This window comes from Stylophora pistillata, chromosome 3 (genome assembly GCF_964205215.1).
Source record: "Stylophora pistillata chromosome 3, jaStyPist1.2, whole genome shotgun sequence".
Taxonomy (NCBI): Eukaryota; Metazoa; Cnidaria; class Anthozoa; order Scleractinia; family Pocilloporidae; genus Stylophora; species Stylophora pistillata.
In genome coordinates this window covers 5684923-5828324 of record NC_142521.1, presented here as the reverse complement: position 1 = coordinate 5828324, position 143402 = coordinate 5684923, and the positions used below count along the sequence as shown (strand labels likewise).

Here is a 143402-nt window from a genome sequence, read left to right as displayed (position 1 = left end):
TGGAGCATAGTTTCAATGTAACTCCTCACTACACTTTGGATACGGCTTTCCGAGCTGAATGCGGAGAGGATGGAAGTCTGGCAATTGCTCTGATTAGCGAATATGATGCTTTACCCGAAGTAGGACACGCTTGTGGACATAATCTGATCGCTGAATCAGGAGTAGCGGCAGTATTGGTAAAACATTAAGTTTATTTGTGTGTAACTCATTCAATATGCACGCCACGAGAGGCAAAATACCTAGGTCTCGTTTGGTCTTTTATTATTTCTCATCAGACCGTGTGTTAAAGAACTTGTGCGCGCGCGACTCGCGTGCGCGTGCTTTGGGATTACGTAAGTTAATAATATCGTAAGCAAATCACGCGGACCTTTTAATTTTGACGTGTGTGATTTTTTAGAGGGAGTTGAAAAGTTTTTAGTTTATCGAGTAGCAGTTTTGTTTAATGGTCGTTGTCGTTTACCGTGAGTCTACAGTTTACCGTGTTGGAATTAAAGTGTTTGTTTAGATTTCCCGTTTCGCTTCCGAACACTGTGTATTTCTACTGATAGAGTAAATTTGGCTTTCACACTTTTTAAAATTGTTGTTAAAGGCCTATTTAGCAACGCCAGGTTTGTTCCAATGAGGTAAGGTGAAATTTTAGTACAGTGACGGGGACGAAAGCGTGAGACAAGACTTTGCTAACCCTTGACTCCCAGAGGTGATTATCATGTAACTTCTCCCTTTGATATCCAACAAACAGGTAATGAAAATACTCAAACTTTTCAGGTAGAAGTTTTATCTTGATCTAACACCAAATTCTTATGAGTCGTGTACTAGCAAATGTGTGGCAGCTGAAGAGGAGAATTAACGATCAGATCTCGGAAGTAGAAGGGTTTTAACCCTCACAAAAATGAGTCGCCCATACAAGGTTGCGTCACAGTTTCTATGAAGCAAGGATGTCACATTTCTGTACCGTCCTAATTTCGCTCTGAAAAAACTGAAAACGCTCATTCTCACAAAATCTCTACAGGTCTGAAAATTGCTTTGGATTCAGTAAATCAGAAGCCCAAAGTCAAAGTAGTTCTTTTTGGAACTCCTGCCGAGGAAGGAGGAAGGAGGAGGGGGAAAGATTTTGATGATAAACAATGGCTGCTTCAAAGATCTTGACATCTGTTTGATGGTTCATCCTGCCGATAAAGATGAGCTTAAACCTCCATGTTTAGCCGTCGAACAAGTCAAAGTCATCTACCATGATCATTCCTCACCTGCTGCTGCATTCCCGTGGAACGGAGTCAATGCACTGGATGCAGCAGTCATGGCCTATACGAGCATAAGCGTATTGCGACAGCAGATGAAGCCCAAATGGCGAGTTCATTCCCGTGGAACGGAGTCAATGCACTGGATGCAGCAGTCATGGCCTATACGAGCATAAGCGTATTGCGACAGCAGATGAAGCCCAAATGGCGAGTTCATTCCCGTGGAACGGAGTCAATACACTGGATGCAGCAGTCATGGCCTATACGAGCATAGGCGTATTGCGACAGCAGATGAAGCCCAAATGGCGAGTTCATTCCCGTGGAACGGAGTCAATGCCCTGGATACAGCAGTCATGGCCTATACGAGCATAAGCGTATTGCGACAGCAGATGAAGCCCAAATGGCGAGTTCATTCCCGTGGAACGGAGTCAATGCACTGGATGCAGTAGTCATGGCCTATACGAGCATAAGCGTATTGCGACAGCAGATGAAGCCCAAATGGCGAGTGCATGGTATTATCACTGAGGGAGGTGTGAAGCCAAACATCATTCCTGATCGCGCCCAGATCCAATACTACATCCGAGCCCCAACTGATGAGGAACTTGATGTCTTGAAGGAAAAGATCATTAATTGTTTCGAGGCTGCAGCCACGGCCACTGGTGAAACAAATAAAGCATAATTAAGACAATTAGTTAAATCATTTGTTACCTACTCCACTCGTGCGAGTTTATTTTCGGTGACCACAGCTTGACCCAGCGCGCATAACAGGTCTCCGTTAATACGTAAATAGTTTATGTCCTGACAATAATTGAAATGTATGGATTCGTATCAAATGAACTGGCGCATTCTTAACCCAACAATCTGAGCTAGTTATGGATAAAAATACTGACCTCGATTTGGCGATTGTTCCTTTGAATCTTACGAGCCTACCAGGCCGCCGTTTAGCTCGTTTTAGTCCCTTGGCTTTTCGAATTCCGGCTCAATGTATCTTCTCTGGGCGGAGTTACTCCCTTACGTAGCTTATGAAACACAGAGGGTAAACCAGGGAAAGTAAAATTGGGCCGAAAGGCTTTAAATCAGCATGGAAAACTTGTATGATATTCAAAAGAATAAACGCTGAAGCGAGTCAATTGCAACCCGTTCATTCACACACAAAAATTTATACATTTCAGTTCATGTCAGTTTTGAGCTTTTGATAGAACCACCGGGAAAACAATAGAGTCGCCGGCGCCTGTTCTTGTAAACTGGTGAAAGTAAGTTTTTGAGGACAAAATATGTACACATTGACGAGGGCTCAATCTGCGATCTTGTACTTCCTGTGCAATGACTGGAAGTTTTTGCTTTTAACAAATGGTTAACACCACAGCGTATGCTAAGCCCGAAATAAGCGTAAGAGTCGCTGTGTACGCTGTGGTGTTGACCATTTGTTTTATATCATAGCATTTGTATATTGTAGCAAAATAGTTCCCTTTTATTAAACGCTGAAATCTTACGTGAACAGAAAAAAACAAGTGCGCGGAAACTAGTCTTTGCATTTGCGCGCGTCAACAGCGTACACCTATGGGCAAATGGTAGACACTGAATTGACCAATCAGATCGTGCGCTTTAGTTTGGCTATGTTATAATACTAATTATTAAAAACTGGATCATTGGATAATGCAATTCAAGACTTTCTATTGGCTTAGCCATTATGGTATATGAGCCAATATACCATAATCTACAAATATGGTAAGCATACGCGTCAGCTTAAAATCAAAAGGGAGCTAAAAAATCCGGTTTCTTCTTACAAAATAAATATTTCTTGGGGGCGTTTTTAATAAAACAATTATTCCACTCGCACTTGTTGGATATGAGATGATTATAGCCAACTCGGCGCTACGCGCCTCGTTGGCTATCTATCATCTCATATCCAACGCGCGCTCGTGGAATAATTGTTAATTGTGCTGGTTCATCCTTCCCAGGATGCTCGGTATCTATTGATTGTGTCCATTAGGTTATTCCAGTTTGGATACAAACGACACACTTGCAGACCTCTATCAAGCCAATGTCAAGACCTTGGGAGTAACGTTTAATCCTCCAAAGATAGAACTGAGTGGCTCAACAGACATGGGAAATGTCTCCCAAATTATCCCATCAATCCATGTGATGTACAGTATTGGTAGCGACGCTGTGAACCATTCTCGCGCATTTACCTCAGCAGCAATAACGGAGATTGCCCACGAGAAAACTTTGATTGCCAGCAAAGCGATGGCAATGACTGCTATTGACGTTCTGTGCAATCCTGAGTTTATGCAAAGAATAAGGAAAGACTTTGAAAACACACACAGCCTATGAGTAAGATACGCATCAGCTAATACCATGCAAAGTGGGTAAAATTAATACATTTTCAGAGAACCATCCAATATGGAGATTACCGTAGATTGTAACATTCCTCAGGTTTGTTGTTATAACATCCAACCGCCAGATAACTTAACATATTTAACAATTATTCGCCTCAGGTTCGGTGAATATCGTCGAATAATCCCCGAGACGAACCGCGCGGAGCGGTTTAAATAGCGTCATATAAGGAACCGCTCGATCAATGAGATTGCTGGAAACTCTTTGCTCAGCTCTGAAATTATACTAATTAACAATTATTCGCCGAAGGCGAGGTGAATATCGTCGAATAATCCCCGAGACGAAGTCGAGGGGATTATTCGACAATATTCACCGAACCTGAAGCGAATAATTGTTTTAGTATAATTTCAGAGCTGAACAACAAAGAAATTTCTAAAATCATAACATTTTAGTAACATTTATTAACTTTTTAGTTTAACATTTTATATAAACCACGCGCAGGGGTTTATAGAGCGTCATATAAGGAACCGCTCGACCAATCAGAAACTGGAAACTCTTTGTTCAGCTCTGAAATTATACTAATGTTTTATATTTGTTCCTGGCATGTGATGAAACCTGTAATAAAACCAGGCGCTGTCTCCTTGCTTTGCCCCAAGTTTGAATCTGCATGTAGCAATAACTATAAACTGTTTCAGTACTGTAATCTATCTTCTAAATTTGTGATTTTTTGTTTTTGACTTAGTTGAACTGATATAATAGCTTACATCTCCGATACAATCTCTACTATTTCTGTATCAACCTTTCGAGGTGAGTAATAAAGAGCATCAATTTTAGAAATTGTGTTTCAGCGATTTAGCAATAATAAAATTCTGTGCAAGCGTTCATTGTAAAACTTTTCCAGCGTGGGAAACCATTTAAATGCTTCCGGTGATCAAAATTGTACTTGTGAGTTGTTCAAAATGTACTTTCCTATAAGCTTTAGTTTTCTGTTCACTTACTGTATTAAATAAATTGTTAGTCCGAGATCGAAAAAAAGTAAATTATCTCACCGCAATGATTCAGGAAAATTGTTGCTGTGTCGCTTTGTCCGTTTTTGAATGAACATTTTCGCGCGCTGATTGTGCATGTAAATAGAACGAATTTCAATAAATATTTATACACGAAACGAAAGATGTTTGAAAGTCTCAATGTTATAAAAGAAATGGTTAGCGGGCAGCGTGCAACCATCGAGTTATGGATGCACTTGGGAGGCTTGCTAAGCACTCAAGAAGCTAGAGTCGCACTCGGCTATCGCCTCGTGCGACTCTTGCGCTTCTTTCGTGCTTAGGAACCTCTCGCGTGCATCCATAACTCGATGGTTGCACGCTGCACGCTAACCATTTCTTAAATATTTAGTATATACATACTCAGTGATCTTGGCGTTTCAAGCAATATGATTGGTTCGCTATCTCGGGCTAATCAACAATGTACACCTCCGAGCGAGTGGATAATGTGATAAACAAAATAGCGGGCGTAAACTCGCGTTTCGCTAAAGTTTCAGAAGCAGAAATTGCCTTTAAATGAATTTCTTTTAATTTTGTCGAGATCACTTCGTTTGTATTTTCTAAAACAATTATTCTTTTCAATCTCGGTGAATAGTGGCTTTCGGAAATATTTACCTCGTTCCTTCGCACCTCGGTAAATATTTAGCCACAATTCACCTCGATTTCAAAGAAATAGTTTGAGCACTCTGGCATGGCTTAGACGATACGACAAGTGTGGGATAACAACAACAACAACAACAACAACAGCATTTATTTAAACACGATGAAAAATTCAACAAATGCTGATGTGGTCGTGTACGAACAATAAAACTAAATTCCTAACTAAATACAATAAAACTAAATTCCTAACTAATTATAAGGAGCCTAATGTAAGATTTCTACATATTTTCAACAATAAAAATTCTACCTAGTACATCATTATGATATTACGTGGCTTAAAAATACACTTGAGTGACTTTTAAAAGCGTCAACGTCTTGAATTGATCTCATTTGATTTTCTAGAGCGTTCCACCGAGTAATTGACTTGTATAAGCATGATTTCTTGACCGTTTTCTTGGATCGTTTGGGGATCCATATCGGTTCTCCCCCATCCTGGCATCACCACTGCACTGATGAGGCCCAGAAGGCCGAAACAGTTATAATCTTCTCGGCCTATTGAGTAAGTTAAAAGGCTTATGAAAAGTTTATTTTTCTTGCTTCTGCAGCAATTGGTCAACATGGACAGCCAGAAAAGTGAAAATATCAGCCAGTTTACTACCGAAAACTCGACAGCGAATCCAGGAGACGTTATAGACGCAAGCGCAATAGAAGGAGGTTCACCGTCTTGGGATGCAGACGTGGAAATCGAAATCCCTGCGGTACTGAAAAATTTGGACAATAAGGGTGTGAAATTTAAAGCCGTGCCTTTTTCGAATGCTCCCAGTCAAAGTAAAATCACGAAGGATCGCTCCATTTATTTCAACGGCGATACGAGTGTAACATCGCAATTAATTCTCGAAGGCTTTGACGCAGCAGAAATCGATATCGACACTATCACCGGAATCCAGAGAAAGGCGTCTAATAAATCTTGGGTTGTGACTTTCAAGAACCGTGCAGCTAAATAAGCCGCTCTTGAAACACCTTTTGTAATAGTCGCCGGTCTTAAAAGTTTTCTTGGGCGACTGCGAAAACCGTTTGGTCCTCGTTAAGATCCATGAAGCCCCCGCCGAACTACCTGACACTGCCGTGATCGGCCGACTTAGCCATTACGGCCGTGTCCTTTCCTTTCGGCGTGACAGAATCGCACAACATATCGAGAATGGAGTAAGAACGGCTCGACTGGCACTACATCGAACTATCCCTGCCGACATCAACATAGCGGGTGAACCCATTAAAATATGGTACCCAAATCAGCCAAAAGCTTGCCGAAATTGTGGAGCTACTGACCACATGGCCAAAGACTGCTCTGCAGTCCGTTGTTTTAATTGCGAATGCCCCGGGCATCGAGCTCAAGAATGTAAAGACCCGCCAAGATGTTCCGTTTGTTTAGTGGACAGTCATTCCATGCCTCAATGCCCCTTCCTACTCTTCAGCGCGAACGTCGATAACGAGCCTACGACGCCTACGCCACCTAAAACTGAAGAGGAAAAGAAACAAGAACAAATCCGGCGTGCCAAAGAAAGAGAAGAAAGACAGAAAAAACTACAACAACAGAGAGAACAGCAACGACAACGAGAAGAACAGCGGAAACAACAAGAACAACAGAAGACCAGTGAGCGCGACGAAAGTAGAAAGGAGCGACCAAGAGAACGGAACGATCGACAAGAACGAAGAGACAACCGGAGAGACGATCGAGAAGAACGAAGAGACGACCGGAGAGATGGCAGAAGAGAAAGAGATAGAGACGATCGAGATTACTATTATCGCGGCCGCGATGACCGCGATAGATCTTCCCGCCGTGACTACTCTTGCTCTGAAACTGATGATGACGGATGGCAGAGAGTTAACACTAGGAGAAGGCGGTACATATATTAAATCTTTATTTCTATTCAATAAGCAAGCTTAGAATAATTTCTCCAAATATGCGAGGATTCGAATCCTCCGGTAAAGCTCGAAAAATTATTCAAGAATTAAACCACTTAAGGTGCGATATAATTTGTTTACAAGAAACACACCTCTCATGTAAAAATCAAGCAGACAAATTTGAATCTCTTTGGCGCGGCAAATGCCTGTGGTCCTTCGGGACTGGCAAATCCGCCGGCGTTGCTATTTTATTTACTCCGAGTTTTTCTTGCAAAATCATTCGCTTTCTAACAGATTCTGATGGTAGAATACTAAGCTTGCTCCTTGATTTTAGAAATCATAAATTCAACGTGGTAAACATATATGCTCCCAATTCTATCTCTGAGCGGCAAAACTTTTTTTCACGTCTACACGATTATTTTCTCCCCCAGGGAGATCTATTGATCGGGGGAGACTTTAATTGTGTAGACAATACTAAATTGTTCGGTCCTTCCGACATCGGATCAAAAAAATTTTCCGATCTCTTTATGCTGATTTTCTACTCTCAGATATTTGGCGCAAAAACAGTCCGCGCAAAGTAACTCTCACCTGGTCTAACAAAGACCATACGCAGGCATCTAGAATTGACCGCTTTCTCATCGCTAAAAGCTTAACCCCAATAACGAATTGTAATATTCTTCCATGCGTATATGCACTATCCGATCATGACTTTGTAAAAATTGAACTAACGACTAACCCTTCTAATCACGGTCCTGGAATTTGGAAGTTCAACAGCTCTCTACTCACAGATGTAGAATTTAAAAACATTATGTCAAAATCGATTAAGAACTTTAAGCTTGAAATCCCCGAATTCGCGTCCCTTCGCGAATGGTGGGATGCTCTAAAAATTGAAATCCGCAAAACAAGTATTTCATACTGTATTCGTAAACAGAGAACAGCAAACGCAAAAAGAACCCTAATTACTAAGCAATTAACCCGTGCTAAGAACGCTTTACATTCTAATCGCTTAAATAACCCAGGTGTAATTAGCGATTTGGAAAGCCAATTGTCCTCTCTACTCTCGAAAGAAACCGAAGGAGCTAAAGTTCGCTCCCGAGCACAATGGTTCGAAGAAGGCGAGAAACCAACACGCTATTTCTTCCGTCTGGAGAAAAAACGAGCTGATAGGAATAGTTTTGAATCTTTCTTTGACGAGAACGGTGTTCTCAGAAATTCAAAAAATGATCTTGAAAACATTTTAACCAATTTCTATAGGAATTTATTCACCAAAGATCCTCTCAATATGCAAATTCAAACTGAAATAATTGACCACCTCGAATTTTCACTGACTGATTTTGAGCGCAATCTATGTGAAGGCCCTCTTTCAAATGATGAATTACTTACTGCATTGGAAGGCCTTCAGACCGGCAAGTCACCCGGTTCTGATGGTCTCCCAACAGAATTTTATTCGTGTTTTTGGAACGATTTGAGCGAATCTCTCCTTTCTGTTTTGAATGAGGCCTTTCTTGCTGGCTCCCTTGTGGATAGCCAGTGCAAGGACCTCTTACGACTCATCCACAAAAAAGATGATCGACGCCTCGCAAAAAATTGGCGCCCAATTTCCTTGTTACTGACTACAAGTTAGCATCTAAAATCATCACTGAACGACTGAAAAAAGTCATGAATTCCATCGTGCATTCAGACCAAACGTGCGGTGTGGTCGGCCGCACTATCTTCTCCAATTTGGCCTTACTTCGTGATGCCCTTGACATGATTGACAAAACAAATGAACCAGGTATTCTCATTTCCTTAGATCAAGAAAAAGCTTTTGACCGAGTTGACCACGAATTCTTGATGAGAGTATTGCGTAAATTTGGTTTCGGCCCCTCCTTTTGTGCGTGGATCGAACTATTTTATTCTAAAGCCTTCTCTAGAATCATTGTTAATGGCTCCCTGTCCCCCCCTGTCCACTTTCGGAGAGGGGTGAGAAAGGGATGCTCATTATCTCCTCTCCTTTATGTGTTAGTTTCAGAAGTATTATCAACGCAAATCCGTAATTGTAAAGATATTGAAGGTTTCCTGCTCCCCGGAGCAGGGGGCCCTCAATATAAAATATCCCAGTACGCTGACGATGCTACTTGCATCTTAAAATCCGAAAGATCTCTTTCTTCACTTCTCCGAGTCGTATCAAAATTTTAACAGGGATCTGGCGCTAAACTGAACACGTCCAAATCTGAAGCAATGTGGTTAGGAAAATGGCGAGCTATAATTGAATCTCCCTATGGCCTCAAATGGGTCACTAAAATGAGAGTGCTTGGTGTTTTCTTCTCAAACGACCTCGTCAATGTTCGTTCCAAATTATGCCCCTTTTTTTTAATTATGCTCTTTGAAAAAATTGCAAATAAGTCCAAAAAATACATTTTTTAATTAGAAGCCGTCGGTCTACAAGAAAGAGACGCAACAAATCCACAATGAAGTTTAAATAAACATGTGGTTCAAGTTAACATGCACACTTAAGTACTAGACAATACTCTCACGTAGCTTATCTGCGATTGCGCCATTTTCACTTTGTAGCCTTTCCTGTTGAGAGGTAGTGGGAACAACATGGCCTAAAACCGCCGCTCAGTGATTCACAGTGAACTACAAAGGTTACTACTTGAACTAAAACTTAAAACATCGAATAACGTCACCAAGTGCTTGGGAGTAGAGATGAACAATGATCAAATTTTAGCATCAAACATGATCCAATAATTATCAAAATATGCGAATTATGCTAGCATTGCTACTTGACCGAAATTATGCCAGTTTGCTCAAATTATGCCAAAAATTATGCTAGCATAATAAGGCCTAGGCGAGAATCAAAACATTTAAGCGGACCCCTGAGGAAACATCCCCACAAAAACTCAAAGGTATTTCAAATGGATCAATCAAAGTTGATTTGATAAAAGAAGTAAACGTTTTCACAATACAAAGAATGCTACCCGGAGCATCAGGTGGTTTTTACTCTGCGAGTTATACACAGTTCCCGCTACAATTCCCAAAATTCCCTGAGTCTGAAAATCACTTAGCGGAGAAAAAGCAACATTCAAGTATGTATGTATGTATGTAAATCTTTATTTAAACACGGAAAATCATCAGTTACATAATAAAAACTAAGGTTAATCAACTGCTTTACATGATTGCCGTGTGGGAATCCTAGATATCGACTACGTTAAGACTTCGCCTAAAATGGTTAATGAATGAGGCATTTTTTAAGTTTTTGGACAATTTATCCCATAACATGGCCCCGCTGTAAGAGAAGCTTCGTTTCAAATAATTGGTGTTTGGTTTGGACAAGGCCAGCCTTCCCTCAGAGTTTCTTACGTCGTACACAGAGTGACGCTGAGAGAAAAGACTTTGTAGATATTTGGGAGCAAGGTTGTTTATAATTTTATACATCATTAGGGCTTTTTGTTTCTCTCGTGGAAGAGATAGCCTCTCCCAATCGAGGGTGGTGAGAAGGTGGTTTAAGCTCGTATCAAAGGGTAATTTAGTAATAATTCTGGCTGCTCGATTCTGTAATTTTTGGAGCTTATCGCTTAAGTAGACACTTAAACAGTCCCAGACGGGGCTGCAGTAATCAAAATGGGGCATAATCAAAGCGTTATAAATTTGACTGCAGTTTCTTTGGATATAAAGGGCCGTACACGTTTTAGGGCGCCTATAGCTGAAGAGACTTTCTTGCAAATCTCTTCAACGTGGCTACCCCAAGAGAGTTGGGCATCTATAGTAAGACCCAAAGATTTGGTCTTGTCGACTCTCTTGATAATTTGGTCATCAATTCTGATTTCTAAGTCGTTACATTGGGCAGATAGTCTTTGTCTTGATCCAATAATCATTAACTCTGTTTTAGCAACAGTTAGACTGAGCTTGTTAGCTTTCAGCCAACGGCTAAGGTCATTCAATTCAGGGGTTAGAGCTAGCTCAAGCTCTGTTAATGTCTTAGTAGATATCGTAAGATTGGTGTCATCGGCAAACATTCTTGGTGCGGCGCCCCGCAGGGAGTTGGGAAGATCATTAATGTATATTAAAAATAGCAAAGGACCCAATATGCTACCTGGCGGCACGCCGCAGCTGAGGGTACGGGCAGATGATAATTTGCCACCGACACTACATCTCTGAGTTCGGCCACTCAAGTATGACGAGAACCACTTAATAGCTGCCAGATCGACACCCAAGTATGACATCTTGCGCAAGATTATTTCATGATCAATGGTGTCGAATGCCTTAGTAAGGTCATTAAAGACAACGCCGTTTAAGTGACCATTGTCGATATTTACCGACCAAGAATTTGTTGCCTCAAGCAAAGCCGTAAGCGTACTATGTAGAGAACGAAACCATGATTGGCAACCCAATAGCAATTTGTTATCATTTAGATAACGAAAAAGTTGATTGTAAACAATTCTTTAAAGACTTTGGAAATTATAGGGATTACAGATATTGGTCTATAGTTGTTAGGATCCGATTTAATACCCTTTTTGAAAAGAGGAGTCACTTTGGCCGTTTTCCAATCATTTGGATGTATCCCCGTGAGGATAGACTTAGAGAAGATTGAGGTGAGAGAGGGTGCAATGATATAAACAGCCATTTTCAATAATTTACTCGGAATCATATCAAGACCAGTGGCTTTCTTTTCGTCAATTTTCGAGAGAATGTTAGACACAATATCAACGCTCGGAATTTGTAAAGAAAACGAATGAGTAGAGTGTTCTAAATAAGACTCAGGATCAATATCAACGACAGGAATATCTTGTGCTAATACTTGCGCAGCGTTTGTAAAGTGATCGTTAATAGTTTCCGAAATGTCTATAGGATTACTTACTATTTTTTCATTTACCTTAATCTCCAGAATATTCGTCGCTTTACTACTGTTACGTGAAGTTAGCTCGTTGATCACATGCCACGTTTTGCGCAAACTACCTTTATTGGCTTCCAGGTTTTCGGAAACGTAGAATTTATTTGCAGGTTTAATTGCGTTGTTTGCCTGGTTTCTTGCACGCCTAAATTGATCCAATAAAGCAGGGTTTTTGGAGGAGATTGCCTTCTTTACAAGGAAATCTCGTTTTCGGATTTTACTCAGCAACTCTTTAGTAATCCAAGAAGATCGCTTTTTTCGAATTCTTTTCGATTTGCGTGGTGCATGTTTATCGACGCAGCAAAGGAACATTTCTTTCCATACACGCCACCTTTCATTTGGATCAGAAAACAAATCGACATCGTCCCAAGGTAGTTGATTGAGTTCAATTAAGAAATTTTCATTGTTAGTGTTTTAATTGTCGCGTTTCAATCACGCGTGGGCTAATACAGCAGTAGTGAGTCTTAAGTGACAAAAAAACAAGAGAATGATCACTTATGCCAAGGTGAATAACACCAGAATTTGTAACCTTCTCTAGGGAGTTTGTCATGCATAAATCAATTAAAGTGTTTGAGGTCAGAGTGACACATGTTGGTTCAGTGATTAATTGACTAGGACCATAAGTATCGAAAATGTTTGTCAGATAGGAAAAATTAACTGTAACTGCTTCAGGCAACAGATTGCAGTTGATATCACCGAGTAAATATAATTCCTTATTTTCCGCGTCAATTTTTGCAATGATATTCTCAAATTCGCTAAATAGATTAGGCGAAGAACTCGGGGGTCGATACCAAGTACCCACCAGAAATGGTATACTTCGTGGCTTACTAATTTCAATAAATAGACACTCTAAATTATCGCTATTTAAATAATTACGTATTCGATAGTTTAGGTTAGTGCGTATGTATGTACATATTCCACCTCCATTCCTTCCGTTAATTTTACGATCTTTTCTGACTATTTCGAAGCCAGGTATATGAACTTCGTTATCACGCACTGTAGAGTCTAATTTTGACTCGTTGATATGTAAAATGATAATTTTTGAAGTGGACATAAAAACTCTAATTTCATCAATATGAGACAATAAGCTATTGATGTTAAGGGACGCAATGACTAAACCTCGACCAAAGATTGTTGGATAGTTGGACTTACCGCGGTCGGTACCTTTATGGATATCAGCCGAGTCGGATTCCTAGACGGCAATATCCTAGTCTACACGTAAATGGCTAATAAAATTTTGAGCTAGGCGTGTGGTGCCTTTCTTGTTTAAATGAAGACCACTTCGATTTAAGTGGCTAGTGTTTGAAATGTTTGAGTGGTCAACAAAACCCCAGTTCTTTTCGTTGCAACATGCCTTAAGAATTTTGTTCACATCAGGTACTTTGCAGGCAAGGGCTTCGTCATCTGATCTATCGATGAGACCGGATATAGATATTGTGGCCGAAGATTCGGAGTTGACTGCTTCGGCTAGGTCAATCAGTCCGACTGCACATTCACGAGGAGTATTGGAGGATCGTAAACTGTTGGTTCCAACATAGATCATTATCAAACAACAACAAACATATAAAACATATGTATGAACTGCGGTTATGAAACGTATATATGCACGATCCTTCGCAGTAAAGCACTATTTGAGCAATAGTGAAAATCAGACCTGAAAAAAATTTCAGGCCTGTACGGGATTCGAACCACTGACCTCTGCGATACTAGTGCAGCGCTCTACCAATTGAGCTAACAAGCCAACTGGGAGCAGGCCATCAAATTAATTCGACATAAACCCGTAGATGATAAATCAAACAACAACAAACATATGAAACATATGTATGAACTGCGGTTATGAAACGTATATATGCACGATCCTTCTCAGTAAAGCACTATTTGAGCAATAGTGAAAATCAGAACTGAAAAAAATTTCAGGCCTGTACGGGATTCGAACCACTGACCTCTGCGATACTAGTGCAGGGCTCTACCAATTGAGCTAACAAGCCAACTGGGAGCAGGCCATCAAATTAATTCGACATAAACCCGTAGATGATAAATCAAACAACAAATATATATAAAATACATATATATGAACTGCGGTTATGAAACGTATATGTGCACGATCCTTCGCAGTAAAGCACTATTTAAGCAATAGTGAAAATCAGACCTGAAAAAAATTCAGGCCTGTACGGGATTCGAACCACTGACCTCTGCGATACTAGTGCAGGGCTCTACCAATTGAGCTAACAAGCCAACTGGGAGCAGGCCATCAAATTAATTCGACATAAACCCGTAGATGATAAATCCTTAACTTTAACCCTTAACCCTAACCCCTCAGCCCTTACCCATGATGTAATCCTCTGATTGACTAACTGACAGAATCAGGCTCTCAACATCTGGTGTAATGTTATTGGTAAATTAAAAACTGCACTTTCTTTTCATGATATGATTTAAAAATCTCCAAAGACAAATTCAACCCAAGTTGCAGTTTGATGGTAATTATTATGAAAATGGCCTACAATACTTGCCAACAGCAATGGAGATTTACCTGATTACCATGAACAAAACTGATAACATGAATAAGATAGATTTCCTATCCATCTGCACTACGTAGAGCACAAATAACATACATGTTGCAGGTAATTTTTTTTCTAAGGTAAATTGATTTTGATTTTTTTACTAGGTACAATTTTTTAACCTGGGTAATTTTGCACCACAATATTTTTTTCATTTGCCATGGGGTAACTGACTCTTTTATTGGGTTTTGCCAAGATAAGGATATAACAATCTGAGAGAGTAAGATTTTCACTGCAATCAGCCTGATTCTGTCAGTTAGTCAATCAGAGGATTACATCATGGGTAAGGGCTGAGGGGTTAGGGTTAAGGGTTAAAGTTAAGGATTTATCATCTACGGGTTTATGTCGAATTAATTTGATGGCCTGCTCCCAGTTGGCTTGTTAGCTCAATTGGTAGAGCCCTGCACTAGTATCGCAGAGGTCAGTGGTTCGAATCCCGTACAGGCCTGAAATTTTTTTCAGGTCTGATTTTCACTATTGCTCAAATAGTGCTTTACTGCGAAGGATCGTCCATATATATGGATCATTATCTCGTCTGGGTTTCTGCGCAGTAGTGGTTTGATGTGATCTTTCATGTCTTGTGTTGTGCATTCCGGAAAGGTGGCTATCTTAACTTGCGAGTTATTGGAAATTTTATGGCCTTGTAGGTTTTTAAGAGTAGAATCCCCCTCTATAACAACCTTCTTCCGACGGTTGGACGGTGGATGGTCATGTTGATTCGACGAATTGAATAATTCAGTGTTTCGCACTCGGATTTCCGAGGACGAAGGAGATGTAATGTGTCCAGTGACAACGCTATTTCCATTTTGATCGCTTCTGTTTCTCTCTGTTCGATCTTCCTCTCAAAGAGCTTCAAATCTGTTACGGGTTTGAGTTATGTTGCTGGGCATTCTTTTTTCATTATGTTTTGCATTTGTACTTCTCTGCTGCGGGTTTTCAACTGACTAATCACGTGATTGTGGTTGATTGTTTTTCACTTCATTCTTTTCTCGCGTAATAATTGTTATTGCCAACTTTAAAGAAGCATTTTCTTGCTCTTATGACAGGACTCGGCTTTCAAGTAACAAACACTTTTCTTCCAAATCATTAATTGCATTGTCTTTTTTTGAAGTATTACTTTGACGTTTGAGAGGTTGAAGTAAAGGTCTGTCAACATGAGCGGTCTTGTGTAAGAAAATTGTCTAGGATAAAAACAAAGTAGCCTCAATTTGGCAAATAACATATCCATTATTATTAAAAACTGGATCATTGGACAATGGAATTCAAGACTTTTTATTGGCTTAGCTATTATGGTATATGAGCCAATATACCATAATCTAATATCTGTACATTGTAACATCGGGTTTCTTCTTACAAAATAAAGTCGAGAAGATTTGTCTGTCTTGGGGGCTTTTTTTTAATAAAACAATTATTCCACTCGCGCCTCGTTGGCTATCTATCATCTCATATCCAACGCGCGCTCGTGGAATAATTGTTAAATATTTGTCCTTGGACACTATTTCCTCCTCATGGAGTCGTTTTCTCCGAGCGTCGCACTCGGTTAAACCATTCCCTTCTTGGAACGGATAATTTCCGTTGACAAATATTACTGCAAATCTTGCTGAAAATGGGCGTTGTTTATATGTTGCATTTTTGATTATGCATCCCGAACATAACAGATCCCCGTCAAATGATAGCAATTATTTACAACCTATGCGCTAAAAACTGCGTCACGTATTTTCTCTTGTGCAGTTCAAAGGCAGTATATCTAGGTCAAATGCTGGCAAAATATCTATGGTGGAAAAGAGACTGTTAATAAACGGGCTTTTCTGCGAATTAGCTACTGCGTTAATTGTTTTCCATCGGATGCAAACCAAATGCTGTCTATCGAGGCTGGATGAATGACCAAAAACGCTATAAAAAGGGCTTTTTGGTTTGTGTGCGAGTTGGAATCCCTATTCCCGGAGATGTACACAAGCAATCACTACTTCATTACTCAAGACCCTCTTTTAAATCAAGCTTTACTCATTTGTCGCTAACATTTTTTGATCTGTGGTATGCACGTAACACTACTTTGTCTCGCGCGATATACTTTTCGCACCTAAACAAGTTGGAAATAGGTAAGACAAAGAACATCCCTTTCTGTAGATCACTGTTCTCTTCAGGATCGCCCAAAATTACTGGTGCTGGCACAGTTGGCTTTTTTATGTAAGTAATTAAAACACAAGCAAACCCTCTTTCAATTTTATGGCCATGAAGCGTCACACGATTTTCGTCTACAATACCAACAGAGAGAATCTCGCCATCAACAACATAAACCACTCCATTACCCTCCTTTGCTGCTACTTGCCCATCCTCAGCGTCACCTACCAGACTCCCACTGCTATTTGTCGCTGTGTTCACATCAGTCACTTGGGTACACCCAGCTCCACTTGACTGACATGCATTGCCACCTGAAGCACCACCCACACCAGCCACCTGACCACGACACGCACCACCTGCCTGACTCCCAATGCCAATTGCTGCACCCCCACTTCAGCCACTTGCCCACACCCAGCACCGACATTCACACCAGCCATCTGCCCATGACACGCACCACCTGCCTGACTCTCCTTACCAATTGCTGCACCTTCCACTCTAGCCATTTGCCCATACCCATGCCCTGCGCTATATGCCTGACTCCCATTGCCAATTGCTGCACCTCCCACACCAGCCATTTGTCCACACCCAGCACCAACACCCACACTGGCCAACTGCCCATGCCCCACACCACCTGCCTGACACCCATCTAGTCCCCCAGTCTGATCTGCTGGATTCTCTGTGGTACCATTCCCACCTTCTAGTGCGATACCAGTAAAAATTACGGACATTGTATCATTTCCAAAACTGACAGTAACTGATGGATCGTCAAGGTCATCATCCATGGTATTATCACTGCCATGAACGTCTACACAGAAAAATAACGTTTACAGTATAAGTAATTTTCCAAGAAAATCTAAACTAAATTCAGTTAGTACATTTTGTCCATCTTAAAGTGATAATTTGTTACCTTTTCTGTGTTAGTCAGCATTGTAAGGGACAATACTATAAAAAAATGCAAGACACTCTTATACCTCCTTTAGAAAATCAGTTGAATAGGACATGACATGTAATACTTGCAACCCCAGATCTCAAGGACTTTTCTTATCACTGGGATCTATCAATATTATCAATATCATTATTTTTATCATTATTGCTATTTTTACTTACCTTTGGCAAATTGTTTGAAGAGCTTTGTGGTTACTCTACCATATTTTGATGCATTGCTTTTATCCGACCCCACAAATTTTAGCCCAGCACCGGGCGTGCCATAAGTATGTACAGATGTACCAGTACCATGTTTATTGAAGTACAAAACAACAACATCCCAACCATGATGTTGATATAAAACATTTGCCTGAAAAACAAACAACATGAAATATTCTCATTAGCATTTCTGAATATATATCACATTGCATCAAATAAAATAAGGTCATAGGAAGTAGAATAGAGAGTTACAAGCCTTGCAGTTAGAGCAAATAAACTAAAGATAACTTATAATAAATTTAGTATTCATTTGTGATCACAGGTGTAGCCTTTAAATACTCTACTCATAGGAACAAAGAGTGTGAGTGTGTGAGTGATTGTGATCACAGGTGATTAATAAATAGTTATATTCAGCAAAGACAAATTTTCACTCGGGCAACTTTAACTACATTTATTTAAATCATAGTTGACAATTATGGCCTCTTATTAAGAAAGAAAAATTAACTTACAATAGAAGGTTTGGTAATTAGGTGAGGGTAACTTTGTCTGAGAAAATGTTACAGGAGTCAAGGAAAAGTGTCTGTTGTTCATTTAACAGGTGTCTGTATTAGGCAGGCAAATGTACATAAATGTTGTAGTTTAAATGTAGTTTAAATGTTGTGTGTCGCTTTAAACGTTAACCGAGATTTAAGCTTACATCTTTTCTAGATATTTTGCATAATTTGCTGTGACTGAAACTTTGCCCATCCCGTGAAGTTATTTCGTCGCACGGGCCACGCAGGTATGTCGAGCAACGGGCGCTTTCGCCTACGTAGCTTTCTGCTTTCTGTGCGCGCCAAAATCTAATCTTCGCTCTGTAGTTAAGTCGTTCACAATACGGCTTAAGTTCGTGGACGACCTCCAGCAAGCGCTTAGAGAAAGTTTAGCTGTGTTTTCGGTTAGCTAATTAAAATCTGAACAAACGAGAACATCGTGGAAAGAAGAGATTTTTTCGGGCAGTTACCGAAGGGGTTTGGAAAGAGTTTAATCTTTCAAATGCTGCCTAGAGTGTTGAAATTCTTGAGCTAAGAAGGCCACGGATTCTCTTCTAGTCCCTTGATCATTGTCATTTCACCTTTTCTGTCGATTGTTGAAGACCAAGTTAAATACCTTTGATTATTGGGAATCGATCCGATGCTGCTTTCAATGGGGAAAACAAAACCAAAGACCAAGAAATAATGGGTGGAAAGGGCGGGTTTGCTTTATTGCAAATGTCAGCTTAATAGTGCAGGGTCATCTAGTCACATCTAAAAAGCAAAAGTCTCCACGCTTTGCTTTTCTTTTTTTTTCAAGCGAAGATGAGATTAGATTTTGGCACGCGCAGAAAGTTGCGCAAGTACCAGTTGCTCGACATACCTGCGTGGCCCGTGCGACGAAATGACTTCACGGGATTGGAAAAGTTTCAGTCACAGCAAATTATGCAAAATATCTAGAAAAGATGTAAGCTTAAATCTCGGTTAACGTTTAAAGCGACCTATCAATGACTGCAACCATCGTGTTGTATACAAACCTCGCAAACTTTAAAACACGTTCTTTAGTGATACCTGCGAAACTATTCAGTATAATTTCCGGTAAGATTTTCGCGGACAATCTGATCGATTTCTCTTAAGGCCTGGTCAAACGGCGCATGATAGTCGGTGATAGTTGATGATAGTCGATGATAGTTGAAGTGCGCGCTTCCGTTTGACCACCAACTATCATGCGCTATCATCGACTATCACCAACTATCATTCATTTTGAGCTTGTTCAAATTCTTCATGATAGTCAATGATAGTTTTTTCTCGTTTGACCACTCGTATGATAGTTCATGATAGTTTTTGGTCAGCTGTTTTCCCCGAAAATCAGCGGGTTCGTTTAAAATGGCCCGGTTTAATCTCAGGCCCGACAGCGGCAAATATTTCCTGAAATATTTCAAAGTTCATTTGCAACATTTCCTTGTAAAGCGGCAGTGTCCTCCACTCGCAATTCTTCAATTAATTTCAACATCCCCCTTTCGTTTCTCTTTTTAATCCATTCCCTTGTCCGTCCTCTCTTCCACCAACGCTCTCCAGATTCATCCTCCGTACATTCCTCCAACAAATCGATTACTAGTAAGCAAGCTGCCGCCCTCTTTCGTTGTGATAAATTCATACTTCAACAAGTTAGTTTGACTCACGCGAAGCCATGTCAGTGTTCACATTTTACGGGGGAAGAGCCTGGAACTAGCTGCTCGCGTGACTTTGCTCGCGCAAGTGCCGGTGAACTATCATCAACTATCACGAACTTTTTTGGCCGTTTGACCATGCGAATGATAGTTGGTGATAGTTGATGATAGTTTGAAGAGAATCAACTATTATCGAATATCATGCGCCGTTTGACCAAGGCTTTACATTGTGTGCTGAGACTGAAACTTTTCACCTCATGCAAATCTCCGTCGCACGGCCCAAGGTATAGCGAGCAACTGAGCTATTAGTATTTGTCCGTGTTACAACACACGAAAGGACTCCAAAGGACACTTCACTCTGATTGGGCAGAAAAACACAAAGATTTTCTGGCACCAATCAGATGGCAAAACGACTGCGACCGTTTGGAACTAGTCTTGTAAGACAATGTCCCCAGGGGCTCTTCATGCCCTAACTTGAAATCGACCCACAACCCCTGGGTCTCCGAGGATGTAAGATACCTGGACGGCTGTTTCAGAGGAAGGCTGACCGGAAGTAATTTTACACGTGTAGACTGTATTGCGCATGTCTTCACAACACGTGTTGCCGTCCAGTTGTGTCGAGGACTTCTGAATTGGAGTTTTGCCGTCCACAAGTGAACGTAAGCACATTTGACGAGCATTTCTGCTAAAATTCATTATTTTTCAATTGAAAAGGCTATCCTTACTGTTATTTCTTGTTTTGATAAACAAAAGTTAAAAAATTGAAGTGTAAAATACCATCGCGAATGAGTGTTTGTTTGCTGTGCTTCGCAGTGATGGCGAATATGTCAACTAAACTTGAATGAAATTGAATTTTCTGACATCTGTTTCCAGAATTATTTTGCTCACTCCATGTATCACGTAAATTACTGCTATTCACCATAAATGTTCAGCCATAAGTTAAATTCTTCGTACTCGTAGTATGGCAGCTCTAAGTTAACTGGCTTATCAGCTTCGTACAGAAACAGGAACACTTCGTCGGTCAGTAGATTTTCTTCGTAAGCAATAACAATCATTTCGCGAGTCTTTTTAAAATATGCCATGATTTACGAACAGAGCTAGAAACTTCAGATTCGCTGCCGTCCTCCGTTCAAACAACCCGCTCCTTAACGTAGAAAGTTTCTCGCTAAGAACGTCGGTTTCGGCCCAGTCCTCCGCGCCTAATATTACCGTCCTCGAGGTCAGCCGTCCACACTTCAGGTGTTGACAGCTGCAGCGATAATTTATGTAGGTTTGAATTTAGGCGGTTTGTGTTTTTCCGTTGAAGCGAGTACAGATATCGATCATCTTGAAAAATGTCGCGTTTACTACCAAATCATCCGAGCAAACGAACAAACATAACCAAAGGCGGCCGAAATGACATCGCTGCAGACTCGAGTTCATCGAACGAGAGTAATCCTAGTTCTTTTTACCCGTCCAATTCATCGCGGGGACGAACTGAATGCATTCCAGCCCTGATCAATTCAGAAACTTCAACATTACCCGCAATTGCAGAGTTTGAAACGGACAGGACACCATTCAAAAGCCCAAGTAAACTTGCTTGGAGGATGTCGTTCCACAATATCCACTCCGACTGGTTCGCGAAACGCTGCGCCAGCTGATCATGAATTTGTTTTGTTTTGTGGCTCCTCAACCACTTATTTATCCCACTTGTTACCTTCGGCTACGATCGGCAAGATTACAATTTTGTTTGCAGCGGAAACAAGGAAGCGATCTGTTTTTTCCTTTGTTATGGAGCAAAGAGAAACCAAACAAAACTATAGGCTAGGCAAAGCTGACATTTGACATTCTCGACCGCGCTGTAGAAAACATGAGCAATAAACGTAAATTGAATAATATTTTAAACATGAGCAAATGTGTGATAGTGAAGCATTGATCACCTTTCCTACACCCAGCAAAATCAAAGTAAATGTGAGTAATTACAGTAATTTGTCCCACATAGTAAATTTGCTCATTTTCGAGCCCTCGATCGATTTTGCAGCTAAGAGCAAATGTTAGTAATAGCAATTCTGCCCTAACAAAACTGTGCAATTTAAGGGCTTTAATGGCCTTTTACCTACCGAAGCAAAATACTGGCAATTGCACAGCTTTGACCTGTTTTGCCATGTGCAGCAAACGAGTTCAACACCAAGTCTTTGCCGCATCTTTGCCACATCTTTGCCACAAGGACAAAAGTGCTCATACCAACAAATTTCACCTGAACTTTGCATCAACAGCAAATATTTGTCAATTTTATGGTTGCACTTCACTTTTGCAAAGTAGTCTAAATCAAATACAAATGTGGCATTTACGAGCATTCCCAAGGTGGGCAAATCTTGCACGTAAATAATGTATTCTCAAACACAAATGTGTGCAAATCTTAGCAAGTATGGCATTTACTACAGTTTTACGTCACCTATGTAAATCCATTTTTTCGTGCAGTGATTCATACCTCATCCAGCAAACAGGTAATGGGAATGCTTGACAAATGGTTAATACCACGGCGTGCACTAATGAGCTAAGCGTGTTTCGCTTCTAACTTGTACTTACTTATTTTCTGCCCATCATGCCTGTGTGGCACATAGGGCAGCAACGAAATCCTTCCAGCCCTGCCTATCTTTAGCCAGTTTTTCAATGGTGCTCCAGCTGTAATTGAGCTCCCTCAGTCCCTTCTCTAAAGTCCTACGCCAAGTTGTTTTCGGTCGCCCTCTGTTTCGTTTGCCTTCAGGTGTCCAGCGCATTGCATTTCTGGCTATGTTGTTACTGGGCTTCTGCATCACATGTCCAATCCACCTCCATCTTCTCCTGGTGACAAGTGTACGAATATCCGTAACCTCTTAAAATTTAAGAGCACGAACCACGCTTCTGCCATATTGTTAATGCAGAATCTCAGCAAAGATGACGAAAGTTTAGAAATGGTTCTCCGCGCAACAACGCGTCCAAAAAAGAATTTCAAGGAAGCCAATTTTGCAAATTTAAATTACGCTATTGCTAAGTAATTTACAACTTCTGGGCAGAAATACGAGCGACTGCAAAGAATTGAAGGATTTTATGAAACGAAGCCTCAACCTAGAACCTCTCTTGAATTTTTAAACGGCCTGGCATTCTTTGAGAATAAGTTTACAAAGTTCTATTTGCTTACTAGCTTAACGTCGATAAACACTTACCTGCTTCCGTCCGTTTCCAGTAATGATACATATCGCACCACTTCAGGTTTGACTAAACGAGAAAAGAATAAATGTTCCACGATAGGAAACACAGTGTATGGGCTAAATTTGTGACAATTTCAAAAGTGCACCGTTTTAAACTCGTGCAAGTGGGTTACTTAGCTCTCCCCTGATTGACTCGTCTAACTGCTCGGGTATTTAGCGCTTGAAATTTATTCTGATTAGCACCATTCCTCAGAACCACATTTAGGCAATAGAACCAGTGCTTCACCGAGATTTCAAACCATAAGCACTTGACGAAATTGGCGTGTCTTCGTTGGTTAGGCAGGGGACGTTAAAGAAGTTACGAGATTACTGTGATGTGGTCTGGCCTGTTTACTGGGAATTGGGGGGGGGAGGGGGGTCTGACCTTGTCAGACGCGGAATCCACTGTAATTGGCTAAGGTTGTAGTGGTCTTCTTGCCTAAGATAATTAGGCGAAGCTAAATAAATAAACTTCATGGGATGATCACCTTAAGAATAATTAATGAGTTTAAGAAAATATCATGATAGCGTGATCTTTAGATAGTAGTTCTCATAACTGGGAAAATAAAAATATCATTAACTCTTATCAAACATGATATATGATATTATCACAAAAAATGTGAGAAATGTATGAGAAAAATATTGGTATATCAAAAATGATAGAAATGGTTGATATTATTTTCAGCAATATCCTGCCTCAATCCAATTAAGGGTGCTTGTGCGTAAGGGTTAGGGTCAGAACTTATTCAGATCTTAAGGTTAAAATATGCATCCTTAGTTTTCAATACAAATCATTGTACAAAAATAATTACAGACGCTTATTGTACAAGATTGGGCTACCTGTGGCCAGAAGCAGCCGTTTTCTCTAAGCGAGAAAGTGTTTCGTGGCACCCTAAAGAACAGCTTTGAATGAGACTAGACGCCATAGCATGGGAACAATACATGTATTCAATTCATTACCAATACTTTCTTAATACCACAGAGCACTAAGTTTTAAACGTGACCTGCATGGAATTGAATAAATTTACAGCACTTTATTCCTATCAATAATGCATCTCTTTAAAAATGAAATATGTTGATTGAGATGATGGGAGAAACTAGTTTTAGAGAAACTCGCGCTATGGAGAGGCATAAAGACACTTGTTTTCATTTTGAGGTTTCCTTCTTTATTAGTACTTTCCTTACGGGCTCGTCAAAATACGGCACAACTCTTAAAGAAAAATTCAATGATACTTCATAACAAAACTCCCATTAAGATATAAATAGTAAATTTACAAACACAAATAAGAGTTATCATCCATCAGATGTTTTTGCTTTCACGATCAATCATAACGGGACCCATGACTGTAAACGTATTTATTAACAAATGCAGTAAAACTAAATATAACATATTTAAATTCAACACTGCTAAGGCTCTGGCTCCATTTAACATAAAACTGAAAAAAAAGAGGAAATGAAGGGAAGCCTTACGCTTTATCATCAAAACCTTACCAAAACATCGGAGTCATCTAGATACAAAATTCATTTTCCACGAACTCTTACAAGTAGCAGAAAATGCAATTTTATCAATAAAAAACACATTCCTGCACTTGACTGATTGTATCAATTTATTGGTTGTAAGCTTTAATATTTCAATTTTTGGTGTATTGCAGATGTTTTTTGTAAAGTATTTTTGCTGCCTGGCATTTTTAACAGCCTTTAAATTTTTCAGCTGGTTAGTTTCCCTCTTCTTTTCCTTTAAATTTTAAGTACCTCTTGTATGGTTAACTTTAAAGGAGGTTTTTCACGTTCTTGTTGGAAACGAGCGAGTACGGCGATGTTGTATATTTGATCGAAGGGTTAAAAGAAACAATTTTTTGTTTATTTTACGTAAATAAATGCTGTTTGCTGATAATCCCCATATCTTGAATACATACTAAAGTGCAAGCTACTTGTCGTGGACACGTGACCGTGACAACCATGTGGAGAGTTGCAGCTGGATACACCGATCCCAATAGAATAATCATCAGGGTTACAGCCATTAGGTGATCGAGGAAGACTGGTGTCGCCAATACAGCCTATGCGACAGATGTGAGTTCCAGGCTCCTTATTAGGATCCGCCACCAGGTTACAAAGATTTCCTAAATTGAGGCCGCACCATTCCTTGGAAAACACAATTAAGGAAGCATGAATGTAAGGAAAATTGAGAACTGTCAATCGATTTATTTGCTTGTTATCCATTTGATAATTTAATCACTTTACAACAGCTGTGAGTTCTGTTTATTTAGCTTCAAATTGAGGTAAACTCTGAGGAAAATAAAAGCTTAACTGACTCGTTAAAGCAAGCATAGTTTGCCAGTCATGACCAATACAATTTTGATTCGATTTACTTACAGTTTTTAGGTGCCCTAAGTCCAAGTGTTTGCCAAGGTTTTTCATCAACGTTTCAAAAGTGTACTCCTCCTGTACTTCTACCGCGAACTGAGTTGCGAAGAGCTGGGTAAGAGTCAGTCCTCTGTTATGAGTGAATGTCGCACAGTCACTGCGGGGACCACTATAGCACATGCGTATAACTTGATTCGATACAGAAAACCAACCGGGATTTTTCATAGATGTTGTTTTTGTAATGTCTGCTGCATCCCAGGGGCTCACTACATCCTCATTGGCCCAGAGAGGACTTGTGGGGGAGAAATCTCCAGACATTCCGGCCACTCGTGCAACTAAGGTCCAGCCTCCACTGTCTTTACATGTTGATGTGATAATTTCGCAATGTGTCTATAGCATTGCATATAAAGTATTACTCTTAATAGCTATACAGCTGCACAAAAGATTAAATAAAAATTAAAAAATTGTTTATTTCAATAAATCTCTTTTCAAAAAGATTCTAAAACCATGTTCATGATGTTAAAAAAATGAGATTGCCTATCATTGTTCAACTATTATGAAAGACAGGCAGGCGTCATGTGACTTCATCTCTTCATCATGAATGCTAAGACTTCAGGATTTGTGATTAATGGCAAAACTGAGCACACTAACCTGGTATGGGCTGCCACGAGCAGCCTGGAGCCAGTATACCCCACTTTGAACGCTTGTTGATAGTGAATGATAGATTTCATTACAGGATTTTGCCGGATTGTGAGCGGATCCAAGTCCTTCTGGAGGGCTGATTTAAAGGGAAAAATACCATTACTATTAAATATATTGAAAACTGCTAATACGATTTTTTCTGACATCTAATACACCTAAGCTATCAAACTCTTTCCTCAAAAGGAAATATTTTTCCTTCCACAATATGGCTTTTAATTTTCCTTAGTGCTATTTATTTCGATTAACTGTCACCCTGGTTTGAGTGATTACAAGGGCATGCATATGTGCACTAGTTCAAACCCTTGTGTTAATTACAAATGTTCTGTTTAGTTCCTGGATCGTTCATCTTGGAAAGTTTTCTTCGAGATTCTTAAACTTTTAAAATTAATCCCTTGGCGTTCTCCATAAATTCACATAAGAGATATGTAAGTTAAAGGGAAAGTACGGTCTAGAAAAAGTTTACTTAGATCAAAAGTTCCTTGCTTGAATTGTCCTAACTGGCTAATCATTTGAGCTAAAAGCGTTTTAGTTGCGAACAATTACGTTCCAAATATCGGCATTTTCAAATTGAAATCCGCCATCTTTGTTATGAAGTGGATGTAAACAAGGAAAGCCGAGTACGGAGATGAGGGCGCCACCTACTGAATTCTCTACGTGGATTTTAATCTAGCGAGAGGATATAGTACATCCATTTATGTTTCAAACGAAACATGGCTCGTTTTCAGGGGAAGGAGATACTTCTGTTGGGGAGAAAGACAGAGAGAAAGTCAAGAAAATGAATTTCACGAAGAAAAGTCGACCCGCTCAGTCGCTCACATCTTGGAAATCGCGAGTGGTTCTCTTGCGGCAACTGTCAAGAGAAACCCACGGAAAACGAGAATGTATCCTCCTAAGAATTAAATGTACTAGGACACCAACTCAATTCGAAAGGCAAAGGTTTTTTCCTCGAACAAATCCTAGCTGTGGAGTGATAGTTACTTTGCTAAAGAAGACCGCAGTGCCCGCTACGGATTCATTTTACACTGCTAACTCGGAATGAGACGAACTATTTTTGCAGTTACAGGAACCCGGCTTCGGTGTATAACGGAACACGAGCCATTTGGAACTGAGATCCACCCCAGTTGGCATGCATGCCACAAATTAGAAATGATATACTTGAAGATCATTCTTCGTATGCGTAAACACTGACAAAATTGATGACAAACACTTAGTTGCCAAAATTACCGCTGACAAAAGGCAGAAGTTAATTGTTACGAATTAAAGTTAGTTTGTTTCAGCATTTACCTTTAATTTTCAAGTTGTTTTTCATCGTTATTGCTTAGAATTAGCTTCAACGCAGTATTTTTCGTTCTAAAATGTTTGAAATGTCGCGACTTGTGAGAAGTAGAGCTTTGTTATTTTCCACGGGCGCCGGAAAATCGCCTCTGTCGTACAGTGTTTACATAAGAAATTACCTCAATATAATTGAAGTTAGACTTTCGATTTCTTTTGAAAGCATAAGCACTGCGTAATTACGTCAAGTAGTTGGTTCGAAGACATAAATATTTTCATATTATTTTTGTGTCCAATCGATATATATGATACAGTGAAAGATGGGCGCCTGTCTGACGAAGCCGGATAATTTGTATTAGTCGAAATCGTGTTTGTCTTGATCTTGATAATTTGCTAGCGATGTATTAAATGCCATGTAGTTTTTTTCTCCGCGGAGAATGTGACTGTTGGGGTAAAGAAAATTTACTCTATGGACTCATATCAGACTTAGGAAAGACAAGATATATTTGTACACCGCTTGGTAAAGCGCATGATGTTGTAAATTGGCTTTGGTCGAGGGTGGCGACAAAAAATTTACCTTACACGGTTTACCACCATTACGAGCTTCAATTTATTCGCTTACAATAAAATGGTTGGAAAAAACTCGTATAATAAATAACTGAGAGCTGTGTTGAATATGGAAAAGGTAAGTATAGCTTTCAGTTCGAAGCAAAGGTCAACAAGGAAAACTTACATGCCTGTATATCTCGCTGGAAGTCTTCGTTGGAAGTTCCGAGGTTTTAAAGGGTTCGGCAAGCCGTCGTCGCGGGTCATTTTTTCCGGCTAACTTTTCTTTAATATTTCACTTTCCGGTAGCTTGTATAAGCTTACACCTTTTCCTTTTGAATTTAAGTATGTATTTTGACATTCAACAACAGGACAGTTTACCTCATTTCCACTATTGGGAGTATTAGAAATTGTTTTCACAAAAGGTCAAACTAGTCAACAAGGACAAAGTGCCGAACTAAATGGCGTTTTTCTAACCACGAAAGTTGTAAAAATGGGCAACTTCGAAGCGCTCTTGTCGCAGATACAAAGCAAACTAAACAAAATGGCAGTTATTTTCAAGCTCCTGAGGAAAAAGTCTTCTAATTGAGATAAACTTTTTCTAGACCGTACTTTCTCTTTAAAGGCTGGTTTTCATTAGCGTCGGAGTCGTAGTCGGAGTCGTAAGAGCGCCTATGACCTAGTGAAAATCGAAAAACGGAGTCGTAAGCGGAGTCATAAGCTCGACGGAATCGGAGTCGGAAGAATCAGAACGTTCCCATTTTCTTCCGATTCTGCTTATGACTCCGTCGCTTACGATCTAGTGAAAACTGCATTGTCAGAGTCGGAAGCAGAAGCGGAAGAATAAACCAATGACAATGTTTTATTCCAGGCCGGCTAAAGTACAAATTTTGGCGCCAAAGACAACATGGCAGACGAAAAGCAACTTTGGCTCCTATTAATCATTATTTTGCGCAGGCAGAGAAAATACAGGAATAATATCGTTCGAAAAAGAAAGAAATTTTGGGTTCGTGATATCTATCGACGTCGGGCAGCTTAGGAAGAGTATGCTAACCTCGTTAGCGAACTACGACTTGGTGATCGTGAATTGTACTTTCGGTAGGTTTCGAGTATTTTAACTTTTAATTTCGTAATTTTACAGTCAAGCTCACACCGCTATTTGTGCATTTTGGAAAGATGGAATCGAGCATTGTGATTGGTTTATTCTTCCGCTTCCGCTTCCGACTCTGACAATGCAGTTTTCACTAGATCGTAAGCGATGGAGTCATAGGCAGAATCGGTGTTCTGCTTCCGACTCCGTCGGTTTGATTTTCACTAGATCGTATCGCTCCATGCTTCTGATTACGACTCCGTCGCAAGTGAAAACCAGCCTAAGTATAATTACCTTTCATGATTTTCCGCCGCACCTGAAAATCTCGGCTCTAGTTATCAATGAATTTTTCAAGTTCAATATTCTCATTCCATGCCAATTTCTTTCATTCACAGTCATTGTCATTTCTTCCTTCCTATTTTTTAACCTTATATACCACATGAATTTAGTCAGAGTGACTAAATTCATGTGCGTCCTTTTTCTTACTTGATTTTTAAAACAATGTGAGCATATGGAGAAGAATCTGAATTTTATCCATGCAGTCATTGTTCAAGGGCTAAGTTGCGGGACAGTTGTAGCATCATATTAATTGAAGTTAACTTTTTAAGATAAGTAACAATCAGATAATTAATGCACGCAACATTTACAACAAGCTTTTATTAATGTTTCATTTGGTATAAGTACACATTTAATAGTGAGATCACTTAAAATGTGTCTTTAGATGGAAAACGGAAGGGTACAACTAAATGTTTATCTTATAAAACATTTTTTCTCTGCTGTGAAGAATATTCAGATGATATCTAATATTTTAATAACGAAATACCAAGCCGTTTTTGTGCTTGATTCAAATTTCCCGTATTCGCAGTTATTTCAACAAACTATAACTCTTACCTCGGAGCAAAACTTTCTGATGGATATTTGAAAATAAAAAAGAATTAAACTTGCTTAACTGCGTCGACTTCCGATACATTGTCAATGAAAAAAAGATCCGTGCCTTTCTGATGTTTTTTTAAGCGACCATCGCTCATGTTTCGCGAGCCTAAAACGATAACTTAGGAAAAACTAAAATATTCCAAAAGCCTGAATTTTGTTTGGCCGACGGGGTTAATTTTCTTTGGCATACGTTTTTTAAAGAAAGTTCTTCATTTACAGTTTGGCTTAATATTTCTACATATGGATTAATTATCCTCCAGGTGCTCTTCAGCATATTGCTAAAGCCGGACAAACAGCAAACAACGACAAACTATTTCAGTAGATATAACGAGACACAAGCAAATTTCTAAATCATAATTCATGTTATAATAAATAATGATTTATTCTCTGTCTCCACTTCCACTCTGATCTGTTTGATCTCCAAGATCACGTGCCTGTCCTGTAATGTGAACATGTGGGACCTCTCTGCAATAATTGCACAATTATGATAAGGACTAAAGTCAGTAGTTTAAGCGATAAAATAAAGATTTTCTTTTGATTCAAAGGTTTGCTGTTTGTCCGGTTCGGCCAAAGAAGGATGTAAGTGGATTTTATTACTCGACGCTTCACTTTTTTTATTTCTTTTCCACTACCATTGTGTGTTAGATGAACCCGAAGTAACGCACTTAAATTCCCTCTTGGCGCATCTACGTCCAAGTGTGCCTCAGGTATAAAAACACCTTAGAGGTATCCTACCTCACACACACGAAAGGATTATCAGTTTTATTTTCTTGCTTTGAAAATCTCTTTTTTGCTAATTAAGTCAGTACCATTAAAAACTAGGCCTATTGAGAAATTTGCATAATCTAAACGAGCTTTTCAGTCCGCAAGGATAACCGCAGTATATTATAAAAAAAAGAATTTTTAAAACATGGTGGCAACAAATGATAATTTACCTACCCTCCTACTGGTGGGCCCTGAGGTACCGGCGGTGGAGATCCCGGGCAAGGACTTTCCACAGGGGGTGATGGCACCGAGGCACAGTTACACGGAGGGCAGTCTCGTCCATCTCGCCCGTCTCTTCCTGGAAGACCCGGGGGTCCAGGGGGGCCTGGTGGTCCGGCACGGGCCGATGGACAAAATAAAATCTGAAATGACATTTTGTAACTTTCAATATTTCGCAGGATTTTAACACTGGCACAAACTATTCATATATAATTATTCATTTGACTTGGTCTGTTACATAAGATCGTATTTCTATAAAGAAAACAGCCGGGTCCATTTTGTTAAAAAAAAAATCTCGATCAACACTCTTTTTCTCTATTCAGATCACTTTGTATTTTCATCGATCAATTCTTAGTAGAATAAGCTCTCCTTTTGGCGCAAGGAGAAAAAAGTGATAGGCATATCTTCAAAAAGCTACTTTCAACGTGCTGTTTAATTGTTTTGCTTTCTTTTATCTTCGCATGACAATCTTGCACGAACTTTCAATGATTACCACAGTAGTTTTGATGAAAGCGTCGTCTCAGTTTCCTTCATCTGACTCTCTTCGAACCGTCTAAATAGAGACACCGTAAAATTACAAAATATGGTAATTGTTTGGTCCCAGACGGCTTGGGTATTCACAGGTGTCCCGAGGGTCACGGGTTCAATTTTAAAGCCTTTAATGTTACATTTTTGTTGTAAATACTTTTCGGTTAAAAAGTCAAGTCGCATTGTTAGCAACTGAAAATAGAATTTTGTTGAACATGAGTACTCATATGTAACAGATAAAGGGCTATGTAGCGTTACAATAGAAGGATCTTATGGGAACAAAGGATTCCATTTAGTCCGTAGACTTGGCAGTTTAAGCTACGCACTTGGCTTATACTGGCTGCAGTCTAGGGAAATGAACAGATTTTTTCTACATATGCGTGTATTTTAAGTCCATTACTTCCGGCGTTACTGCAATTTTTCTCATCGATTTCTACTCATGATCAATAGATCTTTATTCAGCCTCTATTTCAGCAGAGGGCGACCATTAGCACCTGGCAGTATTTAGAGTAGTAAAATAACAACTTTCCTAATTCCCAGCCACGAATTTTCATGAAGCCATAGAGTTAAAAAAAAAACACCTCCTTTAATTCTTAATCAGGAGCTAGTCTGTTTAAACACATGTACACAGTTAAACTGATATCGCCGAAATGAAATTACATATTCTAAGTTTGTTGACTGAATTGAACCTGTTCGACAGGAACATCAGCCTAACAGTATTGCCATATCTTTTGAGTGATTTCACAGGACAAGCAAAAGAGGAGAATCTTGCAAAGTTTTACATATGTTTCAAAGTCTAATCTGAATATTGAATCAAATACTGGAGATTCACGAGAAACAGAGGAAAAAACCACAGCTATTCACCTTTCCTGGGTTGACTGTGTACGATCTTCTGGTGTGTTGTTCTTCCTGAGAAGCCAGAGAAACCACCAACAGATGTAGAGTGATAAACCGTAATATTTTAACAAAATACATTATTTTCACAGCTGCTTTTTGTGTTGACACAAATCTTTCGTGCGCCTTTCAAAAGTTACTGAACAGGTTACCGCTCGGTAAATTTGTTTTCTCATTCGTACGTGCGTGGGCTAATGGATAATTGTTCGCATTAACTGGTAGATTTGATTTTTAACCAATGGCGGATAAGAACAGGAGTCTACATTTGCGGGTGGTTTTAAATAGAAGATCATAGAAGGTACGAACAACAGTACCCTCAAACATGGTTTTATCCAATTGCTTAATAATCACTGTTTTATTGCATGGCTGGAACCTAATTATTTTCCATTTTGAAGGACCTCTTTCACTTATGTTTCATATTGACCATCGTTATAGGGTTCTGCATTCCTAGTGTCCAGTCTTACGCGTTTTCATTTTTGTATCACAAGAAAACAAACATGGCGACTTGCTCTGCAATTCGCATGGTTTTGCAAAGGCAGGTAGGGTTGGTTCGTCGAGGATTATTTGGTGAGCCTTTTTTTTTTTATCATTCACCCTAAATCGATTTTTTGTTTTGAAACTGCTTCCGCCACTGGATTAAATTAAGGTTATGCTAGAGTGTCAACCTAGCGAGGTTCTCGCTGTAGCATCAGCTTTTGTGTATCTGCTTGCATAACAAAGTTAATAAAAAGCGTCCCTATTAATTTCACCGACTTTGTAGCTATATGTAAATTATGATCTCTTGGTTATATTGCACAGGTTTCCCATGCAGATTGCTGCAGATGTCCTCTTATAACTTATCATCAGAGGAGAAACAAAACCCAGCAGACAGTCGGTAGGCGGCAGATTACTGAAAGAAAATCACACAAATCAGTTTACCGCGCCTCTCTGATTGTGCCAAAATGTATTTAATTTCTAAAAAGATAATACTACACATGCAAAGCTTTTACTGAGCTTTGAATCAAACTAAAACAAACAAACAAACCTTGCCAGCCATCAGATAAGTACACGTTTTGCAAAGGCAATTCATAGCGGAATGTGTTTTTTGATTAATATAGAAATGAAGAATTTGACAGTGCAAGGTCTGAGAGTGCAAATAAGAAATACTTTGGTGGTGATGATGGAGCTGCCTTTATTGATGTAGATGAAGATCAAGACACAGATGTACGAGAAACTATTCTCAATGCTGCACTTGAACATGTTGATCAGTTAGGTTGGAGTCCAGAAGCTATAGAAGCTGGAGCAAGAGCTGTGGGGCTGTCTGCAATGGCAGAGGGTATGTTTCCACGAGGTGCTGGGGATTTAGTCCTTCACTTTACCGAGGACTGTAATGTTCGGTTGGCAGATCATCTTGTTTCACAGTCCAGATCAGCAGGGGAGGAAAAAAGGTCTGGAGTCCCACTGTAAGTACTGATAAACACTCTTTTTTAATGTTAAGTTAATTTGATACATCCAGTTCACCAAGGATACCACTTACAAGTAAATGTATCTTAGTAGTAGATGTTTTGGTTTGTAGTATCATTGAGTATTTTTACCAGTTATGGATATCTTGACGAGCCTGTATGGGCAAGTCTGAATACATGCAAAGAGCAAAAGTACTTAACATCACTACACACAAAAATGCTTAAGAAGTTATTTATTTTCCAACGGCTCTATTTTATGTGCATTTCTTGTAAGGTGGGAAAAGGGAAACAGATTAGGAGAAGTGTAGCATGAGCACTCAACCAATTAAACAGTTTTATTACACCTTTTGCCCTAGTTCAAGAACATAACGTAAATTTTCATTAGGGCCACTTTGAAGTTAAATAACAGGAAAGTGTTATTAACTTGGCAAGAAGGCAATCATTATGACAGTTTAAAATTTCATTTTGGCTGTTTGCATAATACGAAAATTTATTTACACCAATATAATTTCAGTTTAATGTGAAGTACATTCCTTAATGCTATTGTGCAATCAATGTAGACAGTTTTCAGCCACGTTCAGAACTTTAGAATTTCAAGTAAGTTTGTATTCCAGCTGCTTAACTTTCTATTGCTTTGTGGTTATACCAAGGCAGGATTTGCATAAACCAAAACCATTGAGCACATTTTTGGACAGTTATTGCATTTAACATGTGTCTAAAACATTGAGGCCTTATGAAAAACAATATACACTAAAAACATTTACCAGATGAGGGTAATTTTTACCTGAATTGACCAATCAGAGTGCTTTGTTTCTTTCAGTTTACCGCCAGGTAAAGTTTACCTTAGTGGGGTAAACTTACTATTAGCAATTTGCTCGTTAGAGCGCTTCTATGGGCTGTATCGACGCAAAATAATTACATTCTTTCAATTGTGCCTTTTTAGAATCGAATTTCGCGATTTGGAGTTGAAAAAGGTGCAAAACCAATCAGCTTATATCCAAAAGCGCGCTTTTGGATTTGTCGGGATTCGAAAATTAACACGGCTATGTTTGCAAGGTCATGTTTGTTTTACCTTTATGATAAAATATTGTTTACATGAAGGTGTTTTATTGACAGGTTTTAGGTGACAAGTTTATACAATAGCAAATCAGGCGTGTAATACAATCCTGCAGCAATCCTAGTGCGCATCTTCTTGACGTTAGCAATCTAGTTAGCATTGAACTTACACGCTCGTGATCGATCATCGGGACACCATGACAATGTCCTCCTTTTCTTTCTGTTCTTAAAAAAAATCGATGAAACAGTCAACATTTTGAATTGTAATGTAAGATGCACCGCGTTTCATTCGCAAAAAATGTGACACAATACTAACTATAGACACATGTAATCTGTAAACATCTTGGTGCCACGTCACGCACCAAAGAAACCATGTGCCTTTAGCCATTTCTTTCTTCCTGAGAAACTACTCGAATATTGCAGAGAGTGCTGTCACATTTTACTTCTGATGTAGTCGCAAAACTCTTCGATGTATTCGTGATGGAAACTATTTTCTGAAAATCTTCATTTCCAGATTTTTCAAAGAGTGTTTCTTGCGAATTCGAGAGCGTACTTATCGAACTAAGTAATCTACGTTCACGTATCAAAGTATCAGGTGTGTAATCTAATTAAAGCGTTCTATCCGGCGACTTTAGCAGCATAACTTGGAAGATCACGATGGATCATCGAGCCTCCACAAAAATTTCCTTTCCAAAATTCCTTTTCTTTACGAAATCAACAGAACAATCAACAATTTGAACTGTAATGTAAGGTGCGCAGCGTTTCGCTCGCAGAAAACGTGACACATGTAATCTGTAAACATCTTGCTGTCTTGTCACGCAGCAAAGAAAACATCCGCGTTAAAGTTATGACTCTTAGAGGACAAGAGATCAGGCCTGTGCGGGATTTGAACCACTGACCTTTTTTTTTTTTTTTTTTATTTTTTCTTATTTTTTTCAGGTCTGATTTTCGCTATTGCATAAATAGCGCTCTCTACTGCAAGGATTGTGCAGCATACGTATCTAATACCGCAGTTCAAAATATATGAACTTCATATATACATTGTATCTGATTTATCATCATGGGTTTATTACGAATCAACTTAACGGCCTGTTCCCAGTTGGGTTGTTAGCTCAATTGGTAGAGCGCTGCACTAGTATTGCAGAGGTCAGTGGTTCGAATCCTGTACAGGCCTGATTTTTTTCAGGTCTGATTTTTGCTATTGCATAAATAGCGCACTCTACTGCGAGGATCGTGCATCATACGTAGACCAGAATGAGCGCAATTGAGTGAAGGAGATTGGAGAAATAGCCAAAAAACCATGTAACTTTGACCTGAAAATCTGCACGAAAATCTTGTTCCATTACCCACCTACCTTTCTGAGCATGTGGTTTGAAAATAATGAGTAGTTTCCTAAAAAATCCCCACACCAAAATGAAGCCTACTAAATTTCCAGCAAGTGAGGAGAAACTTCAGGCAAGGAGAGGGGAAAAAAAGGGCAGGAGAAAGAGAGAAAAGTAAAAGTTGTAAGTGGGGCATTACTTTTCAACCCAAAATTTTGCTTTCTGTGCGTGCCCGAGATTTTCAGGCTGCCATTTTGCATTTGGATCGAAAGGCCGTTGAGTGTATGAGCTGTTGATGGGTTTTTGGTAAGATTGAGCTTTTAAAACCACAACAGGGACCTGAAATCTGCTCAACTAGCTTCAAAACACAGTTTTTCACAAAAGCTGCAGCCATTAATGGGTTAACCACAATTTTTACTCAGTCAACTGTCTGAAAAAGGGCCTTCATTTTTTGGGGTGTGGATGAAAAATAGGGGCCTGGTATTTTTAGGGGGTTCTTAAAAGATAGAGGAATTTAAAAAAAAATGAACAACATCACCTTCACATTCCTCTCTTACTCCCTTTCCCCTTCTATAAACCTGTACTCTTTCACTATCTCACAATTCTGCTTCACACTAGTTTGTGTTCCATTTATATTAATACCTGTACTTCATCGAGAATAAAGAAGTATTACTTACCCTCTGCATATCAAACCAACAACCTTCGTAGCAGTTCAGATCTCCTGTCCATCACACTCTTCTCTATACCACACTGCTCAATTTAGGAATTTCCATTTTTTTTTCTTCTATTTATTCTTTCTTTGGTCCCAGACTCACCTCGGTCAAAGTTTAATTTATGCAAAACGTGCACATACGCGCTTGTATGAAAATGGGACTTGTTCATTGAAAGCGAAGAAAGCAGCCAGATGGTTGACTGTTTTGTGTCGCTAAAGACACGTTTTACGAAAAGTTGGATGCCCTTAAAGGCTCCAAAAAAAGGAACAGTAAATTGACTGTCTTCATAGATGATGAATTTTATGAGAATGCTAAGAAATGGCTCAAAAATAAAAGCAAGAATCATGAGCAGTTTGGACTAACAAAGACATGTAGGGACGATTAAGCGAAAGCAATGGACCATTCAAAATGACAAAACCTTGTCCAAGGACCGAAAAATTAAAAAGCCAACTTTACGACATATTATACCAAGCTCATTCTTCAACTGCACACTGCGGGAGAGATAAAACTGAAGAATTTGTAAAGAGGACGTATGCAGAAATATCTCAACATGTTGTAACACCATTTGTCGGTCTGTGCCATCTAACCAACAACAAAAAAGTGTTAACAGACCATTTGAAGCAGCCAAATTTGAAGTCAGTGATTATGTCTGTGTCAAAATTGATGAGATTGATAGGAGTACTGCGCTTCACCCAATGTTCTATTTGGGAAAATAGTTGAAATGGAAAACGCATAATTATGCAAGAATAGCAACCAAATTTGGTTCAATAACAACTCTCATTTCATCCTCAAGATTGACAAAATGCTCCAGCCCAAATATTGTTTTTGAAACTACTAAAGAAATAATGTTTACAGCAGCATGTAAAACGGCAATGTTAAAATAGACAATAAAACTTTCAAGTTTATTTTTATATTTGTTGTGTTTTAAATGAAAAGCAAACCATCTATTTTTTTTTTTTTCAAAATCTATCTCCCTTTTTTCTCTTCTTCAATCTGCTGGTACATCTGAATCCTAAGCCTTACCTTTAACCACAAACCTAATCCTTAACTTTAACCCTTAACCCTAACCCCTCAGCCCTTACCCATGATGTAATCCTCTGATTGACTAACTGACAGAATCAGGCTGATTGCAGTGAAAATCTTACTCTCTCAGATTGTTATATCCTTATCTTGGCAAAACCCAATAAAAGAGTCAGTTACCCCATGGCAAATGAAAAAAATATTGTGGTGCAAAATTACCCAGGTTAAAAAATTGTACCTAGTAAAAAAATCAAAATCAATTTACCTTAGAAAAAAAATTACCTGCAACATGTATGTTATTTGTGCTCTACGTAGTGCAGTTGGATAGTAAATCTATCTTATTCATGTTATCAGTTTTGTTCATGGTAATCAGGTAAATCTCCATTGCTGTTGGCAAGTATTGTAGGCCATTTTCATAATAATTACCATCAAACTGCAACTTGGGTTGAATTTGTCTTTGGAGATTTTTAAATCATATCATGAAAAGAAAGTGCAGTTTTTAATTTACCAATAACATTACACCAGATGCACCTATTATGCAGAATGATGGCCACCGTTTTTGAGGAATAATTTGAATATTATTAAATACATGCAACAAATATAACATTCTATGGTTCTTTGGAGATACAAGTTGTATTCTCTCATATTTGTAGGATCTCTCTCTCATTTTCTGCCCACTTTTTTAAAAAAATTCCTCAAATCCTCAAAGATAAAATTAAGTGTTGTTATCTAATGTACATTGTTAAAGTAAATTTATAATTAGTTTCAGAGAATTAAATTAATTCAACTTTATTCAACTTTATTCAGGCAAAAGAGTTCCCAAATTATTATCCGTGATGCTGTGGAGGTGCGACTGAGAATGCTCATTCCATTTATTGACCATTGGCCTCAGGTAAGAAAAATTTCTGTCCTGATGTCAGATGGGTTGGATAATTTTGTACTCCAAACAATAATAACAACAACAACAACATCTTTTATTTAAATAGGGTGGGTTTTAATGCTAATGTAACTTATGGGGCCATGTAAATCCCTGTCAATTTTGGGATGGCCCATTTGTGGTGACTCTTCATTAACGTTCAAGTTTCTGAGGGCGTGAGACTTTTTTGCCCTTTTGGCGTAGTCCCTGGTGCTGACAGCAGATGGTTCTAAATATTCCAAACAATGGATCCTCCTACCAATTGAGCTAACCGCCTCCCGGTTAGCTCAATTGGTTAGAGTGCTGGACTGTTGTGCGGGAGGTCAAGGGTTCGAGCCCCGGCCGGACCAACACTCATGGTCTTAAAATAACTGAGGAGGATTTGCTACCTTTCTATAATATCAAGAAATGGATAGACATTCTAGTCTTCTCAGACATGGACGAATAAACCGTAGGTCCCATCTCCTGCATCTTTAATTAGATAATTTGATTAGGCAGGGGACGTTAAAGAACGCACATCACAAGATCACTGTGATGTGGTCTGGCCTGGTTACTGGGAATTGGGGCATCTGTAAAAAAAAAAACTCGCCTTTGTTGATTGTAAACTGGCACTGGCAGTCTAGTAAAGTCCCCCGCACAGTATTGTAAAGCGCCATGAGCCCAGGATATGGGCGCTATATAAATGTAGCCTATTATATTATTATTATTATTCTGGGAGAGATAGAGTTTTTCATCTTACATCCTCAGAGGGCATGTTGTACGCAAGGTTATATATAACTCTGGCAGCCCTACAATGTATGGATTCCAAAGAATTAAATTCGTTTTTGTTTTTGCAACACCCCCAAATTGGTAGCACATAAATTATGTGACCAAGGATAAAATGATTTTAAAATGAAGGTCTAGAAGCGAATTCCTGGGTAAAAAGCAGCCATGTTTGATTAGATTGAGCTTCTTGAAAAACCCTCTCTTGAGCTCTGATATGTGTTTTGTCCATGTAAGCTTGTTGTCAATAGTTACACCTAACAGGTTAGAACTTAAGGACCACTTTATGAGATGCTGGTTAGTTTTTAAACTGCCTAAGGGACTGATAAAATGATTTTGTTTAAGGATCATTCCCTTGCACTTTTTGGGGTGTGGTACAAGGGAGTTATGTCAGATGGGTTGGATAATTTTGTACTCCAAACAATAACAATCAATCAATCAATCGTTTATTCAACCCTATTGCAGTAACAACTGAATTACAGAGGACGGTCGCACACACATTTTGAAATTTGACAGTTACAAAATCATTAAATCTTTTGCATTTGCCAATAGAGGCCTGATATGATTGTGAGCCTGAGCATTAAATTATAACCTTGGTAATAAACCAGTGGAACCCGAAAGAGACTACTTAGTGTTCCTGACACATTACAGAAATTGGCAAAATTCATGCAAGCTAACAAGTTCAAGGTTAGCAAGATGTAGTGCTTTGCTATAACAAAAATCAGGAAAGACAATATAAAGAGCTTCCCTCTGGATTTGTTCTAAAAGGTCACTTAAGTAGGCTCATACAGGGGACACATATTCCAGCACAGAGCGAATCATCGTACTGCAATATACAGATACTATTATTGGTAGGCTTAGCCACAAGTTGCTCGGCAACTTTTCGGCAACTTTTGAGATTTTCGGCAACTTTGGGCTTTTTGAGATTCTTTGAAGCCACTTTCATCATGTTTTGAGCCACATTGGTGAAGTTTTTGATAGACATTTATTCAATTTATTCCAAAATACAATAATTAGGGACCCCCATGGGTTGATTTTTGTGATGCCTCATCACAAGGTCAGTGGTATCACGTTGCACGTTTTTCAAGATGGCTGACAATTACAGTGACTATTTGTTGATTAAGTGAAATGGAAAGAATCTCTGATATTATCATTGGACTTTGACAAGTAAAGTTTTGATAAGAAGCAATGTGCGAATTTTTTATCTTTAACACACAAACAAGGTACGAAAAGCAGAAAAATTTTGGCAACTTTTTGGCACTTTTTGGAAATTCAGCAACTTTTTGGCAACTTTTAGACACTTTTATCTGCAACTTTTTTGGGTTTCATCAGCAACTTGTGGCTAGGCCTACTAATTGGGAAGGTGAAAGTCCACTTTTCTTAAGAATCCTCAACCCGTAGAGGCACTTGGAAACTTTGTCATATATGTACTCACAATGTGGGTTCCATGGAAGGTCATCAGAAACTATGACCCCCTGCAGTTTGTACTGGGATACCCTGTCGATGAGGGTACCCCCTATTAGTAGAGGGCTGGAACAAGTTGATTTATACTGGAGAAGGTCAACAACCATCAGTTCTCTTTAAACTTCTTAGGGTTTAGTTTCATATTGCGCTCTAGGGAGTACTTATTTACATTAGATGCGATGATGGCCAGATAACTATTAGAGTTCCTGGGAATAAGTTCCAAGATGGTAAGGTCATCAATGTACTTAAGATGAGTACACCATTCACTGACCAGGCTATTCACAAGTATAGCGAAGAGAAGGGGAGCCAAGTGCATATCTTGTGGGATACCACCATGAGGCGAGATGGCTGAGGACAGTTGACCATTAATCCTAACACATTGCAGCCGGCGAACCAAAAAGGCACCAACCCAACAGACAATGGCTTCATGAACACCAAGCACCTCCAACTCATGCAGCAAAGCAAACAGTGATGCAAAGAATGAAGACTTCCTTACACTCACCCAGAGTTTAGTGTGGGTCTAACTTTCAGCAGTTAGAGCTGTATGTCAGTGGATTTGACCAGCTTTGTTGTGATACTATGTCTATCAGTCATGATAATAACATGCTGTTTTTTTGAAGATGAGTGTAAGTTGCATTTTTAATGGTGATTGTCAATTTTCTGTTCTCCTTGCCACACAGGCCATGGGTTTGATGTTATTACCCCAGAATGCACCTGATGCCATGAAGAATGTTGCATATTTGGTGGATGAGATATGGTATCATGCTGGTGACACCTCAACAGATGTAAGAAGTTAAAACATGATACTTTGCTTTTAAATTCAAGATCAAAAGCCAAAAGACTTTCCATACTGAACTTTATCTTACTTTACTTAGTTCTTATTAACTGAGCGGGAGGTCTGTATGGGAGAATCTTGACCGAGGTCACCAGTACAGACCAAAGGCAGTGAGGTCTGTACCAGCGACCGAGGTCAAGATTCTCCCATACAGACCAACCTAGCTCGGTTAATAAGATGTTTATTATATGGCTCTGTCTAGAAAGCAACGGAACATTATATTCTTTGTAACTTTTTTTTCTAGACCAGTCTAGATGGGAAAATCTAGACCGCTTTCAATATTGATTTCAGCCAATCAAATTAATTTTGTAAATTCGGTAGTTCCCAGTCCTTGTGAGACACAGCCATAATTATAATAAATGAAAATAATGATGATTATAGAATGAAGTCACACTATTAAAGTAATACTTATTCTCTCTGTATTATATAAGATCTTGCCGTCCCTGCCTTGTCTCATGACACACTTTCAATATTAATCCACATTAGAAATGACTACATCATGAAGCAATGGTTAGTGTGTTCCCCATAGTGGATAGCCACAATGTTTAAGCAATTGTTAGCAATTGAGTTGATTTTCCACTAATACTCTTCTACCCACAACTTGTATTAACTGTTAATGGGTATTAAGGTCTTGTGTCAAGACAGCTATGAAGTGAATCAGTAATTTACTAATAATACTTCACACCTTACAGATAAACTGGTACACAAAGAGAGGAGTGTTGGCAGGACTGTATGGTGCCACAGGCCAGTTAAAACCACGAAGATATAATATATTTATTTACCAACAATGAATTAAACAACATTTCGATAGGATTTTTCGGAGGGAAGGACTGTGTATTTAAGCTATGGGAAATTTATAATGGCTAAGAAGCACCAAGTGTTGATTTAAATTCAGTTATGGAGTCATAGTTACTAATGGCATCCACCAGAAAATTATAACAGTATGGTATTTTAGTTGGACTACCTTAGGTAATTATAAGCAGTTTTGGTTGGTTTGAATTTCAAGTCCAGAGTAAATGAAAGCATTAGGTAATTTTTTTCTTAACCTGAAAACTTTATGTTTATTTGTTACAAGCAGATATAATATATATTTGTGTAATGTTTTCTGTTTTTTGTCATTTGCTGTAACTGTGACAGAGGTGCTGTTAGAACAATTTTTGCAAATTTCTTCAACTTGCCATTCCTCTGAGAAGGTGTATCACTTTTCAGGTGCTCTTCAGTCCTTCTATTCGTGACAAGGATACTTAATTTAGGTCAGAGCCTTTTACTTTCATTGGTCATCTTAGAGAATCTTAAATGTGATAGTAGGTTTGTTATTTTACTACAGAACTTTATATGGTGACTGATAGGTCATCTGATTTTGAAGATACTTGGAGTTTCCTTGACAGGAGAATGTCTGATATTGGTTTACTTATTGGTGCCAAAGAAACTGTAAGTAAATGAGGGAAAAAGTACCTTATTGTTTGACGATAAATAATTATGACTGTTTTTTCAAAATTTTACATCAATTGATTGGCTAATTTTTTCTATCATGGATTCTCATCAATTGTTGAGGCCCTGTAAGTTAAGATACCAGCATAATGTCTTTTTACACTCAACAAGAAAAAGAACTGAACAATGTCCAATGTTCCAGTCTACCTTGCACTTGCATAGTGTACCCAGTCTGCCTTATACATTAGTACAGTATAACCAGTCTGCTATACACATCTGCATAGTGAACCCAGTCTGCCTCTCACACTACCACAGTGTACCCAGTCTGCCTTACACATTTTGTGCAGTGTAATCTGTTTGTCTTACACAAGTGCACAAGTGCACAAGTGCACAATTTACCCAGTCTGTCCTCCACATTTATACCATGTTACCAGTCCGCCTTCCACATTATGCATAGTTTACACTGTGAGCTAATTTTTTTTTTTTAGCTTGAGAAAGCTGGATCAGATGCTGCTGAGCTGTTGTCTGCTGCCTTTACTACAGTATGTTTTACTTTCCTATTCAAACTGATTCTCTGGAAGTGGTTTTAATAGTTATAGCAATGGGGGCTATTGTGAAAACATAAACCATTATTTGAAAGAAACTTTAGCCTTTTTGGACCATTGAGATAATTAAGAAAAATTACATTGTACAAAAATTAATTGTAAAGAGTGCTGATAATTTGGAGGGTGTTTTCTGTTGAAAGTTGAATACAAATTTAATAGCTAAGCAAAGAGAGATAGGAAATTTTGACTATTTCTTAAATAGTTAAGTAGCATATTTTATCAAGTCTGCTAAATGACTTGTTTTAGATAGTTAATAGTTTTTAAGGTAAGATTTCTACTAAGACTCTGGATAGTTTTTAAATACTAATTTTGCTCATTTCTTGACTTGTGTCTATTTTTCAGATAGTGGAGAATTACTTTAATGTTGACATTGATTTTATGTTTATAGAGGGCCACGAGTTTATCAGTTTTATAACTGTCACATGTTTACCCTCTTTAAATAAAGGTGTTACCTTAACTTACCTTACCTAAGTTGGCCTTGAGTGATGAAGGCACATGATAGTGCTGCTTGCGGAGCTGACATTAATAGTATACAAACTGCAATCAAATTTAACTATTCATAATGTGTTTGGAAATGAGTTGAAAATTTGATGGCAGCATGTTGCTGCTGCTGTTTTATCCTGATTACACTTTGTCCAAATACAAGTTACAGCCATCCTTGCCTCTAGCCTTTTAATATATTCAATTGGTTCATTGATGCATTTATCTTATTGAATTTTCCCTGTTTTCAGGTGCGTAATATGAGTGGCCTTAATAGGCGAAACAGATGAGTTCAACAGAGAAGAATGGAAGTTAGTTCATTAAAATACTTGTATGTAATATCCATGATTCAGCAACTCAAATAACAAATTGGAAGGTGGAAGGAGAATCGTGTAAAAGCAGTGGTGTTGGCAACCATCCATAAATTACAAAGCTGATATTTTAGAAAAGTGTTTTTCTAAAACTCTGTTTGCAGTAAATATGCATTGTTGACTGTTCATGATATAAATTTTTATTGTATTGTCACCTGTACCTCAGAAACAGGATTACACTGCCTCTGAAAGTGGCATCAACACATTTTTTTGAGTTAACCAAGTCTTAGATTGATTTTATTGTCTTCACAGAATGTACCTAGTTTTTAATTCTTTTTGGTGCTTACTTAAAATGTTAATTCTCAGCTGATAAAATAAGTTGAATTGAATCTACATACTGTGAAATTGTTATGCAATTGTTATGGTAACTAAGTGAATAAAATAAGTGATTGATGTTGGTCTTATGGTTTTATGAACTTGTGACAAAGGTCAAGCAATTCATTTACTACGTCAGTGATATTTCTGGAATTCTGATAATAATTGCTCTCACCTAGCCTGTGAGGTTGTTCTCCTGTACTTTTTTTTGATGACTTTCAAAACATACACACAAGGTTTTGGCATGAAAACACGGATTTTGAGTAGTTTGCATGGTTGATTTTTATTCTGTTGCTTTGAGGCATTGTTTTCCTTGCTGCTTTTCTCTTGCAAAACAACTTCCAAAACCATATACACCCCCTAAATATTTTCAAAAATTAACTTTCTCCTTAAAAACTTTGGAAATAGGAAAATGCCTTCGATGACAACAAAATCCCTCGGTTTTAAATGTTGTCTCATTATTTTACAAATTTCACTTAATTTCAATCCTGGCATACTTGAGCCTGCTTTATTGACCACATACCTTTGACGTTATTCAGCTATGTTTGAAACCTATACATTTCATATGAACTACACAAATCCTTAGCCAGTTGGAACTGCAACCCTTGACAGAAAAGTTCAGTCAATTGAAATTGTTGCTCAATAATGACACACTGTAGTTCTGAAATTGTAATGAGACATTTCTGTACATGATTTTAGGAGTCCCTCAACATGATTTTTTTTATTATTTTATTGAATTACTGCCTGCGGGGTCACAGGCATCATGATAGTTTGAGTTAAAAATACATTATCAGTAGGCCTTGAGTCATATACTTTCCTAACATTACTCTCTTGTCTACAGCAATTGTCTAAGTCTAACTACCTACACTATATCGCAAAATTATTCCCAAATTAATTGTGAAATTGTTTTTTACATAAAGACTGATGCTACTTTCCTATACAAGTAAGATCTCTCATTTGATTGCAATGTTGTCACCAAACCATTATGTTTTCAAATAAGTATACATACATTTTCTAAATTGAATCTTCAAATTATTCAGTTAGTTGAGACAATAAACAAATCTCTATATACTACATATGGAAGCATGTATCATACATAGGATTATTTTGATATAAATATATATATAACTAACTGCAGACAGTACTGTTTCAGCCTTCTGGGCCTCATCAGTGCAGTGCTGATGCTAGGATGGGGGGAGAACCGATATGGATCCCCAAACGACCCCACACTTGTAGTATCGTCTAGGCCATACCAGAGTGCTCAAACTAGAAGAGCCTAGTGAGCTATGCACAATGTTAGCAGCAATGACTCATCCCACAGTGCTCACTTTGGACATGAAAGCAGAGCTTTGTATGCCAAAGAGCTATATCTAACTACAGACAGTACTGTTTCGGCCTTCTGGGCCTCATCAGTGCAGTGCTACTGCTAGGATGGGGGAGAACCAATAAGTAGACTTGAATTAGGTCAAAAGCAAGTAGTTTTGACCTAATTCAAGTCTACATATCTATTTAACGCTCTAGTAAACCCATTGATCACTTTTTAGCTGATGGTGGATTTATAAATAATGTCATTTTATAAAACGATGAACTACCTCTGAAGTCTTGAACTAGTTTGTTATAATTATATGGGGATCCATATCGGTTCTCCCCCATCCTAGCATCAGCACTGCACTGATGAGGCCCAGAAGGCCGAAACAGTACTGTCTGCAGTTAGATATAGCTCTTTGGCAGACAAAGCTCTGCTTTCAGGTCCAAATTGAGCACTGTGGGATGAGTCATCGCCACTAGCATTGTGCATAGCTCGCTATAGGCTATATATATATATATATATGTTTATATCACTGTGACGCGTAGCAGTGAGAGCACTTGCCTCCCAGCACTGTGGCCCAGTTTGATTTCCAGACCTGGCAGAATGTGGGTTGAGTTTGTTGTTGGTTCTAATCCTTGCTGTAAGGGTTTTTTCTCTGGGTCCTCCAGTTTTCCTCCCTCCACAAAAACCAACATTCCAAATTCCAATTCAATCTGTAAACGGTGGACAAGAAGAGCCACCCAATGGAACGTCTATTGCTAGATTATTATTGATATTATTATTATGTTCTTAAAGTTGCATTAATTAATATCTCTATGATGTAATTGTTGCCTTAAATACAACATTAACATGATAATTAAGGTCTAACAAAGCATTGTTTAGAGCACCATGGCCAATGAATAGTTGGGGTTCACAGTTGTGGGTTTACTTATTGACAGACCTTGAACAAAGTTATCCATTACATTTAACTTATGGTTGAAGCTGGTCCAATGTCCAAAGTTCAGTGTTTCTAATCGCATTGTTGATAACTGGGATTCACTCCCATTTTCAATTGGATCAGCATCTAGTATCTCAAGTTTTAAGCATGGTGTGAGGAACTTCTTAATGAATCCGAACTACACTGGTAAAATTATCAAAAACTCATAGGCACACATATTCGAATTTTCTTATCAGATTTAAGTTAATCATATTAAATTATATTTTCAAACTACATAGTCAGGTGGTCTGTCTGAGGATGGGGTCCTGGACTCTTACAGACTATCCTTATGGCATTAATCCTTTGTTATAAGTAATTATTTTATTTTCTTCATTTCCATTAAATTGTAATAAATACATGAAACAATAAACAAGTTGTTGGCAGGGAGGATATTATCACTGATTTTTACTGGAAACTGTTTTGTCTATCGGCATATAACATTCTGAAACCAGCAATATTTTTTTTGGATAGTGCTCATGTCACATTATATGAAGGGAAAAACTTCAATTCTTCTTCTGCAACTGTTGTTGTGTTTTCAGAGCAAAAACGTGGGGCCTAAGGATACACTAGGTTTTGTCATGGAAACATGGATTTTGAGTTGTTTACATGGTTGATTTCTATTCTGTTGTTTTGAGGCAGTGTTTTCCTTGCCACTTTTCTCTTGCAAAACAACTTCCAAAACCTTTGTACACCCCCTAAATATTTAAAAAAAATTAATTTTCTCCTTAAAAGCTTTGGAAATAGGAAAACTTTAATTTAATTTTTAATTTATTAGATTTGCCGACAGGCAGGGACACCGCAACAGATTGCGCCAATTACTGCGGGCCCAGTAATCCCACCCATCCCACCCCAGGGGAGGACATCCACCACACAGTAATCTCGTGCATGGAAAATTAACGTCTCCTACCCCTAACCCTTCAGGAGACGGGGCCTACAGTTTATTCGTCCTTATCCGCGAAGACTAGAATATCTATCCATCTCTTGATGTTATAGAAAGGTAGCAAATTCTCCTCAGTTATTTTAAGACCCTGAGTGTTGGTCCGGCTGGGGCTTGAACCCTCGACCTCCCGCACAACAGTCCGGCACTCTACCAAATTGAGCTAACCAGGAGGCGGTTAAATGCCTTCAATGACAATAAAATGCCTCAGTTTTAAATGCCAGCTCCTAATTATATTGTCACAAATTTCCCTTAATTTCAAACCTGGCCTATTGACCACATACCTTTGATGTTATTCAGCTATGTTTGAAACCTATACATATATATCTATCGGCAAATAACATTTTGAAACCAGCAATATTTGTTTTCGAAAGTGCTCATGTCACTTTATGTGAAGGGGAAACATTTGATTCTTCTTCAACAACTGTTGTTGTGTTTTCAGAGCAAACACATGGGGCCTAAATGGCAAATTATAATATTTGCCTTCAATTAACCAAAGTTATAGTATTAGTCATAATTATCTGTCCTGTAATACTCTCACTGACAAGTAAAAGGCTCAGAATGTCTGTCCTCCATACAAGTATTTCACCTGCAGTTTTGTTGGTTGGATATTTTTTAAAATAGAGTATACAATGCATGGCAGGTTTTCATCCATGGCCTAGTTGGACAGTCAGCTAAATATAAAAATCTTTAAGATTTAATTGAAATTTGAAAGTAGGAAACAAATCAGAACAGGGCTCCAAGCTCAAAATTTTTCAAATGCAATTTGGAGAACTTAATCAAGAAAAAATGACACACTCTTTAATACAGCCTGGAGACTTACGTGTAGCTGACTGACATTATATGTCAATATTTTCAGGTAATTGACACTCACTTTGACTTGGGATCAGTTACAGCTTGCTGTGTGGCTAACCATTACATAGGTAGCCAAATGAGCAACTCTTTCTGCCAATTTTGTGGCCAGAATTTTGACTCAGTGCCAGCAATCAATCACAGCTGGAAGCATTGGAGAATGATAATTATGATCTGATCACAAAAACAAGAGGTAAGTCATGCACAACAAGATTACAGCTACTGGTTCATTAACAACCAGTAGACTTTTGAACTTACAGGTGGGATGAATTTTTTTTCCCTTCATTTTCCAGGAAATGGTTTTCTACATTCAGATAGTTAATAATCTTGGATGGAAGTGGTAATTCATGGAGCTTATCGCGCCTAGAATTTTGTCGAATAACAAACCTACAAAGATGTTGGAGAGTGGGAAGTTCCTCAAACCTTGAAACTGGTGTTGTAAGTCGAATGGGAAAAGCGGGAAAACCTCGGAAACTAGATGCCTTAGAAATACACATCGGCCCCTTTAGGGACATTTTCATGGATTTCTTGATGAGTCCTACAACTGTTTTAGTTCCTGTTTCATCTGGAGGAGCAAAAAAATAAAATATTCCATTTCCGAAGCGAATCCTTGTATGACAGGTTCTTCCTCTACACCTGTAACTTACACTGTACAAGTGGAATTCATGGAAGCTATCCCTAACCAAAAAGCAACCATCAGGTTTATCTTGCAAGAAAACCTCAGCTTCAAACTGGTCTATGGGCCCCCAGTACCAGCTGTAATGGGAAAGAGACTCTAAAGATTTGGCTAGTGGAACAGAATATTGCTGGCAGTTCATTTTAGTTGCTGTTTGCTGACACTTGGCATTCAACTGCTTCTCTACGCCTTCAATGGTCGGCACCCCCTGGACTCCTCCACTACATGGGTCTAGTTCATCGAGCGATAATGTCAACGATTTTACAATTTGGCTATGTTTAATTCTAGTAAATTGTGATTGTACAGGTCTGGGAGGAGGAGAGGGAGGAACTGCTCTTTTCTGCGCTAATTCTATGAGCGGATCTCCCTGTGCAGCCTCGCAATGCAGCCAGGTGGATGTGCTGCAGGTGTCACCAGCTTGTTCATTACGTGCAAACATGTCCTCCTTTCTTTTTGCCTTCATTTCCTTGGATTGCATTAGAAAAGAAAACGACTTTGATCGAGAACGTTTCGCCCCTGTTGTATTGAAATAGCGATCTTTTGCGAAGCCAGGAAAATTTAACGTTTTGTGCTTCAAAGAAAGTCTTCTCGTAGTCGTGGGTAATTCATCATCTTCGATGCTTGAATACGCTGCCAAAGATTCAATTGTTTCTTCAGAATCAAAATGTTCACCTAATGAATCTTCTGAAAATCTACGACGTCGAAATTTCTCCCTGAGTTTGAGTAATATGTTCTTTTTTTCAACAAAAGTGTCCTCTGTTGGCGAGGCAGCTAAACCTTGATCTACTTCATCAGTTCCTGTTTCCAAACTTTCTTCTCCAGCAGATGTTCTTTCCACTCCTTCAATCTCGTTTGAATTCTCATCTGATGCATTTCCAATGAAGTCGTAGACGTGCTCTTCTCCTTCTCTTTCCGACTCGTCCATGGTTCACGCCAATAGCTTAGAGGAAAAGCGTCTAAAAATGAGTAGAAGTTGGATAAACGCCTCTGGGAACGAATTGTCAGGGTTCTCGTGCTACACTTGAGAGTGTTGCCATACCCAAATCACCGAACTTACTCTGTATTATAAACGTTTAAGCGTCAGTTAGAGGGTATCTTTCAAGACAGAAAATGAATTTCAAATATTCTGAGGAAGGGACGACTTCTAGAGACCATACACAATGTTGATGATCTTCTTCCGCTTCACTGGTAGGCACACATGTTGTGGACATGACAAGATGGTTACATATATTTTAATAACTGTTTTCTGAAAGCCGCTGGAGAGCTATCACAGGGTACCGTGGAAACATTAACTCGCTAATTCTGATCCATTCTCCCAATTCTGGTTCATTCTGGTTAATTTTCTTATTTTGTGATCGTTTTATAATTTCTCAGGATTATGGATGCTTAATTTTCCTCGTAGAAAGCTCCTGAAATGGTTTTTTGAAATGAACATCGCTTTCTCATTCGGGTTGTTGGTTCTTTTGTGGAGGCAGATTTCTTCCTCGATTATTGATGTAACCGAACGAGTTGATATTTCAGCAATCAATGGCTATTTGGCAGCGTTTGGCGATTTTAATGGAGATTAACAGACCTACTTGTTCCTTGTTACTCGTGGAGGTAATATTCTTGTCCTCAGGTGCAAAGTAAAGAATCCAGGGCAAGGCGGTAGTATGTTATAGAATTAAAATAAACTTTATAATTAGACAGATTATTATATTCTTGTATATATTGCATGTGCTGCAGTAAGTGATTGAAAACGTATGAAAAAACTACTCGCATTACTTCCATCTCTATGAGATTTTTATGAAACAGTCTCAGAAAGTCTGTTAGTATAATAGCAGCAGTCATTTTGCCCCTGGCCACAACAGCAAACGATGCTTAATGTGTTGGGAGACCAGTAGATCAAATCCAGAAGATGTCTCTTCAAATTGCTAAGCCCTTATATGATCACTGTAATCTCTGTGTTAACTTGCTGACATTTGTACGTTTTAGGACTTAAATGTTGCTACAAGAGTAAATGTAGTTATGAGACAGTGTGTTTCCTTTTAATGTTGGAGTACATAATTGTCCAAATTAACTGTCCAACACTATAGTGAAGACAAAGTAAATACTTAATGTTTACCCATCCCTGTTGTTATCCTTGTAACTTATCTCTTTTAGAGAATAAGATAACTTGGTTTTATCAACTGAGTTGAATGAATTAGCTGCTGGTACACGATTAACATCAAAAATACGTTTTGTATCTAAAGAATGATTTACGGAAACTTTTCAATTAGAGGAGCATTTACATGGAACAATTTGGCATGTGATATTAGAGGCATAGATTCATTTCAATTGTTTTAGAATTTGCTAAAATAATACATCCAAAATCTATGATATTAAGTACACAAGGGTGTTTGTAATAGGTATTATCATAGAAAAAATTTTGAAAGTGTATTTAGTTTACCCATCCCTGTTACTATCAATTGAAACTATGTACACCAGCAGAAAATTAATACTATTGCTAGATCTCCTGCTTCATCTAGAACAATCCAGCTGCATCTAATATTATCTGTAATTTGTTACAAAGGGTGAAATTAATGGCAGGAGCCATACTGGCCCGCCAACAAGTTTCTAAGCTGATCTTTTCAAGCATTGTGACTCCCTTTGTCAAAGCAAATTTCACTCTGATGAGGGGCTAATGCTTGAAATGTCAGCTTAGAAACTCGATCTTTACAGTGGCAAATTTACATCAACTTAGTTAATAAATCCAAATTATCTTGTTATACTCCCCTACTGACTTTTATTCATTTATCTTTTAGGGAATTATTGTTGTGGAGTGAATCAGCGCAGAAGTTTAGCAAAGGAGGGGTTTTAATTTCTCTGCAGAGGTAAGTACTTTGTGATGATATAGAGACATGTAACAGTATATGACATGTTGAAGAAACATAACTTTGTATATGGGAGACTCAGACAGCCTTTCCTCTTTGTCTTAAGAAACTGAGTTTTTTCATGAATAAATTTTCAACTTCCTTGAGGGTATCATTTATTTGATATTTGTTTGAGTTCTTTCTGGTTTACATCTACTTCATTGCTGTAGCTTTCATTCATAAATCTAACGGTTCTTTTTTCATTCCTTTGCCATCATCACCTACCTGAATGTCTCTCTCTCACTTAATAATTTTTCACCCTCCCCCATTGAATTTCGAGAAATTTTCACTAGTTATCACTACTGCAGCCCTTTATTCTTTAAACTAATTAGAGTGACTTTGTACTTAGCCTCCTTCTTGCACCATAATTTTGGCACTAGATCACTAAACCGCAAAAACTTGGAAATGATCTATTGAAAAAGTTTTGTTTGATTTATTAGAATAGATTCTAAAGGCACATTATTTACTCTGAGGGCTTATTAATTCATTTCTTGCCAAAAAAAACTAAGGATTAGCACAAAATTTCTTCTTTCAAAGGTAAAGTTGATGTTTGCAGCATGCTCTATGTGTGATCTATGAATCTAAGGAAGAAGTGAATGACTGTTTAGAATGCTAATGATTAGCTTGCTTAATAACAACAACAACAACAACATTGACTTTATTTTTTTTTTAAATTAAAGAAATAAAGGCCTTTGTAGCTCGCAGTTAGCAAAGCTATTCTAGGCGGGCTACCTAAACAGACACTGTATAGGCTCTCACACATACACACACACACACACACACACACACACACACACACACACACACATACACATACACACACACAGACACACACACACACACACACACACACACGCAACAACTAAATAAATAAATAAGCAAATAAATAATAGTGGTGATAATCATGTTAAAGGTTTTAACTGAGCCAGTCACACAAGGGAGTTTTTAACAGGTCAAAGAGAAAGGTAATCAGTTGAAATACAAATATAAGCTAGAAAGGTCAAGGTAGCGCAAGTCAACATTCATCTCCTCAATTTCAAGAATTTTCAAAAGCAGGTGAGTTAGCTTACATTTAAAAAGTGCTTTCCTTAGCTTACGAAGTTCAGGGGGATGCCATTCCATATTTTTGCACCAACTCTAGAAAAGGAAAGCAACTGATGATTTGTTCTCGCCTGTTTTATATAAAAGCTTCCAGCTACTGAGAAACGAGTAGATCGAGTAGGAATGAACCTGTTCAGAGTGAGTAAAAAGTTCAGAAATATTGGGGAGGAGCACAGTGATTTTTGATGTCATGTAACAGAGAGGCAACCAATTTGAAGTAAAGCATTTTTATCGGTAGAATTCCCGAACGACTAAAAGGAGGAGCACTGTGAGATGTATAGTCAGAAAAATACATTAGACGAAGAGCCCGCTTTTGTAAAATGACGATTTTCTTTAGATGAGTATTTGCGGCTTGGCCCCAAGCAACGAGACCATAGGAAATATACGGTTTAATGAGTGAGTGGTAAATTAATGTTTATAAGAGTAGTGAGCGCTACCAAGTGTCTTAGCCTTGTAATAATACCGATATCTTTGCTTATTTTCGTGGAAATGTAGTTAATATGGTGCTTCCAGGAGAGATTACCGTCAATTAGAACACCTAGGTATTTAAGATATGTCTTATGTTCAAGAGATACCAATTGCTCCGAGTTATTATCAAGTATTTTAAGGTTTACTTCTCAGTATAGTTTGTGATGATAAGGATGGAAAATAACGAAATTAGATTTAGATACTTTAAGAGATAATTTATTTGAATTCAGCCATTCACACAACTTTAATAACTCTTCATTGACGACAACTTCAAGTTTGTTTAGATCTTTTTCGCCATATAGTAAATTGGTATCATTAGCAAATAGGTAAAAGTCAATCTTTTTAGAGGAATGATGCATGGCATCGACATAAATTAAGAAAAGAAGTGGACCGAGTACAGAACCTTGAGGGACTTTACACACTATTCTCTCTTTGCTAGAGACAATAGAACGGATTTGGGTTGATTGCATCCTGACAGACAAGTATGACGAGAACCAGTCATTAATCAATCCTCTAATTCCATAATGGTGCAATTTATGCAACAAAATTACACCACTGATAACTCATCTTTGAGCAAGATTATTTTGCAACTTATTTTGGATTGTTTTAATTAATTACATACTGCACGCTATCTTATTTCTTCATCTCTTATATAACATAATTATAGTCTGGTACAGAAGTGATGCTAGTGATGCATTTTAATCATTCTTTGTCACAGCAAAATTGTCAATGTGAGCCCCATGGACTTTGATGGTGATGGCTGCCTTGATGTTTTAATTGTAGCTGAATCTCAGCACAATTCAGAGAAGAATGTTACAGTTTACATGCATTGGGGAAATTCAAAAACATTAGGTACACATAAATTGCTTCCTTCTCATGTACATGACTTGTATGGTGTACAGTAATTCAGACATCTTGGTTTGTAATCTTTGGGGAGAATATTATGTTTACCTGTAGTTGACCAATTGCCTAGTGTGCACTAATTCATAGAGCATGGTTGGTGACTTTTAACTTGAAGGGTGCTGTCAACCTACCGTCAACTGGGGTATCTTTCGAAAAAAAAATGTCTGATTGTCTTGTCTGATTCTCCATGTGAGAGTAGTCCAAGGAGGGATGGTTGTTGGTAGCATTCACTGGCATTTTGACAAAATGTAAAGTTATTGAATAGAGAATAATCCTTCAGAACTATGCATTACTAGAACAATGTTCAAAATGCCACAATTTTGTTTTGTTTCAGATGCCAATGGTCTTGTATTAGTAATGAAAGATCAACCATTAGTCATGGAGTAAGTAAGCAAGTAATTTGATTGATGTGTCATTGATAATCCTTAGAAAATAGTCACCTTAAGTTTGTAACCTCAGAGGGAGGAGAGAATTACCATATTATTCCACAGTGCTATCCAAAAAAATATTTTTTAAGTCTCAGTGCCTCTATCGTAAAAAAAAGTGTTCAAATGAAAATGTTTTCAAATTTGGATTATTGTTAAAGTGAAGCAAAAGTGCACAACTTGTTCAGCCTTTTCCAATCACTGGGGTCAAAGCTGGGTGAAAATACTGAGATTAGGAAGGCTGTGCATCATGTGCAGATGGCACACAAGTAAAGGATATGGTGTACAGCTGTACCTTAAAACCAGTCATAGGGTAAAAGATGCACCCAAGCCATGATAAGTGAAAATATATTTTGCAACTAAAATTTTGATGAGAGTGGCCACTTAGCAACCACCAAGTGAAAAAAACATAAAACATTCATGGATCTTTGGTTGAATTATGAAATGAACAGATGCCTGTATCTCTTCCCAAGCCTGTACGTTTATTTTGCCTTTCCATTTCTGTACATGGCAAAAATAGAAAAGAAATAGTCCAGTTGTAATTCAATACTGATAACAGGAAGAATTTGGTCACTATCTCATTTTGATTGCATTATCCAGACCAACTCGTGTGAGAGCAAATTTCTGCATCCTCTTAACACTAAAAATCGCTTAAGGTGGCTGAACACAGTTTTTGATAACTGTGTTTCTTTCACCATTTTCTCTAAAACCCTTGATCTCTCGTTTGCCAAAACTGGCAGCAAGCAAGTTAACAACACAAACTTTGTTTTTTCAATAGCTAAGCTGAGGTATGTGCCATTGCCATGGTGACATGAATAAATATAGTAAATCTAGTCATTAGATTTTCTTTATAATTTGCATGCAGTGAACTTGTAATGATCACAAGTTAACACCATTTTGCTAACAATTTAACAAAGAGATCTTTAATTATCCCTTTTTGAAGGTTAACTTGTTATCTAGAATTTCCTTAAAGTTTGTATAAAATTAATTTTTGTCGATACTCCAGTTACTTATTTCCTAAAGTATTTTTGGGCCAAAATTCGTGAAATTCTAATGAATGGTTCTCAAGAAATAGGCGTATTTTCGAGAGAGCAATTTTCCATTCAATCGCAATTTTTTTACTTACTACACATGCATTGCATTTAACTGGGTTCTTTCGGTAACAAATGAAAAAGCTGAGAATTACTGGGTTCTTTGCACCGTTAACTTTTCTAACCTATCTTTGTAATAAAAGGTTAAAGCCTTCAATACACTGCACCAACTATAGAGAAAAATATAGCATAGATAGTGTAGGTATGTGTTAAGTATTAAATAAAATGACCACTCTATTGATGGCATGTTTGTTTTTTGCAATCCTTGTGCGCATGCTGAATTGCATCAGCAAAGTGCATGTGAAAACTGTGTTCGGCCACCTTAAAGTTGCAAGATTATATGTTACTAATGGGGAAAATTGAGGTTAGGAGAAAACAGAGGGATTTTCAGAATCTCACTTCATCATGTGCATATGTGCTTACTGCTCCTCAGGGTACAGCAGGTTTTATATTACATAATTTCATTTTATTTTAGCGCCAATGGTGATCTCTTGCCAGACCTTTTTGGTACAGAAATTGCAATAAATTCTTCCTTGCATTCATACTGGATATCTCAAGGGTAATATTATGTCCATTGTATGGTAATGTTTTTTTTTACTACCTATACCTAAGCTTATTGTTGGCTGCAAAGCTGATTAAGCCTTAATTGATTTTCCAGGACTATAATTACAGTTGAATATGTTAGTAATGTCCACAGGTTTTTATGCTACTACATATACTTTAGGTACTTTGAATTAAGTCTTAGGGTACAAAGAAATGGTTTTTTTTTTTTTTAAGTGTAGGGGAACTACATGTAAACAGTAAAAATATAGTTTAAGCGGCAGTCTAATTGTAGATGGCAAGTTAGTTCAATTAGTTACCTAAGTTTCATGTTTATTGAACAGTTTGACTAAAAGCAAATAGACATACTCCTTATTGAATTTAAGGGCAGGGGTTTTGGTTGTAAACTGTGAGTAATAACACAGAACTGAATTGATGACTCAGATATATTATTTAACTCAATGCATAAAATATGAAGTCTATTTTTATCTTAAGTCAATGATACAATTGGAGTTGATTGGATGCTTCGATATTATACCTATATCAAAAAGAAGGTTTGAAGTTCAACCACAGACCAATTCTAGTCATTCCAGTGTGCTTGCACCAATTATGATACCACACTCCAATGCATTCTTGGATCTCAATGGAGATTTTACAGCTGGTACTACATTGTTATTATTATAGACCACTTTCATAAATGGCTGCCGGATTAATATTCCTTTGTTTAAATGTAAATTAGCCTTTCTGGCCTTGTTCTCCAGTACAAAATTCAAAAGAATACATTATCTCAAGGGAGGCCAGAAAGGCTAATTTAAATTTGAACAAAAGAATATTAATCCGGCAGCCATTTATGAAAGTGGTCAATTGCATGGTCTACTTTTGTTGTCAAATACATATATTATTTTTTTTTGTTATAGATATATATGTATGTGTGTGTTGAGGTAGAAAAATACAAAGACTATAATTCTTTCATCCCTGCAAGCCTGTTTCATGATTGTTCACTCATCGTGCACATATAATAAAACAGTTGGATGATAACTAACCTATTATTATATTTTCATTGTGGCATTGCTGAGTATTTTTACTTTTTGTTTGTTTTTTGACAAGCCCTATGGATTATGTCACAGCTTATCAAAACACTCGGCAAAACTACTCACCAAAATAATTTGGATATATCAATAAAGTTGAAATGGTAAATTGGCCACCGTAATGATTACAAAAGCTGACGTTTCGAGCGTTAGCCCTTTCGCTCCGACGAAGGGCTAACGCTCGAAATGTCAGCTTTTATAATCGTTACGGTGGCTAATTTACCATTTTAACTTTGTTGATATATCCAAATTATTTCGTTACTCCCACCGACGCAGCCCCAAACAGTTTCTTTCAAAACTATCAGCCTTTACTCACCAAAATGTCTAATAATGGTAGATAATATAATTGTATAATTATATAAAAAATTCTGTATAGGAGGGAAACTCTAAATTGTATTAATTGAAATAAGCCTGTATCCGTAATTGGATCCTCCTTTGTCATCCGCTAAGTTGATTTCAGTCTTGTACCTGTAATTGATCCTTAGTTGGGTTTCATATGGAGTTATAGGCTTCCCCTGCCTTGTCGCCTTGAAAGTAAAATTTCTCAGGGTACCACATCTCCGATCACATAAATCACATCTTGGATTGCCGTGTTGCCAGCATGGTTGTCCTGATGGTGTAGTGGTCATCGCACCCAACTAGTATATGGGGGAACATGGGTTCAAATCCCACTCAGGGCAAATTTTCTTTCAAACATTTTATTCAATTATATACATACATACATACATACCTACCTACCTACCTACCTACCTACCTACCTACCTACCTACCTACCTACCTACATACCTACATACATGCATGCATGCATGCATGCATGCATACATACAGACGGGCAGACAGACAGACATGTATAATTATGTACAAACAATAGCTCTATAGAATCTTTATTTCACGCGTAGATCGCCACACTAGTGAATTAATTAGCTAGTTATCTAATTTGTATATAATGAGGTATGTTCTTCATTGAATAAAGTTCTGTCTGATGAGTGCTTAGGCACGAAACTAAGAGTCATAGAGAATCGATGCGTCCTCTTTAATTCTTTAACTTATGTATACTTAGCTCTGCTACCACAGCATTGAGCACTTTATGCCAAGGTAGACTCTACCTCCACATTTATTTATTTATTTATATATATATATATATATACATTTATAACATAACCAAAGTAAAGCGCGTGCTCTGATTGGTCAATTTAGTGTCCCCCATTTGCCCGTGGGTGTACGCTGCTGATATGAGCAAATGCAAAGACTATTTTCCAAGCGTGCCTGTTTTTTCTGGTCGCGTAAGATTCCTTAAATAAAAGGGAACTCTTTAGCTACAATGTATCAATGTTATGTTATAAAACAAGTGGTAAACACCACAGCATACACTATTGAGTTATGGATGCACTTGGGAGGTTTGCTAAGCACTCAAAAAGCTAGAGTCGTTCTCGGCTATCGCCTCGCGACTTACGCTTCTTTCGTACTTAGCAACCTCCCAGGTGCATCCATAACTCAATAGTGTACGCTGTGGTGTTTACCATTTGTTTTATAACATAACATTGATACATTGTAGCTAAAGAGTTCCCTTTTATTTAACAAATCTTACGTGACCAGAAAAAAACAAGCGCGCGTAGAAAAATAGTCTTTGCATTTGCTCACGTCAGCAGCGTACACCCATGGGCAAATGGGGGACACTAAATTGACCAATCAGAGCACGTGCTTTACTTTGGTTATGTTATAAATATATATTGTGGGAGGAAAAAGACAAATAAACTACAAGTTCATCCCTACAAGCCTGTTTTTTGGTTGCCCAATCACCAGGGCATTTGGCAATCAGGGAATCCCCTGATGAGTGGACAAACAATGAGTAAATATACTCAGTAATACTACACTCCAAATAATATAATGGGTTATTTATCATCTGGCTGATTTATTTTATGTGCGTTTCTGATAAGCAGGAAAAGGTAAGCAGATAGAGAAGGGTATCACGCATAGCCAAATATTTGAGCAGATTTTTATTTAGTGCAAAATAACCATCTTTTGCATGATATCTATACTCTACTTAGTGCAGTTAGATAATAAAACATTGTAAGATTTCACTCCCGGGAGTGGACAGGCACTTATGTTGGATTTTAAATTCAATCTTTTTTTTTATTTTTCCATGCCACAGGGATGTTCTAATTATGTCTATAGTAGACAAAAAGATATGTTTTTTTAAAGTGTAGTATATACTTTGTCCTTGCAGACCTGTTTGTTATCAATGAACTAAATCAGGGCAAAGTTTGGATCAACAGAGTAAGTAAATTCACTCAGTACCTCCCCTCCCCTCCCCTCCCCTCCCCCCCCCCACACACATAGTGCCCTAAAACTACACTGTCCCAAAAATGCACTTAGATTTGGAACAGTCACTGAAAACTGTGCAAAATCTTACAATGATATGATTCTAATCTGGAATAAAGCTAGTCACAAGTTACATTTTTAAAAAGTTATTTCAAGTTTCTTCTTTGATGGTTTATACTTTCATTTAATTTCCTTTAGGAGGGAGTCCTTGTTCAGCCATCTGATGGCTCAGAAGAAGTAATCAAACCACCCAAAATACCAGAAGACAAACACATTAAAGTGTTTGGCCAGTCAACATTTGTTGACATTGGTAAGTATAAGGAATCACTTCATATTTCACATTTTCAAACTTTTTAAATGTGCCGCCCAGTTAGCCCAATGGATAGTGTGCTGGACTGTTGTGCAGGAGGTCGAGGGTTCAATCCCTGGCCAAACCAACACTCAAGGTCTTAAAATAATTGAGAAGAATTTGTTACCTTTCTATAACATCAAGAAATGGTTAGATATTTTAGTCTTCTCGGACAGGGACGAATAAATGGAGGTCCTGTCTCCTGCAGGGTTGGGGGTAGGAGACGTTAATTTCCCATGCACGAGATTACTGTGTGATGGATGTCCTCCCCTGGGGTGGGATGGGTGGGTTTACTGGGCCCACAGTAATTGGCGCAAGCTGTTGCGGTGTCCCTGCCGGTTGGCGAAGCTAATAAACTAAACTAACTAAACTAAACTTTTCGTATCAAATTTGGGATGACTGAATTTTGGTTTAAGAAAAAGATACATGGCAATGATGATAATTTTAAATTTAAGTTAATTCAGGTTAATTCAGGTTATGGTGAATTGTACAGCACTTTGTAAAACCAAAACATTTAAAGACATACTTGCTGGTGTTGTAGAAAGTAAATTTCCACTTCATAAATTTTCTGTTCTACAATGTATATTTACCACCACTCCACAAAGCATTGACTTTCTTTGACTGCTGATCTGTGTATACATTTACTGTTTTAAAAATGTAACATTACCTTGTTTTTGGAGATGGAGATGGAAATATTGATCAGTTGTTGCCTGTTTGTACAACTGATTATTGTGAAGAAAGTCATCTTTATGTGTATTCTAGTAACAAGGTATGTAACAATGGTATTCATAAACGCCAAAGTCACCGTAGATCTGGGTTGAAGATACCTTTATTTGCTGCTTAATCTGTACTTGTAACACATGTAAAACAGTGACTGTCATCATAACAAAAAGATGAAGCCCTAAATATAATTACACAATGAGGTTAAAAAGTTGTAAATTTAATTTATTTAGTGGGAGAGGATGTTATCAAATGATGGAGGACCTGTTGCATGGCAGTTTATTGCACCATCAAACCAGACATCATCTTTATTCCCATTAATGACCATTCGAACAGGGTTGTAATCTTTTTGTAGGGCCAATTAAGCCTAAATAAATGAAGCTGTTGTAGTGCACATAGTAGAAGTCAAAATGGCAAAGTAATTTTTGTTTTCCTGGGTCCAAGGGTTTCTTCTGTGGGGTGGGGGGGGGGAGAGTTCTGATTGAAGGATAGGTGCTAATGACAATGACTACCTTTGAACTCTCAGGGTGGATAAAGAGGATGCTCAGACTTTCCATCATGCTGGAACCCTGCAAAGCAAATTTAACATGATTACTTCAATGTATTTACGTACATCAACACTGTATACTGTCACTGCTTCTGTAATGAAACCTAAGGCCACTCTAACATAGAACATTCAGTTCCTCTGGGGGTTGTTGGAGGCAACATTTTTTCGATTTATGTTGTTTCTCTGACATGTGTACCCTAGATGACCTCCCTTTGTAGCAGTAAAGTGCTTCTACTTATTAAAGATTGCTCATGTTTTGTTAAAAGGGTCTCCACCCACGTGACCATTATTGTTCATCGTTATATTCCTATCATGCACTTTAGTAATGGTGCATTGTGTTAACGTCATCTTGCGTCCCACCGAACACTTACTAGGAAAACCAAATTCAAGAGAATTGCAGCCCTTTTGGAAAATGTACCATGTGAAAGTACACATACCTCTTGCTATAAGAGACGCACATTTGATGTTCATTGCAAGGTAATCAGTATATATTATCTGCCTTCCTTTTATTGATTTTTTTCCCCTTTTCTGTTTTCATCGAACGCTCGTTTTAAGCGTGGTTTCCGTATACAGACGGCAGGACGCCACGATGTGGGTGATTTTTTTTTTTTTTTTCATCCTAATTCATTTCCTTAAATAATGTTTATGTTTTTTGTGCTTTTTGGTTGCAGGAGTTACCAACTTTAGAGGGAGCTGTAGTAGCCACGTTTTTTGATTTGTATGAAAATGTAAGAGAATGAACATTTTTTTCTAATTACCAACACGATAGTGAGGCTAAATTACTAACACAAAAGCGAGGGTAAATATAGATGTTCTATTCTAATTTTTTCTTTATGTTAACTCAAGTTTTTGTGGTTCTAAGGTCTTCGTCGTTATGTCTTCGTCGTGTTGTACAAAGCAGCTATTGCTACACACATTTTCCTACTAGCCTTTACTTTTCACCTCAATTTACAACGTTTCTATTTAGGATGCCTTTGTGTTTGGGCAGTCTTGTTTTTACTGTGGCAAAATGTTTTGGAAGATTATGCACTTTAGGGAAGACAGCAAATTTACTTCTCAATTTTGTTTGTTTGTTTTCGTGTTTGTTGCTGTGGTCCTTTATCTCCTTTTTTTTAAGAAAATACACAACATTTTTTATTTTAAAAAACATGTTTACAAAATGTACATTTTCTCAAAATCTTAACATATCTGCTACGATCTCCTTATTTTGCAGTTGAACAGGCTCGATTTTTTTCAATTTTTATTTCAATGTGTATGAAAGTGCCATTTTTAATACTCGGAAATCAGCTGATCGTTCTTTCCCCTTTTCCATTTTTTTCCAATAAGAAAAAAGTTGATCTATGAAAGAGAAGTTACGAATTCAGAGGAATTTAACAACGTGGTCCTTTGGCACTTATATAATTGTTGGCGACATCTAGAACTAAAAATAAAATCAGATTATCCAACTGGTTTAGGGACGTGAGTGGCTAATGAATTGAAATGTGAGGTAGTTCCCGTCCGAGCATGCGCTGGGCTCTCATATCTTTATCAAACTTTGTATTTTTTCCAGGGAAAGATTGGAGTCATGGGCGTGACTGAGTCTCCGATGAAAAACGACCCACAATCCTTAGAGTACTATGTCCATACGCTGCGTAGTGATCTCTATAGTGATGCCTGTTTCTTGAAAGTTATTGGTAAGTCTGTACAATTAAAGTGAGAAACTGGTTGTATTGATATATCAGAAGTTCCTTGTTAATTTGTTTGTAACATTCCGGGAACACATTGGGAAGAACACCTAAGATAGCTGACTGAGCAACACTAGATGTGAAAAAGTTAAAGCAAAGACATGAAAAGAAGCATGGACACACACGGATGCTTCAACATAAGACAAATACAATTTTATCATATTTGGCCTGTTTGGCCTGTCACGTGTTGTGCCATGGAATCAACCAATCCACATATCACATATCTTGTGGAAAGATGGCACTGTTCTGTTCGTTGCGTAGTCTTTCGCAATAAAGTTTAAGTCTTGACTCTAACGCCGGCACGAAGTGAACGGTTCATGGGGTCGCGTGTTTTAAAAATATAATGACGGAATCTTGTATATTACCTTTTAGAGAAGATATGTCATCGCAAGTGACGTATTATTTTCTCTCGACAGGGAAGTTTCTTTTACTTCAGAGAAGAAAAAGAAAGCCTAGTTTTCTTGGCGCCAGCCTTACTGATAAATGTTTCCGTGGTGGTGGTAAATAAATGAACTTCTTTTCTAACCAAGCGTTTTTAATCAGTTGTAGGAGACCGAACGTTGACTTCTTGTGAAAATGAAAACCTGGTAAGTTTCCAAGCTTCTCTTTTGTATTTTACTGACCTGCTTGGATAGATACCTTTTGATTTTAACTTTGGTGTAATTAAACTTACCACTTATTTCCCCCTTAATTTTGTGATTGTGTTGATGGTTGAGGTCGATCCCTCTTTGAAAATTTCTGCATTACTATGTTAGGTTCAAGTTCAGTTCAACAGAGCTGTATCGAGCAAAAAAAGCCGTTTCTACTTAAGAGTTTTTTTTAGTGTTTTGAACGGCCAAGACAGTTCGAGTTGAACAGGATTCCTATTGTTCTCACGACGTTTACTTGTAGAAGCGAAATAATATAGATCTGTAATACAAGCAGCGAAGCGTACACCGGGTGATTTTTATTGGTCGAGATCTTGCGAATACTGTGTTAGCTCTTGTCAGGGCAAGTTATTTTTTGTGCTATTGTTTCGTTTCATCACACGCTACCCATGAGTTTGAAAAAATATTAAAGCCCGCAATGGCCGTTTGCGCCCGACTTTCAGCCAAAACGTTACATTTTTAAATTTCGCTCAAAATTTTCAAATCTAAAAACATTTTTCACCACCCATAACTCTGCTGCACCGAAACTCGAAAAGTTCTTCTGAAAGTTCGGCATCTTATCTGAGACCATGCAAACCCTAAAGAAAGATTTTCCGTGGTAGGAACAGATTGTCGCTTATCGGAAGGTCAAATCGCTTAAAGTGTTTACTTTTCAGAGCGAAAATATATTTACTATCATGAAAGACATCAGATGGAGTTATCCAACATAAAGTCTGTGACGACTTTTCGAACGTAAACTGAAAACCTTGTCCGAAGATCCTTTTAACTCTTACGAAACCTCAACATCTTGCATACGGTTTCAAAAAGCTTCGGAAAGAGCTTCCATTCCCAAACGTTTTGATACGGTTGGTAGGGGCGAGTGATTCCTGTTGACAGTAGTCTGTTAGAGGGAATATTAATTTGCTCTTTGCCGTGCGTTGAGTTTTGGTGGGTAGTGAGAGCTGTAAGAAAATCGATCTTAAAAATGGCCGAATTTTGTGTACTTTCAAGTACAAAAGGATAACTCTTCTACTTCCAAATGTCCTTTATTTTAGGTGCCAATTGTAAAAACACCTGAAATCATCAAAAAGCGACGCGTTTATTCTGAAGTTCCTGCAAAGAATGGGCCAGTTTTAGCCCATTCTTTTGGGAGCTCGTGTTCGAATTTACTGCCTCATTGGTTATGAATAATTAGTGACGTCCACGCATTGTGCCCAATGCGGTGGAATTGAAAGGGAACGAGAGCAAAGTTTTTTTTATTCTCGTGACACTCAGACCCAGGAAGGTTTTATTGGGAATGTGAGTCGTAATTCAAGTCAAGCGTAGTTTTGAAGAGCCACTAAAAGTAATGTTTCTGCCAAATGTTGCTAATCCTCTAACTATCAATATGTGGCTGGATTCTTTTGCTTTTTTATGACTGTAGCTCCATGCATGGCCAAGCCCTGTTTGTTATATTAAGAATGTCTCTAGTGGTAGATTTAAACAATAATTTACGAGATTACATTTGAACTCCCAGCCATCAATGGTTGACTGATGAGATGATTGATGTGATCTATTTAGCGGCTTTCTGAATTAAAAGTAATTTATATTGTCATTATCTTAGCCTTATGGCGTAAGTCTGACTGGAGCATACATGAAGTACACCACCACAAGTACAGACGGAAAAATAAAGTACGGCAGTGGTAAGTTAGACATTGATGAAGTTAGACATTGATGAAGTGAGATATTGATGAAGTTAGACATTGATGAAGTTAGATATTGATGAAGTTCGATATTGATGAAGTTAGATATTGATGAAGTTAGACATTGATGAAGTTAGATATTGATGAAGTTAGACATTGATGAAGTTAGATATTGATGAAGTTAGACATTGATGAAGTTAGACATTGATGAAGTTAGATATTGATGAAGTTAGACATTGATGAAGTTAGATATTGATGAAGTTAGACATTGATGAAGTTAGATATTGATGAAGTTCGATATTGATGAAGTTAGACATTGATGAAGTTAGATATTGATGAAGTTAGACATTGATGAAGTTAGATATTGATGAAGTTAGACATTGATGAAGTTAGATATTGATGAAGTTCGATATTGATGAAGTTAGACATTGATGAAGTTAGATATTGATGAAGTTAGACATTGATGAAGTTAGATATTGATGAAGTTAGACATTGATGAAGTTAGATATTGATGAAGTTCGATATTGATGAAGTTAGACATTGATGAAGTTAGATATTGATGAAGTTAGACATTGATGAAGTTAGATATTGATGAAGTTAGACATTGATGAAGTTAGATATTGATGAAGTTCGATATTGATGAAGTTAGACATTGATGAAGTTAGACATTGATGAAGTTAGACATTGACGAAGTTAGACATTGATGAAGTTAGACATTGATGACTGTCTATTAGGCGGTGTGCGCACCCCGATTACATTGCATTGTGGTAGCGTTATTTTCAATATGGCGGTAAAAGCGGCAGAAATCGGCAGATTTTGATTGAACATTCCATAGAAGTTAGGCCGTTTCTTTTTCCTTTCACTCATAGATAAATATAGTTTCATGGTTTATCGAGTGTATTGTAAATATGTTTGAATGTAAATTATGTAAATACTGAAACACTCTTTTAGCTTCCTTGATCTTATAAGTGATTGTTATTAAGAATTATTTTGGTTTGAAAGCTTCAGTCATTCTTCTAAAGAATTATTATAGCTAGATTTTGAGCATTGTTCATTGAATTTATAGATTGATTTCACATAGTATTTAGGCTTAGCTTTAGAATCAAGTTGTGTAAAAATGTTAGATAATTTTATTGGCTGAATGTAAATAAAGGTATTATTATTTTAAAAAAATTGATATATTCTGAATGTGTTGAAGTATTTTTTGTACGTATTTGTCGCGTATTCTATCGCTCTCAAGGACAAACGCAAGCACTGTTTTTTCGCATGTAATTTGGGACCGGTTTTCGAGAAGGTCAAATTCGTTATACGTCGCAGTTTGAAGCCTTTCAAAGATTTGTATGGCTACTTTCATCCTTTTTCAACAGCTCTGACCAAACGATCTCAAACGCTCTCCAACGGTACAAATTTTTTTTATGCATTTTAAGTGATAGTGTTTGAGACCTGTTACGGTAGCGAATAGGCCCATTGTTGAGTTTAGCGTGTTGCGTTACTACTTCAAGGACATTTGCTATATTTACTCAATCGTGTTATAAATCTACTTAAATCTACATAAATTTACTAATCGCGAGTGTTGTATGGTAAATCTACTATCTTGATCACTGAATGAAGGACAGTTTAATTAGAGCAATGGAAAGAGTCACTTGATCCACGAAAGCCTCTGCCTTGCGTGAGGCGACACGCCGGAAAGCAAAAGGCTGTCGACCGTTGAAAGGTATTGATAGGCCTGTGCGTCACCTACCATTCACTAGCGCTTTTAAATCTTCTACCCTCAAAGTTTAGCTTCTATTAGGATATCTCTTAATGACTTTCCTTTACGATGTGATAAGGGTCAGTTTTAAGGTTTCATTTCCCCATCTGTATGCTCTGAGGATTGGCAAAGCCGGATGAGACTGCGTCACAAAAGGCAATATTTTCTTTTGTGCGCGCGCTATTTCTTTGTTTTAAAGTAAACTTTCTCTCCTGTAGAAATAACTCCAGAGATACGTTTCTCAAAACCTTCGTCTAGGTTTCCTCTATTCTCAAAGCGTATTTTGAAACTTTGCACGTTTTTACTAAAAGTGGAGCGAGGCAAATTCGTTCTGAGGAGACGTGGGGTTTCACCTTGTACAATTCCCGTATTTACGCTCGGTGGAAAAAGTTTGTGTATTAGAAGGTCTCTGTCTCCTTAATATGCGTTTGTATGTCAGAGCATTTTCAAGGATTGATAATTCGAGTATTTTTTAGGTTTACCTTGTGTTTTATTAAGTCTCGCCTTTTCGCCCCTACGTGCTATTTTGGTCGATCTATAGTTTTGATCATTTATTTTTAGTGTGTGCTTCTTGAACTTGGCTCAGTTCATACCGTGCTAGACATTTTAATCGCTTGTTATGATAACTAGTTTGCTAGGTGGTCATGTTTGGGTTGGTAAAACTGACCTTGAGTTTTACCCACACTGAATATCCTGTTTTGGAAATTCCCACGGTCAGCTAACCCAAACATGTCTGTGATTTTTACATTAAATGAGAGGACACTCCTCGCTGAAGTTGAAAGGTGTGGTAGTAGAAGGTAGTAGCAACAATAGAAGAGGACAGAATAAAAGAAGAAAAGTATAGTCTTGGTACCTTTCGTTAATTTGTCCAAGCGAGTGGTGAGAGGTCACCGTACTTCAGAGGGATGGGATCACGAATGTATTAGAGGCCAAAATGATTTATTTTTTTGCTCACAAGCAATATAATTGGTCTTTCCTGAGGTGATATGTTCGTCAACATACAATGTTCCCCATCGGAGATTTTTTCAATTAAAAAAGTCCATTTTTTGCTTTCTTCGAATAGTTGCGTGACACAGTTAATTAGTAACTGCTCTAAATTAGCAGAAATTTTAACAAATATATGAAAATATATATAGTTCAAACAACAAATATAAATAGTTCAAACAGGCATTGGAAAAAATTGTAAAAAAAAATCAATCGCATTCTGTTAGTGCGAGAGAGGAAGATTCGTTGGAAGTGCATTTTTCAAGCTAATTTTAGTTTTTTACCGCTAGGATTTGATGTGGGGGTTTTAATACCCTCTGGACTAGCCAGGAGCCCGTACTACTCTGGAGTTAAAAACTAAGTGAAAGTTTGAAAGAAATCGATGAGATGGCATTTGTCACGCTTGCCTGGTCCTCTCGTGAACTAAAACTACTTAGAAAACAAACGATGAAACTTCATTTTGATGATGAACAATGAATAACCAAAACCTTTACACCAATGTTTTCGCAATTCTGCCAGCAGATGATCTCTCTCTATAACTTTGCACCTTTCGTGTAAACATTTTGTCGTGAAAAGGCTATCCTAGAGTGCGAGTTGATATACGTTAACTTGAACTTAATGATACGGAATTGATCGAAATCATCAGCAACCATAGCTAATAAGTAAATTCAACCCCAATAACTTACAATTCTTCCAGAGAGTTTAGTCCAGCCAATGTTTCATAGAAAATGTTTTTTTATAAGGTTCTGGGACATATCGCTGATAAAAAAGAAAAAAGTGGCGCTTGATTCTTTTATTACTCTATCAATGATAGCATTATTCAGTTGAAGCTGTATGACATTTTTTTATTCAAGCATATAGGTCACTCATGTCAACCTGTATGTTATTAGAACTTCAGTGGAACCCCGTCTTCCAGCTATTTAAGTAACACGGTCATCCAGCAAAACTACATTTCCTTATAAAGACCCTCGTTAAAGCGGTCACTCTTCAATACAGCCAACGACACCATTTTAAAAACCCAAACAGCAGAAACCTTTACCGCCACTGGCCCCAAATTTAGAAAACGAAACGCCTCTGACATGTAATTGCAATTATCTCCGTCATTTACGAATCAAACAGCCGATTTACATTACATAGTAAGCAACACTCCTCCCTATTTCCATTAAAACAATGATAAAGGAAGTAATTCTTGACGCTAACTTTTACTTAGGCAAACTGATCCTGCCCCGGTAATACAGCCACCTTGTTGATAAGGCCACTTTGTTTATAAGGCGCAATGGTCAAAGGTTCCACTGTACCGTAATTAAATGGACTAGCCTAGTTCCACGAAACGGTTGTGTCAGAAGGGTACTGAGCTCCTGGTTTTAGAGTATTTTTCTATTGATTAAATGGTACCGTTAGTTAAATAGCATTTTAAAAAAAAAGCGTATTTCAACTTACAGTTCGTGCAGATTATTAAAATTCTTGAAAGTATAATTTGTAATAGTTTCGATCTTATTGTTAGCAAGATGTCTATGAAAATAAAATAAAAAAACTAGATTAAAAGTCATTATCATTTGAGATACTCGCCTAGAAGTTCAATCCTGACCTGTTAAACCCCAAGGTACAATAACCGTTAACTAAAAGACAATCTTCATTACTTTTCACACTTTTCAGTTAATAGCTATTTTAATGATTGATTATCTAGTAAATAATTATTCATTAATCATGAAAGTTCTGTGTAACGTAAGATTAAATTTCATAACAAAAGATGATCAGGTTATTTCCAACAGTAATCTTGTCCTCTCACATTCTTTGGTTCGTGCCGCATCGTGCTACAAGTTTTGACGCGAACTGACCACTCTCTGTTTAATGATTAGGGCGCCACTCTATTCAGGGAGGTGAGATTTCCGTTTTCATACAGTTGCGTTAAACTTCACTCCAACTCATATGTTGAGTTCTTAGGTCTTTGTCACAAGGGGTTTGTAACCTCAAAACCGTATCGTATCAAGAAAAAGTCCACTGTTTCACACATCTCTTTGTGGTTAATACACATGGCCAGAAAAATACACCGATATCTGTACGAGAGTTAAAAAAAATTTTATTGCAAGTATTTTTAAAGTCTTATTTTATAGTAAGAAACAATCTAACTATGCCACATGTCATCATGTCTGGGAGAATGAGCAATACGAAGGCTTCATCCTTCAATCAGAACATGTGTGATTTGTTACTAATTTTAATCATTCAAGACCAGTAAGAGACTAATTCCGACTTAAAATGATCGCTCACTTTACTTTTGATATTTTGGTTGTCTTGAACGGAAACCTAAGTTGAAAGGTAACTTACAGAAAAAGATGAAAGAAAAAAAAACAGCTACTACAAAAACAATAATAGAAAAATATTTGTATTTCTGTAAAAAATTTTTTCATCAAAATTAGTATTCCAGAGTTATCTGACGCTACAATCTTATAACCCATTCACACCAAAGCTATAACATATAAAAAGCTGATTCATCAAAGAAAGGTTTGAAATTGTTTTCTTGATAGAAGCTGCTTTAAATGATCTTTGTTGAATTCGAATTTAGCTCCATAAACAATAAAATAGAAATAAAAGTTAATGATTACTTGAAACCTAATTTCAGCCTCCAGTTGCTGACGTTTGATCAGTGAAAACTGGTTTCATTAAACAGGTTTTTCTGGTGTAAATGGGGCATTAGGAAGGCAAAATATGGGTAACTTTTTCTTATTTACTTAGGTCCACTTAAAAAGGCGGTATTTACATCTTTTATCATTAACAGTCATTAAGGACAAGGTGCCATCAGTGTTTGTACCAAGACACTTTGAATTCTGTGTATATGTGAAATGTCTTGGGCCTTTTCTCGCTTCAGTGAAAATGAAGTCATCGGGAATTCTGTCGCGACAGCCATTTTGCTGTTTCTGTGAATACAAACAACGAATAAGAGTCATTGACAAGATTTTGTCATGGTGAAAAGGGCACAAGCATTTCATGCGTCTTTGCTATGGTCAGCAGTCATTGAACAAGACGGGTGCAAATTTTGAAGCTCTGATCTAAATAGTCTAAAAGTTCTTTTCACCTAACTGCTTTATTTTTTAAGTACTTAGTTACTATATGCGAGTGTTTCTGCTTTAAAATATCTTGAAGTTGAAGTTCATTTATTTGTTTAAGCAGGTTGATTAATTGGCAGCTGTAATAGTTGATGTGGACCTGCTGTCCTAACCCACCCATCCCACCCCAGGGGAGGACATCCATCACACAGTAATCTCGTGTGTGGGAAATTAACGTCTCCTGCCCCAACCCTGTAGGAGACGGGACCTCTATTTATTCGTCCCTATCCGAGAAGACTAGAATATCTAACCATTTCTTGATGTTATAGAAAGGTAGCAAATTCTTCTCAATTATTTTAAGACCTTGAGTGTTGGTCCGGCCGGGACTTCTTGTAAAAGAAAACGAAAACAGTCCACTAATAGCCAAGAAGGGGATTATGAAACGTTTGCACGCGAATCGCTTGCAAACTTAAGCGAATGTCAAAAACTTAGGATGCCTCTTCGCTACATGACAAAAGATCTGAAAAATTAAGCAATAGTATTATTCACATGTGAGCGTGAATAAGGAAATAAAAGAGAGCACAGTCAGTTGGAAAGTCTGCCAATTAAGCTTAGTAATTCCATTCAAACACCTTTTCTGCGTTTCAGAGTTAGTTTTCTCTTTAAGGGCAACACCAGGCTCCGGTTCTTCAAAGGGCAGATAACGCTATTCAAAGGATAAATCACTAACTAGCGGATAATTCCGAACAAAAATTTACAGTGGATAGCTGTATCTAACCTTCAACCAACTGGGGCTAGATCTTCAGCCGCAGTTCTGCCTTTTTTCAGTCACGTGTTTAGTGACACTGGTTTGGTATCAACTCACCTCAAAAATTACATTAGTCACAGCGTCGACCTTCAAAGCATATTTAACTTGGCTGGTTGTAGTAAACTCAATGCACTTTCCCACTGTTCCATCTTGTGCCTTAACGTTAACAATGGTAAATCCTTTGAAAGAAATTTAGAAAGCAGCTTTACATTTATTTTTATGATATGTTAAATGTGAGGTGGTTTTTTATCCATTACGACTAATTGGGATTTACGATTCTGTTAGTTACCATGGGACAACCCACTCTAACAAATTTCATGGTAAAATTCATCCCGGCCTTTAAAATTGAGAGTTTTTTTTTTAATATTATTCCTCCAGCGTATGCTTCAGCATGCATTTTTTTGGGCGGTTAGCTTTGAAGGACTGGTTCAATCTTTGGATGAAGGAAAAAAGTAATGATAGCAATGAAGTTTAAAGTGATTAAGCATATCTGAGATTTTGTTCGTGCCAGTCCTCACTCACTTGTTGCCAGATCTGTCGTAAGAGTTCCACGAACTCTTACTTTACACGTAGTCACACCACTTGAACAACTTTGAATCTTCATTAGACAGCCACTTGTTGTAAGAAGCGAAGTTTGACAGAGAGCTGAGTAAATGTTTCTATTTTTGCGAGTGTTTGACTCGCCTAATTCCGCATGAACCAACAAACAGACAACAGCAGTCTATGCAAGAAAGAAAGCCGATAAAGAACAAAACTATCAAGTTTGGAAGAAAAGTGACCCTTCCATTTTATCTTCGTCTCATAAGTTTTCATCAAACAGCGTCTCATGTAAACCCTTTTTTTAGCATTGGTAAATGAAAGTTATAATAAACAATAGTAAGAGAACAAACGGCTGATTGAAGTCGGAAAGTTTCGCAAACTTCCAGGGTCGGTTATTTGAACAAACTTTAGCCGTTGTTTGACGAAACCACGTTCTAAACTATCTTGAATTTAGCCAAATCTTTTATCTAAACATTCACTTGTGTTAACAGTGTCTACAGGACCGAAAGTTAGAATGCAGTGGAAGAACATTTATCTATTGACAACAACCCTAGAGAATACGTAAAGCTCAGTGCTTGGGTAAAACTGCGATTTGGGTTAAACCTCTAGTAAACAATTGGCCCTCAGAGTCTTCAAAACAATACACAAAAAGCTTAGCTGGCATGTATGAAAACTGAAGCGGCCATGACTTTCCTTGGCTACGAATTTTATTAAATTAGAAGGTGATAACAAAATTTAAAGTTAAAATCAAGAGTTTTGGCAATGTTGATGTGAAAAAGAACTTTCCTTCGTTTAAAGCGAAAGATGATACTGACTTCGCACTTACCACAAAAATATCTTTAAAGTCCATGCTGTCCGATTTCTTTCTTTCTATATCAGTTATTGTAGTTAGATCTATCCAAGTTCGAGTCCGTTCACGATCTTGGTTTCTAGCTCTTCCTTTTATATCATTTGATTCTACTTTGAAATATCCAACATGTAATTCCTAAAGAATTCGTTGGTTTACAAGATTTGCCACTTCCGTAAACACTATCCCAGAAAAGTTTATCAAAAAAATTATTATTTCTGTTCACGGTCACGAACGGACATCCACAGGTTATAGTTTTTCATTTCCATCCATAAGCTATTTATTCATTTTTACTGGAACAACTTTCTAAATTTACGTAGAATGGAAAAAAGTGGAAATTACCAATCTTGAATAGAAGGTGGATTCCATCAGACAAAAAATTCGTTGTGTTTTCGATCCTCATGGCAAAAATCAACAGAGCCAAAAAAATGTACCACAAAATGAAAAACGTACGGAAGCTATGCCGCCGTCGTTTAAGGAAACACGATAAACCACCTATTTGAGATCACTTCAATTAGATTATGTTCAGATCAAACGCCTCGCCGGAAATAAATTTATCGAAAAAGCCTTCGGCCCTGTAAAAAGGACAATTATCCCTTTGACAGACAGATTATCGTCGTTGCTGTAATTGTTCCTCCTTTTCTTCTTCTTTTCCCTTTTCTCATACTGGGTCAACCGTGCGATCTCTGCGTCCGGTCTGAACTCCGATTACACATAACTTGAGTGTTTATTAAGTGAGGTGTTTGATTTACATTACGCGAATCGTTCAACAAAGATAAACGTCAGATCCAAAATTGCGTGGGTAAAAAAATGGAGAGCTCAAACGTGAAGAAGACAACTAAGCGTAACTTACTTTTCCTAGCATTTTACATTTTGGGTTTCAGACTCCTGGGTTTCCTTCCTTAGGCAAAACAAGTCGAACAACTTCTCATGCCTTAAGGTTGATGCAGGAATTTTACAGAAACTATTACCACATCAAATTTAAGAGAGATGTTAGACTGATAAGTTTTTCGCCGATGGGCAAAAAGACAAAAGCACTCCCCCTTCCGAAACCCAGACCGACGTGGGTTGAGTTTGTTTCGATTGTTTTCTTTCCCTCCTTCCATTTCGAACGGCGCGCCAAATTCCCTTGCGGTGGATGCACGTATATCTTCCGGCAAACAAGTTTCTGAACTCGTACCACCACGAAGATAAACAAACATCCCTTTCTACCACAGAGTTAAACTGATAATGTAACAGTTATTTCTTCGACTTAACCTAGCTAGCTTCATTTTCTGCAGTTTACTAACTTCACCATATAACATATAGTCATCTTTTTAAGCCTCAGATGTGCTCGCGTCCTTCACGAGTGGTTCGTATCAGTTCCATACTCAATGGGAGTGAACATTATGGGGGTGGAAAGTGAAACCCACCATTTTGCCCACACAATTTCTTCCTACATGCATGATGCCACCCTCATAAAGAAAGTTTGTTCTAGAATTGAGAAATTAATTATTTTTCTGTTTGCGGTTGGAAGGTCTTCTATCAGACCATGCATCTCAAAACCAATCTTAAGAAAAATTTTCTATTCAGTCTCTCTCCGAGACTTGAACATTATTTCTTTATTACCATTTCTGTCAGGTGATTCATTTTTGTAGCTTACTGCCTCTAAAAGAGGCGTAAGCTACTATGCTGTCCTGTTCAGTGACTGTAACAATAGAATCTGAGTGAGGGTAACAATAGAATCCGAGCCGACAACGAACTCTGCTGATTTTGATCCGATTTTCCCCGATCTTAACTCCCTTTTGTATCTACAGACTTCTGTGAAGTCGTAGATACTACGCTATCCAGAGTGTAAGTCCGTCCGTATGTCTGTAACAATAGAAACCTTCTAGAATGCTTGGAACTCAGTTCGGTCTTCTCGTATAGATATCGTCCGATTTTCGTACTTCCCGTTGGCGATCGTGATCGCAGTTTTTTTGTCTCCTGCAGGGTTTGTGTCGCATTGCTAATTGCTCCGCAAATGAAATATTTGCCCCCCAAAGGAGTTTATGTGGTGCATTGCGGCGATTATTTGTCCTGCGGTTGATTTTTTAGTAAAAAAATCGAGATGAAAGATAAAATTCGCTAAATATTTTCGCATGGGTGCAAATAGGCATGCGGATCAAACTTCAAAGTGAAGTATGCAAATTTCTCCTTCTGTGAACACAGGCAGCCCAAGCTCACTACTAGAAAAGCAGACGTGACTCTTACCGTGTTGCGTAACGTTTTATATTTCTAAAGCTTTGTATGGGATGTTATCGGTTTGCCTTAAAAGAGAGAAAAAATGTCTTGTTCTGAAATAAAATGGGCTTACCTTATTGCCTTGTTGTTTTCTTTGTTGATTCCGAGCGTCTCGGGCCATTTTGAAGCGTTTTCGGCGAGTTAGCGCTATATTGGTGTTAGCAGTTGAACACCAACATAGCGCTAACTCGCCGAAAACGCTTCAAAATGGCCCGAGACGCTCAGAATCAACAAAGAAAACAACAAGGCAGTAAGGTAAGCCCATTTAATTTCAGAACAAGACATTTTTTTCTCTCTTTTAAGGCAAACCGATAACATCCCATACAAACCTTTATAAATATAAAACGTTACGCAACACTGTAAGAGTCACGTCCGCTCTTCTAGAAGTGAGCTTGGGCTGCCTGTGGTGTGAAGAGATCACAAGTTTCATGGTTTCTATTAATAGGAAGCAAGACGAAAATGACCAAGAGAGGACAAGAGATATTTCGGGACGACAGTTTTATTCAAAACAGTTCTTGATTTACTGTTATAATCGAAAAACGTACGAATTTCTTACGTGTACAAAGCCCACGCGGTAAAATTCATTATGCGTAGATCGTTGTTTAGTTGACTTCAGGGCAAGAAATTGCGTAGTGTTATGTTGAAAATTCTGAAAGTACTACGATTTGACGCAAAATCTTCAATTAAACAGTACTTTTTGAACACATAGTTAATCAAACGTAATATTTACCGGGCAATAGAATCGTCAAATTGTCGCTGGGCCCTGCTTGAAGTCGGGAAGTTCGGTTTCGGTTTACGGCCACAGTTCGCATCGCTTTGGAGAATTGTAGTGTCATTGTCTCAAGAGCTTATTCTGTCACCTTTACGACCTTGGTATCCATTATTTTCCTGACAGAGTATTAGATAGCACTGCTACTTTATATTATGAGTGACACAAAGTCTAGCTTGATCTCAAAAGAAACGAAAAATCCGACTTGAAAATTTTCAAGGTCGGCCGCGCGGACGCTCTCTTTTTTTCAAGTTTGATCCTTTAGGGGCCGACCATTTAATTTTTGAAGGGGGGTGGGTGATTTCTGGTTATCAAGAAATTTTTTTTCTAGCAATCTATTTTTTTTTCCGTTCTAAATGCCCTTTTTCTTCTGTTACACTTGGGCTGCATGAATTTTTTTCTTCCAACAAGCGCTTGCAGGAAGTTTTTTTTCAAAATCGCCCACCCCCCCCCCCCCCGCCCCTCAAGAGTTAAATGGTCGGCCCCTGAGTATGAACGCATAGAATGACGGCCTTCTAGTACCCCATGACGCCATCAAAATATTTGTGTAAATGACGGATTCTTATTGGTTCGTTGAACTCCTAATCCTAACCATGAGGGAAGGTTGGGGAAGGGAGGTAGGGGCGGTTACGGGTGGTTCAGGTGTCAATGTGTTGGCATATTATAATAATATATTTGTTTCCGTTCACCGCGGAGCTTTATATTTGTGGTTGCACTATGTCTTGAGTTGTGAGTAATTTCTAGTGTCGTTTCAGGGCGGTTAAATACGGTATTCTAAGTAATAACAGGTACAGTAAGCTACATGCAGTCATTGACTGCCTATTTTTTGTTTAATACTGTCTGTCTCTATTTCTATTTTATTTCGTTATTTTTTTTTTCAATCGATAGAGTGGCCTACCAAATGGGAATAGAAAGCAAACTCCCCAGTTGTTACCAGCCCTGTGGATGGACACCCAGTTTGCCTTCATTCCAAAGCTTCTCTTTCTCCGCCCAAAGGAATGCACCTTTAGACTGCTCAATGTCCGTGTTCATAATGTAACCACTGCAGAATGGAAAGAATTTGCATTTTGGAAAAAAAAAAAAAAAAAAAAAGAGATTGGCGGTGTTAATTCTTCCTCTGAAAACCGACTCATAATCCGTCGGTAGGGCCTCTCAGTGGTGACGCGTCTGTCATTAATTCTGACTAACTGAAATCGGTCCCAAGGAGCGAGCACAATTAATCTAGTGGATTGTTTGACATCCTTGTGCACAATGTAACTACTGCTGAATGTGAAGAATTCCAATTTAAAAAAAAAGAATTTGGATGGGTTCATTCTTTTTGAAAACCGACTTTGATTCGAAATTTATCAGTAGGGTATTTCTTACCGGTCAAGTCTTGTTTCAGTTTGAATTTAAAGTTATTGAAGGTACCTTGAATGGCGTATTTAACTGGCGAAGTACGTCTTGAGTGCATGAAAGCAATCATACGGAAAAAAATCCTTTTTTTAACACTTTATGTATCATTTACCTTATTTGATATTATTAATTGCAATGATTCGTGACTACACACTTCATACATTATATTTAGCCAGTGCGGTGATTGTTTATCTATTAACCATTTCATTGAAAGAAACAACCTTCACTTTGGCAATTTTTTCCTTTTACAACAAGCCGAACGGAAATATTTGGCTCGATAATAAAACATTTGAAAACATCGGACATCAGATATCTAAAAGGAATACTTGAACACTATTGATGATAAGTAAATTCTGCACAGTTTTCACATCTGTCTTCTAAGAGACCATCGTTTGTTAGAAAATCAGTCTATGCTCTTTAGATCTGAGAAGCCATGAACTATGATATTGTCCCATACTTTAAGTGGATCCTTTTATTTTCCATCTCTCAGTGCACGACATCTGGACATCTTTCACAGAGTTCTGATTGCATCGACTCGAAACAATCATGCACGACACAACGGTTCACTAACAAGGCAGCCCACGTACAATAATTATCAAATCAGATATCATGTTCATCTGTCCGAAATCTTTTGTCAACAATATTCATTGTGTATATCTGTAATAAACAGGATGTATCATTATTGAAACAGAGGGATAGCATCAGGTAAGGATGTTTTTGGTTAGGGATGCTGGTCAACATCTCCAAATATGTAAAGTTTGTTGTATGCATATCTTGGCGCCGTAAGACCCCGTATAATTGCGAACTAATTGGATGGTTTGGGCTTTTGAAAACCAATGGGACATGAATTGCTCCCAGAAATTGAGAAAGGATCAAATAGTGAAGAAACATGAGATGACCTTGTAACTTCAGGAAAGGAAAATTAAAAATGTCAGAAAAAATCGTGATAAGATTCGATCCTTTTGACCTTTTATTTAATGTCGGTTTTCAAACTCAGTTGGTGGCTTTGAAAATTTTCTTTTCCTGGTTCTGTAGTATGCATTGAATCGTACCGTTTGTGATTGCCATTTGTCCGAAGTAGTTCTTCTTTACAACAAATTAACTTAGATACGCCATTCGCTTATGTTACCATTATTTATTTGTAATCGTATAGCACAAGAATTTATCGTATGACCCGTTCGGCCCCGCTTGCTAAAGCTGACGTGTGCTGGGTCGGATGGGTTGACGTGAGCCAGTCCGGAAAAGCCGTCCAGCCCCACTGCCCTCGCGTCGCTTTCTTACAAAAGCTTAAAGGAAAACAGGAAAACTTCTTAATAGCTCTAAAACTTATTTTGCTCTTTATTTAAAATCCATGCTTTGTCCAAAATGTGAGAGGTAGGGTCTACAATGTAAGAGAAACTTCTAAATCTTTGGCCTTGCAACACGGCGTATGTTACAATGGAATCCGAAGGGCAAGGGGGAAAGATGACGTCCTTAGGACACGAGTCATGACTTGTATTTCGAGATGAACTTTCAACGCCTGACGTGGGCAGAATTTCATAGCGGGATATATGTGTCTCAGGACTTAAATGACCATTTAAATTGCTCTTTCACAGCCTTTTTAGAAGGTGGACAGGCAGAATCAATTACAATTTCATCGGGTTTGTTGCAATTTGTAGCAATTTACCTCAGTCTTAACGGCATTCTTCATAATATCTTTTTTTAAACGATCTTAGAAAAAAAAATTATTTTAGAAAGAAAACTTTTCCTATCAGGAAAAAACCTTTCTCTGATTTGTTCACTTTATTTACCATTCACCATTTACCTAAAAATGATGTCAATCATGAAAGAAATTTTCCAGCTTACCAAGGGTTTGTATCCACCTTTTTGCTTTTCTATTAGCAACTGATTTTTATACCATTCCTTTTACCTGGGTAGCTTGTAGGAGTGTCAGAAAAGAAGTAATTACAAAAAGTTACGGAACTAACGTCACATAAATCAATTCTTCCATATATTTCGGGAATAACACTATATCCCTTAAGGTAACGAATTTCTTGCCTTATTTACTATCGCACGAAATAAAGCAAACCTCACATGGTTCATGGCATTGATAACAGATTTAACTGACTCTACTAAATTTATATTTCAGATAAGCTTTTCTCAGTTTTTTGTATGTATCATTTGGTTTTCTCGTTCAGTAATTATGGGTTGTCATTATATTCTGATTTCCTTCTTTAAAATAGCAGACTTCAAAATACAAAAATGAAGCGAAAAACAACCAAGAAGGACAGAGGTCAGTTGGGGATAAAGAACTTACACACCACTGGTGTGTATGTGGACCACAGGCAGCCCAAGCTCACTGCTAGAAAAGCGGACGTGACTCTTACCGTGTTGCGTAACGTTTTATATTTATAAAGGTTTGTATGGGATGTTATCGGTTTGCCTTAAAAGAGAGAAAAAAATGTCTTGTTTTGAAATAAAATGGGCTTACCTTATTGCCTTGTTGTTTTCTTTGTTGATTCCGAGCGTCTCAGGCCATTTTGAAGCGTTTTCGGCGAGTTAGCGCTATGTTGGTGTTCAACTGCCCAACATAGAGAGGAAACGTTGCGTCGTACAGGCCACAAACTATCTCACACAAGTGTTTCTTAATGTATACGAGTCACCCTCACACTTGAATATAAATAAAGTGTTTGACCATAGTAAGATTAACATCGACCTAAGCTATTAATTGAGGACAAAGTCGCCTATAGGAAGCAAAGAGGCCTCTTGCTGGCAAACAACTTAATTAGCTGAGGCAACGACTTCGGCCTGCTCCTACTGAGCTATTTTAGATTTTCGTGAAAATATGCGAATAAGTGTATTGCAGAGTATTATAGCTCACCATTAAATTTTCTCCGGTTCTTATTGGTTTAAATCGATCACGTGACGCGATAGTGTTCATCTGTGGAGAGAGACTATCAGTCCATAGTGCCCGCGCGCGGAAAATACCCGGATGGATAGTGCCCGTCCGCGGAAAATACCTGGATTGATAGTACTCATCCGTGAAAAGTTTTGAATAGTTTGACGGCCGCGAAGTTAGGCAGATTGGAAAACAGTGACTTTTCAATTTTGACAGGTATAACGTATTATTTAGCCAATGTACGGTTGCGAATTATTGACATTTGTGACAAGCTGTAGGCGCGGAAGAAAATTTAGTGGTGAACAATAAAAACAATAGAGTGTTTATGTCTTGGAACTATCGGTCTGATAGTTGCCCCTTGGAAATTTGATGTTCTTAAAAATAGCATATTTGTTTTAAGAACATCAAATTTCCGCGGGGCAACTATCAGCCGATAGTTTCTCGACAGAAACACTCTATTGTTTAATTAGTATGTGTGATCAAATGGCGACGAGTGAAATTAGGAATTAATTTCACGCGCGTTTTGTCAAAATTCTGATAACTTCCCGAGCCTATAGGCTCGGGAAGTTATCAGAATTTTGACAAAACGCAAATGAAATTATTTCCTAATTTCACGAGAAAACCATTTGATTACCTTTTAATATCGTGGGTGACAAATTACGTTCACAACCGTAATTGTTTCTACTGGTTTATTCTATCGAAAACCGAGAACATGAAGAAGGATATAGTTTTCGTTTAAAGCATACATTATTGTTAAAGTTCGGAATTTTCTGAGTTTCGTCGCAAAAAATACCTTTCGAATTCTTCGTGCCTGTTAATAATTTTCGGCCGCTTCTTTTAATTTCGTAACTTCTTCAAGGGTCACCGTCTTAAATCTCGACGCCATCTTCGCTCTGATCGAGATACAAGAGATGTTACCATGGCAATTTTGTAATTTCACAGGTGAAATTAAAAATTAACGCTGAAGTTTCGTGCCAAAATTAAGGAGTAATTTGTCACCTATGATGTTACAGCAATAACAACACAGAAAAACATAATTCTCCATTTCATAACCATGCCTCAACTTTAACATCTTTCATTTTCTATGAACTCACCTATGCGACATGTGAAACTAAAAATGTGAATTGAGATTATTTTTTTCGGCTGTTGATTCATTCATTTTCACAATTGTTTTCTGGGCCTACCACAAAAATCTAAATGATCAGGACCCGTGCTCGTGCTCACCGTAACTTCAATATAGTTGGGTATATTTAGAGACAGCAAAAGTGGCGATAAATGTCCTTACACAATTTCTTCAAGCTTCTTCATCTTCTTAAACCAAATAACGATACTGAGCATAATAACTGTTTTTTATTTTTTTAGTTTAAGGGTGCACGAGAACTGGAGATTAGGTTTATCTTTATTTCTAAGGACAATCAACTCTATAAATCACTTTAGTTCTATCTGTTCTTGTTCCCAGTTTAGACCGCGGAAAGCTGGGGAGGGAAAGAAACTATTATTAACCTACATGTAATGGACTGAGACTGAGCCTTGGGTACGTAGATATTGCTTGTAGGAATGTGCACGTGATAAAAACATTTCAATATCACACTTACATAAAAATTTTATGCCAAATTAAGAGTTCGTCACCTCAATGAAGAACCATTTCCTAAAACAAAATACTGAACAAGGCCAGGAGTAAAAAATATGTTCATTTATGACCAAAAACAAGGGCCACTATCGCTATTTTATGGTGATCAAAGACTGCTTTCCTGTTTTGTTCTTATGAGTATATGATTTGTCTACAAAAGTTTGCAATTGGAATGGGGGGGTTTCCCGAATGTGGGGTGGAGGTGGTGTAGCACCAGAACTATGGGACGCTCAAATTTACTATTATATTTCTTTTTTTTTCTGACAGGTCATAAAAATTTTGTTAAGAGGATGTAGTACGTTGCTGTCAGCATACTTATCCTGTTTTCTATAGCTTGTTCAAATACTGGAACTGAAACTACTCCAAGGGGAAGCACAGTCAAACATTAACAATCTTGTCGCAGACTCTAAAAAAAATCCAAGGGACAGGAAATATAGACCAGGAAAAGGATATCATCCGTTACCTTTAAACCAACCTGGAAGAGGCAAATTGCTATTGCCCAAAATATTAATTTGCAGCCCATGCGAACAGTTCGAACATAAAATGGAATGTCCAATTTGTAAAAGAGTTTACCTTTAACCTTGGCGATGGGTTAAAGTGGTGAGCAACAAACAAAAAGGAAAACCCACAAGATACACGATCTCTATGGTAACACCATTCTAGTACAAAAATCTACATTAGTTTTAGGGGAAGACTCTGCCACAAACTGATGCCTACTATACCCGTTGTATGGAATAGTATGCCCGGAGTAATATAGGGATATTCCCCAATGTTTTTTAACAGAAAGAAGCGGGTATACGAAAATCAAGTACGACTTCATAGAAAGAGAATTACTCCAGGGAATAAATTTCATGAAAATTAGTGAGGGCATTGCTTCCCTGAACATCAAAGATTTTATTAGGAGAAAGCAAATATACGCAGTAGCAACAAGCGAAGATAACACTTTTGATAATATCTATGTTTCTGAGTTTAATGAAATTTTAATTTTCTCTTTTGAAAGCAACGACCTTCTGATGAAAATATTTTTGACAAACTTTGATAAAAACTTCCATTTATACGAAGGGCATAGGAACAGTTTAACTGCAGAGATTAAATCATGCAACCACACGTTTAAATTCAGCCGAAAGGTTGGAGTAGTGAGGGGGAAGGACAATAAATTCGTATCGCAGTACAACCAAGTTTTAATTACTTTGAATGAATAAGCTGAAGTGTTAGGATGGCGCCTTACTAATTCGACTAAATTTTTAAAGATGGAAGACTTGCTGTGAGGAATAAAATAAAGGCTGGAAAGTAAAGACAAAACCTTAAATATGGTGTGTGTCAACGAATTACAAAACCTTAGACAACACAATTATGCGCCTCAATTAGTAAAAGCATCTCAAGTAAGGAAAGCACCTCAAGTAAGAAAAAGAGCAATATCAACATCTGGGTCGCATGCAAGGAAGGCACTGGCAGTATAGTGCACAGAAGGCTGGCTCAGTTCACTGTAAACTGTCTAAACAGGTTCCAAACCCCAAATGTGGGGAATGGTTTACCACATTCCGACGATGATACGCAACCATGGCTCACTCAAGTACTTCAGTGCTCAAGGTAAATATATATAGTTTTAATCGGTGGAATGACACTACTTTAATTCACTTTTTTTTAACCACGAACAAATGAAAACAAAACAACTAAAGAGATGAAAGTATTTAAACCTTACAGTTCTCTTACACTTTTGCCTCTGTGCTGTCTCTCGACAGGGATAGAGGAAAAGAAAGATGACTTCCGTTGTTTCATCCATTGAAAGATAAATAGATGGGATGCGTGCACAAGACTACTCCAAGTAGTAAAGCGACAAGAAATTCTGAGATTTTAAGAAAGACAGACCCAGGACTATGTGACAGGGAACTTGCATTTCTGGTGTGAAGGAGGAAAGCAAGATGCAGAAAAGAAAGTACCTTGCATTTCAGTTGTGGACGAAACACAAGAAGATATTGTGCAAATCCTTGATCATCCAGCTTACTAGAAATCCATCGGTAGAACTAAACAAAGAAGTTCAATATCCTTCAGTCCTTGAATAATCAGAGAAAGAACAATGAAAGCTCAAGCTAAATTAATTTCTATCTCATCTGATTGATTTCAGAAATGTAGTCCTTAACATCGATCTGAAACAAGAAATTATTAATCACTGACATCGCACTGAGCCAAATGTATGTTGATATGGTGAGTCTGATAGTGGTGGAGACTTTGATTTTGTGTGATTATTACACAATATATCGCATTCCCTACTCCTTTTTGGTATAATAATTGCTAGTGTTACCTTAGATTTTATTTTTATTTGATGTTGTAAGTTTTGTTTCACAAGGTTACTGCTTAACATGACAATGATGCATAAAAAGTGTACTGATTGGCAAAAAAACTTGATGGGAACACTGAAAATTACATCATAGAAACCCAACAACAACTTGACTCGAAGCTACCATAGCCGTTTTCCGGAGATAGTGTGAACGAGTTCAACGACGAGACGTTGCGGCAAGACCCAATCTTAAGGGCTACTCACCAACAACCAATTTATCCAAAAACAACGAATCGAGGAGGAGGAGGAGGAGGAACAGAACGTCGGGGAGTTGAGTAAATGACATCTTCGACGCCAAATCTTATCGGGAAATATCATGATACCCACTCTTCAGAAATGGACACAAGTTTGTATGTGCTCAAGGTTGCATCAATGCCTTCCACCATGGACGAGACTGGATGCAATTCAGTTAATTTGGGCAGGGGAACAACTTACGATGAAATTACTGGGACACAAGCAGATGTATCGTCATTTATGTTATTGTGACCACTTGCGATCAAGGCACCCCAACAGGATCAAGACATTATAAGGCATCAATCTATGGCTCCGAAGTGAACCCTCAAGATAAGGGGGAAAACAATGACAATTTGTTCTCTACTAAGTATCCGTTGGTCATTCCAACCAAAGACGACCTTGAATCATTATCAGATAATCGTTTTCTAATAAAGAAGAACGTCACGGCCTATAAGTAACTCCCAAGAAAGACGGACAAATTTCTTGTTTTCAAGCAAAATTTGTACAAGCTTTTTTAAGTGGTGCTTCGAATGTGGATCAACAGTGAATAACAAGCATGCATCCCCTCAGTGTACTCAGTTATTTATAAGGGTGACAAGGAATTTAAGAACAATTTACGACATTCCTCTGATTACAATCTCAGGGATGTCGTGCAAAGGAAAGTCTGCGCATAATATCCCTCCAGATCAAGCACTGAAAAATGTCGCTTAGGTTAGTAAGTACATTAAGTCCCCTGATGCAAAAGAGAATGCGGATAACTGTCTAAAAGACGATTTAAAACAAATGGCACGGAAGGAACTGTATCACAAAGGACACAACATTCTGTTGAACTTTCTGTAAAAATGATCGATCGTCTCCTGTCTAACACTACATTTACTCGGAGTCGCTGGGCAACTATTGTCGCAACCCAGGTGAAAAATCTCCACGCCGTTTCTCATTTTAAACGTGAAACCTTTAGAATCCTCCAGTACGCTATGGACTTTGGTAACATCTCGCAGTCCCTCAAAGGGCTCACAAAGTGGGCGGCCGAGCACAATATTCACCCTGCCTCCTACTGCAAAGTACCCCAGACTAGTATCCCTTTCCACACTGTCCATTTTATTAAACTTTTGCACTCTGAGACAATTGCCAAAGAAAGAGAATTTGTCATGAAAGAGTGGATAGACAGCTACAGACCACTGATGCAGTGGACTGTCAGAGAAGAGATCACGAAAGAAAAAGCAAGTGCACCCCCCCCCCCACACCCTAAGCTGCCTAAAAATAACCCAAACATCTTGCAGTGTGGAAAAGTTCTTTTTCACGATGACTGAGAAAAAAAAGATGAATCTGTTACTTCTGTGGCCGTAAGAGATTTGTCTTGTGCAAACAACCTTTGCTGACGTCACAGTTAAATACCAGCGTTGGACTTAAATCAACACAGGTTAAACCCGATGAGTTCGAAAGGGACCCGGAAATGGAATCATAGCAAACGAAGGAGACAAGAAAAGGAACTTTCCTATAATTAGACCGTCCGTAACAAGATCTAAACGGAAAAGCCTCATTGTATAATACGCTCCGCAATTTAGATGGTTATTTTGACAGAAAAAAAAGTGCGTATTATACACGGGTATACGGTATTAGCAATACATGTGAATCCAACAACTCGTTCAGTTAAAATGTCCTAAAAGTGATATCTCCAAACTGTTCAATTTATTCTCATACAAAAGGACATTCAAACACATTGCAAATGATGTGTCTGAAATATGCACATTGGGCACTTCTACATGTAATGATGCATTTCTTCAAAAGTAGTGTGTAAACTACCATTATTTGGGATTATTCAACCGCCAGCTGGCTTAAAGTAGATGTAGTTGTAAGTCAAATGTATGTTGGGACTTGTCATGTCTCAGAATCTGGTATTTACTTTAGTTCACTTTAGTTCACTTTACTTCACTCCAGTTCACTTCAGTATTTACTTTAGTTTTAGTATTTACTTTAAGCAAGAACGTTTGAACGCCTCACATGTCTTTGTTGGTCGCAAAGAACACTTTGATGGTTTCGTCTTTGTTATTGTTTTTTTTCTTCGTCTTTAGCCCACGCCTTACCCGATCGATAAGATCAGAGGTAGCTTGCATTTCGAAAATTAAACGCCAGATTACTAAAAGTAATAAAACAAGTAATAGTGGAAAACAATATTCCCTAATTCGATGGTTTGACATTTAAAACGAGCGAACATTCTGCTCCTTGCCCGTATAACTGTTCCACTCCTCCTGCCGGGCTTGGAAAAATGCTACGCTACTTGCACAATAGGTCAAAAAAGGTACTTGAATTTATTGGAGGTTAAGCAAATAAATTCTTACCTCGATTTATCCTAGTGGCATCTTTCGGTGATCACAATCTGAACGGAGGAGATGAAAGAGAGGTAGAGCCAGCTTTTCGACCAGGTTTGTGTTATTAGTGTATCATTTCTCGATCTAATTTCGTTTTCAGACAATGAATTAAAACGAGATATATAAGAACGACGGTCGTTTACGACTCGTTGGGAGACATTCTTTAGAACTTCTCGCTGTTTTCATTCTATCTCACTGAATTTTGTCAGAGTGCGCAAAAGTCCAGCCTGACAAAACACCCACAGGTAACACGATCGATATCAAAACCACCGGGCAGCTTGTACGTGAGTGAAAGCTCATCTGTCACCGTTACAGGCAACTTGACAAGGGACCCTGTCGGAGGTTACGGCATCATCTAGACTTTCGGACATAAGGTAAAATATTGACTGGACTGGACTCTTTTTTAGACCATTTTTGGACCCATTTTTGGACCCATTTTTGGACCCATTTTTGGACCCTTTTTTGGACCCTTTTTTAGACCATTTTATGAGGGGGGAAGCACACCATTAGTACTCAGGAGGGGTGGGAGGCAGACTGTTATCACTCAGCGAGGGGCGATAGGTGGTTATAATTGTAAACACTACTGGTTAATGGAGCTTTAACTCGATCGTACAAATTATTTTAATCGGTCTTAAACCAGTTGCTATAATGATGGAATACGAGTGTTTTGATTTCCTGCCATTCAGTCCTGGTGTTTAGGTTTAGATCTCGAATTATTGCTTTGCCTCGATAGAATACAAGCAGGCGAAGCCTTTCAACATTTTTCACCGCTTTTTCTGAAGGCAGTGATTGATATCGCCGAGGGACTTTAATTTTTGCATTCAGGGAATGTGGTACACCGCGACTTGAAACCAGAGAATGTCTATTTCGGTAGCCATATATGGTTTGGCCCGCGCTTAACGTTGGACGTCTGCGCGTGAACCAATGTTCTCTTCGAAATGTCGAAAACAAACTTTTCGAGGTTTGCGTTTTCGAGGTCTGCGTTTTTTAGGTCTGCGGTGCGTGTATTCAAGGTATGTGTTTTCGAGACACCCGAGAGGAGGTTGCTTTGTACGACTGTACCAATATGGTACACGTATAAACGTTAAAATTGCAATAGCGCTTGTGAATTCTATATGCGGCTAAGTCAAGGGCTAAGAACCGGAAATTCCGTGATCTCGTCTGTTAACATCAGTGACGAGGGAAGATAGATAAATCTGGTAATCACATACTGTATACTCAAAGGAAAACTGATGGTGCACAAGTCGCCTCAAAAGGCACACGCATAACCAATGGCAGACTGGCAACTCAACAGTTGAGGATCGTAAACGCGATATTTTCAATAACAATTAAAGTCCAGTGTTTACGAGGCAGTCTCGCTTTCGCATGACAAAAATATTAAAGAAACGCCGCGGCCCAGCGCAAAAATTTTTATATACAAAAAGTCGAAAAACCGATCAAAATAATTTGCACGATCGAGTTAAAGCTCCACTAACCAGTAGTGTTTACAATTACAACCACCTCCCACCCTCCCTGAGTAATAACACTCTGCCTCCCACCCCTCCCTCAGCACTTATTAACTGTACCCACCTCTCCCTGAGTACTAATGGTGTGCTTCCCCCTTTGTAAAATGGTCCGAAAAAGGTAAAAAAAAATGGTCCAAAAAAATAGCCCAGTCCAGTCCACATTTTAGCCTATGCCTGACTTTCGCAGCCCGAGTCCAGCGCCCATTTTTTTGGAAAGCTTAAATTGTGTTGCAAAATACCCGAAAAAATTTAAGTTCATTTTCAACCGACATTTGTGCATTATTCGTTTAGTGTGAAATTCCTAAATTCAGATATTCATTAGTCATGGGTTATATATGCATCAGTTAAATACACTATCCACTTTTTCCCTCTTTACCGTCTTTACCCCCTATAACTCTTCGGTCTTTGCGGTAACCATTATAATTTGAACATAAAGAAGCGAAATTTGGCTTACCTTTGCCATCCTTGAGTTCGAGATAACACCATTATCTGTATCATAGCGGTTGTGTCCAAATGTTAAATGCAAGTAGATGTTACGAAAACTAAGAACCTCGAAAACTAAGATCTAAGACCTTAGACCCGTCTTAGTTTTTGAGATTACGGATACTAAGACTCCCTAAAATCGAATCCGTCGAAATATAAAGTCAAATTTTAACCAAAACAGGTCTAATCTGTCAAATTATCTCCTGTCCGATCCTCTCCAACGAGTTTTAGGTCAAATTTAACGGTAAATTTAAGGGTCTTAGTTTTCGTAATTTCGAAAACTAAGACCCCCACCACAAACCCTTCTATAAAATTTCTACAAAGTCGAATTACGACTGCTCAAAGACTGTAATTCATAAAACAACCAAAAACTACTATCATACTCGTTCTAGACGATTCGCTTCTTCAAACAATTTGCAGACTTAGAGGGGAATCCTTGTTTACAATATTTGCCTCATTAGCATAAGCAATTCAGTTTCTGATGGAGCTAAAAATATATCAGTTTTGAATAACGAAAGGTCAAAGTACGATTAACTCGGCCAATGAATACGAGCCTAATACATTGAACACTTTTTGTGCAACACGGGTTTAAAAACTCAAAATTTTACTTAGAATGTATGAGCTCATTAGCGCCCAGTTTGCCACCCAGAAATTTTGCAGTTTTTGATGGACTATTTCTCCTTGAATAGTACACCCGAAGGGCTAAAAATTTCACTATGCACTAAGGTTTTCTAGCTCTTAAGCTGCCTGAAGTCAATTTGTATCTAACATGCTTCCTTCTTTACGCAAAGCTGTATGCAAATGAGCAAAAATGTAAACAATAACGTCAGCATGAATCCGCCTAGCCTATCAGCATTGGGGCTTTATAAAGAGGATAACAGCCATACACTACCTACGTATTATTGTCACTGAAAATATGCCTTACCCCTATTACTCTTTAATATTGTTGTTTATCCTTTAAATCATAAAATTGGTTTCCTATTGGACTTGGATGTTTCTCTTCGTGTCTCTGCGACCGAGATTGCGTTACCTGTGACAGAGCTGAATAACGTATACGGGTAATGTGCACGCGGTAGGTTTTGGCGCGGAAACTCGGATTTTGAGTCATTCACATGCTTGATCTTCAAGTATGATAGTAGTTTTTTCAGTTGTTTTACGGATTATAGACTTTAAACGGTCGTAATTCGACTTTGTATAAATTTCAAAGAATGGTCTGGTGGGGGTTTTAGTTTTCGAAATAACGAAAACTAAGACCTCTAAATTTAGCGTTAAATTTGACCTAAAACACGGTGGAAAGGATCGAACAGGAGATGACTTGACAGATTAGACCTATTTTGGTTACAATTTGACTTTATACTTCGGCGGATTCGATTTTAGGGGGTCTTCGTTTTCGTAATCTCGAAAACTAAGACGGGTCTTAGGTCTTAGGTCTCAGTTTTCGAGGGTCTTAGTTTTCGTAACACCCAATGAGAGTGATAGGTATTGAACTTTCTATTCTGGCTCCCAATCCTCCATTCAAAATTCTTAAATAAAAGCAGCTTGCAAAGCGTAGTCATCAATAAATGTCCCTTTTGTTTGCCATCTTATATCATTAAGTTTTTTCAAGCCGCGATAGAAACGTCCATTCTGGAGCACTTGGTTCTTGTTTTAACCGCCCCGACTTTGTTGTGACAGACTCGCGCGCGATCCATGAGGTCCCTTGATAAAGCGTGCTCTGGTTTCAACCCCTCTCTGTTTCTTCTCTTTCCATTATACTAAGGTGGTGTTAGTTCCAGATATAACCTGGAAAACCTAGAATTTCCTTTGGGGTTACCGTCGTCTGCGTAATCGCATCATGGAGTTAATACGTTGATAATTGGCTGCCGCCGCACCTTTATAGTTAACTGGATTTTTTTTAGAAACCTTCTTAAAATTTCAAAAAAAATTAACTCGGTGGAAAGCTTCTTAAGATGAAGCAACGATCGAGGTTATATTTTTTCAACGGCCACACCGAAATGGGTTATGGAGAGCCTAAAAGTTAATTGACAACACGGGGAAAAACAAAAATAATGCAGACTTCGAGGATCAGTTTCTTATTTTCTCGCTTCTCTTTCTTTCTTTTCGTTTCCTTTCTCCACACACGGATAAGGCAATTCCTCTTTCTTCCGATGCGTGCCACGCAAACTCCCAAAGCAGTTATTTCGAACATGATGCTGATTTTGCGTAGATGTCAGTGTTCTGCATACCCTGCTGGCAGAGGCGTTTATTTGTTAACTTCCCCTACGGTCCACGTAAAAATAAAGTCCTCTGCGCTCGGCCTGTTAAATCTTCTTTGGGCATGCGCCTGGGAATTATCCAAGTTTGTGGATAATTTGATTTGCAAAACCGGTCAAAATCTGTTTTAAACACGTTTTTATGCGCGCGCATCCTATTTAGCTATATAGTTGGCCGAGTACTACCGGGAACTAATTTGTTTCTAAGCAACAGGGCCGCGCATGCTCGAAGAAGATTTAACAGGCCGAGCGCAGAGGACTTTATTTTACGTGGACCGTAGGGGAAGTTAACGAATAAACGCCTCTGCCTGCAGAGGCTGTTCTGCATCGCCGTCAGATGAATCGTCACTGAGTGTGGGTTTATCCGAGAAGTCTTCCTCCTTCGCGTTAAAACGACAAGACTTCCCTTCAGACATTACTAAAATAGTGTTAGTCATGAGGTTATTCAAAATTTATTGGGTAAGCGTCATGTCTAAAGCAAACGGCTGAAACGGGAATTTTTAAATTCTTGTCGCCTGCGTTCCGGTTGTTTGAACACTTGGGTGAAAATATTTGACTAAACTATGATAAATGAATTTAAAGTGACCAAAATTAAGAGTTCATTCTTGTTGTATGCTGCTGCCATAAGTGTCAAGCGATAATTTACCATTCTTCTTTATTTATTTCAACTTTTGTAGCCCACACTTTCCTAATTGAGCAGCTGGAAACATAATAGTTTTAGTGGTATCGACGATATAAAGAGTAGTCGAAGAGATATCTACATTAACCGAAACCGTGAAATTTGGCGAAATTTGTTGGAAGATCTTCACTATAAACCATTTCAATTTCTGAATGCTTCGAGTATAATGGACCTTTCTTACTTCCTAATTCGCAGCCGATTAGTTAAACTATATGGAGCTATAATGGTATATCATCAATTCTCTTTTTGCCAACGGATGTTCGAATTCCCGAACACCTGCAGTGTGACGTTGAAATTTCCATAAGAGTTGGTTTGGTGAACACGATACAGCTATAGGAATAAACTTGTGTCGTATGCGAAGAAATGCGTACTTGAGCTGAAAATACACTGCCGATCTGATAAACAATGAAGATAATGAGAAAATCTAACGCACTATAATGATAGTGTTCTAATTTTCATATCGTTTAGTTATATACTTTCCATTTGTTTATATGAAAGAGAAGGAAGTAACGTGCATTCGCACGCGAAGTTTTAACTGATTATTGATTAAAACTTGTAAAAGGTTTGTTCGTTTCACCTGAGGTCTGCGGAATCATAAACTCATTCTCAGCATTGAGTGAGGCAACGAACGTTTTTGCCGTTCCTAGATTACCACCGCAAGATAACCTGCGAGCACCTGCTAAAGGGCTAACTGTGACGAGATACTTTCAACCATTTTTTCTGTAGAGTTGAGTTGAGGATTGTTCAGAAAGTTGATGAAATCCAAGTTTATTTTAGCCTTTATTCTTCAGCTAACTACCTGCATTTTGAACCTCTAGGGGCGGTAGATCTCGAGACTGAATCCGGTAAAATCGGATCTTTTTTTTACATGAGGAAATTATTGTTAGTACTTTCCTATTTTGTGAAAATGGCTCAAACCATCACTCAATTTGAATTTTCAGTTACTCAAATTATAAAAGGCTTTTTCACTGATTTCTTTCAAATCCGAAACCATATTTTTCAAGTGCACTCTTTTTACAAGTTTTATTTCAAAGGATTGTGCATGTACCGGAAAGTTCAAATCTATATTGAAGAATATATTATTTTTCAGTCGCTTCCAGGTTGCCATTTTAAGTCAAACGTCGCAATTTAAGTGATTCTCATAATAAATTTTTTGCCATAGGAAGAAAACTGAACGGCTGCCGTCCTAATTGAAAGAACGAGAGTAAAACAAGAAAAACAAACCCTCTACTTGGTGTGTGACTCGTTATCTCGCGAACAATATATTATTAAGTATTTCTATATACACTTTAGCAAGTCTTGTTGGGGTAAACAGCATAAATATATCATCATGCAATATTATCGGGGTTAGGTAGATGTGCATACTCAAGTGTGGACTGTAAGGTTTTTTGATAAATAAGTTGGACGGGTATCGAGGCTTTAAATGATATGATATTTTGTCGTGCGCGAATATCTTTACGACTAAATTAGATCGGATGCAGAGGAAAGAAAGGCTTCAGCTGACAAACAATTTTTGTTGCGCCGACTAGTCGGTGAAAATGAATGAGCATATTTGCTTTATCTGTTTGGAAGAAATGTTTGTAATCGTGGTTTTATTGAGTGGTCTTGTAAACTTAATGTCGCTATCAATTACGGGTCGCGACGTTCCGACTACAACTCGTCAGGTGGTGTACAAACCCAAGCCGTTTGTACAATCGAATGCGACTCTGCACCGTGTAACGAAAAAAGAGGCTTGCTGAATTTCTGTTGATTTGCCGGATTCTCTTCGATGGAAAAAATTTAGTCTGGGAAGAAAAGAAAAGGTTTTCAGTGCAAAATAAAACGCTACCTAAATTTATCATCCTCTATCACTTCGTATTTGTTATTATGGGAGTCGCTCAAACTAGATCAGGAATCATACAGAGAGTAGCTTATCCGGCTATGTATAACTTTACAGATGGTAAAATGTTTTAAATATTATTTACTTTTATTGCTTGTGATCTGATGTATGAGAGAAAATCGAAAAAAAAAATCAATTCGAAGGGGAACTTGTTTTGGCAAAAACAACTCTCCATTCCGCGAGGGATATATCCTGAAAAATTTTCACGCCACACCCTACATTTTGAGACAGTCAGAAATTACATAATTTCTTTCGCGTTGTTTCTCTGCTCTTGGAGAAGATCATCTCGGAAGCATTTTTGGAAGGTTTGCTATCCATAAAGGAACTTGAAACCAACAACACGACGGAAAGCAACAAAGGTTTCGAAAATAGAACCACGACGACTCGTTCGGTCACGAACCAATTTGATTGATGTATTGTTAATAAACATATTCTGTTTAGCTCATCGCTACATCTGCTCTTTTGTTCTTTAGAGGTTATTTTAAAAAGTTTTCCATTCTAAGCTTTAATTAACAAACGAATTAGTAACTGAACAAAATGTAGCGATGCTTGTCAAAGCTTAAGTTTTGACTGTTTGAATTGGGTTCCTTCTTTTGAAACAGGCCTCCAAGCAGCATTTTCTTATTTCTCTATGGCCTTTTTCGTACGCAATTTGTGAGCAGACAATTGTTTGAAAATTTGTATCTTTCGGAAAGTTTCCGTAGTCTGATAAAAATTATCAATTAAGGAAATAGTGGTATCCATCGTCTGATAACGCACAATATAATTGACTTCTCTGTAGGTGTGGCCAGTGATCTCAATGCGAGACTCGATATATTTTTTCATGCGAACTTTAGTTTTCTCAAATGCCTTTTTTATTCTAGAGCGCCGAGTTATGATTGAAACAGGTACTAAGCCTTATTTTAAATAGTATATATCTATGAAGTTTTAATGACGCACGCTGGCATTGATAAAACATACTGAGAAAGACTGAGAAAGTTCTAATACATACGGATTGACTTTAGCGGTTGACAGCTCACGAGTTTTATGTTAAACACAGCACATCGAGTCGTTGGACTGGACAGCATCGATAAATGAAAAAGCTAAAAAAAAAAATGTCGGGAATTGGCGGTGATCTTATCATAGTAAGCACCTTTAAGTGTGCACCTGCTAGAAAATTTGAAATATAACGCCGTCGAACGATGATCAAGGAACTGTCTGACTGAGCGCTGTTGGTGGTATAATCTGTGACCTTTTTCCACCGAGAATGTCTAAAGCAGCCCTACTTCTTTTGTTGGCCTTCATCGTTTTGAAAGTGCAGTGTGCTCCCAACATCAGGCGCGAATGTATGTAGTGCAATTTTCCTATCAGCGTTGAGCAGCTTACTTCAAAGTTGTTAAATTTACAATATTATTTATTCTTGACTCATTTTAAAAATAACATTAAGCGTTTTTTATCTAATTGCCGGATAGGAACAAGTTCAATCCTCCTTTTGGAAGAGCAAATATATATCTAGTGCGAGCCAAAATGATACGTATTGGTTTCAGAAAAGAATTTTCTCGTCTTGGTAAATAAATTTAAATCTTCAACAGTATGCATCTATTTAAGCACATTGTTCTCAAATTCAACTTTGAAATGGTTGAATGACTTCAATTGAAAAAAAATACGCCATTGATTCTTTGAAACAGTTCATTGGCAGCAAAGGGTATATAAATCAACTGAAATTGTTTCAGGCTGGGTACTTAGTGTTCCTCAATCTCTATAAAAATTTACATTTTTGATGAAGCTATCTTTTAATGGCACGAATTTTCCTGCTATCACGTTACCCTAACTTGACAAAAGTCAGGTGCGCAACCTTGGAGATATTGTGTGTAATGCATTATTCTGTTTTCAGAAAGATTAATATTTAGCGCAATTACCTCCCATTTATTTTGTATAAGAGCAATCTTCATGTGGACTAACACGTTAATCTTTGTCATTCTCATGATTACGTCTACAAGATGACAAATTTAAACTTAGTGAGGAAGGCGAGGACGAAAAAGCTCGCAGTTTACCAGGTACACACTTATTTTAATAATACTAACGCTAGTGCTGATTATGACTGATGTGGTGTTGGTCTGTTTTTTGGAGGGAATTAACCCGCTCTGCAAATGAAACAAAATAAACACAAAACAAAACGAAAAGAAAAGAGCTTTTCTCATCCGTTGGAAGGAATGTCGGTCAAAACCGATTTAATGATCAAATGGTGGGATGAAATCGCGTAATTGACGGCTAACATAAGAATATTACGCAAGAATTCTCTCAATGTTAAGCTGGGCTGTTTTCTAAAAACCCATACTTTCGACTTTCACCATGTCAAAATACTTTATGATTTCAGTAGGACTTAAATCATGTCGAGGAAACTGATAGACTTTGTTTTTTCTCTCTCGCTAGTTGAATCAGAGCCTGTAGCTGTGCGTCGCAGTTCAGATTGTTATGATTTTAAGCCCATCCAGTGCCAATTGTACGACATATGTGCTTCTCCCACTGCCAGGGACAGCTGTCCAAGAACCTGCCAAATGTGCGAATACGTCGCCTAGAGACCGATGAAGTTTTACAATCCTTGAACGAGATTGTTAACGCATGTAATTCATCAATTCCTGTCATTATAAAAACAAAAATAAAAAAGAAACTTACCGTCCAACGATTTTAAATTTGTGCAACAAACGAGAAAACATCGAAAATAAGTATCTAAAAAATCTGGCTCTGTGGCTAGCGATAAGATGGCAAAAATACAAACCAACCTCTTCTCATTTTCCACACAATCAATGTGGGCTCAGAGGGCAGAAGATGACTCACCCCCTCAACCACTGATTATTTTAAAAGCGGGGTTTCCTGTCCCCAGATATGATACAAATATATGTTGTTTACCTTGCGGTGGGTTTGTAATGGAGAAACTTGTGCAAATCTGACTTAAGCTACTTAAAAAAGAGTCAATTTAAATTTCTCCCTGCTTCGTCGTTTCCATTTGGAGATTTTGATAGGTTAACACGCGTCAATCAATCGTTATAACATAACCAAAGTAAAGCGCGCGCTCTGATTGGTCAATTTAGCGTCCCCCATTTACCCATGACGTGAGCAAATGCAAAGACTATTTTTCCGCGCGCACTTGTTTTTTCTGGTCACGTAAGATTTGTTAAATAAAAGGGAACTCTTTAGCTACAATGTATCAATGTTATGTTATAAAACAAATGGTAAACACCACAGCGTACACTATAGAGTTATGGATGCACGCGGGAGGTTGCTAAGCACGAAAGAAGCGTAAGAGTCGCTCGAGGCGATAGCCGAGAGCGACTCTAGCTTCTTGAGTGCTTAGCAAACCTCCCGCGTGCATCCATAACTCTATAGTGTACGCTGTGGTGTTTACCATTTGTTAATTAACGCAGGAGTGAGGCCCGGTTTAAACGTCGCATTTTACATGCGCCGAATCTATTACTAATTTAAGTCGACCTGAATTAAAAAAGTTCGGCATTTGATTTAAACGTCGCATTTAATTGTACCGAATTTAATTGCCGAGTGCGAGTGACAGCTTCATTCCCAGACTCCGCTCTAAGTCCGTCAATATGGCTGACAAAAATAAGGATATTTTGTGTTTTCGGCGTTTATGCCTCTCAAGCACCATTCGCGCTAACAGGAAACGGCAACTTATAATGCAGATCGCAGTACATATTCTGCTAGCAAGAAGAAGACGGCTTCTGTAAGTTTGTTCCCTTGTTATCAGGCTTTTCCTATCGCAAAGAAATGCCATAACACGTGTCCCAAGACCCCGATCGTGCCGTCGATTTATACGAAATGAAGGCTGGTGGCACAAGGTATGGACTACATATTCTGATGTTCGATTCTTTCCCGCCAGTTTTCTTTGCGCATGTCATGTACCATAAAACTGCATATTCGACTGGATTAGTCGAATACTCGACTGAACTCGCATTTAATACAAATCTGCCGAATTTAATTGATTTAAACGTCGCATTTTACATGCACTTAATTCGGCAATTAGATTCGGTGCATGTAAAATGCGACGTTTAAACCGGGCCTGACAAAGTGGAAAAAAGGGGTAACATGGTCAATTCCGGCAGCAACAAGAAGTACTTCATCAGGTGGAAACCATATACTTTATCACTTGATTTCTGTTTGCCAGTTACATTTGTATCTTGCACGCTGTTTTTCTTTCCTTTCTGTTTACATGATATTACGATAGTATATCACGCACTGTTTTCTTTCTCTTCTGTTCGTTTATGTTGGTATCTCGCGAACTGTTTCCTGTCTTTTCTGTTTGTTTGTTACGTCTGTATCTTGCGTACTGTTTTCTTTCTTTTCTGTTTGTTTGTTACGTTAGTATCTCGCGCACTGTTTTCTTTCATTTCTGTTTGATCGTTTATTACGTTAGTATCTCGCACACTTTTTCCGGTCTTTTCTGTTTGTTACGTTAGTATCTCGCGCACTTTTTCCGGTCTTTTCTGTTTGTTACGTCAGTATCTCGCGCACTTTTCCCGGTCTTTTCTGTTTGTTACGTTAGTATCTCGCGCACTTTTTCCGGTCTTTTCTGTTTGTTACTTTAGTATCCTGCGTACTGTTTTCTTTCTTTTCCCTGAACAAAGGACTAAAAATTGTCTGATTCCCGATTGCGCCCGTTTCGACCCAGGGAAAACTCGACACAGGGCCTTTACGGTTTGAAGTCCAGCAAACCACGAGAAGTTATAAAACTTCACCATTTATTTTTATCCTACCTACATTCGTAAATACACTTCAATGCAATCTGTTTAAAACTCGGAATATGTAGCTAAATTTGGCTTGTTTCTAACTATTATCCCTCCACGATTTTTGCAGAAAACCCTTTAAAGTCAAATCGTTAGAAGCTCTGTCACGCAATGGTCCCCACAAAAGTTGCGTTACCAGACACTGGTGGTGTGATTTTCTGTTCAGAACATGATTTTTTCTCAGTGGAGGAATTTTTCAGCCGTCTAGTGAAAATTGACATGAGTCAAATTAAATAAAAAAGGTAAAAAATATATATAATAAAATAGAATACAAATACAATCAAGTTAAAAAGCCAAAATGACAATTCACGTAAATTGTGGATATTCTAAATCGCGCCTTACTTATCGAGAGTTAACGACAGAACTGATTAATTTTTGCTGAATTAATGTCGACCTCTAATGGTGTTCTCAACCTGTTCAAGCATAGTATTAACCTGGGAAAAGAGAATTAAATGTAATTTAAGCGAAGCTTCCGGACGGTTGCATGCTGAATAATGTAGCCTAAACTAATCCCAACGTTTCATTTGCGTCCATGTTAACCCAGGTTCTTTTCTTGTTTAATGGCACCGCAACGGTGTTTCCTTCACCCACACATTGTCACTTCAAATTTCATTCTTTAAGAGAAATTTACTTCGTCGCTAAAACGACCCAAAAGTGACCCAAAAATGACATGACGCACGCTTTTACATTACAGTTTGACCCGCGCTAAATTAAACAATGAAAACCAAATATGATAAACAACAAGCAGCAAGTAAACTAAACAACTAAAGTTTGAATTAAATATCATTAACTACAACTGAAGACACTTCAATTAGTTTTCTTCTCTGGCTTTTTCTTTACCTAACGGCAGCCGATATCTGAGTTTACTTCGGTTTAAATTACAGTTTTCTGTTTAACATCAAAACAATTCAAAAGCTCCTACGTTGATCGTTTTACATTAGTTCCATTGCACAATACACCGAAACTAACTAACCTTTCACAAAGAAAACTGCTGATAGCGAACGATGTAAGGTACTAAATTGTAGTCGTATTCGGTATTAAGACAATCTTTTTTATAATCGAAAAATATAGAATTAAATTAATCTGAATAAACACATAACAACATGTACACCTGTTGATTTTTGTCTGGGGAGCGCCCATTGAACGGGAAATGACAAATGTCGGAAAGGGCTTTTTTTTTAAGACGGAAATACAAAATATGTTCGGGGACAAACTTATATTCAACGGAAAGAAGCAGTCGTGAAAGTACTCATCTACCTAGGAAAAAACAGAAAACATTTTTCCCCCTCTACATATCTTCAATCGCCATTCCCCATTCCAAAAACATTACGGACAGACTCTTACAACAGATCTGTATGTATCAGCGTTCGGTTGTATAGATATTCACAAGAGCTCCACAAAACCTTTCATAGCACCGTGTCGCCATCTGAGTTTAAAATCTCCTCCAATGTAGCAGCATCAGGACTTTTAGGAATCGAGCCGTTCGTTGTTGTAGTTGTAACTTCGAGTTTGCTGTCCTTTGGCTCTCCGGCTTCTTCGGGATCAGGAGATGACCTAAAGAGCGACAAAACTGTAGTGTGAGACCACTGGTTCCGTTCTCATCGACTTCCACTCCCGGTAATTCAATTCCAATCCTTATTCTTTAGGAAAGTGACTCCTTGAAAAATATCCTTTAAAATTTCACTATCATTTAATTACATGAATTCCTGCAAAGGCTCTATTCTTTCCTACTTACGGTTTCGAAAATTGATCCTCGGGGACCTCTAGGATGCCTTCATCGCTGCTACTCGCACTTCGTTTTGTCCGTCTGCCGTCTTCTTCCCCAGCTTTTGGCCTGTCCCAGCTTAACTTCCTCGACAGCATATTAGAAGGGGCTTGACCAGGTGACCAGGGTTTGGGTAGAGTCGCTGATCGCAAGGCTTGCTTCTCTGTCCCAGATGTGCTTCGTTGCACCTTCAGTGACATGGACCGCCCACCTGGTCTCAATGCTTCTTTGCCATTCTCGCGACTTACCCACAAATCGTCTTTTACCACAGCCGACTCGTGGCCGTCTTTCTTTTTGACCTCTTCCTCCATCTTCGCACTTTCTACTCTCTCTTTCTCGCTGTCAACATCTTCTACCTTCTTTTTAGCTTTCCCCGTCTGTTCCTGTACTCCTTCAGTTGGCGTCTCAATATTTTCCTCTGTTTTAATCTCTTTCTTATCTTCCTCTTCCGTCTTCTTCCCATCTTCAACTGAAGAACTATCTACAACTTTGTCTTTAACTTCCTCAGGTTTCTCTTTTCCCTCCACCTTTTCCACTTTTTCTACTTTCCCATCTAGTTCTTCCTGTTTTTCCGATTGTTTTGTTTCCGGTATAACCTCTTTCGTTTCTTTTGGTTGTTCGTTCTTCAATACTTCCAGTTTAACGCCTTCTTTAGCTTCCGATTGAACTTCTTTTTTTACTTCCGGTTCCTTCTCTTTATTTTCGTCTTTCTTTTCTTCCCTTGATTCTTTCTTGGAGTCCTTCTTACCAGGCCGAGGAGCCGGTTTTGGCGGAGTACCAGACGGCAGCCTGGGCCTCGAGCTCTTAAAGGACGACGGTTTGACAAGTCCCTCCTTTGCGATTTGCGGGCCTGTTTCTTTACTTCCGGGAGCAGGAGCAGGTTGCGAGCCCTTGTCTGGTTCAGTGGGTTTGCTATCGGCTGGTTTATCCGTTACTTTCTGTGAAAATATCGAGTTAAATAATCTGTTAAGTTACAAACAATAACTACGATAACAGAGAAAACGGAGGGTTCAAAATGGATTCAAAACAGTTGAAGGTCCGAGATTCAAATCCTTACGGGGCGTTATGGGGAACTGCGATGTTTTCTTCATCCCGAGCTCGAAATAGAAGTTTAAACTTTCCTTCAAAGTACTTCTTTTTTCGGCATACAGTAAAATCCTGGAAACACAAATATTTTTTTCAAAATCTCCTCAAAGTTTGATTTGTCGGTAGTAAACATCAGAGAGGAATATTTTGGCCATCATGATAACATTGTTGTTTAAATCAATAAAATAAACTCAGTTGTTCTCACCCTAACTAAGCTGGCCGCCCTCTCTTGCCTCAGTTTCATCTCAGCCAAGAGTCCTCCACCCGCAGCTCCACCTATTCCAATTCCAAATTTTGGAGGTCCACGCGGCTTAGCAGCAGGCTCCTCCGGGGCTGGCTTAGGGGCATCCTTCTCAGGTGTGGATCCCCCAACACGCGACTGTGCGGATGGCGCTGTCGCGGTCCTGTCGCGAGAAAGAGCAAATGGTTTCATGCCCAAGATGGGTGGTTTGGTGGTCACTGGTTTCTCTCCTGACTGAGTTCTTTCTCGTTTAGTCATTGAAGGAGCTCTTTCTTTTGACAATTCGTCATTTTCTTCAACAGTTTTCTTTTCTATGGTTACCTCGGGTTTCGTTTCAGTGGGTGTCTTCGGCTTAGTTACTTCTGGTTCCTTTTCCAAGGAAACCTTTTCGATGGGGGCTGCTGGTTCTTGGGTCTCTTTCGCTGCAGGTTGTTCAGGTTTCTTATCGGAAGGCACTCTTTCTTTAGACATTTCTGGCTTCTTTCCAGAAGGTATCCTCTCTTTTGAGGCTTTGGGCTCTTCTTTTGGAGAGGCCTGATTTTTCTTCTTTTCAGTTTCTGAGAAAAAAAAATACATACTTCCTGTAGCTGTGCAAAGACATAGAGACATAGAGGTTAGAAGAAAGTCATACAAATAAGATGTTGGGAGCAACAGCATAAACACGATTTGAGTTTGTGACGGGTCGCAAGAGGTTCTCTATGCGTCACCGAGAGGAAACGAATCCTCTATTAATATTTAGTATTTCATGGTCTACGTTAAAAGAAGCGACATGAATTATGTCAGCAGTAAACTGAGTAGGATTGAGGTACGTGACTGAGAAAGTCGCCTGAACAGCTAAAACAAAGAAGAACGATTGACCATACTAGTGACAATAAACTAATTATGATGCTGGTTTTTGGATAAGTTTTTTTTCAGAGGTGGGAACTGAACATATGACCTAGCTATCAGGTAAGTTCTCTAAGGGCTCAATCGTTTAACAGTAACAAGCCTGTTTTGAGATCTTTCGGAAGTTTTTACACAAAAGGCTTGATGCAACTTTGCAATGAAACAGTACTTGAAAAAATAACTCTGTTTCAATAAAGTTCAATTATCACTATTGTGTTTTACCAGTCTGTTTGCTGTGGTCTGTGTACCAGGCCGTGGATTTTCCCTCGCCCGTGCTCGGCGCCGTTAGGGCGCGATCTCTACTTGGCTTCTTCTTGAGAAACCCAGGAAGACTTATACCACTGGTCAAACGAACAAATAACAAACATAAAAAATGCTGAATTGTACTGGCCTACATGAAAAATAAACAGCAAGAAAAAAGGAAATATCATCGAGCATAGAATGTCGCAGCAAGGTGGCAAACGATACAAACGTACATATAAACAATTAGTAATTGTTGTTACAGGTAAATCACTAGAAAAAGTGCAAGAAATGAGGATTGTAAATAATACCCGATTTGACAGGCTGTTGACCAGATCTTCCAGGATACCAGGATTATTATTTTTCACATTTTTTTGGGAGGGGAGGGGGAAGGGGGGAGGGGGAGGGGGAAGGAGAGAGGGGGAAGGGGAGAGGGGGAAGGGGAGAGGGAAGAGGGGAGAAGGAAGAGGGGAGAGGGAAGAACCGTTTTCTACTCGCAAGTCACGATATACGACAAAACTGCCTTTTTTCCCTAAAATCTCTCACGATGTACTACTAGGTCAATAGTAAGTGGATCTTTACTCACCTTGGCTTCCAACTCGACTTTTTATGTTCCTGCAGAAGACAAAGACCAAATCAAGATGAACAAAATCAACGACAAATGAAAACCCCATTACAACACATCAAAATCCAAAGGGACTGGCAAACACAGGTTCTCCAAGACGTCGTGATTGTTTGAAAAAAAGGAGCTGTTATACCAAGAAACGTTACCATTTACTTTACTTATGATTGCTGCGCTGAAAACAATCGTTTTATCGATATCTGTGTATCAAGATTTTTTTTTCGGATAACCTTCTAAAATTGAGCTGAGAAAAAGTCTTTCGTTACAAGCCACGTATTAAATTTTGTGCAATCTCATTAAATATCATCCAGCGGACTTACACTAGACAATACATCCCGTAGAACTTACTACCTGCCTGGTGGGAGTCGTGATAGTCGAAAATGTGAGGGTCTTCTTTTAATTCGTTTAATATAGATGCAATTGTGAGAAACTTGTCGGATTTTACCGCCTCTTCTCTTCTCTCCAAAAAGGTTCAAGTGGGTCGTGAATGGAAGTTATTTAAGAGAAGATCTAAATAGGATTTAATAGCTCTCGCACTTATCATATTTAACGACAAGTCCATAACTTGTTACCTCATTCTCTTTAGCCTTGGGTGAAGGTTTCGGTTTGGGTGCAGGTTTAGGAGGAGGTGTTTTGCTTGAAGTTGCTGGTGGCGTTTTAGTCGCTGATGTCTTCTTTACGGTTTTCTCAGGCGTACCTTCAACTTTCGGCGGCCTGACAGAGAACATGAAGTGAGCTTCGAAATACGGTTTCTCGTTTCAAGTACACATAAACTTTACTAGGCATGCACATAGTGACCGAGTGATGTTAACAAAGATGACTTGATCTACCGCACACAACAGCACCTTATCTTTCCCATATTTGAGGCAGTGCACAAAGTACGTGAAGCCTGTTGAATAAACTATTTTTCCGACAGGAAAACATATCGTATTTTTTGTTTGAGGATTAACATGTGCTATTACAACTAACAAGTTTAGATCGTTAAAATCTTAATATATTTAGTGGGTCCTTACTTTCGGAGCTTGCCCACGTGTCCAGAGCATGATCTAACTGTGAGCATTGTTACTGCTACTGCCCCTAGGTGGTAGCCTAGTCCATCACAGGGTAACCCCCTATCCCCCACCCTCCGAGCCTCCCTGGCCGTTTTCAGGTACTCATTTATACTGCCAGGTGAAGAGAAGCCACAATGTAAAACGAAGGCAAAAAAAAAAAAAAAAAAACACACGAAGACACTCACTCTTGCACTGTGTTGGTCCAGAATGCCTCGATACCTTCATTTTCTTTACTCTCGTCCTGAGCGACAGCTGGCCTGTTGGAGGGTCGGGTGGGGAGGCGCCTTTTTTGTGGGGGCCGAGCGCGATCCTTGCCTAAGTGCTTCAGCCCTGAGGTCTTCATCTCCAAATCGTTGAAATCTGGATGATGCACCAAAAATATGGTATAAAAAAAGGAAGAAAGTAACCGTTCTACCTCGAAAACTGGGCTTGCAATAAGACTCAACATGAAACTTATGAGTTGATCATAAATATGTTTCGGTAAAATTCGATAACAAACTTCTGTGAAAACTTTGCTTGGTTGGTTTGGCATTCAGTAATAAATTGGAACTTGCTTGGGTTCTACTCCTTATAGAGAAACCAGGTTTTCTGTTTGTCCTATATTGGCAACAAACGTGGAACATATTTCTATATTTCCTTTTTATTTCTAACTAAACGCATATTTGCGTTCACTCAAACTTTCCGTTGGCAAGAAACTTTGTTTTTTTGGAACTCCTTGGTTCACGATCACGTCTATATGCACGATGAGAATCGCGTTTATGCTTCTCTCGATTAACATTAGATAGCTCAGTTGATAAATATATCTTTGGTTTCTCGATGAAAGGTTCACTCATAAATGTTCGCTCCAAAGAGATCTCTCATAAGGTTTGCGGATCGACACGTTCCGAAAACGATCGATATCTTTAAGTGGGTCTACCGCGAACGCTGTGTACATATTTTGTATGCGTTTGGAGCGCATTATACACAGTCTCCGTGCTGATGTGCTTATCAGTCAAAACGTCGTGCATGCGTGTGAAGGACTTGACTACGATTTGCGACTGAAGAAAACAAAAACCAATTTCAACTAGAGCATTTCGTTTGGAAAGTCCGAATAACAAATTAACCCTTGTGGAAAACAAACAGCTAACGCACCAGCTTTGACTGGGACGACCCCTTGAGGCAGCGACTTTCCTTCAACTTCATCCTTGGCTACTTGACGTTTTTCTTCTTCTTCCCCTGTTTTCACCTTATCCTCGACTTCCTTGACGACCTTCTCGTCTTCCTCGACCAGCCTGTTGTTGGATGCTGGCCGTCTGTTCACTGTGGGTCTTCTCTTGTGGCTCCTTCCACCCCCCTCTGTTCCAGCCCCTGCAGGCACAGTAAGTTGGGCCGCGCTCAAGCGATTACGAGCTTTGCGAGCCGCCTTCAAGAAAAAAAAAAAGGGAAAAAAATCAATAATGATGTAATCGTGGCGAGGAGCGAAGTTAATTCTTAACTCCGAGAAGTACACAGCGCCGCAAGCGAACACTAGTGGTGATAATCCATGAGCCACATAAGCAACTGCAGCAATCAACAAGTTACAAAAAGCAATTCAGCAGCAACCTAGTTTTGCCTTGCTTCACTCTGTCACTGGTCTGCAAAATTCCCGCTGCCTTCTTAACGAATCAGAGCAAAACTTAAACAAGTTCCACCTTAGTCGCTTTCCCGCGCTTCTCTGTAATTTTCCTTTACATTTACTATTGTGCTTTATGACATTCGACCGAAATCCGCTTCATATCATTTCCAGATTCAACTGTCTTACCGCTGCCACATCGTCTTCTTCAACGCTCTTCTCAGTCTCCGTGTCCTTATCTTCCATTTTGCTTCGGTGTTCTCTGAGAAGGAGGTCCTGTGATGAAATATTTGTTATCCACTAGTTACTACCGCGAAATGTCTTGTTAAGGTACTAATGATTTTGTGGTACATGATTAAAACAGAAACGGCACTTTGGATGCGTTATTGACCACGCAAGAGGTCAAATATTGATTGATTGAATTGCTCCTGATTGAATATTGATTGATTGAAATTGGATGATTATCATGTTAGCAAATTTGAATTATTTTTTTGCGTTGTGTCAACCATAGTCGAGGTCCCTGAGTACTCAAATGAACAACGAGGGCTAAAGTGTATCTCCGGTCATCTGAACAGAACGGGCTTGGTAAACAAATAATTTATTACAACGCCAAGACAACATGATAAAGAAATGAAAAATAATTTTAAGATACTAATTCTAGTTTTACATATTTCACTTGTTTACAAAAGTGTTTAACTGAGTTTTGCGACTCAATCGCCATGAAAACTAAAGGAAAATCTTTTTTTTCCTTCACGTTAAAAAGTTTCCCAGTACAGGACGTAGAGAAGCTGGTAGATGTGGGCAAAACAATCCCCATCAAGCACTAACAATAGATCGTTTTCAGTCACGTGACCACTTTACAATTGGCCGCCATATTGGTGCACATGTAAACAGTGAACTCGTATCGCGTGAGCTCTAAAAAATGGTTTTGTGTGCGATTTTTGGCTGTGGAACCCGAACTGTTCGTGATAAAGGAGTTTATATGGCAAGAATTCCTTCAGTTGTAACAAATCAAGGCGACGAAATAAGAATTCTTAGCGAGGAAAGGCGAAAAAAATGGATTTCTGCCATCAGCCGAAAAGACCTCACGGACAGCATTTTGGAGCACGGACGAGTCTGTGGTAGACATTTTATCTCAGGGAAAGCTGCAAAAGTGTGGGATAGGTACGATCCAGATTGGATTCCAACCCAGAATTTAGGCCATAATAAATGTGATGCCGCAGAAAAGCTTCAAGCAGATCTAGAAGCTGCCGGGAAACGAGACGAGAGGGTCAGAGATCGTGAGATGAAGCGTGTTGCGGCAGAAAATGAAAAGCGGCTCAGGGAAGAAATCGAGGCCAAGCGACAAAAAATTGACGAACCAGGGGAAAAGGTCAGTGACATTTCTTTCAATTTGGACTCAGCGATGGAAGTGGAAACTGAAACAGGGACAGCTACTCAAACTGAGGAGTTCGATTATTTATTTCACACCTCGACTGCCAAACCAACATTCGACGAGACTTACTTCGCAAATGACAACGAGAAGGTGAGATTTTACACTGGATTGCCTGCTTATGATGTCCTGCAAACAGTTCTACAGTATGTTTCGAAATTCGTTGTAAGAAAGTCGCCAACTTTGTCACAGTTTCAAGAATTTGTTCTCACTTTAATGAAACTTAAACTGAACATGCCAATGCAGGATCTTGCTTACCGCTTTGGTATTTCCATTGCAACAGTTTCAAGGAAGCTTCCAGACTACGAAAGGCTTTAAATTGCTTTTGCGTGTAAAAGCTGGTCTCAAGAACCAAATAACAGAGTAAATCTGTCGATTCAACCGGCGGAAGACAGTCAGGTTCGAAGTGTTTCCCCTCTATCAAGGCAGGATCGATTCCAATCGTCGAGATTTTCTTAACGTAGCGCTCTCTGACTTTCCCATCCAGCTTTTTAGCGTAATCAGACAGGGGAATTTGAACAACATTGTCAGGATCAGACGAAGAATTTTTTTTTTCCTCGGAAGCCATAATTTTCGACAGTGAACTGAGAAGAATTATAACTTTGGACTCTGTTTGCATATATTTCTTACTGAAACACGTGACTCGGATGTGCACCAACATGGCGGAAATTAATTCTGTGACGTCACGTGAAAACGATCTATACTACCTTGGGACTTATCCAGATACAAATATTCAGTTATTCAACCAGAGTCCTCTTTATTAATACTTGTTCATGTCGGTGTGAAATTTAGTGACCGTCACCAACAAGTGTACCAGACAGTTCACCAAAACAAAAGGATAGCAAATCCAAAAAAATAATAAAGAGATTCATCGTCATTTCATTGCGATTTTAACCACATCCGACATAACCATACCATGTTTCCGTTACTATAATTGTACCCTGTTCAGGAATCTCGCTAACGCGTAAATTTCAGTATGTTTGTCACCCTTGCCGGCTGCCTTTGTTTGCGACAAAACACTTGGCATTCTTGGCAAACTTCGAACAACGGATTTTCACAAATATCCTCTCGTAGATTTTCTCAATTAGATGCGTTGACCACGCCATAACGTTACAACTCTACGCGAATTCCACTAGGGTCAAGTTACTGTGCAAGTAACCGTAACGATTATCATTAAAATAATACTCAAATACAATCGTAAAAATATTCTTTGGAGCAAGGTAAAATAAAAGTTGCTGCAATTCCAATGTCACCACTAAAATTGAGTTACCTTTGTTTTTCAAAATTTTACAACATGAACACACGCATATGCAGGATTAATGTCTACTGTGGACATAAACAAAGTGCCAAACGAGAACAAGACCGAAAATGGGCTCTGTCCTGGTGTACCGGTTCACAAGGGAATTACCATTGTTCTTTCTTTGTTTAGGAGTCATTGGTTAGCTGTTGTGTATTGTTCGGTCTTTTGTAACGGCTCTTGTGAACCGGTACACGAGGACAGAACCCGAAAATGTAACAATGAAAAGTTTCGATCTTTGAGAGAACATGGTTTCGTCTCCGACTCAGTGTCTACCTACCACTTCTTCTTTACCTTCAATTGCCCACTAAATAAATACAGTTCTAGTTCTTATTCTCCTCTTTACTCACCAGTTTATTGACACTATTTTCCAGCTGATGTATCACAATCTCCATGATCGTGTCCGCCATGACAGATGCCACTGTAAGCTTGTCTTCGCTGCAAATGAAAACAACAGGACCGAAGTGGGGTGGGGTGAGGTTATTTGGTCACATTTCAAGTTTTCACTAAATACCGAAAGAGTCACGGTGCGGTACTGGTAACGGAAATGTTTCAAGAAATCTTAGGTTTATTCTAAACGGTTAGGGATAACTACCGAGCGAATATTTCACTTTCAGTTAAAGCACTGAAAAGATAAAGGAAGTTTCAAGTCAGAGAATCATAATTCTTTTAGGTAAGCCAGATTTGCTTTCACACATCAGTTTTATATTGCTGGCAATGTATCCCTGGCTCACAAAATTAGCCAGCGGTTTGGCCGCACGGTTGAGACTGTATGTTCAAACAGTTTTCCCTAATAACCATTGTGAATGTTTATCAAAATTGGGGATCCAGTTCAAGAATTGACAAGTCTGGCTTGTTTGTTGTGATTAATAACGGAAGTACCTAAAAGGCTGAACCAGTTAGGCTGTTTTATTTCGCGTTTTAATTCCCCATATAAAATTGTTCTATTTCTTTTACCAACACAACAAACATGATTTACAAACTGTCCGCACTAGTTTAAGGGACATACGTACATAACTTTACATAAGTAAGCCACTTTTGAGTGAAATTTTATCCATATAAACTCCCCTGACTAAATAATAAAATCGAAAGGTTGTTGAGTGTCACTTACCTTAATCTATTGGCAATACCAGCTGCAGCTCGAGTAAGAATCACTTCTTCCACAAAAGTTTCATTCAGACTTGACTTGCCTTGTACAACAGCCAGTAGACGGCTTTGAACATCCTAGAAGCAACACGATTTTGAACATTTAAAACACCCCTTGCGTTCTCATGTCCACATAAAACTAGGTAGCTAACAGACCACTTCTCCCAAGTGGATTTGTACAAAGAAAAGCTTGTGTGCTAAAGTGTAGAGGGCCTCCTCTGAAGGCAACTGCATACTTCTGAAGGTAAATCTGTCAGCCCAAGACTATTATAACACAACGGCTGTAAGAGTACGAGTGTTATGGTCAACCAGCAGTGAAATATAGAAGATGCATTTCTATACCGCTCGGGAACCACACAAACATTTTTCTGCAATAGATACAACTTACGTCTGAGGAGGTGATATACGGACAAACTTCTTTGGCACAATCAATCATCTTATCCATATTATTCTGAAATCACGCAAACACACAAACCTCTACGTTACGAGACAAATAACCCTAGCATCATTTTTAGATTAAAAATTATAATTCAGTCGAAACAGGACGCTTAATGTTGGTCCTACATAACGCAGTATGCCGCATATACGCCACAAGGACTTGCTCGTAACCAGGCTATTCCCTCAGCACTCAGCGATGAACCATCCAACTTACGGAGACTGGGGCTCAATTCTTCTATGGGACTTACATTTTTTTCTTTTTTCAATTTTTGTCTATCAATTCAACGGAAAATTGATAAACCAAAATAATCTGAATCAATAGATATTTCTTAATCCTTTGAGGGTTACCACACACTAAACTTTACTTCTTAATTTACAAAAGGCCTCAATCCAAGTCTCCACACAGCGAACATCGACTATCAAAATTTTGAATCCCGCATACATATTTGTTTTTAATCAAAAGTATGCGCTGTACACTTCCCTGCACTTTACTTTGACTGGTCAAATTGCGGGACGTTTTCTTTATCTACCTTCATCTTCTCTTCAGCTGCCTTGTAAAACTCCCCTGCCAGCTCAGCAAATCTGGCTTCAACATCACTGTCACTTGTGCACAAATGGAACTTCAGTAGCAGCTGTTAAAACCAGAGGATCATTTAACATCCAGTTGACAATAAAACAGTTTTCAACTGAGTGTCGAGAGTAATCCGGAAAAGCTTTGTTTTTCTTTTATTTCACAATCTGATTGGTCCAGAAAACTCCCATCATCCTCTCAAGCAATCACATTCAAAACTAAGCCAATCGTGAATTGGTCACTCTAGATTTCCCGAACTTCCACAAGTTTGCTTTTCTCACGTTGTGTTCTCATTGGCCCTTAGTGCTCGGTTTAACGACACTATATCGAAATGCGCTCTTTTGTGAATCCTTTTATGTTCTTTCAAGTCTTGATCTCTCTTTACCTTACATGGGAAACTTGCCACCGACAATTATCGTGGAAAACTTGTTGAAGTACATTTCCCCTTAAACATTTGAAATGTCACCTTCGTTAAATATTGTATTGTATCGTATTGTTTCCTAAACTGCCGTGTCATGCAAAAAAATTGCCACTCTTCCAAGTTCCAAAGTTTACTACTGTACCAAGAGAAAATTTAGTTGCAATTTCTCCATGTACCAGATGAAAACTTATCAAAGAAAAGACGCTTTAAATTACATGCCCAGTAACAGTGAACACACCTGTTTAAGTTTGTCTGCATCCTGTATAAAATTGTTTGCAGTTTTAATTTCGTTCTTCACATCCGGATCTTTGGAGGTTCGGAGCGCGCTCACGAGGTCCTGTAACTGTACTACAAGCCGGTCTACCATCTGAAGGAGTCGAGGAACGATCAGTAATATGGAGCTAACAAACACATCAACCGACCGACAACTGGTACTAGTTTTCTCATAAAAGAAACCCAACTGCACAGAGTAACATATTGTGGTTTAACGTACCTGTTGCTGTGTGGAAGTGAGCAGCAAGCCTTGTTGTAATCTGTAGGCCTGTTCTGTTACTACTTTGTGCGGAGACTGATTCCTCAGCAACAACTTTTCGATCTACAACGAAATACATCAAGACATCCTTACATTCATTACGTTAACAAAAAGGAAAAAGATCCACGAGATCCCCTGCTTCCTTTTCTTTTCATACACGAACTAAATTCAATTTCATTGCGCTTGAATGCCAATTCGAAAGGGTTGCAACATAAACTAATGGAATGCATAATTACAGCTATTTCAAATGGAATGTCGGAAGTAGTCACGAACTGTGCTACATTCGCTTTGCTCCGCGCTATCGTTGATCAACTGACAATTCGCATCTCTCTGTGGACCAATCAGATGAAAACTTAAACCAATCACCACTTGGACTCTTGCGTTTTCCCGCGCTTACAGCCATTTGCACGTGCTCACTTTGAGTTCTTATTGGCTGATCGTGACATTGTTCTTCGCTGCGATTGGCTGTATGGTATTACTTGGTTGGTTTTTCGACCTTGAACTGAAAAGCGCTCTACGGAAAGTTTATTGATTAATATTCACCTTTCTCAAATGCTGCTCCGTCTGTGGTTTGAGCGACTGTGTAGCATCGTGAAGAGGCATGGGCATGGAAAGAAGTGTGTGGTTGCTACAACATAAAAACACAGACATCAACAGCATATCTTTGATCCTGTTTAACCATTACGCCACACAAATATATCACTTAATACTTAAACCAATCACCACTTGGACTCTTGCGTTTTCCTGCGCTTACAGCCATTTGCACGTGCTCACTTTGAGTTCTTCTTGGCTGATCGTGACATTGTTCTTCGCTGCGATTGGCTGTATGGGATTACTTGGTTGGTTTATCAAGTGGGAAGTTATGCTCACCTTTCCAAGGCTGCTGCAATGTCAGCAACACCTCTATGAGTTGTCCCATTCTTGTCCCAGTCGAGTGTTCTGAAATGTTCCAAGGTATTATAAGCGTATTCTCTTGTAAAAGTAGACAAGCACCCCCGAGGATGTCATAAGACGAAAGAACTAGCGTGCTTTGGTTCACGACGGAGAGGGATGTATTTACGGAGACCAATTGAATAACTTGTAGCCAAACCATCATTCAACTAATTCCGATTCCACCAGGAAAGGAAACCTTGGCGTATGGGTTTATTTTTCTTGATAAAGCTCTAAAAAACTTTTCGCAAATATTTTATGTCTGGCGCGACGATTTTCAGCTAAGCTAAGGGGAAGTGGGATGATGAAGTCATTCCTTACCTCAGTTTGCTGTTGATTTGAAGAGCTTTAGCCAGAATGCGTGCTCCCTCGTCTCCGATTTGGTTTCCACTGAAAAACAAGCACATTCCATGCTGATGAATTTCAACATGCAATTATCTGTGTTTGTGAATGCTATTAGTTACCTTGTTGAGAAGAACAAGATCTTTTGATCAGTGATCGATATCGAGAAACCCTTCGGTCAACAACCTCCAACGGGTGTTTGAGATGGACAACCATGCGTACGTGACCTACCAGTGCTGGCAAATTTTGAAAAGCTGTCGCTACTTGTTACTCAGAGCAGACCTTCATTTCCTAAAACTTTTTCGTGGTATTGAGAAAGCAGAAAATATAAAATCATGCTTGGTTAACCAAGCTGCTGGTTTACCTGATGTCAAGTTCTTTTAATGTTTCATTTGTTCCAAGAGCATCTAGTAACGGAATGATGTCATGTTTAAGTTTGGAATCGGCTAACGAGATTGATTCGAGATGCTGAAAAAGGAAAACAAGGAAAAGCGTCATGAGAATTTCACTGATTTCTACAATCAGATATCAAATTAATAAACAATCAACGTAACTTTGTTTGTTTGGTTCTCATGACTTACTGAATTTTCCTCAGATATCAGTTGCACCAGTGCCTCCATAACTGCAGTTGAGCTCCTGAAAGACATAAGAAACAGTACTTAATGTAAAATAGAGATCACACAAACAACACCTAAAAGTTCAAGTAAAGAGGACTATGGAAAACTCTGAACAATATCGTTACTGTAATTAGCACCCAGATCTTGCAGTTTGACGGCGAGAAAAAAAATTTGTTAAATTTTACGGTTAGAAAGAAAAAAACAAAAAAAAACCATTCGTCACTAACCCCCCAAAATGTTTTGGACAAAATAAATCTCCTTTATTACTGATTACACAAGTCGAAAAATTAACGTCGCGTCTATTTTGGTTATTTTTTAAGAATTTTGATTTCAACTTTCACATCATCCCCATCCATAAGCATTCTTGTATACTTTTGCATACTCTTCAGAATTATATTTTTCTATCTCATCAAACGAAGATTTTGTGGTTTCTGACACATTACTGAAGGGCAATTTTGTTACTGGTAGAAAACTATTCCAGTAACCTATTGTATCTCCTACAATGAACGTGTATAACTTACCTTTGTTTCATATTCTGTCCCAAGTTTAGATATCTCAGTGTCTTGTTTGATGACAGCTTCTCGAGAATCGGAATTAAGTCCATGTCAAATCCTGAAATTAGAGGAGACAATTCCAAAATTTTTTTCAGATCAGCAGTTTCACCTATTAAGATCTGATCGCTGAAATAAAGCTAAGATTAGTCAATTAAAAACTCACCATTATCACTAATGTTCAACCTGCTGACACATTTCAGGTGGGCTATATTGTCTGCAATTGCTTTCGCTCCAGAACCTCTGAGCTGCAAATAAATTGAAATCGGCATCATAATATTTACATCACTGTTAAAAGAAATAGAGCATTGAATGTAATCCGGGATTTTATTAGTTTTACGTCACTGATCTCTGTGATTGGTCTAGAAATTTCGCGCTACCTCTTCAACCAATAAAATGCAAAGCTAGAGGCAATAACGACTTTGTAATTCACGTCTTCCCGCGCTTTTGAGACGACGCAGTTTACGCGTGTTTACACTGAGCTCTCATTGGCTTCTAGAGACATGTTCTCCTCTTCTGATTAGCCGTTGCCATTACGTTGATTTTGGTTGTATAACTCTGCATCGAAAAGCACTCTTTTGAATATTTTTCAAGTGACGAAAATGTCTTTTGTCACTTTTTTTTGTGTCAGTATTATTAGTGATGTATGTTGGGTAAAATGTCAAAATTTCTTGCATAAATTTTTCACCCCTTAAGTGGATGACTAAAAAGACAAAAATTGCCGTAACTAGGAAAAACAGTAAACACAAAAAGCCAAAATTTCAACCTCACACTGTTATAAAACCACAGCCATGATTTGCTGAACATACCTCATTGTTGCTTAGGTTAAGCTCAACTTCACAAAGTACTCCGTTTTCACGAAGTCCTTCAAGAATTGCTCTACAAAAAATAAGGAATGAGGTTGAAATAACGTATTAAGCGAATTTCCTTAAACATTTTGTAATCCTTTCTATATCCACAATCTAACCATCTCTCGTTGCGCATTTTTAAACCCAAATTAATTCATTAATCTAAACATAATTAAGTTAATATAGTTTGGCAGCATACACACGTACCCAATGATTCTAAATCTATCCTTTTCAAATCAAATTGAAATGAGGATATTGGTGTTTAGGGAAGTACTTAATTCCCCTGTCATCAATTAGCACTAACCTGATGGCGTCAGTATGTAACTTACAGTCTGACACATCCAAAAATTTCAGAGCCTGGGTGGTGCTAAAATACTGTAAAGAAAGTAACCATCAACAATATGTGAGTCAGTTCCCATGAAAATATTCTTTGATGTCACAAAAAAGAAGAAAACATCGGCACATTTCTCAGAGGACACTAGATTTACAGATGCAGTAGTTTTAAAAAGGAGCAAAAAAGTCTTCTTTCTCTGAACTTTTTTTTTTACCTCTTTACCTCTTTCCCTACATGAAACAGTGATCTTACCTGTTTGAATGAAGGTGGAACATCGACATCTTTAGTTTTCCTGCGCAAAATTAACAAAAAAAATTGGTTAGCAACAACATGGTAAAATTGAGTAGAATCATACGGATACCACTACGAAAGTTAAAATTCAAAGTTAAATTTCCAAAATTATACAATTCCAATTGTGTTTAAATCTCTCAGATAGTGTGACCGACATTGCTGTTGATGCGGCATCTTTTCATACTTACACATGTATACGCTTACACTGTATATTTGCTTACTTTGAGGTAAAACTGTTACCGGCCAGATTGATGGTTGCCAAGTGTTGAATGCAGCCTCGGATGAGAGCACCAAATAACTGGAAGAGATACAAATTTCATCATAAGGAAACACTGTAATATTAATACAACCAAAACAGATTGGGTGATGACCTGTGATTGTGAAAATGAATGTGAAAAATAAAAAACACAATTGGAGCAATAATTACATATAAATAAAGTTAATAGGTTAAATTACATTCATAAGATAGGCAATTAAAGGACAGAATACTGATTACAAGGTAAAATTGAAGAACAGTTCCCTAAAATATCAGTCGGCCGACTGTTGGCGAACGAAACACAGAAAACACAACGAAAACAAACTCAGAAATGAGTAAACAGACTGTCATCTTGGAAAGTTTGAACTTTCACAATTACCTCAAAATGAATTTTGACAAACATCACGCGATAGAGGTAAATTTCGAGTGCGAGGCATTATTGGCCATATCTATCGTCATTTATGTGAACTTGATGTGTAGTATCTGACTGACACATTTCGTTCCGATGAAATTGGAAGAGTTTGGTTACTTAGATTTAGCAATACGAGTAAATTTTTTCAAAGACTCACAAAATTGCACTAGCTCGTGTTTCGGTTGTGTTTTGTTGGCCGACAGATATTTTGGGGAGCTGTTTTTCAAATTTACCGATTTACCAAAAATTTACCAATTTACCAAAAATGTTAAAATAACAAAATAATAATTTATTTTTACCAGGTCAAGAGGACATTCAGTATATGAGAGATCCAACTGGGTCAGCATATTTGGCTTGGCTAAGAAATCACACAGACCCTGCAAAGGAGGAAAAAGCTGTTTCAGGTAAGAATTCATTAGAAAACCTGTTCCTTTCACGAAATGCATTTAATTGCCTGTGCGCAGATGTCTACTATTTCCTTTGAAGCATGCAAAAAGGCAATGCATAATAATAATAATAATAATAATAATCTAATAATAATAATAATAATAATGACAGTCTTTATATGACAGTCTTTATACAGGGGGTTCACATCACTGGAGAGCGGTATTCTGTGAGGTTCTGTAATTTAATGGCAGAATCAGATAACATATGCAGTATTCTCCAGAGGTTTTCTAGTATCCAGCTGTAAAACAAACAACAGCCAACAAAGGTTAAATTTTATTTCAGATCAAAGAGAGGTCTTCCATTTCTTCAAGTTGTCTAATTCTAGAGGACCTGCATGAGAAACATTAGGACCAACTGGTGAAAATCCCGGCCATAAGGGCTTCTAAAGAACACTGAATGTGGAAATCACTATCACAGAGAATCAAACAACTACATGGAATCTATTAATACCCCAGGAAAGAAACTTACAGCAACTCCATCTCCTTTGAGAGGATTTTTGCTCAGATCTAGTCTAAATGACCAAAGAAAAAAATACACAAACAAACAAAATTAATTAGTAATAGTAATTCAGTATACAAGACTGACTCGTATCACTGCTAGGAAAGGAGGCATTGAAAATTTCAATTGGAATTCCATTTCAGGCCACCAATCTCTCCCAGACAAAAAATATTACAAATAATAATGTCCTTACAGACAGTGGAGGCACATGTAGCCAACAAGTTTCTGCCACAAACTACTTCGTGTGAGATCTGTTTTATTGTTACAATTATCACAAAGTAAAGTCAGTTTCTTGAGGATTTTTATCAAAAACTCGTGGCACTTGACATATCAAAGAGTTTTTTTAAGCCTTGATCTTTTCACCCTTTACTTTAAAAGTTCTGCAACTTACAAATAAACTGATGAAAAAGAACAACTAAGGGGAGCAGGGGCAGGGATGGCGCAGTGGTGATGGAGTGCTCGCCTCCCACCACTGTGGCCTAGGTTTGATTCCCAGACCTGGCATCACAGTTGTGGGCTGAGTTTGTTGTTGGTTCTTGTCCTAGCTCTGAGGGTTTTTCTCCTGGTCCTCCAGTTTCCTCCCTCCACAAAAACCAACATTCCAAATTCCAATTCAATCTGGAGTCAAGTGTCATGAGCCACCCACTTAGAAGATTGGGCAACCACTTCCTAAATTATTGACTTTAAATAAATCATTATTTATTTTATTAACTAACTTCAGTTAAAAACAAAATTTTGTTCACCTGTTAAAGTACATGTTTCATACCTTTGCAAAGAGCTTTCATTATATTTGCTTGTTTTTAAGGCCTGACCCAGAGAAGAAGCCCCTGAAAATATAAAAGAACAAAACCAGTCAATTAAAGATGTTTTCCTTTTTGCAGAATTGGCAAGCAACCCTGGCAAATCAGATTGAGAGGGAGAGGGAAGCTAACATGAAATAGCCGGCACTTGGACTGCCTATAAAGTGCAAGGTGATGTTGAAAGGAGCTTTTAACCCAACACAATCTTCAAATAATGCGAGTATGAATAGTTTTGCTAACTTAATTGTATAGTATCATGCTATCTTGTGAATCTCTGAGTAAGGTTCCTAATAAAAGATTAAAACCAAAGTTTCTACACTACACAGCCATGCCTTGCAAAAAATTCAGATATATACCTTTTGATGTGATTCCATTGTCAGCAAGAGAAAGAAAGACCAAACCATGAGGAAGTTTACTGAAAGCACCGGCTAGGTGTGTTAAACCTTTAAAAGGAAAGAGAACCACATAATAAACAATCAGTTAGCGAATTCTTAAATACTGTGTAATCAGTGAGCAAATGTCTACATATTACAATTTGAAGGGGGCGTTAACATGCACTAGCCTGTATATGGGAAAATTTGCTTTGGCACATTAGTTCCAAACCCAAGTGCACTTGATTTCAAATTTTAATTACAACTTCCTATTTTTCTCCCTGTCTCTTCCTCTGTCCGACAATGATATAATACATTGACTAAAATTGCATGTGCCTACCCCATTCAGTCCACCAAGAAGTTGCATGAGAGGAAAGAAACTGTGCACACTGTGAGTACCCCCCATTGTCCCTCATAATTAAATCCTTAGAAACCTTTTCTCGAAAACCCTTCACCACATGATATTTTCTGGTCTTGATCGCAACAATGGTTTAATATGTCACTTTCTCATGAGCATATACAAATACAGAGCTTTGAGAGGGAGCCAGGGAGAACTCATGTTGGTCTAAATGTCACCCCTATATCATGAAGACAACCCTTAATTAACAGAGTCGCATCAACTGATGTAGGAGATGCCTTTGCTTTTTATTTTTAAAGGAAGAAGCAACCACATGTCATGTATTGATTACATGATCACCATGCATGCAAACACTTAAAAACCAACCTCTATCCTCAATGGAGTTCATATTTAAACTCAGGGAGTGCAAAGCTGTTTTGGGATTTGAAGTGAGAGCCATTGCAAGTTTCTGACAATAATCCCTAAAAGGGCACAAATCATAGAATGGTTTGTTATTAAGCAGGCAGAACAAAACATAGGAATGGCAACCACCACATCAACAGTCTCACATACAATTACAAGTCATGCGTTTTTCTACATTTAAATACAAGACTGATCATCTGGAATTACCTACCGAGGTTAATTTGTCTCTTTTCTTGCCTTTAGTCTGGCCTACATCTACTGTTAAACACTGCTCTGGTCTCCAGTTTTGTTTCTGGTTAATTTTAGTCTAGCCTAGTCTAGTGTAGTCTGGTTATGCTTTTCTCTAATTCTAACATTCACTTCTGGTTGTTCATAATGAGGTCTAATCCTCCTCTAGTTTAGTATAATCAAGCAACTGCTCTAATCATTATTCTTGGCTGCATGGTTTCTCTTCTAGGCTTTTCTCTAGTCCATATAATTTATAGTCTAGTCTGTATATTCACAATTCTAGTCCTGTCTTCAGTCTTATCTAATATGTCTAGTTTATCACCTGTTTTGCTCCCTAACATAAATGTATTCTGACATCTGGCCTAGTTTAGCTGCTGGTCTACCTGACTTTGCATAGACCCTATAGCATCAAGAAGCCGAGTAAGTATCATTCCCAGTTACATTATTACCAGGTTGAATCAAGTCATCTGGAACCCATGACAGCTGTAGCCCACACGATACATACAGAGAACAAAGAACTGTCTATACTGCCCTTACGTAAAACATACATTGTAAAGAAAAGATGTCACCATTATCAATAGATTACATTTCAATTTAACAACAATGAGATTATGACATCTCAAAATCATTTTACATCCATGTTCAATCTAGTGTGTACCTGCCAAAACCAGCACTATCAAGTACTAGTTCTTCTACTGTTGTGGACTTCCTCACAGCTCTGATAATGGCATCGCAGACTTCTGATCCCTATTGAAAGGAAAAGTTATCAAAAATGTACTAAACAAGATTAAAGTTAAAAAAGCCATTTACCACTCTTTTCAGACAAGAAAACATAATGGCCTCATGACAAGACTGAGTTCTCTCTTCTTTCCCTTTAAGTATCAATTCCAGATATATACGGGTATAATTATATAAAAACATACCAGTTTATATGAGTCACATGTCACTTTAGTGAACCAATCGTTGTACTCAAGAGTTGAAATAAAAGGAACCAAATCCCTGAAAGATTGAAGAAAAGCTGTAAAACTTTAGAAAATTATTATGAAAGAAACATTACTGCACAATGGAATTTACAACAAATGCTGGTGCCAGTGCAATAGATAATTCTTTTCACTAACTAGAATCACAGAGTTACATGTAGAGACCCATAACAGAAACTCAATGAAAACCCAAGGAGTCATTAAGTTTTATGCAACCACTACATTACAGATTACACTGCCCTTAACTGCCTCCCGGTTAGCTCAATGGATAGAGTGCTGGACTGTTGTGCGGGAGGTCGGGGTTCGAGCCCCGGATGGACCAACACTCAAGGTCTTAAAATAATTGAGAAGAATATGCTGCCTTTCTATAATATCAAGAAATGGCTAGATATCCTAGTCTTCTCAGATAGGGATGAATAAATGGAGGTCCTGTCTCCTGCAGGGTTAGGGGTAGGGGACGTTAATATCCCATGCACGAGATTACTGTGTGATGGATGTCCTCCCCTGGGGTGGAATGGGTGGGTTACTGGGCCCGCAGTGATTGGCACAAAAGCTGTTGCGGTGTCCCTGCCTGTCGGCAAATCTTGTAAATAAATAATTCAATCAACAAAATGAACTTGAAAATTTAAGAGTTACATGACATATCTATGATGGTCATATGAAAAAAAACATTGAAAATTCTGACTGTTTACTTTGTGTTACCAACCAGTAGAAGCATCATGAAATCTGTAGCCAGCATTTTGCCATTTGCACAGGACTTGAACAAATATGTTCTACAAACCATGCTACAAAATAACTGACTTACTTGTGCTCAAGATGGTCAAAGTCTTGAATGTTCAACTCTTTGGTATTGAGTGATAAGTAAATTGTGTCAATATCCTACAGATACAGCAAGAAAACATAAATTAAAAGCTTTAAAACTTGATCAAAATGAGCGACTGTTACATTGCACTTCTCAAAATGACCATGCAATGCCTTACTGTTCATACCTCAAAAATGTACAAATTCCATATTCATTTGCAAACTTTTATTCACTGTAAGTACATACCCAAACAACTTCATCCAGATGTGGGTGTCCATAGAAATCACACATTGACACATACACTTTAGAAAATCCACCTGAAGGGACATTCAGAAAATGTAGAGTAGGTACATGTAGATTATGCATAATTATTATATAACAAAAATATATAACAATAAAAGATAAACAAAAATAACTAAAATCATAATTATATAAATAAATATAAATAACAAAAATTCTAGAATTAATTAATTAATAGTAAAAATAACAGTAATAATAACATCATTGTATCCCTTGATACAAGGGTGTGCACATGACCTTTGGTTTTAAAGGCAGTATATTGATGCTTTGTCTGATGTCTTATGAAATAAATAGTTACCAATACACAATAATTTGGTTCTATCAACTAAGTTGAAATTGTAAATTGGCCACCATAAAAAGTTAAAAAGCTGACATTTCAAGCATTAGCCCTTCATCAGAATGAAGGGCTAATGCTCAAAATGTCAGCTTTTTAACTCTTTATGGTGGCCAATTTACAATTTCAACTTAGTTGATAGAACCAAATTACCTTGTTACCCCCACTAACACAGCACCACAGTCTCTTTAGAAACTAATATCCCCTCTACCAATACACAGACTGTTAGTAATAGTTACAGTAAACTTTTGACTTCATCTCTTCAATTCCTTTTACATCCAGTGAACATTATGAGGAATTCATTCAAATAGAGTTCATTATAGCTCACCACAAGGTCCAATCTCCACATCTCCTCCTGTATTCCGCAAGTTGTTGGCCAGTGTGGTCACCTGTTCTTGCCTCATGTCACTCTCTTCTGGCGGTCCATACACCACCCTTAGAGAACGGCTGTAAGTAAAGTACAACATTCATACCTGCCAAAAATCTTGATAGAGGTTTTGCACAGCAGCCACATTGGATGGCAGGAACAATCAAAATAATTTGCATAAGAAAGAAAAAAATTTCGCATGGGTAAAATAATCTATTGTTCCCGCCATCCAACATGGCTGCGGCACAAAACCTCTACAGAGCCATTTACAGATAACATTTATTAAGATCAAGAGAATAAATGAGGTGATTACCAAGCTAAGAAGCTTTGTTGTTAAACCTTGAACTCCCAAAAGTGACTAACATGTAACTTCTCCCCATAATATCCATACATGATCCAGCAAAGAGGTAGTGAGAATACTCAAACCTATCAGGTAGAAGTTGTTACCTTGATTGAACACCAAATTCTCATAACCAGTTTACAAAGAAATGTGTTGCAGCTTGAGGGGAGAATTAACAATCAGGTCTTTGGAGTTTAAGGGTTTAATAAATTTTCCTTGTCAGTAACAAAGAAAGTGTAGAGAGAACAATATGGAGAATTTATTACTTGATACTTGCTGGGTATTGAGGGTTAAAATTAATGTATCTTATACTTACTCTGGGTTACCCGACGGAAAGTTTGATTTAAGAGCAACCAAGATGTGAGCAATGATCTCTGTGCAATCTTTGGGTTGAAAAAGTCTGAAATAATGTGGCTTGTCCCCGCATAACATTGTTAACTGAAATAATACGATCAAATGTTTCACTGTATCTACATCAAAATATCACACATGGGTATTAACTGGAAACAGCACTTAGTTAAAAATCAAAAGTATCTATTAATTCATAATTAATTTTTTAAGTTGCATTTAAAAAGTATGAATTCAAATAATTTTTTTATTTCTTTATTTTCAAAGATTAGACCAGATGTCACACTAATATTACAATTATAATGAAACAGACCGAATCTTACAATTACTAGAGGGTGTTGCTTGAAGTTCAGCTAAAACTGAATCACTCATCAATTGGTGAAATAAATTTGAATTAACTAAAAAATCTAGCGTAGTCTGCAACTGCCTGTCTGAAAACGACTTACCAAGAGAGGTTTACTACTTTCAATTTTCTGTATTTCCAAAACATGCATACTAAAATCCACCTACAAAGATAGAAAAGGAAAGTAGCTGTAAGGTGTCTTTCAAGTTCATTTTTGGTTCAAAGATCTGCAATGAAATAGGTATTTGATTAAAGCACATCAAAGTACTTTACTATCTCTAATTATAAAGAAAATAAATATAATTTGACGTAACACAATAACTGAATGATTCTCTCACTACATAACAATTCAATTTTTTTGCAATTATCAAAAAGTCACTGAAGCATTCAGTAACTCTGAGAGACCAGTCAAAATTGATTTGGTCATGGTCATGGGTTCAAATCCCACACTGGCCTGAATTTTTTTCAGGCCTTAATTATTTCCACTACTACCCCATAATAAGTAGGCTTTAATATTATTGCAAGAATCACTTTCATACATTTCATCAAACCACAGTACATATAATGTATTTTCACATATTCAAATTCAATCAAAATTGATTTGGTAGGTCAACATATTGCTGTATCTTTTTGCTAGTCTGTATGAGAGGAAATAAATAATGGTAATTGAATTGAGTGGAGTGCAATTTGGGCTGAAATCATACGCGTGATTTGAAATCAGAAGTATGATTTCAGACCAAAATTGCATGACACGAGGTTCAATTACCACTTTATTCCATCCATTTTGAAATCGCCCAAATACAGGACTTGGTCAATTCAAATATTTTATTGATGCAGTACTGAGCCAGTTTTTAAATAAAAAGCAGAACCGGAAACGCTTTTACATCTTATTTTGTATGCAAAACAGAAAGACCGACGTCATGTGTCAAAAACTCAGTCAAGCGTAAAATGATGTAATTTTAGAGTAAAAAATGGATGAGATTTGTGAATAAATCGCACCAATTAGAGCCAATCAGATTACAGGGACCACCAGTGATTTCAAAATGGATGTAATAAATACCAGTACTACCTTGAGTCATTACATGCATTGCAGAAAGGAATTAAAGATCGAGAAAAATCATTCTACACTGATGACTCTTTTTTTTCTCCCATAGTTACAAGTAAATATGAATATTAAAAATTTGATTCATCCTGGCTACTAGTTTAATATTTGCACGTACACTGTACATGTCCATATTATTCATAATAACAATTATTATAATTATAGTACCTTGCAGCCATTCTTGGTGCTGGTAAGGACATAGAACCGATGTACTGAGAGAGCCTGAAAATAAATAAGAACTGTTTTTATAATAACAACAATACCTCAAGTTATCATTTTCATGCAAACAAAAGAAACATCATTAAAAGCAGCCCACATGGGAAATATGAAGTGAATCCTGAGTTCTGATTGGCTACCCAAGCAGGCAAGATGGGCCCATCTTGCCAGTTCAGGATTGTCTGCTATGATCCCATGCAAGAATAATATCGTGTGGAGGGAACTTACAAAGTTCATAATTTTCAAGCAGTCATAACAAAGAAAACATAAATGACTCTAATGGGTTTATGGTGCTAGAAACACAACTGGCTTTCTTTCCCAGCTCTTGAAATAAACAACTTAAATTCTTTTTTTATTCCTATTACAGCAAAAATCTTTATGCCATATAATAAATCATTCAGTGACTTAGCTTGTATGGTCAAGACAGCTGGATATTATCCTTGCTCTTTTTTGCATGTTCACGGACCTTCAACTTTGTCTCTGTCCATAAAAATGCAAAACAAGAACTTGGCCAATATCCAGCAATCTTGACCTCATGGTTGGTCAATAACACTATATACATCAAATTTACATCTTCTGAATTGTATCTAAACACAAGTATGTGCAAACTAAACTATTTCCTCTATATAGATTTACAATCCAGCGGCCTCATGAGACATGCAACTGAAAAGAAAGGAATACAGCAAAACTAATTTCTGCTCCAATTAAAATTTCCCAGCCATGCTATGGCAGAACCCAACAGCTTGACAAATAAGTTGCCTTGTTAACTTTTCCTTTTGTTCCCTCCCAAGGAGCTGATTATGATCAATATCAGCTTAAAAAATGAATTGCATACATTAGCCAATGCAAAGGAATGAGCAGCTGAATATACAGTGTACATGCACTATACTTGCCCACTAGGGGTGTCTTTTTGTCACTTTTAGTGTATGTAATAAAGTAAAAGCTGATAAAAGCAGAGGCCCTCAGGAAGAATAGCAGCACAGACTCAGGAATTGAAGTTCTGACACATTGAATCCGTAACTGAATTGTTGATTCACTACAAGATCAAATCTGATAAAAAAAATTGCAGTTGAAGCAATAGCCACCTCTTTACAACAGTCACTTCTCTCTTATATTTTGCCTTTTTTGATTCATTCTAGATGAAAAACTACAAATCATATGAACATTACAAGAAAATTTGCTTTAACCTCCTCAGGACTGCATGCCCTTCACAACAGAAATGGATAACAATTAAGGTACATTCTAACTACCAAAATACCCTCTACTATATCGCCAATGTATCTACAACTTACACACAGTATTGAAGAGAATTGGTGCAAACACATCAGGGCAGACATAAACCCTTGAAAACTGAAACTTCCCATAAAGAAAAGAAAATTTATCTGCCTTTGCAAGCAAATGTTCAACAAACTGATACACTCAACAAACTGATATACTCTGTCACTCTTAATTATTTTACTTTGTTCACATTTTACCTCTAAAAATCAAATTATGGTGGTTTTTGATTAACATATTTTTTAAGCATCATACACTGCTACAAAATCATTGGCATTTGTGCCAAATAAAAATTAATGTTCTAGACTCTTCAACAGGTGTCATATCAAACCCATTCTTCCCTGTAACAGGCAATGTTCTCATTGCAACGTGGTTTGAATGTGCACAGACTGTATGTATATGAGTAGTTAATCTGACTAAGCCATGTAAAAATTCCAGCTTCACACCCCTTGTCTAATCAAGGAAATCAAGACTCATAAGTACCAAAATCAAGTGTTTTTGACAATGAAACTGAATTATTTAACAGAAAATTACAGCTCAAAAGTAAGTTGACAGTCCCAAACCAAAAATCAATTCTTGATCCTCAAAACTATCACCAATTTAAGGCTCAAGGACAGAGAATTTATTAACATTGAAAATATAAGTACATGCATACTGCACTATCATCCTTGTAAGAAAAATTGACAAGTAAATGAGCTAACAACAGCAATACTACCAAAAGTACCATGCTCCATTAAAGTACGAAGAACAAAGAGGATCAAGTGTAACAAGTACAAACAGACTTCACTGCCATTAAAAATTAAATCAGATATTGGAAGAAAGGTTGAAGATATCGTTATAGAAACTCATCCCATTTTAAAGAGAAATAAGATACAGTTTCCCCTAAAATGATAGTATCGCACCCCCAATTCCTTGTGTGACATTTAAACTTCAAGAATGATTTTTCTCTACATGTATGAATCTTTTGATAAACCAATAGAAGCTATTACTACCATTTATAAGTTTTGAAGTAGACAGAGGATAATCTAGAGTTTGATGTCAGGCCCAAAATTTTTTTGTATAAGAAACAAATTGAAACTAACACATTTAAGATTAATATCAGACTTGTGATTCCCATTACCTATATTTTTTTAAGCACTTAAAAACAAATGTATAACAACAAAAGATTATGAAACAAATTTTATACACTGGTATGCTGTTGTTATTATCCACTGTAACATTTTGGCTGACACTCATGATTTGAAAAACTGTTCCTGAATAAATCTTTTATTTCAGAGACTACTAGTCATTTGAAAAGGTTGTCAGTCTCATTCAACCAGTAGAGTTCTCTTTTTCTTATTCCTTTTCAAAAGAATTATTAGTCCAACAAAATTAAGATTACCCAAGAGATTTTGTTGCACAATAAAATTTGTACACAAACATAAGCCAAAGTGAGAGGATCACACTTAAAAAGTTCTAACTTTTGAAATAAAAAAAAAAAAATTGGGGGCAAAGGTAATGGCTTGCAAATACTTTGGCATCTGGGCCAGGGCATAATAGTTGGCAAGTCCCTTGCACAGGGTTGCTCAATTCACACACACATCATTTTCTCTTTCAATTCCAAACACATGGTTTCTGCTAGACGAGGTTATTATCCATTTGCAGTTCTGCGAGAAATCTCACTTATTTCAAAGAACTCATGTAAATGTTATTTATTTCTGTGTCACACAATTAGAAGGAGAGAAAGACCTATATCATCCAAAAATGAAAGACCCAGAGACACTCAATATCACTGCAGCAAGTTCACATAATTGTTTATATCGGCGAGATCAAACTTAAAACCTTTAGCTATATTTCGTTTATTTTGAAAGAACTGCTTTAAACTTACAAAGCTCTACATGCTGAAGTAGATACAAATATTGTACATGAAATGTGTACCGTTTCAGTTCACACCTAACATAATCATTGTCTGTAAATATAATTTGTTGATTGTCCATCAAATCAAATAAAGTGAAGACGTACAATATTTTGTCAAAACAATCCATACGTAGCAATCGAAACTAAAAATATATCGAAAGGTCATTTACTAAATTAAATAACTGAATAGTTGAATTTCGTGGAATATTCCGCTCAAAGGAATTTGTCTGCCCCAAGTTGGATACATTGGACTCCACACAAACGAAACCAACCACTCATGATATTGTTAGGTTTACAATCACAAGATTACAGCCGATGATCTGCTCTAATGCCAAGTAACTATAAGGAGAAAAATTTCGAAAAGCCAAAAACCGAAAGCTGGAGTAAAGCTCTCGATAAAATCAACAAGATATTATCAGCTTTCCTGTTGCCTGTGACAAGCAAAAAGAAAGTTTACAGATCGCTGAGCAATCCCACGGTGATCGCTTGTGATGAGAACAATTGCAAGTGCTGGAATGTTTTGACTGAACAAATTGGCCGGACTAAAGGTCCATAACACAATCACTGGAACAAAATTATAATTCAAAACCATAAAATCTACCACGAACACATAACAATGGTTACAAAACAGACACGAATATCTCTAGTTAGGAAATGAATCCACTCATGTAAAGAAACCGTACCCTCTCGCCAGTGTCTATACGAAACATCGTGATTGTTTGACAAATACTCACCAAAATTCTAGCCTCTGAGCGGTCCCCCCTGAACTCAATGTTCCCTTTCTTGATGAAGGCTAATTCTATGTTCCTCCTGATAGCCAACTGTACATTTTCTGCGGACATGATCGCATAAACGCATCCAAATTTAGCTCTCAGTGAACAAACTGATATAGAAGCATCCAATCTTGACGGAAGTTGTCGCGGCATGAAAGAAAAATTTTGCATTATAAATATCACTGGTACCTAAAACACCGGGCTCTATTTCTGCGGAATCATCCCCCATGACTTTTTTCGACCAAATGCGCTGTGAAATTCAGCGTCCAACGCTGTCAAGGTAAATCTAAACACGGAGCAAAAATCTGAACCCTGTTGTCACACATTCATGTCTCCTTCCTGTTCAAGCATAGGCTGGGAGTGTGATTACCATATTAGGCGTGTCACTCCTTGACTCCCTAGGGTGGGGTAAGGGGCTGGTACAACACCAAACCTGTTCAAAATTTTCCACCTTGGAGGTGGGTCGCTTCGAAAATTTATCGTAGTATTTTTGTGTGGATTAGTTATTTTTTTTTCTGACACGAACAAATTTTTACGGCTCGAAATGACCACGATTTGTAAGAGGAACTTTTTCTCTGTTTGAGCAACGGATCATTAACATCGAAACATGATATTTTAACTTCATTTGGCGTGTCAGTGAAGTTTCACTGAATTTTACGATGGCAAAACCGAACTGTCCGAAACTACATAAAATAACATGATCAACATAGCTTTATATTTATTCAAGATGAGGAAAATAAGATAACAGAACAGCATGACCGACGCATCAAGAAAGAAGAAACAAAATTGCTTTCCCTTTTCTTCACATACTCCTTGCATAATTATTTTCTCGGACTGAAGGAAGTAAAATTTTCCAAAGGCTCACTTCAATAGATTCTGAAAGAAGTTGTTGTGAACATGCAGTGTAAATTTCCATTAACCCTATAATTTGCATAATTTCCTTATCAGCTAAGGAATTTATTTGAAATCCAATTAAATCGCGTTTGCACCACTGTCAAATCGTTTTATCAATTCACTAGTTGAAATCTCTTATTCACTCCATCTGTTGAAGATGTTTAGGAATCAGAAGTACCCCAAATTCACAGAAGCTAAAGCTAGTTATGGAAGAGTAGCTTACTTCCTCGTTTTTTTCAGGAATCAAAGTTCTACTGGACCAATAGTATTGAATCAATTAAAGTCTAGACGAATTAATTAACTTGAATAAATTATGTTTTTTACTTAACAGAACAATGCACAAAGACAAAAAGATGTGAAAAAAAAATTCAGAAATATCTCTACAGCAATCAAACAAGTTTCAGTACAGTTCAAACTAATACAAAACCCTGATACCAAAGGGAATGATCTTCAAGCTGCAAGTACTCAAACATTGCAGCACATCAAATAAACAACCTGTTTCTCAGCCTAAGGCTCCAAAATTTAGTTAATTGCCTCTATTTATACCTCACATCTATTTTTAAAAAAATTGCTTAATTAATACCACTGTTTCTTGAAATTGACACTTCCTAGTGATAAAAAGATCCACTAACAATCAGTGTTTTCTTAACAGGAAAATACAAGATAAAAATACACTATAATATTGAATAAGGTAGGCATTGTGGCACATTTTGCAGGCTAAAGAAGAGATATGGCCAGGCTAGCTTTAGCCCATTCACCTGCTAGTGTGATTGTTCAAACTTTTTTGTTGCCACCATATTCAGTTTTTACTTTCTCTGTCTTCTCAAAGTGACAACAGTAATACAGTTTATGTTCCTTGGCATAAATATGTTATGCGCCCTTCTCAGAGTCACTGAAACCCTCACCTTCTGTTGGTCTGGCCCAAACATGTTTATGCCTGCAAACATAACCTCTTTTGTCTGTAAGTGTGACTAAAAATGGATTTATAACTCAATTGAAGATTCATCACATCACAAACAGAATTAACAACTTAATTTTGCATAGTAATTATATCAACAGATGACCCAAGTTAAAAAGTTTTTTTAATTTTCATATTAATTAATAAATAGCCCAGATCATTTTGTTACAAAGTATATAATCATTTACACAGAATTAAATAGATGCATGTTTAATGAAATTAATCTCCATTAACACTATTGTAAATAATTTTTAGGACCAAATTACGACCAGTTCCTCATTGTTTGCTCTCTTAATCATCATTAGAGTTGAGAAGTAACATCAGATAGCAAATAATTGCTATGGACATTTTCTTGTATCCCGCAATTTGTTTTTTGGCACACTATGTAATCACTCAGACCTGAAGGAAACAGAGAAAGAACAACTAATTTTGCCATTTGGAGACAGCTCTAAGTATTCAATTATTTTAGAAGAAATTCAATCTTGCAATGATTACAAAAAATTAGCTTGTTTCAGGCTTTTGATTTTTAGCGACCATTAGAAAATTGGCAAAGCATAAAATAGAAGGTGTATATCATTTGCTAGTTCATCTATAATTCACTTTTCCTCTTGTCTCTATGAGACCCTGGGTACAGAGAAATCAACAGTTGGCCCTTCTTGAACATCTACTTAAAATGAGGACATGGTCATATTATTTAATATTCAGTTTTAACTAATACAACAGACAAAGATACTGCTAACATTGTACACAAATTGTGCAGAGTAAAGTAACTCTTATTCTTAGAATCATTAGGGCATTAAATGAAACTCAAAAAAGTTACAACTTTGGTTGATCAAGGGTTAATTCTTTGGGTGATACAATAATACCATCAAGATCTGAGTAAAGATAATGTCCGGGTGTAAAAGTCACTCCTCCAAATCGCACAGCAATATCTCTTTCTCCCAAACCTTTCTTGATGGATTTCAATGGCATTGTGCCTAATGCTTTCACGCCGACATTCATCATTGAAATCTCTTCAGAGTCTCGTATACAGCCATACATCACAACGCCAGCCCAATCGTTCTTTATTGCAAGTGAAGCGAGATTGTCACCAAGCATGCCACATCTTAATGACCCTCCAGCATCCACCACAAGAACCTGAACATAAAACAAAGATCAGTTAGTGATTACAAAAATGCAGAAATATTTGTGTAAACAGAACTCATGATGCTCAGAACAAGTTGTCATTCAAGAAAGGTTTTTTCCAACCTCCAGAAGTCTGAAGAGTTGCTAGCAGTTTGTCATTTCCTTAAGACAATTTAGCTCACTCAATATTTTAAGATAATAACCTGGCAAAAGTTTTTCCACTTTTATCAAACAAGTGCATGTGTAGTCTGTGTTGTTGTTTGCTGTGGAGAATTTGGAATGGACTTTATAAAGCAGCAAGTGATATTGATCAAATCAGAGATTAACAAAGGAGAAGGAATTTGTGCTTGATCTGATTTCCAGTTGTTTTACTTTCCCTTGTGAAACAGTTAAAAGGATTTTGTGTTTACAATAACACCAGAAAGGCTATGAGCTTGCTCAATAAATTATCTTGAGAAGTTACTCTTTTATAACATCTAAGAGGGCTAAAAAAAACCTCTTCAGTGTGCTTTAAAATAATTCTTCAGATGTAACCAGGAAAGATAAAAGTTGAAAGTTCTTTATTCTGCCAAAGTTCCGATTAATCTGAGTCTAGTATGATTCATAAACCCCTTCCACTCCTAATATCTTATTAGCAATTCTCCTTACTGTCTGCCATTCAATTCTTATGATGTTAGTTTGGACATAGTTTTGGAGAATTTGGTGTTAGGTCAATCAATCTTTCTTTGATGTCATAGCTTGGTTATCTGATATTGCATTGATGTCTACTTGATATTGAATGGATGTTGTAGGGAGAAATTCTCTCTTGGTCCCTCCTGGGAGTTAACGGGTCCAAATAATTGACACAGAAAAAATTACATTGAACATATAGCACAAACAATTTTTTAAAGATTAGTTCATTAAAAACAAACACATAAACAAAAGAAAAGATAAAAATGCAAATAGATATTTGCAGGATACGTACAGGAAAATGCTCAGCAATATTACATGAAAAGTTGACCGTCACCTTTGATCCACTAATATGCATATAAGAGCTAAAATCTTATTCAAAAAGAGAATCGCAATGTAAACACTCTCTAGATATGTATAGCTATGTTTCCACCTCATACTTGCTGCCGTTTTTGCGGGTTTCACTGACGATAACAGTGACCAGTTGAGAAGCTTACCCGCTTGTTCCCTGGCTCATTAAGTGCCCCCTTCACTAGCAAATTATCTTCATAGCATTTTAACGTCGAAATCATTCCTCCAAATTTCGCCTTGCCTCCATAATTCCGGAAGAGATTTGCCTCCACGTATTGCAGCGAGTCGCTGTAAGCGTCACTCAAATCAGCCACATTCATTGTGCTACTATTAAAGCAGAAAAATCGTTGCAAAGCGGAAAGAACGAGGAGATGGGAATGCTTCTGCGTGAATTCGTTCAACTGTGCCACGCGTCGAAGAAAAGCCATGGTGGATGGCGCGAGAGACTGGTAACTGCTTGATTAGACTCGCCCTCAGTCCCGCTCAGTCGTTGTATCCTTAGCTTCGAAGGCCTTGATCTACATTTACATTCATTCATTCATTCATTTGTTTAAGCAGGTTGATTAATTGGCAACTGTAACACAGGCAGCCCAAGCTTACTACTAGAAAAGCGGACGTGACTCTTACCGTGTTGCGCAACGTTTTATATTTATAAAGGTTTGTATGGGATGTTATCGGTTTGCCTTAAAAGAGAGAAAAAAATGTCTTGTTTTGAAATAAAATGGGCTTACCTTATTGCCTTGTTGTTTTCTTTGTCGATTCCTAGCGTCTCAGACCATTTTAAAGCGTTTTCGGCGAGTTAGCGCTATGTTGGTGTTTAACTGCTAAAAGAAATGTCTTTCTTTTAGCAGTTGAACACCAACATAGCGCTAACTCGCCGAAAACGCTTCAAAATGGTCTGAGACCCAAGGAATCGACAAAGAAAACAACAAGACAATAAGGTAAGCCCATTTTATTTCAAAACAAGACATTTTTCTCTCCCTTTTAAGGCAAACCGATAACATCCCATACAAACCTTTATAAATATAAAACGTTGCGCAACACGGTAAGAGTCACGTCCGCTTTTCTAGTAGTGAGCTTGGGCTGCCTGTGACTGTAATAGCTGATGCGGACCTGCTTTCCTAACCCACCCATCCCACCCCAGGGGAGGACATCCATCACACAGTGATCTCGTGTGGGAAATTAACGTCTCCTGCTCCTAACCCTGCAGGAGACGGGACCTCCATTTATTCGTCCCTATCCGAGAAGACTAGAATATCTAACCATTTCTTGATGTTATAAAAAGGTAGCATATTCTCCTCAATGATTTTAATACCCTGAGTATTGGTCCGGCCGGGGCTCGAACCCTCGAGCTCTCGCTCAACAGTCCAGCGCTCTATCCAAAGAGCTAACCAGGAGAGATCTGCATGGAGTCTGCATGGAGACCTACATGGAGGAAGTGAGTTTTCAGAACAAATTTTGTATACAGCATAAACTGGCAAGCATGACGTAAATGTATATTTACAGAAACTACTTATTGGGGTGAAAACGTGTTACCGGAAAGTATTGTTCTAAGACAATACCAGTCCATTAACTCGCTTTCGAGAACCAATGTTTTACAATACAGTAATACCTTTTTTAGTCACTTAGAGACATTGAAAGGTGCGAAATAATCAGTCAAACTTGCATCCCTACAAATTTCTCAAAAAGCTCACTGTTAAAAGCGGATGTTTTTTGTTGATTACAAATGTTCATTGTCCACAAAGCGGAAGGAGTATGAATTACTAATCGCATTAAAATCACAGCAGTTGACATCGATGCTCTTGATTGAAAAGACTTTGAAAATTGAAGCGTCGAAATATCCTCTTAGAAAACAAACTAAAGAACAACTTCCCTTTCTTATATTTTTCGGAAAGACTCAGATCAATTTACAGGAAATACAGACTCAATAAATACAAGATTGTGTCAGGAGGCGACGCCAGTTAAAGCGTGATGCTACAAGAGAGAAAGGGTTACACAGCGTAAAAGAGAACGAAAACAAAGGTAAGCTTGACCATTTCATTATTTATGCAAAGTCCTTTAAAGTATTTTTAGCAGAAGCATATTCCTTTTTATATTTTTGTCGACATTTTGATGCATTCAGCAAGTTCTAATGACAGCTCCGGAGAATTTCGGGTTGAACCAGCATTCAGTATTATATGTTTTATTAGATACAGTCATGCAAACTGCATAACTTTTGTCATACTACTTAACAAAACACGAGTTTGGCCAATGTCTCACCAAAGCGAGCGAAGCCGAACGAGCCAAGAAGAGCATGTTATGCTTGTCCCATTTTTCAGGTTTACACGCCTTTCTAAATGTTTGAGTTACCGATTAAAAAAGCTAGTTTATTAGATGTACTCTGCGGCCAATACACTCTAGTTGTCAATCAATGATAAGTGCTTTTGATCTTTGAGTTAGAGCTTGATTCCCAAGGCTGGTCAAAGTTCCCGAGTTAATCTGCAAATTCCGCTGTCATGCGATATCTCTTGAAAATGGGTTGCCGGGGTACACTGATTAGGCAGGAAAACCCTGTCATGATTCTCACTTCGATATCAGTCATTCATGATTTCAGTTTAGCACCTCGAAATCATATTGAGCCAAAATTTAAGCTATCACCATGATACAAAATTAATTTTTGGGAATCAAGTTAGTTTCATGCATCTGAGATGGAGGAACCTCGGTGTTCCGGCATCGATATCATACTTTTTTCCTCTTTAATCTCCTTGATTAATGCGTAAAAAACATGTTCGCCTTCGGAGATGACGATTTATCAATTTCGTGGAAGATGCGAGAAAAACTTAACTTGCTTAGGTCAAGCTGAGATAATTTTAAAAGAGCAATCAGATTTTCAGAAAATTCGAACGTGCAAGATACCTCGTCAAGTGTTATGTGCTAACGCGCTTCCGCCTCAAATGTTCCGCCTCACATGAACTATTTTTACTTCCGTTCTATGATCCGCGAATCCCACGCATTTGGACCGACAGTAAATGAAGCGATTATTTTTGCCCGGTAAAACTAGGTAACACGCAACAACAGTTTATTCGCCAAACAGTGTAGTACAACAGGTTTTAATGTTAAGTCTCCCGAAAAAAGAAACACAGTTGAACCCAAGAGACAATTCAAAATCTAACATTGGTTGCTAGCAAATCCGCCAGATTTGGAAAGAGATCTTTAAATCCGACAGGTACATTCATAGACCTAATTCAGTTGAAAAATCTGAAGGATTCCTGAGGTCAGCAGGAAGAGTAAGTTCCACACATCCGCTTTCTTGATTGTTTGCCTATTCCGATATTTCCGAGAAACCAGCTAACACTTTGTGGTTATATTTGAAACATTTTCCGCGACCACTCGTTTGAAGGAACAAATGATTCAAGGTTAAGGATTCAAATTGGCTCCGAACCCTTCCCACACGCAAAACTCACGTAGCAGTTATTTCTTTTCTTTTTGTTAATTTTTATTTTTTTTCCTTCGTTAAATAGCGACTTATTGTAGATTTGTAACCTGGCTGCAAACGTAAAAAAAAAAAAAAAAAAAAGAAAAAAAAACAAGGCGTGGTTTCTAAGGAACTGTTAAAGTCTTGTGCCTCAACCTCGTTCCCAGGGCCTTTCCTTTATGCCTACCATAAGCAAAAAGAAATCCTTGCCTTAGTCAGGAATGTTTTTATAATGTAACTCCAGATTGTTTAAATAGGTAGGTTATATGGAAAGGGAAAAACAACGGTGATACGCTAAAGGTAAGCGGCCCAGTTTTTAAGCAAGATTTAAATTGGTGGCGAACAGGCTAAACTTTAGCGCATTTGAAGAGGTTTGGTCCAGTTTTAACAATCTTGCAGCGCGGCGAGGGTCAGCGTTGATTTAGTCTTTGGCGTTTTACATTCAGTGTAGGAGGTGTTTGCTAGAACTTGACGTTTATTGAAAATAATGTTTCAGCAAAAGTTAAATTACCAAAGAAAGAGAGACACGTTTTAAGTCTCAGTACTTAGTTTTTGTAATGAGATAGATTTGAGACTTTCTAATTTAGGACGTCCACAACAAGGATGGATAGATATTTAGTTGCGTTGTTGGCATTTCTTTTCTCTTAATTCTTAAAATAAACACCGGTTACTGGTGTGCCGTTTATCCAAACGCGTCGTCTGTCACCAATTTTGCCTTCATCTGCGGCCACGAATATGAAATTAATGTTTAAAAGATTGCGATTAGTAATTTAACATACGTAAAATATCGTATAGTGAAATACTGTTGTCTCAAGATGCGTCATCTGTAAATGAACTGTTCTGCTCAGCTGCGATTGGTGGTTATTCAACAGCTGTTGCTGGCGCATTTCGAAGCGAATGCTTTCTCAGCTGGGAACCGGCGCACTGTACTTTAGCTATTACTGTTTTTATTTTCATATTGACAGTCGGAATCCATGCTCTGGGATTTCTATCGTAATATCTCTGTCGATGTTATTTGAGTGAAGTCGTATGTAAAACGTGTCTTTTCCTGCGTGCGTTGTAATGGGGATCACGATCAGTAAAGTTTACTTGGTTCCGAAGGGGCGGTGTGGGGGTGCTCTGAAACGTTGGAGGTCTGTGTCTGGGTCGAATAGTGCCCCTAATTTTCTGCTGCTCAGGTCTGGCTGTCTCGCCAACGTAAAGCCCACCATGTTGTCTAACGCTAGCTTGGTCAACAGCAGTTATCGGCCGCACCAAGTACAATCGAAGGGTAGTTTCCTTCTTTAAAATTATGCGCACCCCTTGTTTTAAATTGTTCGGAAAGATCTTAGAAAATGGTAAAACCGCAAGGCTTTAAACTCGGCGCTATTTATAGTTTCACAACATATTTTTATCTTGACCAGACCGCCCAGGAATATCATATGTTATGTCCTACCTTTTTTTTTCTTCCTTCCCTCCGTAATGTGCTAAAAATGGAAACAAGGCAGACATGGATCTAAAACCTCTTAATGATTTCGTAAGGGGTCGCCAAAAATAAAATAATCCGTTACTCGATCAAATAAACAGTGATGAAGGCAAAAATAAAAGATACAATGCGGGTGGCTATGAAAAACTCGAACCTAAAATCACCCTTCGTTCAACGCGCACTGGAAAATATCAAAATGTAATTATTTGATTTTTGCAATCGTATTGAGATAAAGATGTAGAGAATCAGTCCTCAAACTCCAAAGGTCTTTGCTTTTGCAGTTTAAATTACTGACGTGCACTGCAGCAACTTTTGGGGAAATTAGGAAGCCTCGAGCTAACTTTTCTTCTCTATACATGAAAAGTGTAATTGCAGTCGGAGTTTAACGTTCGGCCGTTGTTTTTCGACATCCATTTATAATGACAATTCAGTTTTTGATAAATGGCATGCGGTCTGTCAGCCAGTCAGTCTGGATTAAGCGCAGACTCATGAAATACACATTGTTTACTGGAAAACCATTCTTATTGCCTGGTCTATACACTTCACTTGGAGATCGTTATCAAGTGAACATAGCCGGGAACACAGCCGCCTCTATAACAACAGATAGATTTCAGTTTTGTTTTGATAAAACAGAGACCTGGTATATCAAATTAGTAATTACAGTCTTATTTTGGAAGGTAAGCTTTGTTTTTCTCTAGAAAATTAAAACCCCGGTCGTCAAACCTTTATTTATTAATTTTTTTCGAAAGAACAACGATCAAGATTTGTCAAGCCAACACCATGCTTTCAGTATCTGCTATTTTTGTTGGAGAGCCTAGCTAAATCTCTTGTCGTTGAAATACTAAGAACAGAATTAATTCATTTGCTGTTGCAACCGAAGATCTGCACAGATCCGGACATGTTTTAGACACAACCCGTTAACTAGGCGGGCAGAAACCTCTGCACATGCACACATACTCTTGATACTCTCATTTACTTACACTCTCAAGCATGGGCTGACCCGTAAATTAGCCATAGCTAGTCTAAGGTGGGTCAGAAATCTATCTATCTATAAGCTATATACTGCCTAAACTAAATGGGATCATTGTTGGGGAAAAGTTTTCTCAGTTCAACTTAAAGCAAACTCTGGAAATGTTTCCAGGTAAAACTCTCCAACTTTTGCCATGGCGTCCGAAGTAACTAGTGTTCGGAGCTTTTTTTTTTTTTTTTTTTGGCTGACATAATAGATTTCTCGAGGGTAAGTGAGGTGGCTGTATTGAAGATCAACAGTTGTCAATTAATTTATAGCCACACTTTACGATTGCAACCGGCCGGTTGTCAGTTTGTACATCAGTGGTGATTTCCACTGTTATCAGTTCCTAACTAAGTTTTTATTTGTACGATATGTCCCAAAAAAAATCGGCTGCTCAAAATGATTTCTAAAAAAATTAAATCAATTACACTAAAAATAGACGGAGTCGTGTGAAAGTTGGGAAAAAGATCTGTCATCGATTGGCTCAAAATAATTTTATGATATCTAATTACTGCATCATATAAATGAAATCGACAGCATTTGACACGGAAATCTCAACTGAAGTATCAATTGATAATTGAAGCTCCCTTCTCGTCGCGTCCGAATCTATTAATTTTCGGATCACCTTTCGTAGGATACTCGGCTATAAGCTGTTTCAGTGTTCCCACGCACTTAATCTGGCGACATCTTCTGAATTCTCTGGAAAACACACATATTTTTAACCATAGCCACTCCCGTGGGCCCGGAGGCGTCTGCACGCTTGCAAAGCGAGGTTGGCGCCGGGACGCAGTGCGTGCATACTCAGTCAGTCTAGGGAACCTATTAAAGTTCAGATTTTTGGGTTCCTTCCAACTCTTGGCTGACTCAGCATTCCAAAATCATCACGAGCTTTTTCTGTTCGTGACAGTTTGGAAATACTTCATCACCGATCCTTAACCGTGGGAAATTCTGAAGAGGGAAGTCGGGTGTTGACTGTTGAACACTCAAAGAAATGTTCTCACGAATTGTTCTTGATCTTAGTTTTTCTGCGACAATAACTGTCAATTAAAACGTTCTTACCATAAAAGGATTTGCCTCAGAGGGGTTATATGTGCTGCTTAGGAAATTAATTAGATAAAATTTCATGCTTTGTGACGATCAACTGAATGCGATGACAGCTATCGTGAATAACAGTATCATATACAAAAGTACTTAGGGATATTCTAGAAAAACAACCCCAGCAAACTTTGTCTTCAGTCATTGCAAAACAACATTGCATTTCAGTCGGATGTTTTACTACCACTAAATCACGCAAACAGGTTTCATTTTCTTTTGGAATATATGGCCGCCACTGTTTTCATTTTTTCTTTTTTTTTTTTTTGTGGGATTTTTTTTAGAACCTCGGAGCAGATGTCGAAGTGCAATCCAAAAATAAAATGCCTCGCCGTCTTTCCACTGATCAGATTCCTTCTTCCGGTCTTCCATCAGATCCAACGGAAACTGAACTTTAAAATGTTTCCCCACAAAGAATTTTCGGATTATTCCTTAGTACTTGTAAAATAGAGAAGTGGCTTATTCGCAGAATCCTCGTGTGTTTTCATTTAGAATTATAAATTCTTGTTTCCTGTTTGAATAAGAAAGAATATAAACATTGATGCGACTCCCACATTTCTCTCCTGCACGCCAAGAAATCCTTTAGCCCTCTTAAATTGAGATTTCCTCATCACCGTTTAAAGCCTGTTTTCAATTTCATATGCTCTGTTATAAGGTGAAACTCGACACCATACTTTGTCCTACAACATGGAGTACGGACCTTTGAAATTTCTACGTTGCTTTGAAAGAGAAGTTAATTGTTTATACAAACAGTGATTGTGAGTTTTTACGACTTAGTGACGAACACAAGCGAGTCAACGAGTCAAGGAAGTAAGAGAAATTACGTAAGTTTCTCGATCAAACAAAAATGCACGTCCAACATAGAAATAGAAATTTAAATTCCCTATGACTTCTTGTACTTAGTGTATACACAAGTATCGTTTAGTTCCTAGGAGGTGATAAACAAAGTATTTGAATTGAGTGCGTTGAAATAAATAGCATTACGCCACTTGTGACTTCATTCTACAAAACTGCGTACAATTTCAGGGTGTGTTTCGCTATTTGTTTTTTTCACTGGCTGCTAGTTCCGTTGGCTCTCATTTTAACCATTATTGGCCACAGAAATCATTGCGTTATTTGAAACCATCAGAAAACGTGTTTACCGAAAGGAAATTGCATAACAATGAAAGTAGAAAATAAGTGGTGCACTTTTGTGAAACATGTTTCAGATGCGCGCATGAATGAAAATGCTTCCTGTTTTTGTTTACCAAATTTTTTTTCTTTATTGAAGTGGAAAATAGCACAAACGAAAGTTGAAACTGAGAAGTCAGAATATTGTGGGCGTACTGTTTTCCGTTGACGAATAGTATCACAGCCATTATATAAGTATTAAGAAATCTCTCACTTCAGCAGTCAGACCGTGATTGAGCCATTACCAAGCGAAGATCCGTGCCCGGCTTTAGCGACTGAGGAAGAATTTGTTCCACGTCACCAAAAGAAACCAACTGAGCTGATTTGAGTAAAGTAAGTGGAACTACAATCATTTTGTTTCGTGCTATATTCTAGTTCCTTCATTGGTCTTTAACAAGTAGAGTCTTAGATTGTTAAATGCAAAAAAAAATATCGAAATTTTGCCAGAGGTCTGCATTAATCAGTTGAAATTCCATTCACGAGTCTGATGTATGAGCGAAAAATAATTAGGCGATTGAGTAATGACAAACCTAATGATGGAGAAATTTCAAACAGCTTGAACGAAAAGTGTGAAAGAATTTAGTTGATTCTCTAGATGCTCTAGTGTAGAAACCCGCCAATTGAGTCGAAGGAAATAGCCAGATGAGCTTGGCATGGTTTACGGAAAACGGAAAAACTTGACTCTGATAACATTTACTATTCCTCTAATTCTCAAATCAACACCGCAGACAGATTTGAAGAAATCTCAGTTTTGTTCACACCTATTCCGAAGGTATTTTAGCGTTGGTGTGGAAACGGTTGAAAGAAGACATTAAGAAGTGTAACTATTTTTTTTTTTTTTTTGCTTTTCTTTTCTTTTCCCGGATTTTCTTAAACGTCACTTTTATAGTCTCGCTGCTGAATGTTTTTCTCACTAATTAGGTGGATTTGGTCGAAGTTCATGGGGACCGGACCAAGCCAAATTCAGCAATTGGAGCCAGCAGTTAAATATTTGGACAATGAACGAATTCAGAACCAAACGATTCAATTATCGAAAGAGCAAACCATTTTCTTCTTCAACGTCAGCGCTTTTCACTACTCTCAAATTTTGCTGAGTCATCGCTTTCCAGTTTCGATGTTGCAAACATGTGCTGGTCACATGAAATGCATGGCGAAGAGTCAAAAGGTTTTGAATTTTGCGTTTGTCGAAGGCGGTTCGCGATCTGCGTCAATCCTGCTCATTCCCTGAGGTTATTT

General features: G+C 38.0%; 10 protein-coding genes, 1 long non-coding RNA gene and 1 pseudogene across 21 annotated transcripts in view; 6 read left to right on the top strand and 6 right to left on the bottom strand.

Annotated features, from left to right (window-relative positions):
• Positions 1-4807, top strand: part of LOC111339989 (xaa-Arg dipeptidase-like) — a 5240-nt pseudogene extending 433 nt beyond the window's left edge.
• Positions 4808-6414: 1607 nt separating this feature from the next.
• Positions 6415-7699, top strand: LOC111339996 (uncharacterized). The gene has a single exon (XM_022946756.2). It carries the CDS (start codon positions 6545-6547, stop codon positions 7127-7129), a length of 585 nt encoding a protein of 194 aa, XP_022802491.2. The 5' UTR covers positions 6415-6544; the 3' UTR covers positions 7130-7699.
• An 8097-nt stretch (positions 7700-15796) lies between these two features.
• LOC148734275 (uncharacterized) lies at positions 15797-18016 on the bottom strand. The gene is made up of 2 exons (XM_088754615.1): positions 17777-18016; positions 15797-17474 (listed from the first exon to the last, which is right to left on the bottom strand). Exons 1-2 carry the CDS (start codon positions 17979-17981, stop codon positions 16936-16938), a joined length of 744 nt encoding a protein of 247 aa, XP_088610741.1. The 5' UTR covers positions 17982-18016; the 3' UTR covers positions 15797-16935.
• Positions 18017-24544: 6528 nt separating this feature from the next.
• Positions 24545-32790, bottom strand: LOC111339991 (uncharacterized). Its single transcript, XM_022946753.2, has 5 exons — positions 32487-32790; positions 31050-31237; positions 26219-26345; positions 25577-25957; positions 24545-25345 (listed from the first exon to the last, which is right to left on the bottom strand). The coding sequence occupies exons 1-5, from the start codon at positions 32595-32597 to the stop codon at positions 25064-25066; spliced, it is 1089 nt and encodes a 362-aa protein (XP_022802488.1). The 5' UTR covers positions 32598-32790; the 3' UTR covers positions 24545-25063.
• Positions 32791-32936: 146 nt separating this feature from the next.
• LOC111339984 (ubiquinone biosynthesis protein COQ9-B, mitochondrial) lies at positions 32937-45327 on the top strand. Its single transcript, XM_022946744.2, has 9 exons — positions 32937-33083; positions 33315-33390; positions 33614-33958; positions 38877-38961; positions 41892-41996; positions 42739-42790; positions 43374-43477; positions 43966-44019; positions 44814-45327. Exons 1-9 carry the CDS (start codon positions 33014-33016, stop codon positions 44850-44852), a joined length of 930 nt encoding a protein of 309 aa, XP_022802479.2. The 5' UTR covers positions 32937-33013; the 3' UTR covers positions 44853-45327.
• A 3922-nt stretch (positions 45328-49249) lies between these two features.
• LOC148734274 (uncharacterized) lies at positions 49250-51210 on the bottom strand. The gene has a single exon (XM_088754571.1). It carries the CDS (start codon positions 50921-50923, stop codon positions 49577-49579), a length of 1347 nt encoding a protein of 448 aa, XP_088610697.1. The 5' UTR covers positions 50924-51210; the 3' UTR covers positions 49250-49576.
• Positions 51159-67652, top strand: LOC111339992 (T-cell immunomodulatory protein-like). Its single transcript, XM_088752749.1, is given in 16 exon segments — positions 51159-51186; positions 51570-51597; positions 52782-52850; positions 55177-55310; positions 55696-55744; positions 57353-57436; positions 57960-58078; positions 60733-60782; positions 61026-61137; positions 61857-61945; positions 62130-62314; positions 62818-62920; positions 63115-63171; positions 63993-64116; positions 64711-64754; positions 66397-67652. Coding segments are annotated over 16 exon segments (1386 nt in total). The 3' UTR covers positions 66508-67652.
• A 3615-nt stretch (positions 67653-71267) lies between these two features.
• Positions 71268-90744, bottom strand: LOC148734273 (uncharacterized). 3 transcript variants are annotated; one of them, XR_015999090.1, is made up of 4 exons: positions 90283-90744; positions 88294-88331; positions 73119-73240; positions 71268-72124 (listed from the first exon to the last, which is right to left on the bottom strand). XR_015999090.1 is itself a non-coding variant. In XM_088754636.1 (3 exons), the coding sequence occupies exons 1-3, from the start codon at positions 73663-73665 to the stop codon at positions 71939-71941; spliced, it is 390 nt and encodes a 129-aa protein (XP_088610762.1). In that variant the 5' UTR covers positions 73666-75399; the 3' UTR covers positions 71268-71938. The 3 variants fall into 3 exon arrangements, 1 of the variants encoding a protein (XP_088610762.1); XR_015999089.1 differs by lacking the exon at positions 90283-90744 and having other exon boundaries at positions 88294-88552; XM_088754636.1 differs by lacking the exons at positions 88294-88331; positions 90283-90744 and adding an exon at positions 73584-75399.
• A 5539-nt stretch (positions 90745-96283) lies between these two features.
• LOC111339999 (uncharacterized) lies at positions 96284-97783 on the top strand. Its single transcript, XR_002695713.2, has 3 exons — positions 96284-96446; positions 97101-97157; positions 97534-97783. It is a non-coding gene; the product is annotated as an uncharacterized LOC111339999 (long non-coding RNA).
• A 2051-nt stretch (positions 97784-99834) lies between these two features.
• LOC111339998 (uncharacterized) lies at positions 99835-130328 on the bottom strand. Its single transcript, XM_088754560.1, has 41 exons — positions 130166-130328; positions 129938-130035; positions 125985-126038; positions 124818-124877; positions 124340-124461; positions 123645-123763; positions 122929-122999; positions 122686-122759; positions 121824-121899; positions 121559-121647; positions 120637-120731; positions 119898-119984; positions 119508-119568; positions 118712-118754; positions 118096-118173; positions 117350-117426; positions 117090-117129; positions 116808-116878; positions 116465-116534; positions 115822-115903; positions 115626-115716; positions 115069-115123; positions 114852-114955; positions 114467-114535; positions 114086-114154; positions 113759-113843; positions 113177-113278; positions 112922-113050; positions 112222-112323; positions 111642-111704; positions 111219-111331; positions 110458-110545; positions 107568-107654; positions 106919-107189; positions 105973-106147; positions 105308-105449; positions 104700-104728; positions 104096-104214; positions 102953-103545; positions 101632-102599; positions 99835-101450 (listed from the first exon to the last, which is right to left on the bottom strand). Exons 1-41 carry the CDS (start codon positions 130203-130205, stop codon positions 101303-101305), a joined length of 5109 nt encoding a protein of 1702 aa, XP_088610686.1. The 5' UTR covers positions 130206-130328; the 3' UTR covers positions 99835-101302.
• A 1607-nt stretch (positions 130329-131935) lies between these two features.
• Positions 131936-134427, bottom strand: LOC111340001 (uncharacterized). The gene is made up of 2 exons (XM_022946760.2): positions 134120-134427; positions 131936-132965 (listed from the first exon to the last, which is right to left on the bottom strand). The coding sequence occupies exons 1-2, from the start codon at positions 134399-134401 to the stop codon at positions 132645-132647; spliced, it is 603 nt and encodes a 200-aa protein (XP_022802495.1). The 5' UTR covers positions 134402-134427; the 3' UTR covers positions 131936-132644.
• A 1433-nt stretch (positions 134428-135860) lies between these two features.
• Positions 135861-143402, top strand: part of LOC111339979 (carotenoid-cleaving dioxygenase, mitochondrial) — a 20014-nt gene continuing 12472 nt past the window's right edge. For 2 of the 9 annotated variants that reach the window (XM_088754569.1, XM_022946731.2), the window contains exons 1-2: positions 135892-135995; positions 142386-142499. The gene's annotated coding sequence lies outside the window, so the exon portion shown is untranslated. Of the gene's footprint in view, positions 135996-137705; positions 137728-142196; positions 142500-143402 lie in introns of those variants that run through there. The other 7 variants (XM_022946736.2, XM_022946730.2, XM_088754570.1 and 4 more) reach the window with 6 other exon arrangements.

What these genes read in the sequence shown, in the direction of transcription:
- LOC111339996 (XM_022946756.2), top strand. Translation starts at nt 6,545, where the DNA reads ATGGCCAAAGACTGCTCTGCAGTCCGTTGTTTTAATTGCGAATGCCCC.
- LOC148734275 (XM_088754615.1), bottom strand. Translation starts at nt 17,981, where the DNA reads ATGTTGTTTGTTTTTCAGGCAAATGTTTTATATCAACATCATGGTTGG. An exon ending in CTTCAAACAATTTGCCAAAG is followed by an intron (nt 17,475 to 17,776) that starts GTAAGTAAAAAT and finishes TTTTCTGTGTAG; the next exon opens with ACGTTCATGGCAGTGATAAT.
- LOC111339991 (XM_022946753.2), bottom strand. Translation starts at nt 32,597, where the DNA reads ATGTATTTTGTTAAAATATTACGGTTTATCACTCTACATCTGTTGGTG. An exon ending in CAGGGCCCACCAGTAGGAGG is followed by an intron (nt 26,346 to 31,049) that starts GTAGGTAAATTA and finishes CCTTTAAATCAG; the next exon opens with CCCTCCAGAAGGACTTGGAT. An exon ending in ACTTAGGGCACCTAAAAACT is followed by an intron (nt 25,346 to 25,576) that starts GTAAGTAAATCG and finishes GTGTTTTCCAAG; the next exon opens with GAATGGTGCGGCCTCAATTT.
- LOC111339984 (XM_022946744.2), top strand. Translation starts at nt 33,014, where the DNA reads ATGGCGACTTGCTCTGCAATTCGCATGGTTTTGCAAAGGCAGGTAGGG. An exon ending in AAAAGGTCTGGAGTCCCACT is followed by an intron (nt 33,959 to 38,876) that starts GTAAGTACTGAT and finishes AACTTTATTCAG; the next exon opens with GCAAAAGAGTTCCCAAATTA. An exon ending in TTATTGGTGCCAAAGAAACT is followed by an intron (nt 43,478 to 43,965) that starts GTAAGTAAATGA and finishes TTTTTTTTTTAG; the next exon opens with CTTGAGAAAGCTGGATCAGA.
- LOC148734274 (XM_088754571.1), bottom strand. Translation starts at nt 50,923, where the DNA reads ATGGACGAGTCGGAAAGAGAAGGAGAAGAGCACGTCTACGACTTCATT.
- LOC148734273 (XM_088754636.1), bottom strand. Translation starts at nt 73,665, where the DNA reads ATGAAGATTCAAAGTTGTTCAAGTGGTGTGACTACGTGTAAAGTAAGA. An exon ending in TACGACAGATCTGGCAACAA is followed by an intron (nt 73,241 to 73,583) that starts GTGAGTGAGGAC and finishes TTTCTTTCAAAG; the next exon opens with GATTTACCATTGTTAACGTT. An exon ending in TGACTAATGTAATTTTTGAG is followed by an intron (nt 72,125 to 73,118) that starts GTGAGTTGATAC and finishes TTGTATTCACAG; the next exon opens with AAACAGCAAAATGGCTGTCG.
- LOC111339998 (XM_088754560.1), bottom strand. Translation starts at nt 130,205, where the DNA reads ATGGGGGATGATTCCGCAGAAATAGAGCCCGGTGTTTTAG. An exon ending in CAATGGAATCACATCAAAAG is followed by an intron (nt 119,569 to 119,897) that starts GTATATATCTGA and finishes TTATATTTTCAG; the next exon opens with GGGCTTCTTCTCTGGGTCAG. An exon ending in CCAAGGCTAAAGAGAATGAG is followed by an intron (nt 104,729 to 105,307) that starts GTAACAAGTTAT and finishes TGTCTTCTGCAG; the next exon opens with GAACATAAAAAGTCGAGTTG.
- LOC111340001 (XM_022946760.2), bottom strand. Translation starts at nt 134,401, where the DNA reads ATGGCTTTTCTTCGACGCGTGGCACAGTTGAACGAATTCACGCAGAAG. An exon ending in ATGAGCCAGGGAACAAGCGG is followed by an intron (nt 132,966 to 134,119) that starts GTAAGCTTCTCA and finishes TTTTATGTTCAG; the next exon opens with GTTCTTGTGGTGGATGCTGG.